General features: G+C 40.5%; 2 protein-coding genes and 1 long non-coding RNA gene across 7 annotated transcripts; 2 read left to right on the forward strand and 1 right to left on the reverse strand.

Annotated features, from left to right (window-relative positions):
- Positions 45634-55500, forward strand: ZNF165 (zinc finger protein 165). Of its 3 annotated transcripts, none has more exons than XM_005665673.3 (4): positions 45634-45729; positions 50431-50913; positions 51195-51333; positions 53501-55500. In XM_005665673.3, exons 2-4 carry the CDS (start codon positions 50503-50505, stop codon positions 54406-54408), a joined length of 1458 nt encoding a protein of 485 aa, XP_005665730.1. In that variant the 5' UTR covers positions 45634-45729; positions 50431-50502; the 3' UTR covers positions 54409-55500. The 3 variants fall into 3 exon arrangements, with proteins under 3 accessions (XP_005665730.1, XP_005665729.1, XP_020955469.1); XM_005665672.3 differs by lacking the exon at positions 45634-45729 and adding an exon at positions 45738-46030 and having other exon boundaries at positions 53501-54503; XM_021099810.1 differs by lacking the exon at positions 45634-45729 and adding an exon at positions 45759-45865 and having other exon boundaries at positions 53501-54503.
- ZSCAN16 (zinc finger and SCAN domain containing 16) lies at positions 59826-75502 on the forward strand. 3 transcript variants are annotated; one of them, XM_005665670.3, is made up of 4 exons: positions 59826-59917; positions 60022-60957; positions 62242-62380; positions 72972-75502. In XM_005665670.3, the coding sequence occupies exons 2-4, from the start codon at positions 60577-60579 to the stop codon at positions 73490-73492; spliced, it is 1041 nt and encodes a 346-aa protein (XP_005665727.2). In that variant the 5' UTR covers positions 59826-59917; positions 60022-60576; the 3' UTR covers positions 73493-75502. The 3 variants fall into 3 exon arrangements, with proteins under 3 accessions (XP_005665727.2, XP_005665726.2, XP_013832985.2); XM_013977531.2 differs by having other exon boundaries at positions 59856-59917; positions 60496-60957; XM_005665669.3 differs by having other exon boundaries at positions 59848-60957.
- Positions 77396-90756, reverse strand: LOC110261676. The gene is made up of 2 exons (XR_002346125.1): positions 90601-90756; positions 77396-82587 (listed from the first exon to the last, which is right to left on the reverse strand). It is a non-coding gene; the product is annotated as an uncharacterized LOC110261676 (long non-coding RNA).

Here is a 115686-nt window from a genome sequence, read left to right on the forward strand (position 1 = left end):
ACGCCTGGGTGGGGGCTGGGCACCGAGACCTCGCCTCTGAAGGTTAGTCCCCGAGAGGGGGCTGGGGGATACCTGGGTGCGGGCTGGGCACCAAGACCTCTCCTCCCAAGGTTAATCCCCGAGAAAGGGCCGGGTGACGCCTGGGTGGGGGCTGGGCACCGAGACCTCGGCTCCAGAGGTTAGTCCCCGGGCTAAGGGGGCGGGGCAGAGCGGAAACTGCTTGGGAGGTCTAGAAACCATTTGACGGGGTGGAGACTGCCTGGGAGACTAGAAAACAAAGCTGTGGCAGAGGAAGGCAGCAATACTCTAGGAGCGGGGAAGTGGAAAGCCGCATCAGAAGGAACCTGGGAGAAGAGCCTGGTCTGCGCCCATGCTGGGGAGGGGAGAGAAGAAGGGGTGGGTCCCCATAGAATACCCCCCACACCACAGCAAGCTTACAGGCCCGCTAGCTAGCTGAAAGCTGTGCTTCCCAGTGCATCCCCTCCCCCCACCCCCGCCACGCCCTACGCTCTCACTGGACCTGGGGCTGCCTGCCATCCAGGAGGGCTGGCCTCAACAATTGCCTGAAGCCTACCACCGCAGGGGCTGTCCCTGCACAGGCCTGCTTGCCCTTTGGAGGGGCTACACTTCCGCAGAGCAGCACCAACCACCACCAGCCCCCAAGAAAAGGTCTGCAGCCCAGAAAAGCTAGAACAAGCTTAGCCAGGCTGTGAATAGATCGGCCAAATTCTCGGACGGTTTTTCTGAGTTGGGTTGCCCCGGGGAGGAGCCTCTTAGGTTTCCAACGGCCCTGCTACCCGCCCAAGCCCCCAGGGGATGCTCTAGTGGACCAGCTGCATAGGACTGCCAGCTCCAGGCAGGACCCCCTGCAGCCCAGAAAAGCTGCAACAAGCCTGGCCGAGTCAGACGGTTTTTCTGAGTTGGGCTGCCCTGGCGAGGAGCCTCTTAGGTCTCCAACGGCCCTGCTACCCGCCCAAGCCCCCAGGGGGTGCCCCACTCCCGTGAAATAACTGCTCAGCACCACCAGCCCCCTGGAAGAGCCCCTGCAGCCCAGAAAAGCTGCAACAAGCTCGGCCAGACTGTGAAAAGATCCACCTACATCCTCAGGCTGTCCTTCTGAGTTGGGCTACCCTAGGGAAGAGCCTCTTAGGTTCTCAGTGACCCAGATAGCTGGGTCACCCCTGAAGAGCAGCTGCCCAACACCGCCAACCTCCTGCAAGAACCCCACAGCCTAAAAACACTAGAGCAAGCTCTGCATGACCAAGTGAAATCTGCTACCATCGTGGTGTGGACCTCCCAGTCCTGTCTGCCCTCAGGAAGTCCTCCTTTGCTTCAAAGAAACACTGTTAGCCCCATCAACACTCCAGAAAAGCCACACTGCCTCAAAAAAGATTGACCAACAACGCCAGCCCTCAGGAAATATTCCACAGCAGTGACAAGGCAAACACTGCCCGATAACGGAGAGTGCAACTCCCTCAGGAGAAAGAAAACAACAAGCAAGATGAAGAAGCTGAGAAACCACCCCCAGTCAAACCAACAGGAGAACTCACCTATAACAGTCAACAATGAAACAGATCTCTGCAGTCAGACAGACCTGGAGTTCAAAAGAGAAATAGTGAAAATACTGAAGGAATTAAGAGAAGATATGAACACTAATGCAGATACCCTCAGAAAGGAACTAGAAAATATAAGGAGGAGCCAAGAAAAACTAGAACATTCATTTGCAAAGATGCAAACTGAACTAGGGGCAGTAAAAACCAGAATGAATAATGCAGAAGAACGAATCAGTGATATGGAAGATAGAATAATGGAAATCACTCAATCCACTCAACAGACAGAAAACCGAATCAAAAAACTGGAAAGCAATATAAGAGACCTATGGGATAATATAAAGCGGGCCAAGCTACGCATAATAGGAATTCCAGAAGGAGTAGAAAAAGATAAGGGGATGGAAAATATATTTGAAGAAATTATTGCTGGAAACTTCCCAAATCTAAAGGATACTGGATTCAAGATACAAGAAGCACAGAGGGCCCCAAACAAACTGAACCCAAACAGACCCACACCAAGACACATCATAATAAAAATGGCAAAAGTTAGTGATAAAGAGAGGATCCTAAAGGCAGCAAGAGAAAAACAGAATGTGACCTACAAGGGAACCCCCATAAGAATATCAGCTGATTTCTCTACAGAAACACTACAGGCCAGGAGGGAATGGCAAGAGATATTTAAAGTGCTCAAAGGAAAAAATATGCAACCTAGAATACTCTATCCAGCAAGAATATCATTTAAAATAGAAGGGGAAATGAAAATTTTTCCCAACAAACAAAAACTTAAAGAATACAGCAACACAAAACCCAGGTTAAAGGAAATATTGAAAGGGCTTCTCTAAACCAAAAAGAAAGGAAGGAAAGGGAAGAAAAAAGAAAAGGAAAAAAAAAAAAAGAAGAAGAAGAGGAAGAACTAGGACTGAGGAAACCGCAATCAGAGAGCAGTCACTCAAATAAGCCAGCATACAGATTTAATCATGAACATGCTTCAAACAAAATAAAATTAAAAAGAAAAAAATAAAAAAGAGTCATCAAAACCATAAAATGTGGGCAAGGGATGTTAGGAGGTAAATAACCCTTTTTGTTTGTATGCATGTCTCTCTTCTTAATTTTAATATAGTAATGAAGTATTTGAACTTACAGGACCATCAGGCTAAAACACACAATTATGGGAAGGGGTTAGCATACTTAAAAAACAGGGCAACCACAAGCCAAAAGCAAATATTGCATTTGCAAAAAATGAAAAAAAAATACACTCAAGCAGATAACAACAGGAGACCATCCAACCAAAAAAAAAAAAAAAAAAAAAGGAAGATTGGAGAACCATAGAATCAACTGGAACACGAGGTTCAAATGGCAATAAATAATCATCTATCAATTATCACCTTAAATGTCAATGGACTGAACGCCCCAATCAAAAGACACAGAGTGGCTGAGTGGATAAAAAGGCAAAAACCTTCAATATGCTGCCTACAAGAAACTCACCTTAGGACAAAAGATACATATAGATTGAAAGTGAAAGGGTGGGGAAAAATATTTCACGCCAATAGACATGACAGAAAAGCAGGAGTCGCAACGCTCATATCAGACAAAATAGACTTTAAAACAAAAGACATAAAGAAAGACAAAGAAGGACACTATTTAATGATTAAGGGATCCATCCAAGGAGAGGATGTTACTATCATCAACATATATGCCCCAAATATAGGAGCACCCAGATACATACAACAAATATTAACAGACATAAAGGGAGATATGGATGAGAATACAATCATAGTAGGAGACCTTAATACCCCCCTCACATCAATGGACAGATCCTCTAGACAGAAAACCAATAAAGCAACAGAGATCCTAAAGGAAACAATAGAAAAGTTAGACTTAATTGATATCTTCAGGACACTACATCCAAAAAAAGCAGAATACACATTCTTCTCAAATGCTCATGGAACATTCTCAAGAATCGACCACATATTGGGACACAAAGCGAATCTCAATAAATTTAGGAGCGTAGAAATTATCTCAAATATCTTCTCTGACCACAATGCCATGAAATGAGAAATCAACCATGGGAAAAGCAAAGAGAAAAAACCTACTACATGGAGACTAAACAACATGCTACTAAAAAACCAATGGGTCAATGAGGAAATCAAGAAGGAAATTAAAAACTACCTTGAAACAAATGATAATGAAGACACAACCGCTCAAAATATATGGGATGCTGCGAAAGCAATGCTCAGAGGGAAATTTATAGCAATACAGGCCTTCCTCAAAAAAGAAGAAAGATCCCAAATTGACAACTTAACCCTCCACCTAAACGAATTAGAAAAAGAAGAACAAAAAAGTCCTAAAGTCAGCAGAAGGAAGGAAATTATAAAGATCAAAGAAGAAATCAATAAAAGAGACTCAAAAAACAATAGAGAAAATTAATAAAACCAAGAGCTGGTTCTTTGAAAAGGTGGACAAAATTGACAAACCCCTGGCCAGACTCACTAAAAGAGGAGAGAAAGAACCCAAATAACCAAAATTATAAATGAAAAAGGAGAAATCACAACGGATACAGCAGAAATACAAAAAACATAAGAGAATACTATGGACAGCTATACGGCAACAAGTTTGACAATCTGGAAGAAATCGACAATTTTCTAGAATCTTACAGCCTGCCAAAACTGAATCAAGCAGAAACAGACCAACTGAACAGACCGATCACTAGAAATGAAATTGAAGAGGTCATAAAATCACTCCCTACAAATAAAAGTCCAGGACCAGATGGCTTCACAGGTGAATTTTATCAAACATATAAAGAGGAATTGGTGCCCATACTCCTTAAACTCTTTCAAAAGGTTGAAGAAGAAGGAATACTCCCAAAGACATTCTATGAGGCCACCATCACCCTCATTCCAAAACCAGACAGAGATGCCACCAAAAAAGAAAACTATCACCCAATATCATTGATGAATATAGATGCAAAAATTCTCAACAAAATCTTAGCCAACCGAATCCAACAACATATCAAAAAAATTATACACCATGACCAGGTTGGGTTCATCCCAGGTTCACAAGGATGGTTCAACATACGCAAATCAATCAGCATCATACACCACATTAACAAAAAAAAAAGTCAAAAATCATATGATCATCTCAATAGACGCAGAAAAAGCATTTGACAAAGTTCAACATCCATTCATGATCAAGACCCTAGCCAAAGTGGGTAGAGAGGGAACATTCCTGAATATAATCAAAGCCATTTATGATAAACCCACAGCAAATATAATACTCAATGGGGAAAAACTGAAAGCCTTCTCACTCAAATCTGGAACAAGACAGGGATGCCCACTCTCACCACTGCTCTTCAACATAGTTTTGGAAGTCCTGGCCACAGCAATTGACAAACAAAAGAAATAAAAGGCATCCATATAGGAAGAGAAGAGATAAAACTGTCCCTGTATGCAGATGACATGATACTATACCTAGAAAACCCTAAGGACTCAACCCCAAAACTTCTTGAAATGATTAATAAATTCAGCAAAGTGGCAGGATATAAGATTAACATTCAGAAGTCAGTCGCATTTCTGTATACCAGCAATGAAACATTAGAAAAGGAATACAAAAATACGATACCTTTTAAAATTGTACCACACAAAATCAAATACCTCGGAATACACCTGACCAAGGAGGTAAAGGACCTATATGCCGAGAACTATAAAACTTTAATCAAAGAAATCAAAGAAGATGTAAAGAAATGGAAAGATATTCCATGTTCCTGGATTGGAAAAATCAATATTGTGAAAATGGCCGCACTACCCAAAGCAATCTACAGATTCAATGCAATCCCTATCAAATTACCCAGGACATTTTTCACAGAACTAGAACAAACAATCCAAACATTTATATGGAACAACAAAAGACCCAGAATCGCCAAAGCAATCCTGAGAAACAAAAACCAAGCAGGAGGCATAACTCTCCCAGACTTCAAGAAATACTACAAAGCCACAGTCATCAAAACAGTGTGGTACTGGTACCAAAACAGACAGACAGACCAATGGAACAGAATAGAGAACCCGGAAATAAACCCTGACACCTATGGTCAATTAATCTTTGACAAGGGAGGCAAGAACATAAAATGGGAAAAGGAAAGTCTATTCAGCAAGCATTGCTGGGAAACCTGGACAGCTGCATGCAAAGCAATGAAACTAGAACACACCCTCACACCATGCACAAAAATAAACTCCAAATGGCTGAAAGACTTAAATATACGACAGGACACCATCAAACTCCTAGAAGAAAACATAGGCAAAACACTCTCTGACATCAACATCATGAACATTTTCTCAGGTCCGTCTCCCAAAGCAATAGAAATTAGAGCAAAAATATACCCATGGGACCTCATCAAACTGAAAAGCTTTTGCACAGCAAAGGAAACCCAAAAGAAAACAAAAAGACAACTTACAGAATGGGAGAAAATAGTTTCAAATGATGCAACTGACAAGGGCTTAATCTCCAAAATACACAAGCAATTTATACAACTCAACAGCAAAAAAACCAATCAATCAATGGAAAAATGGGCAAAGACCTGAATAGACATTTCTCCAACGAAGATATACAGATGGCCAACAAACACATGAAAAAATGCTCAACATCGCTGATTATAAGGGAAATGCAAATCAAAACGACCATGAGATACCACCTCACACCAGTCAGAATGGCCATCATTAATAAGTCCACAAATAACAAGTGCTGGAGGGGCTGTGGAGAAAAGGGAACCCTCCTGCACTGCTGGTGGGAATGTAAACTGGTACAGCCACTATGGAGAACAGTTTGGAGATACCTTAGAAATCTATACATAGAACTTCCATATGACCCTGCAATCCCACTCTTGGGCATATATCCGGACAAAACTCTACTTAAAAGAGACACATGCACCCGCATGTTCATTGCAGCACTATTCACAATAGCCAGGACATGGAAACAATCCAAATGTCCATCGACAGATGATTGGATTCGGAAGAAGTGGTATATATACACAATGGAATACTACTCAGCCATAAAAAAGGATGACATGATGCCATTTGCAGCAACATGGATGGAACTAGAGAATCTCATACTGAGTGAAATGAGCCAGAAAGACAAAGACAAATACCATATGATATCACTTATAACTGGAATCTAATACCCAGCACAAATGAACATCTCCTCAGAAAAGAAAATCATGGACTTGGAGAAGAGACTTGTGGTTGCCTGATGGGAAGGGGATGGAGTGGGAGGGATCGGGAGCTTGGGCTTATCAGACACAACCTAGAATAGATTTACAAGGAGATCCTGCTGAATAGCATTGAGAACTATGTCTAGATACTCATGTTGCAACAGAAGAAAGGGTGGGGGAAAAACTGTAATAAAAAAATAAAAAAATAAAAAAAAACTCAAAAAAAAAAAAAAAGAAGGGATAAGCAATGAGGTGCTACTGTATAGCACAGGGACTATATCCAATCTCTTGTGATAGAACATAACGGAAGATAATATGAGAAAAAGAATACATATGTATGTGTATGACTGGGTCACTTTGCTGTACAGCAGAAATTGACAGAACACTGTATATCAACTATATGTCAATTTTAAAAAATCATTACAAAATAAAGTTTAAAATGTTAAATTATCCTAAGGTTGAAGGCTGAATTGATACACTTCTTACTGCTGGTATTGTTGAGTGTCTGATATGTTCTAAAACATTTCATGCATCATCTCAACTACCTCTAAAAAAATTTGAAATTTATTACTGTTTCTCTTTTACAGTTGAAAAAATAAAGTTAGGTTAAATAGCTTAGCTAAGATCACTGAAATCCCAAAGTTTTACCACAATACAGATCCCTTATATATCAAAGTTTGTGCTTTTAACCAACACATTACTTTACTGTCAACCAAATGAATATGTTAAAAACTCAAGAGGACATTGTTGCACGTGACAGGATGTAGAATTTCACAATATTTCATCCTTCCTTTGATCTTCTATAAGGATGCGACCCATGGTATCCACAAAAAGGTCTGTGTACCAAAAATTTCATAATAGGATTACAAAATTATGAGAGATAGTCTACACGTGCAATGACAGGATACATACCCTGACCCACACCTGCTCAGAAGAGCAAATAAAAAACCATGATTCAGGAGTTCCCGTCGTGGCACAGTGGTTAACGAATCCGACTAGGAACCATGAGGTTGCGGGTTCCGTCCCTGTCCTTGCTCAGTGGGTTAACGATCCGGCGTTGCCGTGAGCTGTGGTGTAGGTTGCAGACGCAGCTCGGATCCCGCGTTGCTGTGGCTCTGGTGTAGGCCGGTGGCTACAGCTCCGATTGGACCCCTAGCCTGGGAACCTCCATATGCCGCAGGAGCGGCCCAAGAAATAGCAACAACAACAACAACAACAAAAAGACAAAAGACAAAAGACAAAAAAAAAAAAAAAAAAAAACCTTGATTCAGTCTCATGCACACACACACAAATATTGATACACATAGTGAAACTGATGAGAGTATAAATTACATTCTTTTGATCTTAAATGAACTGCTGAAATTTTTCTAAATATACCTACTAAAGGAAGCATTCACTAAAGTGAAGGAAGGAAAATATAAAATGCTAACTTACTGAAGGAAAACACCAATATAATAATGCATCCAGTATAATAATGATATATTTTAACATTAAAACCATAAGGGAAAAAAAGGCAGTTGATAGGAGTTCCGACTGTGGTAGAGTGGGTTAAGAATCCTACTGCAGTGGTTTGGGTTGCTGCTGAGGACTGTGCCAACCCAGAAACAGTGGGTTAAAGGATCTACGATTGCTGCAGCTACAGCAACCTACGCTGCAGCTGTGGCTTCTATTCGTTCCCTAGTCCAGGAGCTTCCATATGCCATAGGTGTGGCCATGAAAAGAAAAAAAAGGGAGTTCCTGTTGTGGCTCAGTGGTTAATGAATCTGACTAGGAACCATGAGGTTGCAGGTTCCATCCCTGGCCTTGCTCAGTGGGTTAAGGATCCAGCGTTGCTGTGAGTTGTGCTGTAGGTCACAGACGCGGCTTGGATCTGGCATTGCTGTGGCTCTGGCAAAGGCTGGCATCTAAAGCTCTGATTAGACCCTTAGCCTGGGAACCTCCATATACCGTGGGTGCAGCCCTGGAAAAAGACAAAAAAAATGTGTAATTTAACTGGGAATCACCTATGCTAAGTAAGCATCAATTGATTTAATGCAGTAAGAAATATTGATCTATATTAGACAAACTACATAAATAATAATGACTGGAAATATTAGACACATTCATCCCAGCTACAGGAACAAAAAACAGTGTCCTTGGTAACCATTATCATATGACATGATATAAGAAAGTTCAGGTATACAAATGATATATGAATTAAAACTTGGATAAAAAAAAGAAATAATTGAAAAAACAAGGTATATTATATATATATATATATATATACATATACATATATTTAAATAGGTAGAATTTTAAAAATTAGGTTGCAGACGTGGCTTGGATCCCTGCATTGCTGTGGCTCTGGAGTAGGTCGGTGGCTACAGCTCCGATTCGACCCCTAGCCTGGGAACCTCCATATGCCATGGGTGAGGCCCTAAAAAAAGACAAAAAAAAAAAAAAAAACACATTTCGTTCACCTTTTTTCTTCCCACCTTGCTCCTCTCAAATTATCTTTTCTCATTAACAATAAACTCAAAATAAAGGTGCATTGACAAAATATTCACAAAATGTAGCTACCTCCTTGTAACTGTCAACTGAGCGTTTTGAAGATTCCATATATATTTTAGGTATTTTTGTACCTCTTTGATTAAATGATATTTTAATACCACAGATACTGACAATACATTTTAAGGAATATTCTGTAATATCCAGGAAATAAGGAGCCAAAGGAAAAAAGTAGAAGCATATAGTCTAATATTTTTACATTCCCATATACACTAAGATTCTATTACTGAAGGATATGTTTTATTACAGCCAAATAGCCTGTATTTAAATTTTTTCCATATGTACACGCTGAGGTATAATGAATGTACTACAACAGGATGAAACACCAAGGAATAAAATGTTGGCTTCTATAATGAACATTTAGTTTAGTTCCTATATTTGGTGAATTTCTGTAGGAATTTTCTATACCATTCCTTTTGCCAACTGACATATATGCTAACAACTTTAGCTTTTTGTTTAAAGAGCAAAGGCAATTAAAAACAAATTCACCAATTCCTAAAGCATCACAAAGACTGAGTTCCATCCCATTCACTTATACTCACCTTATCTGTGTGGCTTAAGCTCATTCCCTACCTCATTTCCAAGTTCCTTCCTTTAATACAGCACTGAGCATTGGAACTTGGGTATGTAGAATCAGGAAGCAGTCCGTGTGGAGTGAGTGCAAAGGCTGATTATTCTAGCATTGGAATATACTTAAATTTCCCTTAAGCAAGAAGGTGCTTTCCCATGATGACTTCAAATATCTTTAGGTGGTATTAGAGATTTGCCCTCTGTCTAGGTGGTAGGAAGAAATAGGAAGGCAATTTCAAATTCTCAGTATTACTTCTGACTATAATGTCCTGGTTATTTGACATAGAGCTCATTATGAGAACATGATAGACTGGTCTGAAACTGCATTATGATTGGTCTGGCAAAATCTGGTTACCTGGTCTCTGGGGAATGTATGTCTTACTTATACTGTTAATAAGCTGATGTCACCTACCTCTCCAGGGATTCAAATCCTCAGGGAAAATGAGTATCAGGAAGAATGCCAAAGAATATCTAATCTGCCTCTTTTATAATTTCTTATATTGACAGAGGACTGATAATTCCCTAGACTTCTCAGTTGCCTTAGCTCTCATCTTTCAATTACTTAGAATTTTACTAAATGTTAAGATTTTTTTCTCACAATTGCAAAAATTTATATATAATCACTTTACATGTAAGACTTTATTCAGTTACTTAATTTTAAATGTAAATGTGTAAATAAATTTTTCACTTAATTTTCATAACCAACTTATAAGGGATCATGGAGTTAACAATTAGGCATGTTCTAATCTTTAAAGTGAATATAATGGGGAGCAACTACCATATTTACCACCAAACTTCTAATATGGCTAAGGATAAAAAATCAAGTCTTATAAAACAAAAGACCTAAAAGAGCCAAAACAATCTTGAGAAAGAAGAAAGGAACTGAAGGGATCATGCACCTTGAATTCAGACTATATTACAAAGCTACAATAATCAAAAGAGTATGGAACTAGCACAAAAACATAAAAATCAATGGAACAGCATAGAAAGTCCAGAAATAAACCCACTTACCTATGTTCAATTAATCAATGACAAAAGAGTCAAGAAAATACAATGGAGAAAATCATATGATCATCTCAATAGACGCAGAAAAAGCATTTGACAAAGTCCAACATCCATTCATGATCAAGACCCTTGCCGAAGTGGGTAGAGAGGGAACATTCCTGAATATAATCAAAGCCATTTATGATAAACCCACAGCAAATATAATACTCAATGGGGAAAAACTGAAAGCCTTCTCACTCAAATCTGGAACAAGACAGGGATGCCTACTCTCACCACTGCTCTTCAACATAGTTTTGGAAGTCCTACCCACAGCAATTAGACAAACAAAAGAAATAAAAGGCATCCATATAGGAAGAGAAGAGATAAAACTGTCACTGTATGCAGATGACATGATACTATACATAGAAAACCCTAAGGACTCAACCCCAAAACTACTTGAACTTATTAATAAATTCAGCAAAGTGGCAGGATATAAGATTAACATTCAGAAGTCAGTTGCATTTCTGTATACCAGCAATGAAATATTAGAAAAGGAATACAAAAATACGATACCTTTAAAAAAAAAAAAACTTTGGATAATAATTTGACATTATCTAGGAACACTTATCTGCAATTACATTCCTAGGTATAATATCCTCCAAAGTAGTTCCTGGTCATGTGTCTTCAAGAGACATGTATAGGAATGTTCACAGCAGTATTGTTTATATTAACCAAAACTTGAAAACAATCCAAATACCGAACAACACTAAAATGGGTAGACTATTCAGATATTCAGACAAAAGAGTACTATACAACAACAAATATGAATAAACTACAACTAAATAAATCAGAACTATGTCTTTTTCAAAAAAATGCTGAATAGAAGATGTCACAAAATAATTAACCCCTCTACCTAAAGTTCGAAAACACGTAAAACTGTTCTTTATGAATGCAAACATGGGAGTCCCATCGTGGCGCAGTAGAAACGAATCCGATTAGGAACCATGAAGTTGTGGGTTTGATCCCTCGCCTCATTCAGCAGGTTAAGGATCCAGTGTTGCTATGAGCTGTAGTGCAGGTCACAGACACAGCTAGGATCCAGCATGGCTGCTGCTGTGGTGTAGGCCAGAAGCTGCAGCTCCAATTCAACCCCTAGTCTGGGAACTTCCATATGCCATGGGTACGGCCCTAAAAAGCAAAAACAAAAAACAAAAAACAAAACACACATGGGTGGTAAAACCATACCTATAGTCAAAAAATATCCTCAAAACTGGAGTTCCCGTTGTGGTTAATGAATCTGACTAGGAACCATGAGGTTGCAGGTTTGATCCCTGGCCTTGCTCAGTGGGTTAAGGATCAGGCATTGCTGTGAGCTGTGGTGTAGGTCACAGACGCATCTCGGATCTGGCATTGCTGTGGCTCTGGCATAGGTCAGCGGCTATATCTCCGATTAGACTCCTAGCCTGGGAACCTCCATATGCCACAGGATTGGCCCTAGAAAAGGCAAAAAGACCAAAAAAAATTGTCAAAACTAAAAATAATATCAAAATGATGTTTACTCCAAAGTCAAGATCAGTGAAGAAAAAGGGAATAAATTTAAGTAGAAGCTCGTAAAGGTACTGTCTGGTTTTGGTTAACAAGGATGGAGATATGACTATCCCCTTTTCAGTAATTCTTTAACCTGAACTTATTTTACACACACACACACACACACACACACACACACACACATGCACACATGCACACACACACACAGAAACAGAAAGGCACATCAAGAGAAACAGAAAGATACAGTCAGAGGTCATAGCAACACACAGGACAATGTCATACCCAACATTATATGTATGACAATGAGAAAGCAGAGGCTATGTTAAAGTAATATAAATTATTAGAAACATTTTTGGAAAGGAGCAATATGGCTGATTAAACAACATTTGGAAAAGCTAAGTTTAGGCAAAGAAAGAAAAATTATTAGGAACTTGTAAGGAATCAGATAGTGGACTGAAAGGAATACAAGTCAAGAAACAATCACCATCAATCTTAAGGAAAAGCCACATCAATGAAACAAACAAAGAAACAAACAAACTGGAATGCTTTTCCTCCAGGTTCTAGGACACTATACACTCTGCAGAGCTATAAAAGTGAGGATAGCCATTCATCAGAAATACTGCACAATATTATTGTGCAGGCTAGTAGTGGCCTCAGAATCACTCCTCGCTCTCTCCTTCTCTTCCACATGACTTGTCCTCTACTTGAGATGAGTAGGAGAAAATGTCCAAACTTCCTAAGTTAAATGCTACCACCCATGTAGTCTTACCTTGCTTTTGGATTTCTGTAGTTACCACTGATAAGAGATGAAGGGCCTGAATGCGGGAAGTGAAAAAGGAAAAAGGAAAGAAAGAAAGAGAAGACGAATCTAGATAGACAAATAACAGAAGCCGAGATAAATATTAGATACATACAGAGATTTGACTTAGCAGAAATGTACACTACAAGTGAAAACAGAAGGAAGATGATAAGGAAAACAGTCAAATGATGGCCAAAGCAATTCTCAAAAGCTGAAAAACTCAGAATGCACTGATGTAATTTCAAGTGAGGTAAAATTCAGTGCCAGACTACAAAGCAACCATGTTGTTTATTCTTTATTGAAAATTAACTCACTTCTTGAAGGGACTTTCACACACATGGTCATCTTACACAAAGGGTGGGACATGTTGAATATATACATTCACAGTTCTACCAAAGGTCAAGTAACAAAATCTATCCGTGTTCTGTGTTATAAAACATCTGTTCACTCACCTCTCTCCTGTACAAGATGTGACTCTGGAGATTCTCACGTAAGTAGAGTTTTCCTAGACTGGAGATTGACCATCCATTATACCATAATGTTCTTGAAGAATCCTCACAAACTATTTCATCTTTGTGGGAATTTTCTGGAATCTAAATAAAAATTAGCTATAGTTAATTACATATGGAATGGATATCAACAGGGACCTGCTATATAGCACAGGAAAATCTACTCAGAATTCTGTGATAACCTGTATGGAAAAAGAATCTGAAAAGGAATGGATATGTGGGAGTTCCCACTGTGGCACCTAGGTTGCAGCTGCAGCTCAGATTCAATCCCTGGCTCAGGAACTTCTGCATATATATATGTAAAACTGAATCACTTTGCTGTACAGTAGAAATTATCACAACACTGTAAATCAACTATACTTCAAAAAAATTTTTAAATGATTTAAAAAAAAAAGCAGGGAGTTCCCACTGTGGTGCAGTGGGTTAATGATCCAGCTTGTCTCTGTGGAGGCACCTGTTCCATTCCCAGCCTGGTGCGGTTGGCTTCACCTGTGGCAAAGGTCACAGCTGCAGCTCAGATTCAATCCCTGCCCCTAGAAACTTCCATATGCCACATGTACAGCTGAAAAGGTAAAGGGGGGAAGAAAGCAATATAATTTGCAGGTGAATTTTATAGACATTTTTTTCCTTTATATTTGATAACTTGAAATAAAGGTTAAATAATAATTTTATTTTTTTAATGATTTTTATGTTTTCCATTATAGCTGCTTCACAGTGTTCTGTCAATTTCTGTCAATTTTCCCTTGCAGCATGATAATGTGAGAAAAAGAATATATACATGTATGTGTGACTGGGTCACCTTGCTATAAATAATATTTTTTAAAATGAGTACTATAACTCCCCCCAAAATGTGGAAAGAGTCTATAGATCACATGCTACATACCTGTCATCCACTACCTCCCACACCCAAAACATGCCCTTACATATACATAGGTATAAAAGATTTGCATTAGAAATCTTCCAAAACCTGGTTTACTATGTCTTATTTGGTTATTTGACCAGTGAATGAATCTAAGTTCAGGTTGCTGAATATAAAATAAACTTTAAAATACTTTGAACCGAGATCACGGTGACCCCCTGCTGCACAGAGGTGTTGGCACGGCGGGGTCGCGCTAGGGCTCTGGTCTGAAGTGCTGGATGAGAGGCCTCCGCCTGCAGACCCCGTGAGCAAGTGAAACTAGACCAAGCACAGGTGGATTGGATTAAGATGGCGGAATAGAAGGACTGGAGCTCAGCTTCTCTCCTAAAAACAACAAAATTCACAACTAGAGACTGAGCACTCTTCACCCAAATGCACCAGAAACCTTAGAAAAGATACCCTACTCCAGAAGAAAAAGAGGAGGCCACATCAAGAGGTAGGAGGGGCGATTTCACAATATAAACAACCCATACGTCCTGGGTGGGAAGCTCCACAGACTGGAAACTAACTGGTTCACAGGGATTCACCTACAGGAGTGAGAGTTCTGAGCCACACATCAAACTCTCACATGTGGGGATCTGGCACTGGGAGAAAGAGCCCCTGGAGCATCTGGCATTGAAGGCCAGTGCGGCTTGTGTGCAGAAGCTCCATGGGACTGGGGGAAATGGAGACCCCATTCTTAAAAGGCGCACATAGACTTTCACATGCACTGAGTCCCAGGGCAAAACAAAGTCTCCAAGGGAATCTGGGTCAAACCTGACCGCAGTTCTTGGAGGACATCTTGGGAAAACAGGGGTGAACGTGGCTTGTTGTGAGGGAAGGACATTGAAAGCAACTCTCGAGAATATTCAGCAGCAGTACCTTTCTCTGGAGGTGGCCATTTTGGGAAAATCTGGCCCCACCTGTCAGCCAGCTGCTGAGAAGCCCCAGGGCAAACAACAACCCAGGTAGGATCACAGCCCCACCCCTCAGTGAACAGGCTACCTAAAGACCCCTCAGGCACGCAGCTGCCTCTAATCCCATCCAGAGACTAAGGATTCTAATCCCACCAGAGGGATTAGAATCGGCTCCTCCTACCAGGGGGCAGGCATCAGCCCCTCCCATCAGGAAGCCTACAGCAAGCTCCCATACTGACTTCAGCCACAGGGGGGCAGACATCAGAAGTAAGAGAGGCTACAACTCTATTATCTGTAAGAAGGTCACCACACCATAAACCTATAAAAATTAAAAGACAGAGAACTATAACTCAGATGAGGGAGGAAAAAAACAGAAAAACAGCTGAGCCATGAAGAGATTCTTAGCCTCCAGGAAAAAGACTTTAGACTGTTGCTGCTGAAGATGATGCAAGACATTGGAAATAAACTGGAGGCAAAGATGGATAACTTACAGGAAACACTGACCAAAGAGATACAAGATATAAAACTTAAGCAAGAAGAGATGCAAAATACAATAACTGAAATAAAAAATTCACTAGAAGTAGCTAACAGCAGAATACAGGAGGCAGAAGAACGAATAAGTGAGGTGGAAGACAGATTAGTGGAAATTATGGATGCAGAACAGAAAAAGAGAAAATAGATTGAAAACAAATGAAGAGAGTCTCAGAGAACTCTGGACAAAGTGAAACACACCAACATCTATATTATAGGGGTGCCAGAAGGAGAAGAGAGAGAGAAGGAGACAGAAAAAATATTCCAAGAGATAACAGCTGAAAACTTCCCTAAGATGGGGAAGAAATCACTCACTCAAATCCAGGAAGCACGAGTACCATATAAAATAAACCCAAGGAGAAACACCCTGAGACACATACTAATCAAACTGACCAAAATTAAAGACAAAGAGAAAATCTTGAAAGCAGCTAGGGAAAAGAAACAAATAACATACAAGGGAACCCCGATAAGACTATCGGCAGATTTTTCAACAGAAACTCTGCAGGCCAGAAGGGAGTGACATGATATACTTAACATGATGAAAGGAAAAAACCTCCAACCAAGATTACTCTACCCAGCAAGGCTCTTGTTCAGATTTGAAGGAGACATCAAAACCTTCACAGATAAGCAAAAGCTGAGAGAATTCAGCAACACTAAACCAGCCTTACAACAAATAATAAAGGAACTTCTATAGGCAGAAAAGAACAAGAGAAGAAGGAAAGAAAAAAGAGCAGCAAAAACAAATCCAAAGTAATTAATAAAATGGCAATAAGAACATACATATCAATAATTACCTTAAATGTGAATTGACTAAACGCCCCAGCCAGAAGATATAGACTGGCTGAATGGATACAAAAACAAGACCCATATATATGCTGTCTTCAAGAGACCCACTTCACTTCTAGGGACACATACACATTGAAAGTGAGAGGATGGAAGAAAATATTTCATGCAAATGGGGATCAAAAGAAAGCTGGAGTAGCAATACTCATATCAGACAAAATAGACTTTAAAATAAAGAATATTTTCAGAGACAAAGAAGGACATTACATAATGATCAAAGGATCAATCCAAGAAGATGATAGAACAATATTAAATACCTACGCACCCAACACAGGTTCACCACAATATATTAGGCAAGTGCTAACAACCTTAAAAGGACAAATTGACAATAACACAATCATAGTGGGGGACTTTAACACCCCACTCACAGCAATGGACAGATCAACCAGACAGAAAATCAGTAAGGAAACACAGGCCCTGAATGAAGCATTAAACCAGATGGACTTAATAGATATTTATAGGACATTTCATCCAAAAGCAACAGAATACACATTCTTCTCAAGTGCACATAAAACATTCTCTAAGATTGATCACATCCTGGGCTACAAATCCAACCTCGGTAACTTTAAGAAAATTGAAATCATATCAAGCATCTTTTCCGACCACAATGCTATACGACGGGAAATCAACAACAAGAAAAAAACTGCAAAAACACAAACACGTGGAGAATAAACAACATGCTACTAAACAACCAATGGATCACTGAAGAAATCAAAGAGGAAATTAAAAAATACCTAGCAGCAAATGACAACGAAGATACAACACTTCAAAACCTATGGGATGCAGCAAAAGCCTTTCTAAGAGGAAAGTTTATAGCAATACAAGCCCACCTCAGGAAACAAGAAAAAGCCCAAATAAACAAACTAACTTTACATCTAAAGCAGCTTGAGAGAGAAGAACAGACAAGACCTAAAGTTAGTAGAAGGAAAGAAATCATAAAGATCAGAGCAGAAATCAATGAAATAGAAACAAAGAAAACCATAGAAAAGATCAATGAAACAAAAAGCTGGTTCTTTGAAAAGATCAACAAAATTGATAAACCCCTAGCCAGACTTATCAAAAAAAAAGAGAGAGGACTCTAATCAATAAAATTAGAAATGAAAAAGGAGAAGTAACAACGGACACCACAGAAATACAAAGGATCACAAGAGACTACTATATGCCAATAAAATGGAAAACCTAGAAGAAATGGACAAATTCTTAGAAAAGTACAAGCTTCCAAGACTAAACCAAGATGAAATAGAAAAGATGAATGGACCCATCACAAGAACTGAAATCGAAACTGTGATTAAAAAACTTCCAACAAACAAAAGTCCAGGACCAGATGGCTTCACAGGCGAATTCTATCAAACATTTAGAGAAGAGCTAACACCTCTCCTTCTGGAACTATTTCAAAAAATCGCAGAGGAAGGGATACTCCAAACTCATTCTATGAGGCCACCATCACCCTGATACCAAAACCAGACAAAAATACCACAAAAAAAGAAAATTACAGGCCAATTTCACTGATGAGCATCGATGCAAAAATCCTCAACAAAATACTAGCAAACCACATCCAACAATACATTAAAAGGATTGTACATCATGATCAAGTGCGATTTATCCCAGGGATGCAAGGGTTCTTTAATATCCACAAATCCATCAGTGTGATACACCACATTAACAAACTGAAGAATAAAATCCATATGATCCTCTCCATAGACGCAGAAAAAGCCTTTGACAAAATCCAACACCCATTTCTGATAAAAACCCTTCAGAAAGTGGGCATAACGGGAACCTGCCTCAACATGATAAAGGCCATATACGACAAACCCACAGCGAGCATCATTCTCAATGGTGAAAAGCTGAAAGAATTCCCACTGAGATCAGGAATAAGACAAGGATGTCCGCTCTCGCCACTACTCTTCAACATAGTTCTGGAAGTCCTAGCCACAGCAATCAGAGAAGTAAAAGAAATAAAAGGAATCCAAATTGGAAAGGAAGAAGTAAAACTATCCCTATTTGCAGATGACATGATACTATACCTAGAGAATCCTAAAGACTCTACCAGAAAACTGTTAGAGCTCATCCACGAATTTGGCAAAGTTGCAGGATACAAAATCAGTACACAGAAATCAACAGCATTTTTATATACTAACAATGAAAGAGCAGAAAAGGAAATTAGAGAAGCAATCCCATTTACCATCGCATCCAAAAGAATAAAATACCTAGGAGTAAACCTACCTAAAGAGACAAAAGACCTATACTCTGAAAACTACAAGCCACTGATGAAAGAAATCAAAGATGACACAAATAGATGGAAAGATATACCATGCTCATGGATTGGAAGAGTTAACATTATCAAAATGACTATACTACCCAAGGCAATCTACAGATTCAATGCAATCCCTATCAAATTACCAAGGACATTTTTCACAGAACTTGAACAAAATATTTTAAAGTTTGTTTGGAAGCACAAAAGACCCAGAATAGCCAAAGACATCCTGAAAAAAAAAAATGGAGCTGCAGGAATCAGGCTCCCGGACTTCAGACTATACTACAAAGCAACAGTCGTCAAAACTGCATGGTACTGGCACAAAGACAGAAATAGAGATCAGTGGAACAGGATAGAAAGCCCAGAATTAAACCCACGCACCTACAGCCAACTCATCTATGACAAAGGAGGCAAGAATATACAATGGAGAAAAGACAGTCCTTTCAATAAGTGGTGCTGGGAAAACTGGACAGCCACATGGAAAAGAATGAAATTAGAACACTCCCTAACACCATACACAAAAATAAACTCCAAATGGATTAAAGACCTAGATATAAGACCAGACACTATCAAACTCTTAGAGGAAAACATAAGCCAAACACTCTCTGACATAAACGACAGCAACATCTTCTCAGATCCACCTATCAGAGTATTGACAATAAAAAAAAAATAAACAAATGGGACCTAATCAAACTTAAAAGTTTCTGCACAGCAAAGGAAACCCTAAACAACACAAAAAGACAACCCACAGAATGGGAGAAAGTCTTTGCAAGTGAATCGACTGACAAGGGATTAATCTCCAAAATTTATAAACAACTTCTGCAGCTCCATACCAAAAAAACAAACAACCCCATTCAAAAATGGGCAGAAGATCTAAACAGACAATTCTCCAAAGAAGACATACAGATGGCCAAGAAATACATGAAAAGATGTTCAATGTCACTCATTATTAGAGAAATGCAAATCAAAACCACGATGAGGTACCACCTCACACCAGCCAGAATGGCCATCGTCCAAAAGTCTACAAAACAATAAGTGCTGGAGAGGCTGTGGAGAAAAAGGAACACTAGTACACTGTTGGTGGGATTGTAAATTGGTGCAACCACTGTGGAAAGAAGTATGGAGATTCCTCAGAAAACTAAACATAGAACAACCATTTGATCCAGCAATCCCACTCCTGGGCATCTATCCAGAGAAAAGCACGACTCGCAAAGACACATGTACTCCAACGTTCATTGCAGCACTATTTGCAATAGCCAAAACATGGAACAACCTAAATGTCCATCAACAGAGGAGTGGACCAAGAAGATGTGGTACATATACACAATGGAATATTACTAAGCCATTAAAAAGAACGAAGTACCAGCATTTCTTGCAACATGGATGGACCCAGAAACTATCATGCTAAGTGAAGTCAGCCATACAATGAGACACCAACATCAAATGCTTTCACTGACATGTGGAATCTGAAAAAAAGGACAGATGGAACTTCTTTGCAGAACAGATACTGACTCACAGACATTGAAAAACTTATGGTCTCCAGAGGAGACAGTTTGGGGGGTGGAGGGATGTGTCTGGGCTGTGGGATGGAAATCCTGTGAAATCAGATTGTTATGATCATTATACAACTACAGATGTGATAAATTCATTTGAGTAAAAAAAATAATAATAAAAAAATTTTTAATAAAAAATAAATAAAATACTTTAAACCAATTTCTATTTTAACATATTAAAATTTTTTAATTTCAACTATTTGGGGTTTAACCACATTCTTAAGTAATTACATTAATGGAAATTAATAATTAAAATTAAAAATTATAAACCTAGAAGCTAAACATCACACTGAAGAAAACTTTGAATTTATAGCAAGCTAAAACATTAAGAAAAGTTGATTGCCACCTTTTGGTAATCATTAGTCTCTACTAAATGAGAGTGAGAGCTTATTAAAAGGAATTTTTGGATCTCTTGCTGCAGTGCAGTGGATTAAGAATGCAGTGTTGCCACAGTTGTGGCGTAGGTCACAGCTGTGGCTTGGCTTTGATCCCTGGCCCAGGAACTTCCATATGCCACAGAAGCAACTGATAAAGAAGAAAAAACAAAAACAAAAAAAAGAGGAATTATTTAAGTAAATTCCAAGGTACATGGACAGAGTATAACTTTGTCATTGTTTTTTTGGTTGGCTGGAGTTTTTTTCCTTCCGTTTTATTGAGATATAATAACATAACAGCACTGTATAACTTTTAAGTTGTACAACATGATGAACTGACAAATACATCCTGAAATAATTATCATAGTAAGTTTAGTGAACATCCATCATCTCATTAGAGATACAAAATTAAGAAATAGGAAAATAATTTTTCCTTATGATGAGAACTCTTAGAATTTGCACTCTTTTATATATAATACACAGTAGTGGAGTAGTATTAATTATATTTATCATGTTGTACATTATATTCCTAGGACTTATTTATTATGTAAATGGAAGTTTGTGCCTTTTGACTGCCTTCATCCAATCCCCCCCACCCCACACAAGCCTCTTCTCTGGTAACTACAAATCTTATCTCTTTTTCTGAGTTAGTTTGTGGTTTGTTAGTTTGTTTGTTTTGGAAGTATGATTGACCTACAACATGTTAGTTATGTTAGTTCCTATTACATAACATATTGATTCAATAATTCTACACATTTCAAAATTATCACAATAAACCTAGTTATAATATGTCCCCATACAAAGATATTACATAGTTATTGACTACATTCCCCACACTGTGCATTTTATGCCCTTAACTTGTTTATTCTACAACTGGAAGTCTGTACTTCTTAATCTCTCTCATCTATTTCCTTCCTTCCCCCACTCCCCTCCCCTCTGGTAAACACTTATTTGTTCTCCATATCCATAACTCTCTTTTTGTTTTGTTCTGTTTGTTCATTTGTTTTATTTTTTTATATTCCAAATATAAGTGAAATCATACAGTATTTATCTTTCTATGTCTGACATTTCACTTAGCATAACATAGTCTACTTCCATCCATGTTGTCACAAATGGCAAGATTTCATTCATTTTTTTGGCTGAGTAATACTCTATATCCTTAAAAAAGACACATGCACCCACATGTTCTTTGCAGCACTGTTCACAATAGCCAAGACATGGAAACAACCCAAATGCCCAACGACAGATGATTGGATTAGGAAGATGTGGTATATATACACAATGGAATACTACTCAGCCATACAAAAGAACAAAATAATGCCATTTGCAGCAACATAGATGGAACTAGAGACTCTCATAATGAGTGAAGTAAGTCATAAAGAGAAAGACAGATACAATATGATATCACATATCTGGAATCTAATATACAGCACAAATGAACCTTTCCACAGAAAAGAAAACCATGCACTTGGAGAATAGACTTGTGGTTGCCTGGCAGAGTGGGGGAAGTGGCATGGATTGAGAGCTTGGGGTTAAATGGATGCAAACTATTGCTTTTGGAATGGATTAGCGATGAGATCCTGCTGTGTAGCACTGAGAACTATGTCTAGTTACTTATGACATAGCATGACAATGGGAGAAAATGTGTAACTGGTTCACCATGCTGTACAGTAGGAAAAAAATTGCATTGCGGAAATAATAATAAAAATATATATACAGCATATCTTCTTATTCATTCATGTATTGGTGACACAGGTTGCTTCCATATCTTGGCTATTGCCAATAATGCTACAACGAAAATAAAGGTGCATACATCTTTTCTACTTACTGGTGATTTTTTCTTCTGATAAATGCCCAGGAATGGAATTACTAGATCCCATGGGAGGCTATTTTTATTTTTTTGAGGAATCTCCATACTGTTTTCCACAATGGTTGTACCAATTTATAGTCTCGCCAACAGTGCACAAATGTTCCTTTCTCTGTACATCTCACCAACACTTGTTTTCTCTTGTCTTTTGATAATAATCATTCCAACACATATGAGGTGATATCTTATTGGAGTTTTGATCTGCATTTTCCTGAAGATGTGTGATACTGAGCATCTTTATACATATCTTTCAGCCATTTTTATATCCTCTTTGGAAAAATGTCTATTCAGTTCCTCTGTCCATTTTTAATTGGATTGTTTTTGTTGTTATTAACTTGTATGAGGTTCTTCATATATTTTAGATATTAATTTCTTATCAGATATATAATTTGCAAATATTATCTTCTGTTGTGTAAGTTGATTTTTCATTTTTTGATTGTTTCTTTTGGTCCGGGGATCACTGCCCTCTTTTATAAATGGGAAGTTATGTAGCAAAGAACCCCATTAGCCTCAGAGCTGCCTTTGACCTCTTCAAACACATCTTGGCCATAGCTGGCCTTGCTAGTATATGAAGCCAAGTATTATGTAGCCTAATGAGAATATTTTAGTTTCTGTTAGGGATTACCTTTAAAAGAGCAGAATATGTACTTTTAAAAGTACAGCTGAAAACCTTGGACATTGCATATAAAACAAACATAAAAATGCTCTGAAAGGTGGAGAGAGAAGGCACACAGTCTAGAGATCTCAGAACCCAAAGAACAGCACTATGGTGAGTTCCCTGAGTTTCATTTTTCCCTCTTATATGACAGGTCTGGACAATAGAGGAGCTAACACTGGAAAAGCCAATGGTCACAGACCAAAAAGACACCCAGAAAGACTTTTCCGTAGTCAAAGGACCAGGAAAGTAACAGCCTGGAAAAGCAGAGAGCTTTTAGATAGTAACTACTGTATTCTAGAAAAATCTGTGACCCCAATTCCCACCCTTAACTCCATGCTGAAATAAATTCATGGCAGCATGGTGGAGATTCACAAATTTTACCAACACTCAGCAGTATTGAAGCCACACCTTTCCTTTTGCCACCCAGTGAAGGCTATGTGGGGAGCAAAACAAGGCACTTATCCTCCCAGCTAGTGTGCTATTAGCTGACACCAGTAGGGAGCCAGAACTCCCACTTCCACCCAGCAATAATGAGGAATCCCTCTCTACCTTTACCCCATCAATGGAGGTCAAGTAGGAAATCTAGATTTCAGTCCCTACCTTGCAATAACAAGACAGAATCTTTCTCTCCCATTCTGGAACAGTATCCAAGGAGGACTGCTAAAATAAATGATTTAAATAAGATTCATAGCCTCATAAAATAACACAAAAAATGCCCAGGTTTTAATCAACAATTATTAATCATGCCAAAAAAAAAAAAGGAAAATCTCAACTACAATTTGAAAAACGAGTCAACAGATATCAGTGCCAACATGGTAGATATTAGACAAAGAAAATCTAACAAGATAATTATCTAACTAGGATCTTAAAGCAACCCTTATAAAAATGTTTCAACAAGGAATTATAAATATGTCTGAAACAAATGAAAAAAATAAGAAGTCTCACCAAAGAAATCAATACAAACAACAAAACTCAATTAATGGTCTCAACAGAATCGAGTGAAGAGGAAGAATCTGTGAACCTGGAGATAAAACAACAAAACAATTTGAAGAACAGATGAAAAGTAGATTGGGTACAGAGGAGTTCCCATCGTGGCAGAGCAGAAATGAATCAAACTAGGAACCACGAGGTTGCAGGGTCAATCCCCAGCCTCACTCAGCAGGTCAAGGATCAAGCATTGCCATAAGCTGTGGTGTAGGCTGCAGACGCATCTCAGATCCTGTGTTGCTGTGGCCATGGTGTAGGCCGGCAGCTACAGCTCTAATTAGACCCCTAGCCTGGGAACCTCCATATGCCACAGAAGCTGCCCTAAAAAGACAAAAAGACAAAAAATCCTCAGGAATCTGTGGAAGTATAATAAAATATCTAACCTGTATGGCATCAGAATCCCAAAAGGAAAGGAGAAAGAGGACAGGGATGAAAAATTACTTGAAGAAATAATGGCTTAAATTTTGCAAATTTGGTAGATATAGAGATCCAAGAAACTGACAGAACCCCAATCAAGATCAACCCTCAGAAATCCACCAGACATATCAGAGTCAAAATTCTCAAACTGAAAACAAAGAGAAAGTCTTGAAAACAGCAAGAAAGAAATGATGTCTTACCTATAAGGGAAAGAGAATTTCAATGACAACAAATTTCTTAGCAGAAACCATGGAGGCACAATATTTTTACAATACTGAAAGAAAGGAAATGTTAATTTAGAATTCTGTATCCAGCAAAAATATCCTTCAGACAGAAACCAAGACAATGAGTATGTCAATGAGACACTTGAGAGTTAAATGTAAAATGTAAAACTATGAACTTTTAGAAGAAAACATAAAAGAAAATCTTCAGGATCTAGGCCTTAGAGAAGATTTCTTACACCAAAAACATGATCCATTTTTTTTTAAATCTAACAATGAGGATTCATTCAAAATAAAAAAAAACATTTGCCTATTAAAGACACTGTTAAGAGGATAATAAGACAAGCTACAAACTGGAAGAAAATATTTTAAAGCTACTTATAAAACACTCATATCTAGAATATATAAAGAACTCACAAAACTGTGCAATAAGAAAACAAACAACTCAATTATAAAACATTGGCACATACAACTCACCAAAGCAGATAAAGAGATGGCAAATAAACACATGAAAACATTTTTAGCATCACTAACCATAATGAAAATGCAAATTAAGATCATGAAGAAATATTACTATCTACTAGAACAATTAAATGAAAAATATAGGAATAATATCAAGCATTTGATATTGTTGGTGGACTGTGGAAAAACTGGATCATATATCGCTGATGGGAATAAAACGATACAGCTACTTTATAAAAGAGTTTGACTGTCCCCTTAAAAACCAAATATATACTTGCCATAAACCTACTAATCACACTCTTAGGCATTATGACAGAGAAATAAAAATTTATTCCACAGAAAAACCTGTACACAATTATTCATAACAGCTTTAGTTGTAATAGCAAAAAATACTAGAAATAACTAAAATATTCTAAATCAATGATGGTACATCCATACCATGGAATACTACTTGGCAATAAAAAAGAACAAACTATTGATACACACACATCTTGGATGAATCTCAAGGGTACTACGCTGAATGAAAATAAGCTGATCTTAATAGGTTAAATATTATATGATTCCATTTATATAACATCCATGAAATGACAAAATAATAGAGATAGAGACAAATTAGCAGTGCTCAGGAGCCAGGGATGGTTTACAGATGGTGTGGGTCAAGGGAAGGAGTAGGTATAACTCTAAAGGGGTAGATATGTGTGGTGATGGGATAATTCTGTATCTTGATTGGGATGGTGGTTATAGGAATCCATTGGTGAAAAAAATGACATACACACACATTGTACCAATGTCAGTTCCCTAGTTTGGAAATTGTATTGTAGTTATATAACGTATTACCATTGATGGAAAATAGGTCAAATGTACCTAATACCTCTCTCTACTACCTTTGCACCTTCTTGTTAATCTGTAATTATTTCAAAATAGAAAAAAAAATTAAGTACTTGCATAGAACAAGAACTAGAGAATGAGAAAAATAGGGAGATACAGATACACAAAGTAAAACAAGAATAGCAGAAAGAGAGAGAGAGCAGAGAGAAAGCTGTTCAAAAGACTATGAGGTTTCAGTTCAATCATGACATAAGCGGCTCCAGATCTCCCCTCCTCCCATGGACACACTGAATCTATACCTATACACACAACAACTCTCTTTGAAAGAAATCCAGAACTAGTCGAGTGACTCCTACACATCAGGTGAACAAGAAAAATCCCACATTAAAATGACTAGAGGAGTTTCCATAGTGGCTCGGTGGGTTAAGAACCTGACTAGTATCCATTAGGATGTAGGCCTCACTCAGTAGGCTAAGGATACGGCATTGTGGTGAGTTGTCACATAGGTCACAGATGCGGCTCAGATCTGACATTGCTGTGGCTATGTCTGTGGCATAGGCCAGCAGCTGCAGCTCCAGTTCAACCCCTAGCCTTGGAATTTTCACATGGTGTAGGTGTGGCTGGGGTGGGGGGGGAGGCTAGAAGAAACTAAGACAAAAATCTCAGCATACAACCCAGACCGGCTATATAGTACAGGGAACTTTACCCAATATTCTGTGACAATCTATATGGGAAAAGAATCTGAAAAAGAATGGATGCGTATATAACTGAATCACTTTATTGAACAGCAGAAATTATCACAACATTGTAAATCAACTAACTTCAATGAAACTTTAAAAAATGGAAAAAAAAAATCTCAGTGTAAGTCCCACCCTGGGCCCCACAACACACCACCAGGAGAGCACTCACGACTGCACGCTTCTCCCTGGGAAGCAAAGTGTTTTTTACCTCACACCTGGTGCCCAAACTGCAGACTTCCGCCAGAGACATGGCCTCCAAAATATAGAGCTCTGAAAGCCAATTAATCTTGTGCCCATGAAACCCATGTGGCTATAATGAATTAAGAAATAATTTGTAATAGGTTCACCCAGAGTCATGGTGGCTATCGCCCCAGAGCACAGCACAGAGATAGCAGACTGAATCACCCAGTTTTTCCCTGAAAGAAGACTATTTCCTCATCTTAATAGCTAAGGTTTCTAGAGGTCAATTGCAATCTTCTCCAGAGACCTGAGAGGCCAACAGGTACCATCTTTGTGCTATGCCTCTGTCCTATCCCAGGTCACCAGCGTCTCTCTGAAAAGAGTTTGAGCACACGAACAAACGGCAGTCCAAGCTTTGGGGCTGCTGCCCAGGAGGCACTTTCCTTGATGGCCTGGCTCTGGTTGCCAGCAGAGCTTTTGTTCATGGGCCCAACAGGGCAGTAGCAAACAAAGAAATTGTTCCTAAGTGGCTATTCCCCTAGGTCTCAATGTAGAGAGAACAGACAGAAACACCCATCTCCCAGTCTTTCCCTGAAAGAGATATATTTATGTTTTACAAAGGCTATTGTCTGATGATCCAGCTTCCAATCAGCCTACATCTAGGTGCTGACTGAGATCCCCCTCCTTTGGAATATTAACAGGTCTTGGCAAACCTTCGAATACTGGGAGCCACTAAGAATAAAGGGGAGCAGAAATATCCCACAATTGTTGACAAGCTACACACCACTGCCTGGGAGGGAAGTGAGGAGTTGTTGAAAGAGGAACAGACACAGAGACAAAGGCAGACAGAGAATCATCTTTAAGCTACTATATTTTCAGGGTCTTTTTGTTATAGCAGCTTAGCCTTTAATTCAACTAACGTAATTTTCCTCTCACCTCTCCAGGTTTTCCTCCCAATCTCATTTGGTCTTATAATTCTCTACTACCCAATCATTAAATGTTGAAGTGCCTCAAACCTTAGTTCTCCTCCTTTCTCCAAAATCTCTCCCCATGTAATATCCTTCATTCTTATGATTACGTCATGATCCCAATAACAATTCCTGGGAAATAAAAATAGAATCTAAGAAATAAAGTCTAACCTTTCTTTTTCCTTTTCCTTCGTGCTTAGTCTAGTTTCACTTGCTCATAGGGTACTATATGCAGAGGCCTTGTGCTCAGGGGACTGTGTGCAGAAGTGCTGTGCACCACACAATTCAAGATGGTGGTGGGCCATATGCAGAGACTCTGCTCCTGGCACTGCCCTCTGGAGCCTTGAGCAGCACAGTTGCACTGCCCATGAGAATCCTCCCCCAACACACATGCCCAGGAGAACCATATAAAGCAGCATCTCAGCCCCATTGGCTGTCAGGCAGAGCACGTAAAGCATGAGCTTGCACCTCTCCATTCTTTCATCAAAGAATAAAACTTTCCTTTGCTTCTGACCCAAACTCAGTGACACGGGAAGGAGAACCCTTGCTGGGGCCTGACTTGAAGGCATTGGTTAGCGTTAAAAATATCTTTGATAGTCAAAAAGCCCAAAATTTGTATTTATAGTGAAGCTTATTTTTATAGGCCACCAGATTCTTTGTCATAATCATAGGGGGGTTTTTTGTCATGGGTTTTCCCAGGAAACAGAGCTTGAAACACAAGTATTTATTGCAGAATGTGATACTGCATCAGAAGTGAAACAAGAGGAACAAAAACAGGGAAGAAATGTGGACTTGTCAAGGATACATTATCAAGTTTGCCACTTATATGGAGTGTCTGGGTGCTTAGATACATGTGTTCCCCTAAAGCATGTCTTAAGAGACCAACAGATGTCTATCCCAGAAGAAGAAAGGAAAAACAATCTACTCATCAGCTGTCTTTCCCCACTAGTCAAATTTTCACTCTGAAACTGAGCTGTCCCATATGGGAGCCTTCCCAGTGATAGACTCCTCTGTGTCCCCACTTTACCACAGCCTGAGGAAAGAGGCTATGGAAATACACTGTGAACTCTTAGACCCTCCACATGGAACAAAGAACAGGCAATAACAGTTACTATTTGGGGAGGTAAAGAATGCAGAAATAAAGGATAGCTGGGCAGAAGAGTAGCCATAACTTAAACAGTAAATCAGGTGCAAGGACTTGGAAATCTGCCTTCACCATAAGAACAACCCAGGCCATCCTCCTGGAGGATGAGAGACCACATCAAGGAGACAGAGCCATGCCAGCTATGGCTGTGCTACATCAGTGAGCCCTAAATGGACCTAGTAGCTAACTGCAGTCATTTGAGTGAGTCCAGCCAAGACCAAGCCAAGCTTAGCTCAAATTTCTGACTCACATAATTGTGAGATAAATAAATGAGTGGTGTTTTCCTAAAAAGACAAAAATAAATTAATTAATTAAATAAAATAAAATGATTGGTGTTTTAAGCCACCAACTTTTCGGGTGATTTGCTATATAGAAAAAGCTAACTGACACATACCTTTTGGCATCTGAACACATACATTATAGCAGTGGGGACACACTACCATATATTGGTAATTTTTTAATGCATATACAGCACCCTAAAGTACATAATCCCCAAACTTCTAGGTGTTATCCCCAGGCTCACACATCAGCTGAGGCAAGGCCATTCCATTGTTACATTAGGCTGAGTTTATTAGGTATGTAACACACACACACATATATACTATATATAATAGTATATTAGGATGGAGTATATGGTAAGACAAGTGAATCCTGATCATGTGCCACTGTCTCACCTCCTTTGCCACAAAATGGATCCTTTTATCTCAAGCAATATTGCTAGATCAAGCATTTGTAAGCCCAAGGATGGTACTGCTGACAGAGTGATGCACGCAAGGAAGATAAACCCTATATTTAAAGAATAAATCCACCCATGCCATGTTTATTTGATATTGATATAATGTTTGATATTTGTTCTTTCAGGGCCTCTTGAGGGAGAGATGTGTTACACCCTTCCTGGAAACCTATTAACAACTTCCAGATCTTTTAATTCCCTGAATCTCCTGGAGAATTGTCTGCCAAGTACATTATCCCCAAGGCTGCAACTAGGAAGCCCACAAGGGAGATGAAGTAACTATTACTAGAGGTGAGGGAGCTTGTCAAGACTGGGTTCCCAGAGGCTACAGAGAAGCTGTAAATTTCAATGTAGAGGAGTCCTCTGGTCACTCCAGTTCTCACTGCACCACATAGACCCTCCCCAAGAACTACCCCATGGTATATCCTGGGGGAAGAGCAACATTCTCCCTTTTTTTTTTTTTTTTTTTTTTTTTTTTTTCCCTATTTCTTGGGCCGCTTCCGTTCCGCGGCATATGGAGGTTCCCAGGCTAGGGGTGGAATCGGAGCTGTAGCTGCCAGCCTACGCCAGAGCCACAGCAACGCGGGATCCGAGCCGCGTCTGCAACCTACACCACAGCTCACGGCAACGCTGGATCGTTAACCCACTGAGCAAGGGCAGGGACCGAACCGGCAACCTCATGGTTCCTAGTCGGATTCGTTAACCACTGCACCACGACGGGAACTCCCTCCCTTTTTTATTTTTCCCATTACTCTTGAGGGATACTTGAAAACTAAAGTCTCTTCCCAGAAGATTCCCGATATGAGCATCTGGTAAGTACAATAAAAAGTGACTAGGTTTGAGAAAAAAGGAGAAAGCATGTCTTTAGATAAGCAAAACAAGTTCGGTTAGGTTCTACTCAAGGTCACCAAGCATTATCTAACATACAGTAGGAGCCTAATGCCATTTGTGGAACAAATGAATGAACTGATTAAATTAATCAGAGCCTGCCCTTTGAGGGCATGAAATCCTAGATGCAATAGTGGCTTAGTGAAAAGTGAGCTAGATTTCAAACCAAGAAATCTTAATTCAGATCCTGACTCTGCTAAAACTTGCTACATCTGTGTCTATACAATGAGATGTGACCTATATTATAGAATTGTTAGGAGAATTAACAAACTATGAAAACATTTGCCATGATATAGAGTATTTGATGGTGGTAAGTCCTAGATTTACATTTTTTTCTATCTTGGTGAACATTTTATGATTTTTACACAGCTTTAGAATTTACCCAGCTGACTTCATGGACTTTTCATTGTTTTATCATATTTTCAAGAGTGAAAACACTTTGTGTCATGGAAAATTGAGGGGGAGAGGTAATGTCTTTACTGTTATCACCACTGCCACCATCCTCATACACCATGCACTGATTAAATCAGTGTTTATGCCTATGCATCTAATGTATTTTCACATGACTATATCTCCTTCTTTATGTCTCCGACAGATTAATGAAAAGCTCTCTCTGCTCCCTCCAGAGTATTTCTTTCCTGGAGTATTTCCTTTGTACATTTTCTGTAAATGAATGTTTCAATATTCAGATCAGTTCTTTAACAGAATCACACAAAGAGCTTAGGATAAGTGTTAACAATAGGCTTGGGTGAAAAATGAAAGAATATTTTAAAAAAAAGTACCTGCCATTGAAAGAGCTACAATGGAAACGCCCACATATAGTGCATATAGTAATTTTTTTGTAAGAAGTTCCCGTCGTGGCTCAGTGGTTAACGAATCTGACTAGGAACCATGAGGTTGCAGGTTCGATCCCTGGCCTCGCTCAGTGGGTTAAGGCTCCAGCGTTGCCATGAGCTGTGGTGTAGGCCACAGTTGCGGCTCGGATCTGGAGTTGCTGTGGCTGTAGTGTAGACCGGCAGCTACAGCTCCAATTTGACCCCTAGCCTGGGAACGTCCATATGCCACAGGATCGGCCCTAGAAAAAGCAAAAAAGACAAAAAAAAAAAAAGGTAAATTTCCTGCTCTTATAAACCTCTCATTTTATTGATACAGGTTAGAAAATAAATAAAAATTTATTTTTTTAAGAAAGAAGAAAATTCTGATAGTAATGAGTGATATGAAGACAAAAAGCAGGGCAATGCAACAGAGAATTTCTTGAGGGAAGCTCTGGATGGAGTGGTCAAAGAATTTCAAAATGAGAAAAGCCCGACTGAAAAAGCTTCAGTGCAGGCAGTTCCCATCATGGCTCAGCAGAAAAGAATCCAACTAGGAATCATGAGGTTGCGGGTTCAATCCCTGGCCTCGATCAGTGGGTTAAGGATCTGGCGTTGCTGTGGCTATGGCGTAAGCTGGCAGCTACAGCTCCAATTCGACCCCAGCCTGGGAACCTCCATACACAGCAGGTGCGGCCCTGAAAAGACAAAAAAGGGAAAGAAAAGAAATAGTTTCAGCGTATGTCAGGAAATTCTAACAATGGGAAACTGAATATAGCAACAGATAAAACTACTAGAGAGGCAAGAAAAGGATTATGTTCCTGACCCAGGAACTTCCACATGCTGCAGGTACAGCCAAAAAAATAAAAAATTGAATTAAATTAAGGAAAGGATTCTGAAGAATCTTGTATGCCATAATAAGGAACTTGGGATTTTAGCTGAGGGCAGCTGAAAACCATTGGGAGTTTTAAAGAAGGGAAGTGAGGAAATTCTTGTTTTAGAGGATAATTCTTTAGAAAATACATGAAAGAAAGATTGAAAAGGGAAAACTATAGGAAGGAGGACCAATTTAAAGTTTATTACAAGTATTCAGATGAGAGATGGTGAGAATCTATTACAGGCAGTATAATTAGGAATGAGGAAAAGGAGTATAGGTGTAAGAAAAGTCAGAATCAAAAAGGCTTGGTCATTAACTGGATGAGTCAAGAATAATTCCAAAGTTTCTAGCTTTGGTTTAAAACTCCTTAAGGACAGAGACCGTATCTTTCTTATTCACCACCATTTCCCAATGCCTGAAACTGTGCTTTAGCTGTGGTAGATGTTTAAAATGTATTTATTTAATAATAATATTCTTCTTCCCTCAAAGTAACATCAACAGGGCTTAGTGATTGACTGGATGTATAGATAAAGGAAAAGCAGAAGTCCTGGGCTGACTCCCAAGTTTCTTTTCTTAACTAATTGGATAGGTTGTGGTGCTGTTTACTGATAAAATATGGAGTGAAGACGCAGGTAAGTTTTCTGCATTGTGGCAGGAAGTTGGGCACACTCATCTGACAGTGGCTTCCAGTTCCTCTGAAACTATGCTAAGTACAGTAAGTTATGTGAAGGGACATCTTGGAGTAAGAAGTTGAGAAAATTTAAAACAATCATTGTGGAGACTGGGAAAGAAACCTACTTTCCCCCCACCCCACCCCACCCCTGGGCTTTGTTAACTATAGTTTGAATTTACTGAGTGTCCATCACTCGCTAAGAGTTCTGCATGCATTAACTCATTCCATTTTCACAACAACCTTTAAGGTAGATACTGTAATTATTTATAAGAAAACCAAGATTTAGAGCAGTTCTGTGATTTGGGTCTGGTTTCACTGTGGTTAACTTCAGAGCCGACCCTCTCCAGGATTCTACTATCTCTTAGCCCTCCACTCTCCTAAAACTACCTCATCTGTGTATGTCCACATCTGTCCTCTTACTTATTTTCCTTAATAATATTTTCCCCCACAACCTGATTTCCAAGGTTCTTGGATCTGGAACTCTGTCTTCTATTACTCTATGTTTTCTACAACTCCAAGAAGTGCAGGACCCAAAGTAGTAACAACCTTATAAACATGAAGCCCTTTTTGTAGTTACGGTGAAAATATTACAGACCCATTAAATGGGAATCTTTTATGTCACCACCCACCCCATTTTGGCATAACTTTTTCTCTGTGTCCTCCTTTAGTCTTACCTGCATGTACTATACAACTACATGTTTTGTATAACTTTTAATTGTTTGTAAATATTCCTGTGTTGCTCATAGTCTTCAGGTAAACTATTCTGAAGGTTTAACTTTTTACACTTGCCAAGCACATTACTATACTTCTCTATTCAATCTTAAAAAGATAAGATACTTTCTCCACCTTTTAGGAATCCTGAATGGTAGTGCCTGATTGATTCCATGAAGAGTGGTTCAAGTGGTATTGGACAAAAAGTTAGAAAATTTTTTCTCATTTAAATCTCAGTGTTTGGCACAATCTTAGTGTGCCAGACTCACAGATGACAATCAAGTAGCCACACAAAAGGTAGAATGTGCAAGAGTTGGTATCAACATCAAAAATACGAAGCAGATCTTTGCCTACTGTGGGGAGATGTACAGAGATCCCATGGAAGTCTTGGATGAGGAGAGGTTCCAGTAAGTGAAAAGACAACTGAAGAAATGGAAGGACCAGAGAGGCTTGGAAGAGAGCATCAGAGAGGAGGTAGAATGTCCTCAAGAGAAAATATTTAGTAAATGGGACCAGACTAGGTAAGTATGTAAAAAATAAAAAGGAAACATTTTTTCTGTCAAAAATATTTCATCCTCTGGGCCTTCATACAGATATATTCAAGCAATGAAAGAGGAAAACCAAACCAGTGTCTCTGAATTTCTCCTCTTGGGTTTCTCGAGTTGGCGAGAGCAGCAAGCACTCCTTTTTGCCCTTTTCCTATGTCTCTACTTAACTGGGCTGTTTGGAAACCTACTCATCTTGCTGGCCATTGCCTCAGACCATCACCTCCACACACCCATGTATTTCTTTCTTGCCAATTTGTCCATAGTAGACCTCTGCCTTCCTTCATCTACAGTACCCAAGATGCTAATGAACATCCAAACACAGACTCAGTCTATCTCCTATCCTGGCTGTCTGGTTCAGATGTATTTCTGTATGATGTTTGCCAACATGGACAATTTCCTTCTCACAGTGATGGCATATGACCGTTATGTGGCCATCTGTCACCCTTTGTACTACTCCATCATTATGACCCAGCACCTCTGCATCTCTCTTGTGGGTATACCCTGGATAATTGCCATTTTGAATCCCCTCTTACACACCCTTATGATGACCCGCCTACACTTCTGCTCTAACAATGTTATCCACCATTTCTTCTGTGATATCAATTCTCTCCTCCCTCTATCCTGTTCTGACACCAGTCTTAATCAGTTCTTGGTTCTTGCTGTGGTGGGGCTAATCTTTGTAGTACCTTCAGTGTGTATCCTGGCATCCTATGGCCTCATCATCTCTGCTGTGATGAAAATCCCTTCTGCTGAAGGAAAACTCAAGGCTTTCTCCACCTGTGGATCTCACCTTGCCTTGGTCATTCTTTTCTATGGAGCAATCACAGGGGTCTATATGAGCTCCTCATCCAACCAGTCAAGTGAAAAAGATTCAGCAGCATCAGTAATTTTCATGGTCATAGCCCCTGTGGTGAATCCCTTCATTTACAGCCTGAGGAACAATGAGCTAAAGGTGGCTTTAAAAAAGGCTCTAGGCCAAAGCAAGATCTTCTCCCAATGATTCTTACTGGCTGAAAGGAGTTCAACAAGAGACAAATCCTAATGAGATCATTATTTTCATTCTCATCATAACTGAAAAGCGTTACTAAATACCTAATTAAACGTGGCACCTACCTGAGTTTGCCACAAACTCTAAGAGTGACATAACCACAGGCCTTATTCATTTGAGCTCCCTAAGATGATGATGTTGGCAAATATTTACATACGAAGTGCCTGAAAATCACAATACAGATACACAATTAACATTTGAATGCATCATTAGAACATTGCATATGGCTCATATTAATACTGGAATATACCAAGGGAAGAACATAAAAGAATATTTCCCCTGAACTGTCCTAGAGTGGACAGGAATAGGTAAACACATTGTCATGCCTGAAAAACAGAATAAAATTGCTATGTAATGAAATGTTCAAACCATAACTACAATGTAAGAAAAAAGAAGATATTGGTAAAGTCTTAAGAGGTCAAGTAAAGCTTCAGGGAAAAGGTAGCATTTTAATCTGGGTCTTGACCACAGATGAGTTTTACAAAGGATGAGAATATTCAAAATATATGAGGAATATTTGTAGGTAAGAAGGACCATGGCATGTATGAGTAAATGTATTAAATAAATTAATGCAGTGAAGGGTCCATATTGAAGACTGGTGAGAATGAGGGATAGATTATTTCTCATCCTAATGTTTTCTATTTATTCATGTTTTATGACTATATTGTATGTATTTCCTATAATCTCACTTTATTCCCTCATGTAAAAAGCAGGATTTATCTCTGTTGTCTATGTATATATCTATAAAAGTCCAAGGTGGTCGACAAAAAATTACCTGAGAGGACACTGCTTATCATTTTAAATTTTAAAAATCGAGTGGTTATTTACTCTGAAACATGCCTAAAGTTGCCTGTAAGAGACACAGACCTTACCAGCGATGGAAAGCATATGCCCTTGTGACTTCTGATTTGGAAAGCATATCTGATTTAACAGATTGATTCTGTGTCCAAAATGTCCCCCAGAGCCCTGAGGAGTATATTTTTCCATATGCCTTATGCCCCATAGTTTAATTCATAGCATCCAAATATCTCTTCAAAGCTGGTTTTAAAAATGCTCAATCATTTTTATGTGATGTAATAACTTACAGGCAGAAATAAAGAGATAAAGATGAAATAAAGATAGAATTTTTTAAAAGACATCCTGCTATAAATATGTATTTATTTGTTTATGTATGTTGAGAAGATCTTCTACAAATTACCCTTGTGGTCTTCACTTTTCTTTGGTGAGAGACAGAGAGAGAGAGATCAGGAAAATGTGTTGGGGCATATAAGGATTGGTGTAAATGATGCTAGGTGCAAAGAGAAGCAACAGCAAAAGTGAACCAATCAGTTCTCAATTCCCTATCTCTTGAAAGATCTTTGTATATACCAGATATCTCAGTCACAAAGAAGAAATCAATTCTTCTTAATTAAGCAGAAATAAATTTAACAAAGGAGTACTGAATAGTTCATAAAATTGCTGGAAGGGTTAGGAAAGCAGGCTCAAAGGCTCATAACTGGATCACAGACAAAATAACATACATAACCATCCTATGAGTTGACCTGAGTCACTGTCATTAAACACTGAATGTTACAGTCTGTTCCTTTGATGATGTGTTCCATGGACACTAGATGACTATGCTAGCGTGCTGCCACTGCTGACCAAAGAACTGGCCATTTCTGTCTCTGCCACCACTACCAGAGATATTTTTCCACTGCCTCTGGTTTCTGTATCACCCATCTTTGATCCAAGTTGCAGGGAGGCTGTATCTGAATGATTAAACATAGATTATATGCCCTTGCCCTAAGTACAAAGAAGACTGATAAAGAGAATTTCTCCAATTTTCCCCTATACTGAACACGATGCTATGCCTCCCAGATCCCCTTCTAGGACTAAAAGATTTATTCTCCCAGTTTCTAAGAGTACTGCTAGCTGGTAGCCCTTTATGACAGCTCTCAATGTCAGCCCTCTCCAATAATTGCCCTCAATAAAAAAAAATTTTTAAATAAAAGCTTGGTCCAAAGTAATGACCCCTCCCTAAGAGCAAGCTGCATCCAATGGACTAGTCTTTGAGGCGGTATAAAGACACAATTTAAGACAACCCTGAAGGGCCATCCTCATTCCATGGGGGCAGTAGAGGCTTTTGCTGTGATCGCATCACAGCCCAACTTCCTCTGCCCAATACTACTGCCTTCACCCTCTCACAGATTGAAGGTTAATCCCAAATGCTAATCTGTATGTTTCTCTTGGAAGCCAATTGTGACACCACCTATAATGAAACAGTTAAAATCTCTGAATATAATTCAATATAACTAGAAATTAATGACATATTCAGAAATAGAAAACATATGCCCCCATTTGAAATCTTTTGAAATCTCTTAGGTAATTATTGATTCAAAGGGAAGATATAAATACTTGAGAATATCTAAAACATTATGATAATCAAAACGCTAAAAATGAGAAAGTTTGAGGATAACTATAGCAGTGTGCAAAAGGGAATTCTTAGTCATGAACATTTAAATAGAACATAGATAAATATAATTAAGAATCCAACTGAAAAGAAACAACAAAATAAAACAGATTGCAACAGATATTGATATAAAAGTAGAAATCAATGAATCAGAAAACAGAAAAAATAAAACTTTTAAAAATAGATCCAAGAGCTGGGCTTTTTTTTTTTTTTTTTTTTTTTTTTTTTTTTGGTCTTTTTGCCTTTTCTAGGACTGCCTCCGCAGCATATGGAGATTCCCAGGCTAGGGGTCTAATCAGAGCTGCAGCCACTGGCCTATGCCAGAGCCACAGCAACTCAGGATCTGAGTCGCGTCTGCGACCTACACCACAGCTCATGGCAATGCTGGATCCCTGACCCACTGAGCAAGGCCAGGGATCGAACCCACAACCTCATGGTTCCTAGTCAGATTCGTTAACCACTGAGCCACGATGAGAACTCCAAGAGTTGGACATTTTAAAAACAATTAGTAAAATTGAGAAACTACTATCTAAACCAATTAACAAAAAAAGAGAGAGCAAACATACAAAATAATAAATGAGGAAATATCTATAGAAACAAGAAAATCTGAAGAAATGTAAAACTAAAATATTTTAATTTAATCTATGCAAATAAGTTTGGAAATCTAAACTAAATGAGTAATTTTCTAGGAAAATACATTTATCAAAACTGACTCTAAAAGAGATATAAAATGTAAATAAATTAATTTCCATATAGCTAATACATTTTTAAAGAACTAATACCCAAAAAGAGCCAGACTGAAGGTTTCACAAGAGACTTGTACTAAACTTTAAATTACTTTCAGAACCCAGAAAAACTTCTATGAAGCCAGCATTACCCTGATAACAAAACCAGACAAAGACACTACAAAAAAAGAAAATTACAGGCCAATATCACTGATGTACATAGATGTAAAAACTCTTAACAAATATTAGCAAATCAAATTCAACAATACATAAAAGGATCATACATCATGATCAAGTGGGACTTATATCCCAAGTGTGCGATGATTTTCCAATATCCATAAATCAATCAATGTGATACATCACATTAACAAACTAAAGAATAAGAACTATATGATCATCTCAATAAATGCAGAGAAAGCTTTTGACAAAATCAATTATCTCTTTCTGATAAAAATTCTCCAGAAAGTGGGTATAGAAGGAACACACCCAAACATAATAAAGGACATATATGACAAACCCACAGCTAACATCATACTCAACAGTGAAAAGCTGAAAGCATCCTCTAGGAGCAAGACAAGGATGCCCACCTCATCACTTTCATTCAACACAGTACTGGAAGTCCTAGCCTCAGCAATCAGAGAAGAAAAGCTAATAAAACAGAGGAAATCAAGACAGCAGAGTAAAAGGATGTAGAGCTGACCTCCTCTCACAAACACATCAAAAATACATGTGGACCAGTTATCACAGAATACCAAATGAAACCTGACAGAAGATCTCTTATACAACCAAAGCTGCAGCAAAGATCCCAGTATAACCGGGTAGGATGAAGGGGGGTTGGCAGGGAGGTGGAACCTGTACTCCTGGAAGGGAGCTGTGAAAGAGGAAAATCCCCTTCACTCTGGGTTCCATCACTAGCTAGGAGGTCCATCAGGACAGACTGTGAGCTGAAGTGGCCTAGACTATGCTCAAGAGGAGTGTGCTCATGCTGGCTTGCTGGCAAGCAGGGTAGAGAGAGACCAGCACTGAAGGTGCCATGACATCACACTTCCCAGCCCACGACACACATCTGCTAGTACACACAGCTACAGAAACATGGGCTTCAGCAGACAGACCCAAGGAGAGGGCTGTTTGGCTGTAAAAGTTAGCCTGAAGGACCTGGAATGTGGCCCCACCACCAATGTTGGTGCATGTAGAATGAAGCGGAAGTTCACCATAGGAGTCCCATTGTCAATATGCTGAGGGCAGGGCACAGCTCCAGAAGCAGAGGGCTTTAGGAGCTCACACTCACTGGAGGAAAAACTGACAACGGAGTAGCAGCATTCCACAGTGGGGGCAGATCCAGGAGCTGCACCAGCAGCAGCAGACTTTCTGCATGGTAGTGAGCAAAGTCACAGAATCTCACAGCTCAGTGGACCACCCCTGAGGAGGAATACAGCAGCTCCTGTTCCAGTAGGAGCAATCCAGTCCCACCTACCCCACACTATAGCTTAGAAATGAATATAGGAGCCTCTACTCCAACAACTGGGGAGCAGATCCTGCCCCTTGATAGGACTATGACAGCCACAAAGCAAAGAGGAGTTCCCACCCAACATCCAGTGCAGGCTCTGGTCACCACAATACCAAATGCACCCCTTATCAAGAGGACAATGGTCAGCACACTCTGAAGAAAGACATGTCAGGCATCCACACCAAATACAGCTCTCACACCAAAAATATTGGTCTCACACAGCCTGCACAGGGATATTCCCACATAAACATAAACACAGCCCTTCAAGACCATGGTAGATAACTGTTTCTTCTAAATTCATAGAGTCAGAGAAATTTAAGTAAAATGAAAAAGTAGAGGAACTACTCCCAAGTAAAAGAACAAGAGAATTCCGCTGAAAGAACAATGAAACAGACCTCTCCAGTCTACCAGATCCCAAGTTCAAAAAGAAGGTAATAAAAATGCTAAAGGAATTAAGAAAGCTTATTGATAGAAATGCTGATCATAGTAAAAAGGAACTAGAAACTGTAGGCAGGAGCCAATCAAAATTAACTCAATTGACAAGGTAAAAACCAAGCCAAAGGCAGTAAATAGCAGGCTAAACAATGTAGAAGAATGTGTAAGTGATCCAGAGATAGAATAAGAAAAATCACCCAATCAGAACAGTAGACAGAAAGACAAATGAAAAAAAAAAAAAAAGAAGAAAGCAACAAGTGAGATCTATGGGACAATATAAAGTGTGCCTACCTACAAATAACAAGGATTTCAGAAGGAAAAGAAGGAGAAAAAGAGATTAAAAATGTATTTGAAGAAATTGTGTCTGAAAACTTCCCAAGCCTACAGAAGGAAACAGATATCCAGGTACAGGAAGCACAGAGTCACAAACAAGATGAACGAAACAGATCTATACCAAGAACGTCATAATTAAAATGGCAATTGGATGAATGTGGAGAAAATGGAACATATGAAAAATGTTGGTGGGAGTGCAAATTGGTTCTGCTATAGAGGAAAACACTCTGGAGGTTTCTCAAAAAACTAAAATTAGAATTAACATGTTACCCAGCAGTTCAACTCCTGGGTTTATATCCAAAAAAATGAAAACACTAATTTGAAAAGATACATGCACCCCAATTTTCATGGCAGCATTATTTACAATTGCTGACATATAGAAGCAACCTATATGTCCATGAACAGATGAATAGATAAAGAATATGTGACATAAATATACAATGGAATACTACTCAGCCATAAAAAAGAACAAAATTTTTCCCTTTGTAGCAACACAGATGGACCTGGAGGGGATCATGTTTAGTGAAATAAGTCAGACAGAGAAAGACTACATGGCATCACTTATATGTGGAATCTAAAAAATATAACAAACTAGTGAATATATCAAAAAAGAAGCAGACTCACAGATAAAGAGAACAAACTAGTGGTTATTAGCAGAGAAGAGAGGGAAATACAGGGGTGAGGGAGTGGGAGATACAAATTACTGGATGTAAGATAGGCTTAAGGATATATTGCACAACATGGGAAATATAGCCAATATTTTGTAATACCTTTAAAGGAAAGTTATCTTTAAAAATTGTATTAAGGGAGTTCCCATTGTGGCTCAGTGGGTTAAGAACCCAACTAGTACCCATGAGGATGTGGTTTGGCCCTGGCCTCACTCAGTTGGCTAAGGATCCAGTGTTGCCTCTAACTGCGGTGTAGGTCACAGATGCAGCTCAGATCTGGCATTACTGTGGCTGTGGTACAGACCAGCAGCTCCGATTTAACCCCTAGCTCCGGGAACTTCCATATGCCACAGGTGTGCCCTAAAGAAAAAAATGTACCAAAATTTTTTGATTATGAAAAAAGCACCATTTCTAACCAGTGTGCTTGAAAAAAAACAAAGATCACAAAATAATTTGCAAAAATATATATTCCTCTAAAATATATATATAATATTGCTCTAAATTAAATACATAAGTAAATAAATAAAACCAAGGAAAAAACAAAATTAATATACAGAAATCTGCTACATTTCTATATACAAAATAAACCATCAGAGAAAGAAACTAAGGAAACAATCTCATTTACTATTATATCAAAAAGAAAAAACCTACCTAATGAGATAAAAGACCTGTACTCAGAAAACTATAAGACACTAATGAAAGAAATTGAAGACAACACAAACAGATGGAAAAATATACCAAGTTTATGGACTGGAAGAATTAGCATTCTTAAATATGACCAGACTACTAACAGCTCATAGAACTCAACAACAAAAAAACAAACATCCCAATTGAAGAGTGGGCAGAAGACATGAATAGACATTTTTCCAAAGGACATACAGATGGCTACCAAGCAGATGAAAAATGTCCAACATCATTAACCACCAGAAAAATGCAAATCGAAACCACAGAGAGCTGTCACCACACACCTGTCAAAACTGGTATCAAAAGAGAATGCATACAGCAGAAACTGACAGAACAATGTAAATTAACTCTAATAGAAAATATAAAAACCTAAAACAAACAAGGAGTTCCCAGAGTGGCTCAGTGAGATATGAACCTGACTGATATCCATGAGGATGCGGGTTCAATCCCTGATTTGTTCAGTGGGTTAAGGATCCAGCATTGCTGTGAGCTGTGCTGTGGGTCCCAGACACCGCTCAGATTCCACATTGCAGTGGCTATAGTATAGGCCAGCAGCTGCAGCTCTCACTTAACCCCTAGCCTGGGAACTTTCATATGCCATGGGTGTTGCCGGGGAAAAGCCAAAAAAAAAAAAAAAAAACAAATAGCAAGTGTTGGTGAGGTTGCAGAGAAAAGGGAACCCCTGCACACTCTTGCTGCTGGGAGTGTAAACTGGTATACCCGCTGTGGAAAACACTCTGGAAATTTCTCAAAAAATTCCACTGCTGGGTATATACCCAGCAAAAAAAAAAAACAAATTTGAAAATTTACATGCATCCCAATGTTCATAGCAGCTCTATGTACAATTGCCACAATACAGAGGCAATCTAAGGGTTCATCAACAGATGAATGGACAGGAGTTCCTGTTGTGGCTCAACGGAAACGAACCCAATTAGTATCCATGAGCATACAGGTTTGATCCCTGGCCTCGCTCAGTGGGTTAAGGATCCAGTGTTGTAGTGAGCTGTGATGTAGGTCACAAACGAGGCTCAGATCTGGCATTGCCGTGGCTGCGGTGCAGGCCAGCAGCTGCAGCTCTGATTTGACCCCTAGCCTGGGAATCTCCATATGCCAAGAGTGCAGGCCTAAAAAGACAAAAAAAAAAAAACAAACAGACGAATGGATAAAGAATATGTGAGACATACACACACACACACACACACACACACACACACACACAAACACACACACAGGAATACCCCTCAGTCATAAAAAGGAAGGAAATTTTGCCATTTATAACAACATGGATGGACTTGGAGGGGATAATACTTAGTAAAATAAGTCAAACAGAAAAAGACAAATACCAGAGTTCCAGTCATGGCTCAGTGGCTAAAAAACCCAACTAGCATCCATGAGGGTGCAGGTTCAATCCTTGGCCTCACTCAGTGGGTTAATAATCCGGCGTTGCCATGAGCTATGGTGTAGGTGGCAGTACAGCTCAGATCTGGTGTTGCAGTGGCTGTGGTGTAGGCTGGTGGCTACAGCTGCAACTGGACCCCTAGCCTGGGAGTTTCCATAGGCCATGGATCTGGCCCTAAAAGACAAAAAAAAAAAGAAAAGAAAAAGACAAGTACTGTATAATATCATTTATCTAAATGATAATCTAAATAAAACACACTAGTGAATATAACCAAAAAAAAAAAAAAAGACTTACAGATATAGAGAACAAACTAGTGGTTACCAGTGGAAACAGGGAAGTGGGGAGGGGCCAGTTATGAGAAGAGGATTAAGAGGTCCAAACTACTGTATGTAAAATAAATAAGATGGAATTCCTTCATGACCTAGAGGGTTAAGGATTCGGTGTTGTCACTGCTGTGGCTTGGGTCACTGCTGTGATACAAGCTCCAGTCCTTCCGCATGCCTACAACGTGGCCAAAAATAAATAAATAAGCTACAAGTATATATGGTTCAGCACAGGGAATACAGCCAATATTGTAAATGGAGTACAACCTTTAAAATTGTGAATAACTATGTTGTACACTCGAAACCTATATAATATTGCACATCAACTATATCTCAATTAAAAAGAATTGTTAAATAAATAAATGAGATGATAGTAGAAGATCCACATAAGAAAAAAAATGATATTCTGATTTATAAAACAAAAACAGTATCACTCCAAATGTTCTAATTGAGACCGGACTGTGGAGGATACAGGTAGAAGCAGAGGCCTCACTTAACAGGTTATTTTAGTTCAGAAGAGAGACAACAGCGTATCAGCCTGTCTTTAGAAGAATGGATGAACACGATGTTATAGTCACAACTGCAACGTTACACAGTAATGAAAGTTAATTTTAACTCAACAATTTCGATAAATCTTGGTAACAAATTGCTGAGTGTAAAGAAGCAAATATCAATTACCAATGACACGATGCCTTTTAGTGAGAAACAACTAAAATTAAAAGCATATGTTGTTTGACCTTAAGTATATACCAAACAGAACTATCTTTTTAACAAGGGAACAGAAAATTTTTAATAGTGGTTACCTCAGATTATAGGAGATACGGAGGGAGACAAGAGAAGGAGTTGTAGTAATGGTTAAGTTATTGTCAATGTTCTAGTTCTTAAAGATTTGGTAACGGATTCGAGAATGTTCACACTTTCGGGTCATGAATAGAAGTCTTGAGCCAGGCGTTACAGTTAATCCTACTGTGTATATCTGCGTTCCACCTGGGTTGGAGGATAAATCAAGGGTTCGAGGGAAAAAAGCCTCCTGGAGTCCAAAAGTGAAGTCTGAACTGCATCCCCCTGCATGGGTTTCCATTTCACCACCTTAGACTGAAGTCAAGGACGAGGCCACATGGGAGCGGTAGAGAAAAGTTTACTACTACCATAAAAAACTCTGAGAACTTTAAGACCGGGACGAAAATACCCGGGAAATGGAGTCCGAGCGCCTGAGGAAACCCGAAGACTTCTGGGAATCGCAGTCCAAAACCCGCCAGTCTCCTACTGCGCAGCCTCAAAAGTCTCCGTGGAAGGAAGCCTTGAGAGACAGTGCAGCGCCGTCCTTCCACCGGAAGTGTCCGATCGGAACCAGCCCTGCGGGAGAGGTGAGTCCGGGTCCGGGGACCCAGGTGTCTGGCCCTTTGTCCCCTCCAAACACCCAGTCCCTATCATGTTCCCTTCGGAAATGCAGCAGCCCCGTGGCGCTCTGGACCCGAGACCTCAGAGGAATCCCAAGGAAAGGTGGAACTAGGGTTGGCCTTGGGAGAGCTTTCTCGCCCGCCTATTTCGGGAGGGAAATGAAGGTTTCCATGGTTACCCCCGCCGCGCGTGACGTCATCGTTGAGGGCTGCGGGGCGTGGTTTGGGGGGCGGCGAGCTGTTTGGTTCTCCGATTCCAGGGTAACTGGTAAGAGAAGTGGATTGACCCAGTCGAGACGGAAGGGGAAGGGGGATTTCTGTTTCAGAAGAAACTGCCCCAGGGTCTGTCCCCGACTCCTGCTTTTCATGGGAGAAGTAACCCGCCTTTGAGTAGGAAAAGTAGGGTCGGTCAGCCCGGCATCCTCGTGAAATTTCCTCACACAGTAAATATTTAATGAGTTATTTCTTGTGTACCGGGGATGCCGTGAAACCTGTACTGAACCCCTGCCCTCTTTCTAGAGTTCAAAACAGGACATCACAGCAGGTAGTTGTAAGACTGGAAAGTGCCTCAATATGAGAAAGACAAGGTGCTGTGGGAGCCTTTCTCAGCAAGTACTTTGAATTCCCTCCTCTACTCTGTGACCTTTTGGATTTCCCCTAACTCCTATCCCTCCTCCAACAAAACTCTTCCTCTTCCTCTCTATCCCAACATAAACTCCGGGGACCTACTCCTCCAACCAGAACCCTACACTTTTCCGAACTTCCACCTTTCCCAATGTAACTAATTACTCCTTACTGTCTGTTGGAATAGCATTTGTTTACATCCTGCTTACGTTTTTTGGTAACTCTTCTCCAACCCGATGGTCGTAAAGCATTGGATTCTCCATAAATATTTATTATCTTGAGGTTAGTAAGACATTTGACACCTGGCTTTAGGGAAAATATATCAAATCAAATTATCTTGAGAACAAATAGTTTTATCTAGAGTTTTGAACTGTTTTAAGTGGATGAGAAGTGATTAGACACCTGGAGACAGAACTTTCAGCTATCTGAGGAGATGACATGTAGAATCAGTTACTTAGCATGAATTTTTTTTTTTTTTTTTTTTTTTGCCTTTTTAGGGCCTAACCCTCAGCATATGGAAATTTCCCAGGCTAGGGGTTAAATGGGAGCTACAGCTGCCCACCTACACCCCAGCCACAGCAACACAGGATCTGAGCCACAACTGTGACCTATACCACAGCTCACCACATCGCCAGCTCCTTAACCCACTGAGGGAGGCCAAGGATGGAACCTAGCATCCTCATGGATTCTAGTCGAGTTCGTTACCACTGAGCCTCAAGAAGAACTGCAAGCATGATAATTTAAATTTAAGCTAGCAGTTACGGATTCTGTAGCCTACTTCAATGCTATCTTCCTATGCTAAATGAGATAATGCCCATAAAGTATTAGGACACTATCTAGTAAGCACTTAACACATCTAGGAAACATAAGAAGAAATTAGATCTCTATCAAAAGAATGTCCCAAGAAATTATGCAGGATTAAGACTGATATACCATAGGTCTAACCCCCATTTTCCTTTTCTATCATTGCTAAATTTTGTTCTTACTTATACCCACTCAAACTCTGTTTTCTAAGGTTCAGTCTGAGCCTGTGATCTTCATTTCATACTCTTGGAAAATTATCCTCAATACTTATCTTCAACTTCCTTTTCCATGGATCTTATCTAAATTCATATTTATGTTCCTAGCTCCTTTCTATTAAAATATCTCAATATTTGTTGAAATGGGAGTTCCAGTGGTGGTTCACTGGTAATGAACCCAACTAGGATCCATGAGGACACAGGTTAAATCCCTGGCCTCACTCAGTGGGTTAAGGATCCAGTGATTCCATGAGCTGTGGAGAGGCCAGCACTGCAGCTCCCATTCCACCCTTAGCCTGGGAACTTCCCTATGCCATGGGTGCAGCCCTATAAAAAGATTTTTAAAAAATTTTTGAAAATGTTTTTCTAAATGGATGTCTCATTATCATTTAAAATCCAGAGAGTTCCCTTGTGTCTCAGTGGGTTAAGGATTGGGGTTGTCACTGCTGTGACTCTGGTTACAATTGTGGCACAAACTCAGTCCCTGGCCTGGGAACTTCCTCATGCCACAGGTATGGCAAAAAAATTAAATTAAATTAAATTAAATACAGAATATCCAAAACACAAAGCATCTCAAATTTCCTAATTACTGCTTTAATTCAGTAAATCAACAAGTATAAGAACTTAATAAATATTAATAATGCTTGGTCCTTAGCCTCATGGAGCACCAGTCCATTGATGAAAAAAAATAGCCAAACAACTAAAACTAACACAAGGTGATAAGTGTTATATCTACAGATATTACATGTTAGGAACTGTAGGAACTCAGAGTTGAGCTGAATTCCATATCAGAAGTAGTGGAATTCTTAGTCACTCTGATTACCCTGCAAGCTGGTCTCACCATCAATCTGCTGTTCATTGTCACTTCCTCAACTCTTCATTGTCCCTTCTTTTTTGCCTTTCTAGGTCTTTCTCATCCTTTATTGTCCAGGACTGAGCCACCTATAGGGACCACCTATAGGAAATATTTGCACACAAATGTACATATTCTCTCCCTACCTAAGAACAGTTAAGATATTCAGTGGCTCCACTCTACAATTCATTTAGTACTTTAGCTTTCAACATTTATCAGACATTTTCAGACCTCCTTCTGTGGTACAACAGGATCAGCAGCTTCTTGGAGCACTAGGACATGGGTTCAATCCCTGGCCCACACAGTGGGTTAAGGATCGGGCATTGCCACAGCTGTGGCTTAGTATAAGGATGTGGCTTGGATCTAATCCACATGCCACAGAGTGACCAAAAAAAAAAAATGTTTTCAATGTGTGTGTCATGTAAAACACGTGATGTTATTTCATTGTTTTGTATCCATCTGTGTTTGATGTTACGTCTTTCCAACTATTTTGCAAACTCAAACACTATTCTTAAAATTCCTAATGACTATACATCAGAATATAAAAAATCCAGGCACACCCCATACTAATCAGGTCAGAATCTCCAGGGGCAGGGCTAGGGAATCTTTTTTTAACAAAGTTCCCACATGACAGTCAGGCAATGAGCCCACCTCTGAAGTCTGAATTCAGACTTTCTTGGAAACCACTGCTCTATAACTTCTAACCCAGTGCTTTCCTTGTGTTAAGATTCTTAATAAAGTACATGTCTGTGCAACAGTCAGTAATCAGATTGGTGAGATGTTTAGTAGAAGGACCTGAAATATTTGCATTTTGCTATTGTCCTCGAGAGCTTTACATCTGAATTCCTTTATTCAGTTTTTCAGTTCAAAAACCAGACTAGGAGTTCCCGTTGTGGCGCAGTGGTTAACTAGGAACCACAAGGTTGCAGGTTTGGTCCCTGTCCCTTCTCAGTGGGTTAAGGATCCAGCGTTGCCGTGAGCTGTGGGGTAGGTTGCAGACGTGGCTCAGATCCTATGTTGCTGTGGCTCTGGCGTAGGCCAGTGGCTACAGCTCCGGTTCCACCCCTAGCCTGGGAACCTCCATATGCCGACGGAGAGCGGCCCAAGAAATGGCAAAAAGACAAAACAAACAAACAAACAAAAAACCGGACTAACCTTTCCCAAGTGCTGATAAGGCTTGAGGAACTGATAAAAGACTCACTAAAAAACTGATCAGCAAGTCTTGGTGCAGGTTTATTATACTTTTTGGTGATATGAGAGGCCTCAATGTCCAGGACATGGACTGAGCCATGTAACTAGGAAGGCAAAGGAGGAACTCTGTTACCAGCTAGTTACACTGGCTGAAATTGATAATCTCTGGCTTTCAAGAAAACTTGCCCCATTTTGTTACTTAAGAGGCTTATAATTGATCCTAACATTGCAAGCTTGTCTTACAAGTGTCTATCATCACACTTGCATGAGTATAGTAGATTCTTTACATTTTTTTTTCACAGTGTGGTCCATCCTAGAAGTGAACAATATATTAATTTCCACAAACAATATTTGTCAGGTCGTTCTGCTCATAAGCTTTCTGTGGCTCCCCAGCACCAAAAGATAAACTCTGAATTCATGAACTTGACATTTGAGGCGTTCTTCAGTAGGGCCTTTGTCTATCATTTTTTTTACAAATCTACTGACTTTTTGCTTTCCCATTTCTGTGTTCTACCATGAAGCTTCCTTGCTTATAATTTCCTATTTCTCTCTCTCTCTCACATCCTAGTCAAAGCCTATCCATTTGTCAGAAGCTAGTTTTTAATTAGGCTTTTCCTCACCATTGCAACCGAATGTGCCCTTTTCCATCTCCAGCTTTATAAAGCATTTTTTCATTCTTCTCTTTTGGCCATTATTTTATGACTAAAATAGTATAATTGCATATGACAACATTTAGTATTGCCTTATATTTATAGTGTCTTATACTTAGTATTTGTAATTTAAATTACCTTTTTAAAAGTAAACTTTAAGCTATTTTTAGGTCGAAATTATGTAATAGTTGTATTCCACAAAGCAGGTATGTCAGTGCTTTTACACATAGTAAGTGCGCAGTAAATTTTTGTATAATGGACAATGACTATTTCTATGATGTGATCTTTCATCTTCCTAGACAGCAATAGTAATTTTTTTTTAATCCCTCAGGAGAGCTTTTGAAACTAAAAAAGGCCCTTCACAGAGCAGAAGTGGGGTTCTGATGATACATTTTATCTCAAGATGACAACAGAATCAACGAAAGCTGCATCTCAGGACCTTCAGCAGGATGAAGGACTTCTGATAGTGAAGATAGAAGAGGAAGATATGGTCTGGAGGCAGGACACTTGCTTACAGAGAAGTGATCCCCTCAGGCAGGAGCTGTGCCGGCGGCTGTTCAGGCAGTTCTGCTACCAGGACTCCGCTGGACCCCGTGAGGCACTGAGCCGGCTCCGAGAGCTCTGCTGTCAGTGGCTGAAGCCAGAAACCCATACTAAGGAGCAGATCCTGGAGCTGCTGGTTCTGGAGCAGTTCCTGACCATCCTGCCAGGGGATCTACAGGCTTGGGTACGTGAACATTACCCAGAGAGTGGAGAGGAAGCAGTGACCATCCTGGAAGATCTAGAGAGAGGCACTGATGAAGCAGTACTCCAGGTACAAAGGGAATGGGAGGTCTAAGCCTTCCAGGATGGATGGAGCCCCACAAAGGGAGAAAAGGGCCTGAGATAGAATAGCCAGTGAGATTTGTAGGAACTCTGAGTTCAGTATGCATTTGTGTCTCCTTTCCTCTCTGTTTGGTACCATAGTACGTGTTACAATTAAGTCAGACTTAATTCTTTCTTTTGTATTACCACAGGAGGTTCTCTTTTGAGGGGGAAGATGTTTGAGTCAACAAAGATTCTCTCATAAGCCCATATGTACTTTGTTTTTCTCAGGTTCCAGTCCATGGACATGGCCAGGAAATATTCAGGAGAAAAGTGGCACCTCCTGGACCAGGACTTAGTGTCCAGTTTGAGCCAGTGGACCCCAAAACCCTTCATGGTTCTTCAGAACCTCAGCTCCTGCTGGACTGTGGTAAGGGGCAGTATTCTATGTGGTTCATGTCACTGAAGAACTGAGACAGTGAATCTCCCTTCCCAGACTAGTCTTAGCAACTGTAAATGGTCCTTTCCTTTATTACTTAATGAGAAGTAGAGAACTTTTTTCCTGTGCGTCATGGGCCAACTAAAACAAGAGAGAGAGAACTCTGTTTCTTACCCTGAATGTCTCTATTTTTTTTCTTTTGTTCTTTATTCAGAATATTTCCAGAGTTCCCATCATGGCTCAGCAGAAGCGAATCTGATGAGCATCCATGAGGATGCAGGTTCAATCCCTGGCCTCGCTCAGTGGGTTAAGGATCCAGCATTGACGTGAGCTGTGGTGTAGGTCACAGACGCAGCTCCAACCTGGCATTGCTATGGCTGTGGTGTAGGCCAGGGGCTACAGCTCCAATTCAACCCCTAGCCTGGGAACCTCCAAATGCCTTAGTTTGGCCCTAAAAAGACCAAAAAAAAAAATTTTTTTCCAAAACATGGGATGTTTTCATGTTATGAGAAAATTAAAGGAAAGAAAATGAATAAGTTAAGAAAATGTCAGGGAATGAGAAAAGGAGCAAAAGGGGAAGAAACACATGCACAGAAGCAAAACATGTTAATAGATAAACACATACAGTCATAGAGAAAAAAACAAATATGTTGCTGGACTCAGGAAGAGAATATAATTCATACATAGAGAGAACAAGATCCATATTGTTACTTTTTCTATTTTACCTTTGGTCTTACAAAGCTCTCTTAATGCTTTTATTAAAACTTGGCCATTCTTGTGATGCCTACCTCCATAGAATCCTCACTGCTGTTCTGAAACTTACAGTTTTAAAAGTTCATGGACTCAAAATCAATTTAGGTGCGAGTGGTCCCCAAAATAAACTCAAAAGTAAATTACAATAATTTTTTAAATTACCCAAGTTCTGCTTTCAAGTTTGTTCTAGAAACATTTCCATCCACCCCATCTAAAACTGTAAATTTTCCCCAGCCTAAGACCAGCATTGCCTAACCCCCTTTCCTATCCTAGCTTATTCTAAACAAAGGAAACCCTATAACAGAGGGAAGCTGCTTGATTCCAGCATAGTATAGAGTCATGAGCACGATATAGACTGATGAGCTAGGAGATAGGAATTGTGAGGACTAGATCATAAATGGGTCCTGAAAGCCAGTCTGAAGAGCTCAGATGTGTTGTAGAAGAGATTACACATTTCTGAGTAGGATGTAAGAGGATGACAGGGTTTAATGACAGCTAGCCTAGTAAGGGTATTTAGGATGACTAGAAAGAATAGATCAGAGTTTAAACAGAAAAGAGGCTATTACAGTTATCTAAATAGGAAGTGGTTTGGTTCTATAGTAACAGAAGTGGAAAGAAAGAGATATATATATGGGACATTTAGAAGAAAATGGTGACAGAATTTGATTATCCATGGAAGATGAAGAAAAAATGGAAGGATGGATTGGATGGATAGATGGATGGAGGTTTTCCCTCCACATACACATACCTCAGAGTTATTTATAGCTTTACTTTTTTCAGTGCATCTATGTTCCCATCTGCTTTCTTTAAGATGGTGCCTCCCTTTCACCCTCTACCACTAGAAATGTATCATAGACCCAAACTATGTCACATTACATAGTTCTTTCTCCTTACTTTGTCCCCATCCCCCACCAGCCCACATTCTTGCTGGTGATGATCCTCTGCCTAATCTTTTCTATTGTATCTGCTCATCCTCAGATGTCTGTTTCCTCTCCCTACCAACCACTGTGTACACCACTTGCTTTTAGTAATTTTTCTTTCTTTTGTGTCCTTTTCCATCTCTCATCTCATTGAAAGATCACATTTTTAACTATCTTGAGTGTAACTCAAATTTTTCTTCTCTTCCAGTTCAGCAGACAGGTATTTGCCTCTTTCTTTTTTTTTTTTTAATGAATAAAATGCAATTTATTGAGTCCAAAATAATACATTCTTTACAAATTATTTTAAAATTGCTCTTTGAGGAAGTTTATTTATTTTATTTTATTTTATTTTATTTTCCCACTGTACAGCAAGGGGATCAAGTTATCCTTACATGTATACATTTTTTTTCTCCACCCTTTGTTTTCTTGCAACATGAGTATCTAGACATAGTTCTCACCTCTTTCTTTTTTCATCATTATTTTAGATAATGAGAGTGAAAACAATGGATCCATGCCAAAGCTGGACATTTATGAAAAAATGGAATCACAGAGAATTATATCAGGAAGAATTTCAGGATTTGTGTCAGAAGGATCTGCTGAGCCTCAAGACATCTGTAAATCTGCAGGCAGGATAAAGAGGCAATGGGAAAAAGAATCAGGGGAGTCTCGGAGACCATCATCTGCTCAGGATGGAGGTTTTAGTAAAATCCTCACCCACAAAAATATACTTACAGGTGAAATAATAAGCCATGTTGGATGTGAGAGAAGCTCAAATCTAAACTCAAATGAATTTACACACCAGAAATCTTGTAAGTACAGTACTCATGACCAAAGTTTCAAATGGAATTCAGATTTTATTAAGCATCAAAGAATTTGTGCTGGAGAAAAAATTCACCAATATGGAAAATCTCTCAAGAACCCAAACCTTACAAAACATGCAGCAGTTTTCAGTGGAGAGAAAACCCATCAGTGTAATGAATGTGGAAAAGCTTTCAGACACAGCTCAAAACTTATTAGGCATCAGAGAATCCACACTGGGGAGAGACCCTATGAATGTAATGAGTGTGGGAAAGGCTTTGGGGGGAGTTCAGATCTTATTAGACACCAGAGAATTCACACAGGAGAAAGACCCTTTGAATGCAAAGAATGTGGTAGAGCATTTAGCCTGAACTCACATCTTATCCTGCATCAGAGAATTCACACCAGAGAGAAACCCTATGAATGTAGTGAATGTGGGAAAACCTTCAGAGTGAGCTCACACCTTATTCGACACCTGAGAATTCATACTGGAGAGAAACCCTATGAATGCAGTGAGTGTGGGAGAGCCTTCAGTCAGAGCTCTCATCTTAGTCAACATCAGAGAATTCACAAGAGGGAAAACCTATTAATGTAAAGGACTTAAAACTCATATGGAAATGCCGAGGAAATAGTAAAACATGAAAAACATCGAATAAAAAATAAATATTGGGTGGGATGCATGCCAAAAGACCAATGTCTCTTTATTCTCTCCCATCTTCAGTTTACTGTTCTGCATATGGTCTTCACTTCTCTGTGTCTGCTTTCTGTGAGACTGGAAATGTGCCTGTTTTATTGACTGCTAAAGTCAAACCAGAAGAGCAGAATTTGGGGGAAGCTAATAAATAGGTTGGTCTATGGCAATAAAAATAGAAAAAACAGGACTCTCTTGGTAAATAACCACAATTACAGTGTAGGGGAAAGAAGATTGAGGTAAAAAGATTGATCCTCAACCCTAGTTAATGATTCTTAAGAAGAGGAGGTAGGCTGAACCCAGGAATGTATTAGTTTGAGCAGTATACTGCAAAACAGTGCTTTAGGAATATTCCTTTTAAAAATGAAGACAAAACTAAATTAGACAGTCACATCAAACAAGAGGACATATATGTAGGCCAAAATCTATGTCCAGAGATCACGCCAGGAAGTAAAAATAACGAGAAGATTATTCAAGGCAAGAAGACATAATCCAGAAATTCAAATAAAACAGGAGAGGAATTAGGCAAATTAGGCAAGAGATTAAGAGATGAGGAGAGGTGTTCAAATTAAACTAAATCTTAGGATTTGAAGGAGATAGACACAGTAGTACAACTAGTATTTTGCTGTCAAATGTGCTGGTGGGATTTTTCACACCTTCCTGGGGTGGGTGGATAGAGATTTTTCTGGGGAGCTCTTCTTGACAGAATTGGAGTTCTCTAGCTACGGACAACTGTGGAAGAGGGCCAAGGGAATTAGTACTAAAAATACAGGTCCTGAAGCTTTATTCATTGCCACTAGCTGCTCCTCTCTTTAGAAATGACCAGGAGGAGAGTGCAGAAAAAATCAGTATCTAAGAGAAGAGTAGAGAGGAATCTACAAGTTGGAACTCTACCAGTGATTTCAGGGTATAAAGGTGAGTCCTGCTCTACTTGTTTTACTTGTTTGATGAGGTACATTTTCAGTAATGAGAGAAATAAAAACTTTATGGCCTAAATATTCCACAGTATATAATGCTTTTACATGAAAACTCTTCTAACTAGAAATAGGACCTCCATACTAGAAGTATGATAATCTGATGTACAAAATTTTCCACTGAGAGGCTTTATTAAAAATGTTTTAGCATTGGAGCTCCTACTGTGACACAATGGGATCAGTAGCATCTTGGGAGCACTGGGGCTCAGGTTTAAGCCTCAGCCAGACACAATGGGTTTAGGATCCAGTGTTGCCACCACTGCAGCTTAAGTCTCCACTGCAGCTCAGATCTGATCTCTGGCCGTGGAGTTCTGTATGCCGTGGGGCTGCCAAAAAATGAGGGGGAAAAAGGTCTTAGCATTTGAACTAGAACTGTCCTGATGGGATATAAATAATCCAATATATTTATTTTTTAAGGTAATGTTAAACCCATAGTTGCTTTGACAGGTATTGTGCAAATACAACCTATGTCATGATTGTACAAGTGCTATTATTTTTCCCATTTTATAGTTGAGAAAACAGGTGTAAAGTATCCTGCTCAAGAACACGTAGAAAATGATGGAACCAAGATATAAATACACATACTATTCCAGGGCCCTGATTCTTAATCCTTAACTAAAGTTACTGACAGTTAACTATGTCACTGACAGTTGTACTACAGGACATAAAATCAGAAAAGACAGTACTGGTACAAGACAACTTTAAAGTCTGGGGGAAGGGGGTTGAATATCACCCTTTTGGAAAGCTAGTTGGCCACACATATCAAAATCATGGTGGCAGTAGGGACCTGGTAGTCCAGGCAACGACTTTTCCCTGGAGGCTCCAAGAGACCATCACCAAAGCATCTTCCTAGAAAGGCCTGGAAGTGGCTGCTGTGCCTGGGGTTAGCGGGTACCTTCCCATGTGCTTGAGTGACATGTGGGCCCCCAGGCATTGCACAGGGTTTTGCCTGCAATTCCCGTCTCTAACTTTCCTCAGGGCTGCTGCTGAGGTTTAAGAAGAGCATTCCAGAGATGCAGGTGGCAGCTACAGGAAGGGGCTGATTTAGGATTACCTCCCCTCACAACACACTGCACCACTGTAGACTGAAAACAAATGCACAACCTAAGAATTGAGAATTATGTTTTATTCCATGAACTTTCTGAGGACTTCAGCCCAGAAGGCAGTCTCTCAGTTCTGAGGGAATGCTCCAAAGAGGTAAGGGAGAAGTCGGGATATAAAGGATTTTTTGTAACAAAAACCAGGTAGTTGAACTATCAAAAGATTAATGTTAATTTAAAAAAAAAAGCATATCTCAAGTTAATGAATTTAGTGCTTTTCTGGAGTTCCTATTGTGGCTCAGCGGTAACTAACCTGACTAGTGTCTGTGGGGTTGCAGGTTCTATCCCTGGCCTCGCTCAGTGGGTTAAGGATCCAATGTTGCTGTGAGCTGTGGTGTAGGTTGTGGATGAAGCTCGGATCCCGAGTTGCTGTGGCTGTGGCTGTGGTGTAGGCAGGCAGCTGAAGCTCTGATTCAACCCCTGGCCCAGGAACTTCCATATGCCACAGTTGCAGCCCTAAAAATAAGATGAATTTAGTGCTTTTCTATATATGGGAAAATGCAAGAATCTGGGCTTACTGAAATCATTCCTACCCATATGGCAGGTGACATTCTTAGTCCAAAACACACGTATGCACCCACGCGTGCGTGTACACACACACACACACACACACACACACACACACACACACACACACGGGTCAAGAAAGAGAGCAGAGAAAAAACCCCTTCCTTTCCTTAAGTTCTCCTCTCCCCTCCAGGGTGCTGGCTATAGCAAGCTCTGTCTCCCAGAGACACTGGCAGAGGAGCTCTGTGACAGGGGAATGTAAAATCACATGCAATCACTCAGACCTGTTTATGTTGCCAGTGAACCTCTGGACACAGTTCCATCACCTGTCATGATCAGTAGTCTTATCTATAGATTTATTTGCAGTGGAGCACACCTGAATGTTTGGTTTGGTATTTTAATTTCATTCCTTTGTGGTCAAGCTTCACATTGTTTCTGTATTATTAATCATTATTTGTCTTTCTTAGTTTGTGCTTTCTGCCATATGTTGCAAAATTCACCAGAATTGTCAGTTTTCCTTTTGCATTAATATTTTAGTGATTCACTCAGTGAGTTTCAAGATGACTAGTCTTCTTTAACTTCAGTTAAAATATTCAATAACATTTGGCATTTCTCTAGGTAAGTAACGATTTGCCTTAGGAATGACCCCAAAAAATCACACACCCCCCAAGGACAATCCCCTTGAGGTAGAGACTGCCATATACCCCAACCCATGAAGTAATAGTTTACTCAAACGGTGATAGCCCATATTTGCTGCAGCCTTGGCTTGTAAATTTCAATGGGAATTGCAAACTCTCCAGACAGTAAAAGAGGAGAACATTTAGGACCATAAATATGGGAAGAATCCCAACAATCAAGAGGTAGCTGCTAGTCAGAACTGCAGCCATTTCTGCTCCTTGGAGACACCTGGACCTTGTGAGCTCTGATCCAGCTCTGGGAACTTTGCCATCAATGGTTGATGCCACACCAGGGAACAAACAGGTCCTGGAGCTGCTGGTGCTGAAGCAGTTCCTGACCATCCTACCCGAGGAGCTCCAGGCCTGGATGTTAAAGCAGCAGCCAAAGAATGACAAGGAGGCAATGTTGGAGGATTTGACGGAAGAACTGATAAAACAGGACAGTAAGTGTGATCAAATGGGGGAATGTTAGGGAATGAAATCCTAGCCAGAGAGAGATGCATCCATACTACTGTGAGAGCAAGGTTGCAGGGCTTCAGTCTCTATTCAACATAACTAGATATATTAGTCTCTGTGTTTCTACTTCCTCCTGAGGGTGGAATAAGACTGTGCATATTCTTGCTCTATTCTATACCCTGAGAACTGTTCCCTAAGGCGTCTTTCTAAGGTATTATCTCTGGTCCATTCATTGAGTCTTTCACAATCCCAATCATATCTTGTTTCCAGGTTGTAGCCAGTGCCTGTGGAATGGGAATGCATTCTGAATTTCTTCATCAAGTAGCACAGGAGCCACCAACTCCTTACAAGTGGGAATATCCAGAATTCCAGGCCATTCATGAACAAGATAAGCATCAGAAACTACCCTGAGAGAAAGGGAAGGGTTGAAAGCTCTGCCAGCTATCCAGGTTGATAGCATTAGGAACACTGCAGACATAAGAAACACCATGCTGAATCAGACTGAATATCCATTCTCTCAAGTACTGCAATCCAGCTTGGGTTGCATCAACAAAGGACACCATGCAGAATAATACAGTCCTGTCCTCCCTGTTATCAACATCAGCAGAAAGCTGTGTACCAGCTTTCCAAACTTCATTTAAAAACCCATTCCTGGAGTTTTGTGGTGACTTAGTGGGTTAAGGATCTGGTGTTGTCACTCTTGTGGCTCAGGTTACTGCTTTGGCACCAGTTTAATCCCTGGCACTGGAATTTCTGTATGCTGCAGATGCAGCCAAAAAATAAAAAATAAAAAAAAATAAAAACCAATTCCTTACTGCTCTCACAAAATAAAATTTATTGCAGCATATGGAGGTTCCCAGGCAGGGGTGGAATTGGAGCTGCAGCCCCCAGCCTATACCACAGCCACAGCAATGTGGGATCCCAGCCAAGTCTGCGACGTACACCACAGCTCATGGCAAAGCCAGATCCCTGACCCACTGAGGAAGGGCAGGGATTGAACCTTCGTCCCCATGAATACTAGTCGGATTCTTGTCCACTGCACCAAGATGGCAACTCCCAATATTCACTATTTTAAATTGTGAATTTAAAATATTTGTGTTTTATAAATACAAATATCTTTTTCTGCATCATATGGTGTCATATATCTATCATATATCTACAGAACCATAAAGCATATGTCATGAAAAACTTTGGTTGCCAAAACTAGGTGCTGGGGGATAGTTATTCTTTTTTAAATTTTTTAAAATTTAAGTATAGTTAATTCACAATATTGTGTTAGTTTCAGGTATACAGCAAAGTGATTCAGTTTTTTAAATTTTCTTTTTCAGATTTTTTTCCATTATAGGTTATAATTGTTTTTAAGTATTGAACCATGTGAGTGCATTACATGTTCATATTACTTATTTAGTAATTAAGTGGAGAAAATATTGAGAAGGAAAAAAAAATTTTTTTAAGAGCAAAGAAAATGAGCTTGCGTGCCACAAAGTCATCACACCCCTCTACAGAACCGCGCTGGCTGGACCTCCGGCGGCAAGAGCGGAGAAGGGTAGCCTGGCCGCGGCCACCGAGACGAGGCTTCCTAGAGCGGCCAGGAAGCGCCCCGCTGACAGCGGCCGAGCGCTGATTGGTTGGTTTGAGTCTAACCTTTGTTCGGGGCCGCCCAGAGGACGCTTGTCACTCCTGTTCCTCTCCGAGCGAGGTGAGTCTCTCTCGGTTCCTGGGAAGGCGCAGGGCACAGCTGTGGTCAGCAGAAACCCCCTCCTCTCACCTCCATCTCACAGGCTGTCCCCTCCCTCTGGACAGATCTACGACAGAGGACTTGGGCCGACCTTCCAGGAGAATGGAGTGAAAGGGGAGCCTGCGAGTTGCTCTGCGAGGGCATCCGTCTTAACCCCCTTCCTAAGTTGGAGCATGTACCCCACAACCACCGAATCCTAGGGACCCTTACATCTTAGGTTGTGGACTGAAAGAGCCTTTTAACAAAGCTATTAATCCTTAGTGTTTATCTAGGGCTTGCTGCCAAGCCAAGGACTTCGCGTACATTCTTATTTAATCTACAGAGCAATCCTGTGAGAAACATGAGAGTTTTTACAGATGAGGATCTAGTCTAGATAGGTAACTTGTTCTGAATTACAGCAGAGCTCAGATTCAAATCTATGTTCCTGCTTCCGTATTCTTATTTACAGCCTCCTGTCAGACTGTTTACTCAGTTCTGGTTGCTTCCCTTTATTAGCGATTATGTTCACAGCAGCTTTTGTGGTTTCTCAATGGTAACAGTTTTCTCTGAGACAAGATTCTAAGAGAGTCTCCTTGAAGTAGTCCCAGATAGAGGATCAGTCTCCTGAAAAACAGCTCAGAATGGCCACATCCCTGGAAGCCGAGGAACAAAAAGCCCTTCTAATAGTTAAGGCTGAAGACTGGAGACAGGACTCCACCTCAGGAAAGTACAGTCCTCACAGAAGGGAACTCTTCAGGCAGCACTTCAGGAAACTGTGCTATCAGGATGCACCTGGACCCCGCGAAGCTCTCACTCAGCTCTCCGAACTTTGCCACCAGTGGCTGAGGCCAGAATGCCACACAAAGGAGCAGATTTTAGACCTGCTGGTGCTTGAACAATTTCTGAGCATTCTTCCTAAGGATCTGCAAGCATGGGTGCAGGCACACCATCCAGAGACTGGAGAGGATGCGGTGACTGTGTTGGAGGATCTGGAGAGAGAGCTTGATGAACCTCAAAAGCAGGTGGGAAGAGGGTGGTCATTTGGCTGTGGGAGATCAGGGTATACGGACTGAGCCAAAGCAAAAGGCACATGAAAGAATACCTGAAGACATTTAATACGTTACCCTAGAGAAGAACAGGGACTGGCTGCCAGTGTCAAAGAACTAAAGTGTGGCTGAGTAAAGAGAGACACTGTACTGATTCTATGTCAGTTTGGAAGGCTAGGATCAGTGAGAAGCTATAGGAAGGCAAAGAGGAAGGCAAATAGGTATCAGATGAAAACAAAAATTTTTATAAAATTCATGGTTACCTATACATAAAATAGGCTACCTTGTAATAGGAAACTCCCCTTCAAAGTGGGGTTCAAGTAGATGATAAGGATATTGCAGAACAGCACTGTCTAATTGTGACCCATTCATATTTAATACATGTAACTAAATGTACATTTAATATATGTAATTAAAGAGTTCCCATCGTGGCACAGTGGTTAACGAATCCGACTAGGAACCATGAGGTTGTGGGTTTGATCCCTGGCCTTGCTCAGTGGCTTAAGGATCTGGCCTTGCTGTAAGCTGTGGTGTGGGTTGCAGATGTGGCTCGGATTTTGCGTTGCTGTGGCTCTGGCATAGGCCAGTGGCTACAGCTCCAGTTGGACCCCCTAGCCTGGGAACCTCCATATGCCGTGGGAGCGGCTCAAGAAAAGGCAAAAAGACAAAAAAAAAAAAAAATATATATATATATATATATATATGTAATTAAATACAGTGTAAGCCGTATACATAATTTAAATTTTCTAGTAGCCACATTTAAAAATAAAAACAAGTGAAATTAAATATATTTTATTCAATCCCAAATATCTAATCAGTATTTAAAAAGGTATTTTACATTCTTTTTTAATTTCATTTTTATATGTATTTTACACTTCACATCTCATTGTGTATTAGCCACATCTCAAACCCTCAGTAACTACATTTTTCTCGTGGCTATCATACTGGACCAGTTATAGAAGAAATAGAGGAAGTTGGGTTAGATCATCTTTCAAGTCCCAAGACTCTTATGATTCTGGACCTCTGCAGATCACTGTTAGAGACACTGGTTTTTATTCTCCAGTGTCTTGAACTGTAGATCAGTCTCTGTCTCTTTGTTTTTAGTCATTATGTCCATTTGCAATTGAATGAGAATTTGTCCCCTTTTCTATAGCCGTGGTCCCTGGCAGATTTTTTTTTTCTTTTGATCTTTCAAAGAAGTTTTTTCAGTTCTTTCACATAATCTACCTTACAAGCACAATCATACTTCATTGTTCCCAGGTTCCAGCCAATTCAGAAAGACAGGACACACTTTTGAACAAGTTGGCCGCCTTAAGAAGGCCACGTGAATCACTGACTATCAAATTCCATCCCAGGAAGACCCAGCAGGAGCAAGAATCTGGGGAGCCTCAAAGGAATGGTAAGGAGCAGGAGTTTTGTGTATATGAGGAAAGAGCTGATTTCTTAGATTAGACAGGAGCTTTCTCACTCTCATCTCCTTTTTAAGTTTTGTCCGTCACCTCACTGGGGAAGATTTTATCTTCTTTCCTATCCTTACCCCACCACAGAAAGAAATGTATTTCAGTTTTTCATTAGACTTTAAAGCTGCTATTTGGGGAGTTCCCTAGTGGCATAGCAGTTAAGGACTTGGCATTTGCACTGCTATGGCTCAGGTATAACCTGGCCATAACTCGCACATGCTGCAGGCAAGGGAAAAAAAAAAAACAATAATATCTGCTATTTTGCCCAAAGTTTAGGGGATGGGATTTAAATACTCATTCAAGTGAATAATACCTTATACTTCTGTCTGTTGTTATCTGATGATTCTAGTTAATTTCCCTTAAATTTCCAATTTGAGCAAAATTTATGACACACTGTATTAGTCTGCTCAGGCTGCCAGGACAGAATACCACACCATAATCTGGGTGGCTTAAACAACAAGAAACTATTTTCTCACAGTTCTGGAAGCTGGACAGTCCAAGATAGGGTGCCAGCAGAATTGTTTTTTAGTAAGGACCCTTTGGCTTGCTGACTTGCTGTGTCTTCATATGGTCTTTTCTCTGTGCAAAGCACTCCCTGTATCCCTTCTTCTTATAGAGGCACCAAAATCCTACTGGATTAGGGCCCACCCTTATGACCTAATTTAATCTTAATAACTTACTTAAAAGTACAGTTACACTGGGGGGTAGAGCTATGTTTTTTACAGTTACATTGGGAGGTAGAGCTATGTCTTTTAGTTTCTCTGAATGTCAGGTTGACCCGATTTTGGCTGTGGTTTGGTCCCACATTGCACTAATTAACATCCAGGATGTCTTGTGTATCCCCAGGCTACATTTAAAAGGCAGACAAGGAGTTCCCATTTTGGCGCAGCAGAAATGAATCCAACTGGTAACCATGAGGATGTGGCTTCAATCCCTGGCCTTCCTCAGTGGGTTGGGTGCCTGGCATTACTGTGAGCTGTGGTGTAGGTCGCAGATGCGGTTGGGATCCCGCATTGCTGTGGCTGTGGCATAGGCCAGCAGCTGTAGCTCCAGTTTGACCCCTAGCCTAGGAACTTCCTTGTGCTGGAGATGTGGCCCTAAAAAGCAAAAAATAAAAAAATAAAGAGCAGACAAACTGGCTCAGCAGTAACGAACCCAGCTAGTATCCATGAGAATACACGAGTTCGTTCCCTGGCCTCCCTCAGTGGGTTAAAGATCCAGCATTGCCATGAGCAAGCTGTGGTGTAGGCAACAGCTGCAGCTACGATTCAAACCCTAGCCTGGGAACTTCCCTATGCTTCGGGTGCGGCCCTAAAAAGACAAAATAAATAAATACATAATAAAAAGCAGGCAAGTTGGAGTTCCAACTGTGGCGCAGTTAAGGATCCAGCATTGTCGAAGCTGTGGCTCGAATTCAATCCTTGGCCCAGGAATTTTCATATGCTGTAGGAGTGGCTGAAAAAAATTTAAAAACAAAAAGCAGATGAACTTTACCAATGTATGCAGTTTACCCAAACTCTACTCTTTACAGTGCTCCCTACCCTTTTTCTAGAGGTTCTCCTGTTCATAATGCCTCTCCTCAGCAGTATGTTACACCTGGCCTATTCTAGATGCCACTCTCACTACTTTAAATTTTACCAGTATGGTTCTCTCATTCTCTAGGATCCCTGCCAGGTGATTTGCCTAATTTGAAAAATTATTTTAAGCTAAAATACTTCTAGCTAATATCTGGAAAGTATACTATTCAATTATATATAATTTAAAGGACCTTGTAGTGCTTTAACTCAAGCGGTGGAGGGTAGGTTATAGGTTGGCTTTAGAGGTAAGTTTGAGACCTCCTGTTCTGTTCATTCATTCCTCTTTCATTAAACACTTGTTGAATAGCAGCTGTATGTCAGGCGTCATGCTAGGTGTAAGGAAGACAAAGATAAGACACTTAAGTTCTTCAAGAAGCAGAGAATGCGCTGTTACAGCATGTGGTGAGCTACAGAGAAAAGGACAGCTATTCCTGTGGTAGGCCTGCAAAGGTATCAAAATAGGTTTGCTTGAGCTTAGATGGTTAGATGAGGAGGGGTGAACTGGGAAGAGGAAACTTTCTAGGCAGAGAGAATAGTAGGGTGCAGGGAGCATGAGGGCACACATAACACACATTCTAAGAACAGCAGCTACTCTGAGTTTGATTTTGATATAGAGAATTTTGTGGGAAAAAAATCAAAGGCCAGTGGTCAGTTCTTTAGCTGAATACCTTGCTAAAGAAATGGAACTCCATTCTATCAGATGGAGGTCTTACATTATTTCAGAGGAGTGGCTGACAGATTTGTGTTTTTATTTATTTATTTATTTATTTATTTATTGCTTTTTAGGGCCATACATATGGCATACAGAGGTTTCCAGGCTAGGGGTCACATCGGAGCTACAGCTGCCAGCCTACGACACAGCCACAGCAACGTGGGATCCAAGCCGTGTCTATGACCTACACCACAGCTCACGGCAACACTGGATCCTTAATCCACTGAGCAAGGCCAGGGCTCGAACCTGAAACCTCATGGTTACTAGTCAGATTCGTTTCCACTGCACCAAGATAGGAACTCCAGATTTGGGTTTTTAAAAATCACCGTCCATGGTTCCATTTTATAAAAGTTACCTAGAACTGGAAGTTACATAGACTGGAAGTTACATAGACTGGAAGGATTATCACCAAATGTCTACGTAGGTTATTTCAAGATAATGAAATCATAGGTGACTGATTCTCTATTTTCCAAAGTCTGTAAGTGAATGAGCATACAATTATAGTAGGGAAAAAAGATATAAACAAGGGGGGAGGCCACTCTCAAATACAGAGGATAGTGGACCAGAGTAGGGATAAGGCTGAAGAGAGGAAGGGGAAACTTCAGGACATATATAGTAATTAGGATGAACAGGTCTGACATGATACAATGGGGGTGGCGGGGGCAGGGGAGGTTGAGGGAATGGACATTTTAATACAGTCCAAGTTTATGGCTTGGGCGTCTTGCAAATAATGCTATCAGCAATTGAGAGGAAAATCAGAAGGAATATATATTTATTTGGGAAGAAGAGTTAGAATGGATTTAATTTTTATACATGTGAATTTATGGTGCCTGTGAAAAGTACAAGTAAGTAAAATCCAGCAAGCAGTGCAGTTTATTTTTTTTATTTATAATGATTTTTATTTTTTCCATTGTAGTTGGTTTACAATGTTCTGTCAATTTTCTACTTGTGCCCAGTCACACACGTATATATACATTCTTTTTCTCACATTATCCTCCATCATGCTCCATCACAAGTGACTAGATATAATTCCCAGTGCTATACAGCAGGATGTCATTGTTTATCCATTCTGAAGGCAATCGTTTGCATCTGTTAAACCCAGATTCCCAGTGCATCCCACTCCCTCTCCCAACCCTTCCCCCTTGGCAACCCCAAGTCTGTTCTCCAAGTCCATGAGTTTCTTTTCTGTGGAAAGGTTCATTTATGCCATATATTAGATTCCAGATATAAGTGATATCATATGGTATTTGTCTTTCTCTTTCTGACTTACTTCACTTGGTATGAGAGTCTCTAGTTCCATCCATGTTGCTTCAAATGGCATTATTTTGTTCTTTTTTATGGCTGAGTAGTATTCCGTTGTGTATATATACCACATCTTCTTAATCCATTCATCTGTCAGTGTACATTTAGGTTGATTCCATGTCTTGGCTATGTGAATAGTGCTGCAATGAACATGTGGGTGCCTGTGTCTTTCTCAAGGAAAGTTTTGTCCAGATATATGCCAAGACTGGGATTGTTCGGTCATATGGTAGTTCTATATTTAGTTTTCTAAGATACCTCCATACTGTTTTCCATAGTGATTGTACCGATTTATGTTCCCGCCAACAGTGTAGGAGGGTTCCCTTTTCTTCACACCCTCTCTAGCATTTGTTATTTGTGGACTTACTAATGATGGACATTCTGACAGGTGTGAGGTTTTGATTTGCATAATCAGTGATGTTGAGCATTTTTTCAGGTGCTTCTTGGCCATCTGTATATCTTCTTTGGAGAAATGTCTATTCAGGTCTTTTGCCCATTTTTCAATTGGTTTGTTGGCTTTTGCTGTTGATTTGTATAAGTTGTTTGTATATTTTAGAGATTAAGCCCTTGTTAGTTGCATTGTTTGAAACTATGTTCTCCCATTCTTATGTTGTCTTTTTTTTTTTTTTTTTTAAGGTTTCCTTTGCTGTGCAAAAGCTTGTCGGTTTGCTTAGGTCCCATTGGTTTATTTTTGCTTTTATTCCTATTGCCTTGGGAGACCGACCTAAGAAAACATTTGTAAGGTTGATGTCAGAGAATGTTTTGCCTATGTTCTCTTCTAGGAGTTGGTCTTTAACCTATTTTGAGTTTCTTTTTGTTCATGGTGTGAGGGTGTGTTCCAGTTTTATTGAATTACATATGGCTGTCCAGTTTTCCCAGTACCACTTACTGAAAAGACTGTCTTTTTCCCATTTTATATTTTTGCCTCCCATTGTCAAAGATTAATTGACCATAGGTGTCTGGGTTTGGTTCTCTATTCTATTCCATTGGTCTGTATGTCTGTTTTGGTACCAGTACCACACTGTTTTGATTACTGTGGCTTTGTAATATCAGGCAGTGCAGTTTAAAATGTGGTTCTGGAGTTCCCATTGTGTTGCAGTGGTTAACGAGTCCAACTAGGAACCATGAGGTTTCAGGTTCGATCCCTGGCCTTGCTCAGTGGCTTAAGGATCTGGCATTGCCATGAGCTGTGGTGTAGGTTGCAGATGCAGCTCAGATCTCCAGTTGCTGTGGCTCTGGTGTAGGCCAGCAGCTACAGCTCCAATTGGACCCCTAGCCGGGGAACTTCCATATGCCGCGCAAGCGGCCCTAGAAAAGGCAAAAAGACATAAATAAATAAATAAATAAATAAATAAAATGTGGTTCTAAATACAGGAGAAAGGTATGGGAGGAGAGAGAGCTTTGGAGTCAGATACTGGGTCGATTATAGAAGACGTGAGTGTAGATGATGGCGACTCGGAAGACTATAGAGTAAAAAGAGAAGAGAGCACATGAAAAATTGTGAGGCATGCCACCATCTCAAGTTTTCATAGAGGAAAAGGATTTTAGAAAGGAGAGAGCAGGGGCTGTCAAAGAGGTTAAGAGAAGCAGAAGAGGATGGTATCACCAAAGCCAAGGGAGGAGTTTCTACCAGATGTAACCAGTGTAGGACACACTGTAAGATTCCCTTGAATTTGGCATTTAGAAGTTAATGAGGAGTTCCCATCATGGCTCAGTGGTTAACCAACCTGACTAGTATCCATGGCATCGTGCAGTGGGTTAAGGATTCGGCGTTGACATGAGCTGTGGTGTAGGTAGCAGACATGGCTCAGATCCCACATTGCTGTGGCTGTGGCAAAGGCCAGCAGCTGCAGCTCCCATTCGACCCCTAGCCTGGGAGCTTCCATATGCCGAAGGTGCGGACCTAAAAAGACAAAAAAAAAAAAAAGAAAGAAAGAAAAGTTAATGAGTCAGTAAGAATAGCTTCAGAAGGCAGAAGCTGAAAGATGCAAATCTTTTAGATAAGCTCGAATAAGCTTACTTTCTGGAATCTTCATCTCTTTTCTGTGAGAAGCCATATAAGTTTCTCACCTCATCTTTGGAGACAGGATATGCACTTAAAAACCAGATCACAGTAATCATTTAATGTATCAAATGCTAATTCTGTTGTGTAGAGCACAGAGAATTATTGATTATGACTAGCAGCTTGTCTGTGTAAAACTTTAAATTCTAGATGGGCTTTCCTTCTATTTTTTGCTTTGTTTTGGTTTTTTGCTACACCCATGGCCAGAACTGAACCCACACAACATCAGTGACCTGAGCCACAACAGTGACAATGCCAGATCCTTAACCTGCTGAGACACCAGGGAACTCCTATCCTTCTGTTTTTGTTTGTTTGTTTGTTTTACAAATACCTCTGGATCAGTTTCACTCTGCTTCACATTAGTTTAAGTTCTAGAAAAACAGTCTTTCTTTTTTTTTTTTTTTTTTTTTTTTTGTCTTTTTGTCTTTTTGCCTATTCTAGGGCCGCTTGCGCGGCATATGGAAGTTCCCAGGCCAGGGGTCCAATCGGACTGTAGCCACCGGCCTGTGCCAGAGCCACAGCAATGCGGGGTCCGACCGCGTCTGCAACCCACACCACAGCTCATGGCAACGCTGGATCCTTAACCCACTGAGCAAGGCCAGGGATTGAACCCGCAACCTCATGGCTCCTAGTCAGATTCATTTACCACTGCACCACAACGGGAACTCCCAAGAAAAACACACTCTTTCTATACAGAAAATTGTAGAAGCTTACACATGTGCTGCTGCCAAAATAACCTTTCAAGGGAGTGCTGTATAGTTAAAATATAAATTGTCTTTTCTTAATTTATCAAAAGATGCTTTATGAAATGTAGCTATCCTGTGAGACCTGTGAATTCTTAGGGAAGTCTATTTTGTCTGCATTGAACAATATAAATATGATTGTTTCCTAAGGTACAGCCCCAGCAACCTGACACAATTTTTATCTGTCCCCCTCACCACCAAACTCCTGCCAAAAAAATGAACAAGCAAAAAAACAAAACGCACGCACGCACACACACACACACACACAAAACACTGCAGCAATCACAACAAATACATCTGAAGAAATGCCTCTCAACTTTATTAAAAGATGTAACATCTGGTCCAGATTCTCATTTTACAGTTGAAAAGTTATACCACAGTGGTTGTGACTCTTCCAAGTTTCCATTAGGAGTTAGAAGAAGAGATAAAATTACAATCATAACCTGGGGCTCCTACCTATTAGTTCAGAACAGTTTTTTAAAACCATAATGATAATTTACCAAAAAGAAAGTATCTTTTTAAAATAAATTTATTGTTAAATAGACTTTTTAATGCAGTATCTCTTGTTTTAAATTTTTCATTGTATTCATACCAGCAAGAGTATTAGTATTAGCTCTTGACTAGGGTAATGGCACTTGTCTCTGTAAACATAACTAGGAATTATAATAGTGGTCACTTAATACAGAATTGTTTTCATATATGAGAAAAGAACTTGGAGAACCAAGGGTCCTACAGTTCTTTGTAACACATTGTCAAAAAATTTTTGGCTATGCTATTAACCTGCAACACTGACTCTCCATTAGCGGTAAATGATAGTCTCCTTAACTCTTCCAGTTTCACTTCACTGAGCATTTAACCTTGTCCTTTCTTTTCCTCTAGGATGTCAAGCAGGTTGTACACATAGTAATTAAATGGTCTTTATGGACATATCCTTTTTTTTTTTTCATTGTTGTGGTGCAGCATATGGAAGTTCCTGGGTCAGGGATAGACCCCATGCCTCTGCAGCTACCTGAGCCACTGCAGTCAGATTCTTTGCCTACCTCACCAAAGCAGAACCCTGGATGTACTCTCATTTCAGTGACCAGCAGGACTTGGCTTATCTGGAATGTAACTGATAAGGCCTTTTGGATGTGCCAAAGTAACACTGGAAAAATAGCTCTGGCAGAAGATGCTAAACAAAATACTCCTAATTTTGTCAGTTCTGAAACAAGATCTCCTAGAATCCAATTACCCTAGGGTTGGCACTTGGAAGAGATACATAAACAAAATTCTGAAATTCCAATTGGCCAAGCAGACTACAGGTCCTGAGATGAGAAAAGTTCACATTTGACAGTTTCCATACAATATTCTTCACATTGCTCAATTACAGATCTAAGAGAGAGGGATATAATTTGAACTGCTAGCCAAGGAAAATTGATATATTTTTTTTAATATTTTTTGAAGTCTTGGTGAGGAATTTTTCTCCAGACGTCTCCTGAAGTTGTAGGAGAGAAACTCATCCTAAGGCCTGGTAGATTCCCCCGAAGGTAGTAAACTGCTCACAAGTGCCAACTCTCTGTCCTTTTTCAAAAAACACTCATCTTCAACAATAAGCCACAGAAAACTAACCATCAGTGACTCCAGTTTATAAAAGAAGCTGTGGAGCCAATATGTTGATGTTTGAAAACACTTTTCTTAATGGTGTAGGGATATCTCTGATTTCTGTGATTCAACTAATTTAGCAATACTTCTGCTGCACATTATACTTTTACACATGCTTTATCATACATTTCCTCATCTGACCAAACAATAGGTGAGAAGGAGGGCACAGAGGTGATAAGGAAACCAAAATGGTTATCATCTGCCAACATTTCAACAATTATCAGCAGAGCCAGGGCTGAAATCTGGACCTGACTGGCTCTAATTCAGTCCTTATAATTTCTCCTCAGAGATAATATAGTATTTAGATTCCAAAACAGTATCATTTTAGAACAAGTAATGAAGCTTTGAGAAAGTCTACTGCCTGATTAAAAAAAAAAAAAAAAAAAAGCAGGGGGTTAGGGAAGTTCCCATTGGGGCTCAGCGGAAACAAATCTTAACTAGTATCATGAGACATAGGTTCAATCCCTGGCCTTGCTCAGTGGATCCCTGGCCTTGCTCAGTGGGTTAAGGATCCAGCATTGTAGTGAGCTGTGGTACAGGTTGAAGACAAGGCTTGGATCTGGTATTGCTGTGTCTGTGGCATAGGCCAGTGGCTACAGCACCGATTTGACCCCTAGCCTGGGAAACCCATAGGCTGGGGTGCAGCCCTAAAAAGCAAAGAAAAAAAAAAAGGCAGGGGGTGGCAGGGGAGTTCCTGTTGTGGCTCAGCCATAATGAACCTGACTAATATCCATGAGGACACAGGTTCGATCCCTGACTTCACTCAGTGGGTTAAGGATTTGGCATTGCTGCAAGATGTGGTTTAGGCTGCAGATGCAGCCCTAAAAAAGATTTAAAACATTTTTAAAAATTGTTTTAAATGGTAAAAAGGAAGGTAAGATTTGATGAAAATTTGGTAGGAAGGGGACAAGTGATGACAGTGAAGAGTGCAGTTTGGGCACTCAGGCCAGAGCCAGTGTTTTCCATACCCACAGCAGACACTGAAATGTTCTGCTGGCTCTTGCTGCTGCTTCCATCATGCCAAGTGAACCACTGAAAAACTCTATGTGATTAAACAATTGTTGTACAATTAGGATTCCTAGGCCTTTTAAGATGGAGGTTTCAGCATAACCACATAGGTCTACCCCCTAAAATCTCAAAATATCTATTATAAAATTCAACTCCACAAATATTTATTTAGTACTTGCTGTGTGCCAAGTTCCATATTAAGCTTAGGGTTGAGGACATGCAGATCAGGAAGAGGGAGAGCACATCCAATTTAGCAGATTAGGGAAGACTTCCTGGAGGAGACAGCATTTGAGATGGACCTTGAACAATAGCTAGACCAGTGGCTCTCAAAGTGCAGTCCCTGTACCAGCATTATCTATCATATCAAGAAGTGCACACCCCTGGGCTTCACCCCAACCTTATCAAATCAGATGCTCTGTGGGTCAGAAGCCCAGCAATCTGTGTTTTGATGAGCCAGGTGATTCTAATGCACAATAAAGTTTGAGAACTGCCCAGCTAGGATTTAGATAGGAGGAGATATCAAGGACATCGGTTTCAGAAAAAAGGATTCAACCCAGCACATACACCAGACCATCCACTGTCACTTCCTGTTTATCTTCTATCCTGACCTGCATGCGCTCTCTCTCTCTCTCTCTCTCTCTCTCTCTCTCTCTCTCTCTCTCTCTCTCTCTCTCTCTCTCTCTCTGCTTTTAGCTATTATTATTATGTACACTTCTTTCCTTTGATGGTTCCTACTCACTTCATTCCTCTCAGATCCCTAATCTCCCTACCTTCTCCAGTCACTTGTACTTGGTTTTACTACCACTTACTACCCACCTTTCAGACCCTTCAGGTTTCTCCCAAAATTTTACCTCCCTTCCCATCTTTGTTTTCTAATCTCCTCCTTGTTTATCCCCCTTAATTATCCTTGGCATATCTGTAGTCCCCGTTTACCATTTTGCATTTACACAGAATTGCTGTTTGTCCACATTTTTGCCTTTTCCTCTATTTGTGATCTATTCCCAAGTAACATATCCTGCTATCTTCCTTACTGGCCTCTTCTCTACTTTCTCCCCAATATTATCAGTGTATGTTTTGATGGTGCTAGATACCTAATTTGTGCATTGTATATGGGTTTTAGTTTTTATAAGACATTTTTGGAGTTCCTGTCATGGCGCAGTGGTTAACGAATCCGACTAGGAACCAGGAGGTTGTGGGTTCAATCCCTGGCCATGCTCAGTGGGTTAAGGATCCGGCATTGCCATGAGCTGTGGTGTAGATTACAGACGCGGCTCGGATCCCGTGTTGCTGCGGCTCTGGTGTAGGCCAGCGGCTACAGCTCCAATTCAACCCCTAGCCTGAGAACCTCCATATGCCATGAATGCAGCCCTAGAAAATACAAAAAAAAAAAAAAAAAAGACATTTTTAACATTTGCATGTTCTTTCTTCCATAGGCTTTTTGCCTCTTAACCTAGAATGGACCTGTTTATATACTGTTTATTATTACAGGTGATCAAACCAGGACTAAGAATGAAGAGTTGTCCCAGAAGGAAGATATACCCAAAGACATGAAATTCCTTGGGGAAATAAACAACAGATCTAACAAAGATACTCCTCAGTATCCTGAATCCAAAGATGCTGTTGAAAGTGAGGTCAGATTCGAGTGGCAACAGAGGGAAAGAAGACGCTATAAATGTGATGACTGTGGAAAAAGTTTTAGTCATAGCTCAGACCTGAGTAAACACAGGAGAACTCACACTGGAGAGAAGCCCTACAAATGTGATGAATGTGGAAAAGCCTTCATTCAACGCTCACATCTCATTGGACATCATAGAGTACACACTGGCGTGAAACCCTATAAATGTAAAGAATGTGGGAAAGATTTTAGTGGACGCACAGGTCTTATTCAACATCAGAGAATCCACACAGGTGAAAAACCCTATGAATGTGATGAGTGCGGGAGGCCTTTCCGAGTAAGTTCAGCCCTTATTAGACATCAAAGAATTCATACAGCAAATAAGCTCTACTAATATGGTGAAGTAACAAAAGTGCTTTAGACCTCAGGCCTAATTAGTTATCAGAGAAATCTACCTTGGAGACCTTGTGTATCCTGAATGTGGGCAAAGCTACAATCACCGTTAAAAATGTCTCCAGCACCAGAGATCTACCTGAATAAAATTTCCTTTTATTTCTAAATTAGTTCAGTTTCTTGGGAGGATCTAAGAGTTATTTGAGAAAGGCTTGTCCATTGCCTTGTTCACTTGTGGCCCAAAATAACCATGTTTCCTGGTTGAAAGACACGAATTCTACCTCTTGGCTCTGGCTCCTTTTTACTTGACCATTTAGTGTATGACTTTAGGCAAGACATTCATATTTTTCTTTGCCTTCATTTTCCCTTTCAGTAAAGTGCAGTGATATAATAGAGGCCCACAGGCATGTTGTGTTAAGTTAAAATAGATGAAAACTGCTTTTGAAATTAAGAACTAAAACAATACTAATTTTCCCCATCATTCTGATATAATGGCCTAAATACCCATTTCTTAAAATAGTATAATAATTTTGAAGAATTTTTTTGGTTTGCCAATGAGTAAAAAAAAAAAAATAGAGGGAACCATCAGAAAAGACAGCAGGTTAAGGAAAACATTAAAATGGAGAGGAAAGCAGTAAGTGATCAGGGGAACTGCTGGGAGGGGGATGATGGAGTGTGTTAGGGATCTGTATCTTTGGATAAGTCACTTCTTTTCTGAGTCTCAGGTCATTGTAAACTGAGGGACATGGGGAGAGGTTGGTCTAGAACTGCACTGTCCAATATAGTAGCCAGAACCCACATGTAGCTCTATAAATTTAAACTTAAATAAAATGATAAATTCAGTTCCATGGTGACATTAGCTACATGTGGCTAAGTAGCCACTGTAATGGGCAGCACAGATCCAAACCATTTTTATCATTGCAGAAACTTCTAAAGAATACTGCTGTTCAAATCAGTCATTGGTAAGGTATCTTCCTGCTTTGATATGTGATTTGAGTTCAGGAAGGTAGCAAAAGAGATAACCTGAGGAGGCTGCAATAGCAACAGGAGATAAAATACAAACACCCTGAAAAAAATTAATTTAGTAATAATAACTTTGTGGTACTTTTCAGCCTTAAAAAGAGGATATTATAATTGAAGGAAGATGATTTTTAAGTAAATATGACAACATAATAATCTAAGTTGAAAGCTCAAATTACTACCTAATCTCTATAAAAAGAGTGTAATTACCTTTACAAGGTAATAAACCCTGTCAGTTACCCTATATTAATGAGAAGTTGGGGCTCTCAGTACACTAATGCTTTAAGATAGTAAACAATCTATATTTTTTTCTTTGGGGCTCCAGAATGTATTAGCACTTCATGTATGTATTTGCAACAGTTTTACATCCTTAGTTTGAGAATTTTATAGCATCACAGGTATTGTGGTCAAAGGCCAACACATTCAAATTTACAAAACCAGGAGTTCCCATTGTGGCTCAGAAGGTTAAGAACCTGACATGGTGTCTGTTATGGTGCAGGTTTGATCCCTGACCTCACTCAGTGGGTTGAGGATCCTGTGTTGCCAAGAGCTGCTGCGTACATCGTGCATCACAGAGGCAGTTCAGAGCTGGCGTGGCTGTGGCTGGGGTGTAGGATGACAGTTGCAGCTCCATTTCAACCCCTGGCCTGGGAACTTCCATATACTGAGGTGTGGCCATAAAAAAAAAAAAAATTTACAAAAGCATCAAACTGCCATGAACCACTAATTCTAGGAATAACCATCACCAAAATGATTAGGAAGTAATCTAATCTCTCATTGAAGACATTAATTACACATTTGTTTTGAGTGTAGGGAAACCACCAGAATCATTTTGCATCTACTACTATTGGAAGATGAATCTTAAATTATTCCTTATAATGCCATAAAGATAAACTGAACTTTTATGTCTATTTGAACATAACGCTCCTTTTAAAAAAATAAGTTTACTTTGAATGTATACATCAACTGATAAAAACTTTGAAAACATCAAGTTTTACACTCTTTTTTTTCATTTATTTATCTGAGCAATATTTCAAAGCATTTGAAACAGGATTTTTTAATGGTCATTAAGAGAAAAGTAAAGTTGTAAATCTTAGTATGAGAAACATCCTTATTTAAAAAGTAGAGTTATGGAGTCCCCGTCGTGGCGCAGTGGTTAATGAATCCGACTAGGAACCATGAGGTTGCAAGTTTGATCCCTGGCCTTGCTCAGGATCCAGCATTGCCATGAGCTGTGGTGTAGGTTGCAGACGCAGCTCCAATCCCACGTTGCTGTGGCTCTGGTATAGGCCCCTAGCCTGGGAATCTCCATATACCATGGGAACTACCCTAGAAAAGGCAAAAAGACAAAAAAAAAAAAAAAAAAAAAGGTGCTTACTGAATGATGGCTTTTCCCCCATTACCTTAGTGTTGCTAGAAAACACTGTCATGTGTAGAAGCTGTACACAGTCTTTAAAGGGGAAATTCGTTTCTGATCTTATTGAATTTAGAGAGTTTTCTACAATAGTAAGAAAGATGATCTTGGCTACCACAAGATTAGGCTTCCTAAAATTGGTAAAGATGATAAAAGACTGATTTTCTTCTAATATACTCTGTATGATGGAATCTGTTCAGGTAGCAGTTTTGAATATGTTATGTACAAAGAAGTGTTCTTCATAGAGTTGTACACCTTCAAATTCTGAGTGAAGAGTAGTTTGGAGCACTGAGACCATGCTACCCTTTTTAGTCTGGTGTTGATTGCTCATTGCCACCAGTGTCCACCATCTGGGCTTGACCAGAGGAACAGTGATAAGAGTCAGGGAGGTACAGAAAGATTTGGGGCCAGAGACATCCTGGAGTGAAAGCGGCAAGAAAGTCCCATGGTATCTGGGATAACAGCTGGCACAAGGCAAAGAAGGCATGAGGTTAAAGGAGATCTAAGTAGTTGTTAGTACTGGAAGAATTAGGCAACATCCTAGTAAGTCTGTGGAAACCTACAGGAAAAAATGGTGAGGATGCAACCAGTGGAATGAAGAGCTCTGAGTTCAATCACAGCCACAGTTATTGGAAAAGAAGATATAATATGTTAGACCCCAATCAGAACCACTAGGTTTTAGCAAAGCCATCCTGGAATGATGGAACCTGCTCTAAAAAACCCTAAACATGAAAGGCAATTTCTCAAATACTTGTGTCAGAAACATATGTGTCCTCTCATCTTTTTTGGAGGTTTTGTTTTTGGTTTTGTTTTTTTGAGGGAGGCAAGAACTTGCTAGTTTGTAGTTTTCATGAACTAACAGAGCAGAGAGTGCTAGTAAATGGCACCTAAAAGGAATATGAGGGCAGCTCTTTCAGACACTGATGGAGGATGGTGGTTAAACTGGTGATTCTGAATGAGGAGCCAACAGCTGTGAAGAAGGAAGCAGATGAGAGTTGGGAATAGGAGGAGATGTCAGAGGTGTGCATGGGCAGTGGTGAAGAGGGGGAAACAACAGAGAAAGGGGTGGAATAAAAAGAATGATAAAAAAGGAACAGGGAGTTCCCGTCGTGGCGCAGTGGTTAACAAATCCGACTAGGAACCAGGAGGTTGCAGGTTCCATCCCTGCCCTTGCTCAGTGGGTTAACGATCTGGCGTTGCCGTGAGCTGTGGTGTAGGTTGCAGACGCGGCTTGGATCCTGAGTTGCTGTGGCTCTGGCATAGGCCAGTGGCTACAGCTCCGATTTGACCCCTAGCCTGGAAATCTCCATATGCCGTGGAAGCGGCCCTAGAAAAGGCAAAAAGACAAAAAAAAAAAAAAAAAAAAAAAAAAGGAAAAAGGAACAAATGTGTAGGGACAAGAACAAAGATAAAATAAGAGATGGTGACTGGGAAAGAGAAAAGAGTGAAAAGTAATTCTGATATTTAATGGTACATCAATTATATTTGAGACCGTAGGTCATGTGCCACAAGCCATACATAGGTAAATAGATCAGCTTATCCGAAGCATGTTGAGTCTCACATGCATAGCAGTATTATTTGTTATCTTTATTGAGTCCACAATCTCATCCTGAATATTATTTCTTCTTAGTCTAATCAGAGTCCATCAACAGTGAAAACACACTAGAAACTGAAATGCTTCAAAACAACTTGTTCTCCCCTTAGGAATATCACAAGGCAGTTAGACCAAGGTTCTAAGAGAATAGTTCTCTGTCTTTCTTACTCAAATCCTCTAGAGCAACGTTTCTCAACCGTGGTTTTATTGACATTGTCAGGCAGACAATTCCTTGTTGTTGGGGGCTGTCCTCTGCATTGTGGGATGTTTTGCCATATTCCTGACCTCTGCTCCCTAGATGCCACCAGCATCGCCAACTTGTAACAAGCAAAATTTCTCAAGAAGTACAAATGCTCCTGAGGGGCAAACCCCCCACCCCTGACCCCAGCCCACTTGAGAACCACTGCTCTCTAGGAAAATAATCTGATTTCCATGACTGTTCCACATCATATGTTACAAGATTTTACTTGGAAGTGTTATATATGACCAGCACTGCAGGACCTTTTACTCCCTCACAAAACGATTCCCAGAGTACCTAAAATCTATGCAGCAGTCATGCTAAGGAAGTAGTCTACTTTAGGAAGCCATATCTCACTTGTTTTTTGGGGTTTTTTTTGTTTGTCTTTTTGCCTTTTCTAGGACCACTCCCGCAGCATATGGAGGTTCCCAGGCTAGGGGTCTAATCAGAGCTGTAGCCACTGGCCTACGCCAGAGTCACAGCAACGTGGGATCCGAGCCGCAGCTGCAACCTACACCACAGCTCACGGCAACGCCGGATCCCTAACCTGCTGAGCAAGGTCAGGGATTGAACCCGCAAACTCCTGGTTCCTAGTCGGATTCATTAACCACTGAGCCACGACGGGAACTCCAAAGCCATACCTCACTTTTGAGAACCAGAGGAATTGTCCTCAAATGCTACTTGCATAAAGAGCTTACACTGTACTTTTCTAGACTTTTGTCATCCCTCCATACCATACTTCTGGTGCTACCCTCTACTTTGTCCTTGACCCAACCACAAATAGACACTTTATCCTTGATCTCGATCTGCACTGTCTGATACATTAGCCGCTAAGTACATGTGGCTATGCAACTGAAGATCTATTTTTTTTCCATTTTTAATTTAAATTTAAAACTGATTCTCAATTCAGTATTGCAAAAAACCTTAAGTACATCTGGAGTAACTTGGGTATAGGCCTCTGCTTTTCCATTTTAAATTTTATGTAATCTCAATATAGATCAAGTATTTCCAGTGAGAAAAAAAATTTTTTTTGCTTTTTAGGGCCACACCAGCAGCATATGAAGTTCCTAGGCTAGGTGTTGAATTGGAGCTGTAGCCACCAGCCTATGCCACAGCCACAGCAGTGCCAGATCCAAGCTGTGTCTGCAACACTGGATCCTTAACCCACTGAGTAGGCCAGAGATTGAACCCGCATCCTCATGGATACTAGTCAGGTGTTACCGCTGAGCTACAACGGGAACTCCTCCAATGAAAATTTAATAACTGAATCAAGATGTGCAATAAGTATAAACACACTGGCTCAGTGTGAAAAAAAAGGAATGTAAAGTATTTTATTAATAAGTTTATATTAGATTTCAAAATAATATTTTGGATATACTGATTTAAATAAAATATATTCAAATTAATTTCCCCTGTCATTTTACATTTTTAATGTGGCTACTAGAAAACATAAAATTACATAGGTGGGTCACATTACATTCCTATTTATTGGAAAGTACTGATCAAGATCTTCCTCATTCTTTAGGTAGGTTCCATTCACTGTATTCCAAACCACCTCAATTCTGTGGGACTAAGTTCTGTGGTGCCAAGGACTTTTTACCTATTTCTTCTTCTTCATCAATTCAACACATATTTACTCGTGCATGCTATAGGCCAAGCTCGTACTCTAGGTACTGGATGTAGCAGGATATAACAAGAAAAATAAGCTTCCTGCTTTTATAAGCCTATATTACAGTAAAAGGAGACAAATATCAAATAGTAGTAGTGGTATATGGAATATAAACAATGATGTGAAATGAAATAGAGTGACTGAATGAATAGTACAAGTAACAGGAAAAGCTTTTCTGGAGGGATGACATTCTAACTGAAATATAAATGTCCAGTCTTGGGAAGTTCTGCAGAAGACCTTGCCAGTCAAAGAGAATAGCTAATGCAGTCTTCACAGTAGGAGTGAATCTTATGTGTTTACAGGAAATGAAAGAAGGTCATTGGGCCTAAAGTACTGGATTAAGAGGAATGTGATATAAAATTAGACTAGAGAAGTAAGCAAGGGCCAGGATATGTTTTCTAAACATGATGGGGCACCATTGAAAGGAAGGACATGATATGATTTTCTTTGTGTGTATGTGATTTTTAGGGCCACACTTTGGCTTATGGAAGTCCCCTGGCTAGGGGCTGACTAGGAGCTACAGCTGCCAGCCTCCACCACAGCCACAGCAACACAGGATCCTTAACCCACTGAGAGAGGCCAGGGATTGAACCTGCATCCTCATGGATATTAGTTGGGTCACTACCTCTTAGCCACAACAGGAACTTTCTGATTTTTGTTTTATCAAAGATCCTTCTGGCCCTTAGGAAAGCAAGAGTGAGAAAAGAGCAGAAGCAAGGAGACTGGTCAAGAAGCTATGACAGTAATCCAAATGAGAGTAGATGGTGGCGCCAACCACAGGTCCAAAATGGACATGAAGAGAAATAAACAGATTCAGGGTGTATTTTGGAGATAAAGCCAGAACAATTTGCTAAAAAATTGTTGTAGACTCCTAAATTCTCACACAAAAAGATGTGTAAATATTGGGTTAAACAGGAGTTTCTGTTGTGGCACAGCAGAGATGAATCCAACTAGGGACCATGGGGTTTCAGGTCCATCCTTGGCCTCACTCAGTGGGTTAGGGATCTGGGGTTGCTGAGGTGTTGGTCAGTGGCTGTGGCTCCTATATGACCCCTGGCCTGGGGGCCTCCATGTGCTGCAAGTGTGGTCCTATAAAAGCAAAAAAAAAAAAGAAATTGCCATTTTCGTACCTCACAAATGTCATCGATTTCAAATGATTTAACCTAATAAAAACAAAATAAGAACAGAAGAATCTAGATAGAAAAGCAATGGGAGAAGGATCTTCGAAATTGTGTATGGGCCTAATTAACTTGTTAAATGAAAATCTGTATTCTTTTCTCCTTAAAACTTTCTGTGGGGAGTTCCCATCCTGGCTCAGGGGTAATGAACGCAACAAGTATCCATGAGGATACCCGTTCCTTCCCTGGAGTTAGTTAGTTCAGTGAGTTAAGGATCTGGCATTGCCTTGAGCTGTGGTGTAGATCGCAGACTTGGCTTGGATCCTAAGTTGCTGTGGCTATGGTGTAAGCTGGCAGCTGCAGCTCCAATTCAACCTGTAGCCTGGGAACCTTCATATGCTGCGGGTGCAGCCCTAAAATGCGAAAAAACCCAAAAAACAAAACACCTCTTTGTGGAAGGCACTCTTCCTTAAGTCCCTTTGTCTAAAGGAGATTGACAACAAATCTGATGAGATTCAGAACACTGCTATAATAACATGTCTCTGTACAGACTTACCCTTCCTTCTGGATAGCACAATTCCTAAACTGATAAAATCCAGTTATCAATGAAAGACAGAGAGCAGAGTTTAAGAGCAGAATGTCTGGGTATAAATCCTTGCTCTGCCAATTACTAGTTATACGATCTTGGCTAATGCACTTATTTTCTCTTCGCCTCAGGTCCCCCATCTGTAAAACGGTGGTGAAATGGTATCTACTTCATCAAGTTTCATTATATAAGTGACCAAATGTAAGGTTTAGAACAGTGCCTGGCACATCGTAAGCTATGTTAGTATTAGCCACCATCAATAGTACTGTTAGATCTTTTGCTAATATCATGTTCAGCATTTTCTTAAATTAATTGCTGAGTTAACTGGGGTTTTTGTTTTGTTTTCATTTTTTTCGGCCGCCGCCGCGGCATATGGATCCCAAGCTGCAGTTGTGACCTAAGCCGGAGCTTCGGCAACACCGGATCCTTAACCCACTGTCCAGGAGCGCCCTGCGTCCCAGCGCTTCAAGACGCCGCCAATCCCGTTGCGTTAACTGGTATCTGATGTTCATTAATTCACTGCATTTTTGCTGTTGTGTGCTTTAAAGTAATTCCTGTAATGTTACCAGTTTCTCTAATTCTGAGCTGCTCCCTGAAGACCTAACCGCAGTCCCACCCGGACTGTCCCACCTGTCCGCCAGCGGAAAACACCATCCCGGTCGTCCTCACGCGGGCACTCACCCGCCAGCCCTCATCTCCCGCGGTTCCAGCCCCCGGCGCCGGCGGAGCCCTACTCAAAGCGCCTTTTACTCGGCCGCGAAGTCCGCCCCGAGCCGGAGGCTCTGGAACCGTTAGCTACCGATGTTGCTGGGAGTCGCGAGAGCTCCGAAAAAGGAGGCCGGTCTTTCCCAGGTTGTGAGATACTGGGGTTCCCGCCTGGAAAGCTGCCCGGGGCCCTCACGCGGAAGGGACACCCGTTTGGGGGCGGGGGCGGTGCGCACCGGCCGGCAGCCGGTTTAGACATCGCGGCGCTGGCTTTCTCGAAAAGACAAACCGAAGACCTGTGGAAAGCTCCAGGATCCCGTGAGAAGCCCGAAAGTGACTCTGAGGACAGGCCTCCAAAGCGGCCGGCAGGTGCCTAGAGCAGCCCTCCGCTCAGTTGCCATCCCCAGTCCGCTTCTTCCCGGCGGGCCCAGGCCGCGAGTGGGCCAAAGCCTTACGGGCCTCCGGGTGCAGGAAAGACTCAGTCGACCGCGGACAAGGAAAAGAGGATCCTTCTGCTCCACTTCGGCCGGATGGGCGGGTGCCTCTCTCCCTGAGGAGAGAGGGGACGTTGCTTTTTGGGTCACACTGCGGGGGGCGGGGACGACGATGAGAAACTCGTTCACTCACGGCTGTGGTTGCCAACCGTACCTGCTGTGCCCATCTCACCGTGATCTGGCAGGACCTTGAGGACCAAGGGAGAGGAAAATTGGCCTCTGTTTAAACTTCTCGGATCCTTAGGGGGAAATGAAGGCCTATGATGAAATGGATGAAGGGTACCAAAATTAGAATCCTTTAAACCTAGGTTCACTTTCTGGCTCTACCACTTGACTATGAGAACCAAGGACAATTTTTTTTCTTTTTTTTTTTTTTTAACTTCTCTAAGCCTCGGTTTTCTCTTTTGTATAAATCATGCCTTTCATGGAATGGTTGCGATGACTGTGAGAGGGCATGTAAAAAGCTTAGTCTTTAGCCATTTCCCTTCCCTTCTCTGTGTCTGCTATCACTAGTTCATATTAGCCAAATAGGACTAATTTACCAAATACCACTATTGCTTTCCTTGATCCTGTGAAGAAAAGTGAAGGACTTGAGTAAAGGAAAAATCATGAAAAATGCAAAAGATTGACAGTCATTGTGAGCCTCACATAGGTGCTCATGCCAGCATTTTCACCTCACTTGGTGCCTGGCTCCTAGTAAGTACTTGATAAGTACTTAATTAGATGAATGAGGACAGATCTAGGGGAAGGAATTGATACAAAGAGGGGGGGCGTGATTTAGATTGACTAAATTTAGCTAGCTGACAAAACAAGCTACCTGTCAGAAAGGTACTGTACAAAAATAAAGGAGAGAGGGAGGAAAGAAAAGTGTGGTACCTCTGCACATTTCAAAAGATGCTGCATACTGGAAATGGGAGCTCTCAGAATAAATATCAGACACCTAAGCTGAAGAAGTTTATAGTATATTTGAAGACCAAATGTGATAGCATAATCTAATATAGTAGACTGTGATGTCAAATAGAATGATGAAATCCTGAGAAGAGAGACCTGATTAGAATAATCTACCAGTATTTAGATTGAGTAGGGAGCAACAAGACAAATCCTTTGTTTTAAGAGTACTGAGGAAATGTAACAGTGATTATGGGGTAGGGAGAGGAACATTCTAGAGGACAATAAAAGGCAGACAGGATGACTAGTGGTGGAAAGAAGGGAAAAAAATCTAAATGTCTTATCAATAGAGGAATAATTACATATGCTATATCCTATTATGGAGTACTATTCAGCTGTTAAAATGATAAATTATCAATGGAAAAAAGCAGTGTCTGAACAATATGTTCTGTTTTTCTTAATAGAAAACTATGTTAGTGTATAATTACGTGTAAAGGAAGAGGAGGCACTCCAGACTTAACAGTGATTACTTCATGTTAAGAATTGTGAAGATTTTACATATTTGCAAGCTAACAATTTAACTTGCCAGCTTCATGGATCTTGGCAGAAAGCACTAGGCTTCTGTGCCAGAGACAAAGGACTTTTGTTAACACGCAAGCAAAATGAGCTTCATGCTCCCCTTGTTCTCAAAGCCCAGAGAAGTAATGTGGAGAGTGGGTGGCTGCTGCTCACACAGTGGGTTTGCATCCTAGCAGAGGAACCCCAAGCTTAGGAAAACCAAGTCTTTGCCCAGCCTTGCCCCAGAGTGAGGCAATATCTTTATTATCCTGGTCAGGAATCAAATCTGCTCCAAAAGGAGGTACAAACATCTTTGAAAAGATAATCTGAAAGAAAATCTGTCAGGAGCCTTGGGAAAATTTGAGAGATCCTTGGAGAATTGTCTCCCAACCCTATGGGTAATAGTATCTGGGAGTAGAGGAGAAGCCAGCTTTATTTTTTTTTAACTTTATATACATCAAGATTCTAGGAGTGAGTTCCCATTGTGGCTCAGTGGTAACGAACCCAACTAGTATCCATGAGGATGTGGGTTTAATCCCTGGTCCCACTCAGTAGATTAAGGATCCAGTATTGCTGTGAGTGGAGGTATAGGTCACAGACGCGATTCAGATCTGGCACTGCTGTGGCTGTGGCATAGGCCTGCAACTGCAGCTCCAATTCATCCCCTAGCCTGGGCACTTCCATATGCCGCAAGTGTAGCCCTAAAAAGAAAAAAAGAAAAAAAAAAGATTCTAAGGGTTTTAAAAATCTTTTTATTAAAGTATAGTTGATTTTCAGAGTTCCCATTGTGGCTCAGTGGTTAACGAATCCGACTAGGAACCATGAGGTTGTGGGTTCGATCTCTGGCCTTGCTCAGTGGGTTAAGGATCCAGCGTTGCCGTGAGCTGTGGTGTAGGTTGCAGACGCGGCTCAGATCCCGTGTTGCTGTGGCTCTGGCCTAGGCCGGCGGCTACAGCTCCAATTCGACCCCTAGCCTGAGAACCTCCATATGCCGCGGGAGCGGCCCTAGAAAAGGCAAAAAGACAATAATAATAGTAAATTATAGTTGATTTGCAATGTTGTAACAAGATTCTAGTTATCATATTTTGTTATTTTAACTTTTAAAAATATAATAAGAAATAAAAGGCAAACAGAGAAGTTTAAATTTGTTTTAGTAAGGGACAAGGAGCCACTCAGAGTCAGTGACTGGAGGAATGATAGTGATATTTAAGGAACATAAATCAATTAATAATATCTAGGATGGACTAGAGTTTATAAAGTCTATCTCAAGGCTGCAATCGTGTAGCTATAAGATAATTAGAACCGGGGCGTTCCCGTCGTGGCGCAGTGGTTAACGAATCCGACTAGGAACCATGAGGTTGCAGGTTCGGTCCCTGTCCTTGCTCAGTGGGTTAATGGTCCGGCGTTGCCATGAGCTGTGGTGTAGGTCGCAGCCGTGGCTCAGATCCCGTGTTGCTGTGGCTCTGGTGTAGGCCAGTGGCTACAGCTCCAATTCTACCCCTAGCCTGGGAACCTCCATATGCCGTGGGAGCGGCCCAAAGAAATAGCAAAAAGACAAACAAACAAACAAAAAAAGATAATTAGAACCAAGGAAGGTGGCTATATTAATGGAGAAGAGCAACAGTTCAAAGGAGACATCTGCTGGCTCCCACCCTGGAATTGACTTAAATTGGCTTCCACCAGGCCCACAAGGCCCCAGATAAAGCCCGGTCTCATAATGACAATTTAAAGTCACAGAGTTTCAGTTATGTTGAGGATATGGCAACATTAGTCACAAATCAAGTAGATGGTCTGGCTCAGCTCCTAGCTGAGAAGTTGTTCCTGTGCCCTGTGGCTCCCCCTACCCCAGCAAGCCTATCCACTAAGCTTGCAAATTTGTTCTGCTTGTTTATTGCATTTTTACTGTTTCTGATCAATAGAGATTCAAAAAATGTTTCAACCCACGTGTGTCTTTTTTCTACTTTTTTATATTAATCCATCATTTCTGTGTTTAGAGCAGTGTGGATTAAATATTTATATGCTCATTTATCTAGAAGAAATCTGCCAAACTGGTCTTCAGCATTCATTCCCCAAATGATCTATTTATTTTATTTTATTTTATTTTTTGTCTTTTCTAGGGCCGCACTTGCGGCATATGGAGGTTCCCAGGCTAGGAGTCCAATCGGAGCTGTAGCCGCCGGCCTACGCCAGAGCTATAGCAAACAGGATCCGAGCTGCATCTGAGACCTACACCACAGCCCACGGCAACGCCGGATCCCCAACGCACCGGGCAAGGCCAGGGATCGAACCTGCAACCTCAGGGTTACTAGTCAGATTCCTTTCCACTGTGCCACAACGGGAACTCATCCAGTGCCCCATTTAAAGAGGGAGATATTCAGCTGCCCCAAGTGCAGTTTTTAACTGAATAGCCCATTCTTGCCCTTTGCAACTGTTTTGGTCCTGGGGTTAGAACTTCTCCAGGGTTCTTTGGCAGATGCACACCCGGCCCTGGTGTCTTATAGGGCAATTTCCACTATTTCTCCAACAATCTGATTCCAGAAATTCCTCAAAATTTCTGCTCCAGGAGTTCCAGTTTTGGCTCAGCAGGTTAAGAATCCAACTGGTATCCATGAGGATGTGGGTTCAATTCCTGGCCTCTCTCAGTGGGTCAAGGATCTGGTGTTACCCCAAGCTGTGGCCTAGGCTGGCAGCTGCAGCTCCAATTGGACCCCTGGCCCAGGAACTTCCATATGCCACATGTACAGCCCTAAAAAGAAAAAAAAATTTCCTGCTCCATTCTTTATTTTCTAGCACTGTTATTTATGTATTTTAAAAAAATTTTTTGGAGTTCCCATTGTGGCGCATTGGAAATGAATTGACTAGGAACCAAGAGATTGCAGGTTCGATCCCTGGCCTTGCTTAGTGGGTTAAGGATCTGGCATTGCTGTGAGCTGTGCTGTAGGTTGAGGACACGGCTCAGATCTGGCATTGATGTGGCTGTGGTGTAGGACAGTAGCTGTAGCTCCCATTAGACCCCTAGCCTGGGAACCTCCATATGCCCCAGGTGTGGCCTTAAAAAGCAAATAATAATAACAATAATAATTTTTTTCATTCATTTAAGAGGGTTCTTGGGAGGGAAAGGAAGTAGATATAGATATCACTCTTTCAACTTGAACTTGAAACAAGCCATGTTTTCCCATACCATCCTCTCATTTTCTCATTTTAACACATCTCATTTTTGTATTCATAGAGAAGGCTTTCTGATTAAAGTGAAATTTGAGCCAGATGTTGAAGAATGGACAGAATTTAGGTAAGTGGAGAGTAGTAGGAAGTACACTGTAGCAGAGAGGTCAATATGATCGAAAGTGTGATGCTGAATGAAGTAGCAGATATGAGAATCAAGCCACCATCTATTAAGCCAGACATTAGAGTTTGCAAAAAATGTGAAATGATTCCACTCTTTTTAATAACATATTTTGTTTTTGAAAATAGAGTTAAATTTCATAAAATAATAAATTAACAACATAGTTAACATGTAATGGGTATGTTATTGTTATTTTAAAGAATAAGTATTTTTCTCAGTTTTAATTTCGAACATAGAAAAACATGATGGATATGCCCCACATAAACATAAGCTTTTGGAGTCCTTACTAATTTAAGAGTATAAAAAGAGACCAGAATGTTTGAGAATTAATATGCTAGTCCATACACTACGTTTATGTGAAGTGATCTTCTGAAACTAAAATGTAGAGCAACTATGGAAAATCCAGGGACACCTTTGAGGCTCTGGGTGTGGAAAATATTTGGAACCTTATCAGAAACATGTTGCCTGCTTACGCAAATAGGGCAATTACAAGTAACTGGAGTTTAACTTTTTAACCGGAGTTTAACTTTAGTAGGGCTGCCATTGTTGTTGGACCTAGTGACTCAGGAAATTTAAAGTGTCCTAAACCCTAGTGTGGCTAATTCTGGTAGTGGTTTAAAAGGGTTAAGTTCTTACTTTCCATAGTAGAAAGTCAATAGATAATATATCTATACATGAAAAATCAAGAAGGATAACTTGATCCCCTTGCTGTACAGTGGGAAAATTTAAAAAAAAAAAGATAGAACTGAAATATATATTAAAAAAATTGCCAGTTTATTGGGTGTTCCTGTGGGGCAGAGTGGGTTAAGGAACTGGTGTTGTCCCTGAAGCAGCCCAGATCACTGCTGTGGTGTAGGTTTGATCCCTGGTCTGGGAACTTCCACATGCTGTGGGCATGGCAAAAAAAAAATTACTAGTTTTTCAAATTAGTTGTACCATTTTACACTCCCACTGATGTAGGAGATAGATGAGCCCCGAGGCTGAGAATAGCTGGAACTTGTTAGGCTGAGTAAATTGGGCCTTGTTTCTCTTTGACACTTCAAGGAAAAAGTCAGTTGAAGAAGCTGAGCTCAGCTGAAGTAGAGAAGGTTGTTAGAACAGCAGGGAAGAGGGACGCAGAGGCTGGAGCAATGAGATTGCAAGTGGAGTTTGTTGACCAAGACAGTGGTTGGGAGCTCTGAGCAGGCAAGACTTGGGCTCTCCACTGCAGGGGAGTGCTTGTTTTTTTAATAGACAGGGTTTATTTTTTGTTGAGCCATGTAGCCTGAGGCCTTGGGGCTATCTTTGTCTTTGGGAACTCATTCATTACATGAGCCTGTTTAATAAGACGGAGTCTCTGTCCTTTTAGGCCTTGTTTCACTATCCACCTAAGGAAGAGCTTCAACCACTCCAAATTACACATACGCAGTAAGACTCCTAGGGGTCAGAAAGGGAGGGGGCGCCAGGCCAGTCCAGATACTATCCCGCATCCTTTGCTTTGGAATCCATCTTTGTCAAAAGATGCACAGGCATATTGAGGAGGGTCCTATGTCCAGTCAGGTGTAAGAATTAAAACAAAATAATTGGAAGTTCCTGTCGTGGCACAGAGAAAACAAATCCGACTAGCAACCATGAGATTGAGGGTTCAATCCCTGGCCTCACTCAGTGGGTTAAGGATCTGGCATTGCCATGAGCTACGGTGTAGGTCGCAGAGGTGGCTCGGATCTGGCGTAGCTGTGGCTGTGGTGTCGGCCAGCAGCTGTAGCTCCCATCCACCCCTAGCCTGGGAACTCTATATACCTTGGGTTCAGCCTTAAAAATTAAAAAAATTAAAAAAAAAAAAAGATAATTGCCTAAAGGTAAACAAAGACCTGGAAGAACTGTTCTATGTAAGTGATTTAAATTACCTCTCTGGTGCGCTCCTCACTGAGCCTCTATAGGGCGTGTATTACTTCTTTGCTTCTGACTTAAATAAACTACTTCTCTGTGTGATCTCCCACATGTTGTACCATGACTCTAATAATAAACTTTATACCTGTTTTAACAGTCTTTGCCTCCTTGAAACAATTCTTGCTTTCAACAGGGGGCAAGAATCAGAGCAATTCTACTTTTAGCCTCTAGCTAGTGGCTAGGACTCCTGGTTTTCATCCAGGCTGCCCAGGTTCATTTCTGAGCAGAAAATTAATATCTCGCTCCAAGCTATCACTCACTGCTGTCTCTCCAAGATCACCATTAGCAGTGTTCCAGTTGCTTCATATCATTAGCCTTGTTATTGTCAATCATTTTAATTTTAGTCATTCTAATGGATGGGCAGTGGTTCTCATTTTGTATTTCCTTGATAAATAACAATGTTAAGTATCTTTTCATGTATTTACTGATAATTCATATACCTTCTTTGGTAAAGTGTGTGCCCATAACTTTTGCCTATTATGTTCGTCTTATGATTGAATTGTGAGAGTTCTTTATATATTCTGGACACTAATTGTTAGAAATATGTATTGAAAATATTTTCCAGTCTATAACTTCTTTCCATTTTCTAAATGCTTTTTGTTGTGCAGAAGACTTAAATTTTGATGAAGTCAAATTTAACAATTTTATTTGTTATCATTGTTGCTTTTGGGAAATCTTTGCTTAGATTATGATACTATTTTGCTTCTAAACTACCTACATGTACAACTTTGGTTTTAAAAAGATTATTTTTAATGTGAAAAAAAGAAACTGAAAGCATAGATTTAGTCTGCTGACAATTATTTTCAGTTATCATCCCAGCTGAGAGACAAGAACTATGAAATAAAGAGCAAAAATAAGTGTTTTGTGTGTTTTGCAAGAGTTGAAGCACTGTAACTTCTCAGTGTTTATTGTTGTTTCATTGTGATGATTAGATGACAAAGTCTTAAAAACAACTCAGAACTGCTAAGATTTTGTCCTGGGCGTAGATAAATTATTTTTAGGTTAAGGTTGGGCACTGGATAAAAACATTAGCGGTGGCTATCAGCAGGAACACATAAAGAAGGGAAATTAAGGTGACGATTGGAGGGGCATCTCAAAACCCAGCATAAATGGGTAGTTTAAAAACGGTGTTAAAGGAATAAAAATGGCGGACCAAAACAACAAAAATAAAAGGCATTTTTTCATGTAAACATAAACAAGGAAAACTCCATTTAAAACGCAGTCAGGAAGCCCTGAAGGAGCGCTCTCACGCACGTACCACTGTCGCAGCCTGCACAACCAGCAGGAATAAGGAAAAAAATTATTTTAGTAAGGTCGGCTTATACAGAACGCTGTATAAAATTCTGTCACAACGTCTGGTTTTGTACAGAGAGAGAGGGAGGGAGAAGAAAGAAGTAAAGTACGGGTGACAGAGGTTGCTAACCCGGTCAAACACGAGTCTAGTTCATTAAGGATCCTTGACGTGCAGCCTCCTCCACTGCTCTCCCAGCTTGATGCGGGTTCCCAGCCCTGGCCTCCGCCTGCCCCTGGATCAACCCCGGGGGGACCGTTACCTCACCAGCCAGTGTACCGAGCGGGCCGGATGGGCCAAATGCGCGAGGCGGAGGTGACACCACAGTCTATTCATCCCCCGGGCATTCCATGCGCCTTAGAGCCGCGCAGCTCTGCGATCGGTTGTGAGGGGCTGGGGTCCGCTGGCCCCTCTGTCGGCAGACCATAGAGCTTTCAGACCTCCAGGATTCCTAGAGCGCTTCCGGAAGTGGCTTGGGGCAAGATGCGTGTTGGCCGGTGTTGTGCCTCCGCACGTTTGGAAGTTAGGGGTTGGAGCGGCCTGGTGAGCTTACAGCTTTCGTCCCCTTTTCTGCCAGCCTTTCCCTCCAGATCCGTCCGACCTTTACAGCTCCCCCTTTCCCACCCCAGGCCGCCCCTGGAACTCATGGTGAGTACGGTTCGAGCTCCGGCCGGAGGAAGCGGAGTGCCTTGTGGCCAGAGCAGGCCGCAAACGGGACAAGCCTGGGGGGTCTGGAGAGGGGGTCGGGCCGAGGTCGGCGCTCGGGGGTGATTCGGTCAATAAGGGCCACTTTGCGCTCGTCGAGTCCGTGCGCCCAAACTTTTTGAGAGGGAATCTTTGATGGAGATTGGCTTTCTTCATCGCTAATCGTTTTGTGGTGTTATTTGCAGTCGATCTAATTTGTCTTAAAATAAGAAACTGACCCGTGTTACCTTTTATCCACCTCTTTCCAGGACCCGAAGTGCTTCTACGTAGCAATTTTGCATTAACGTCACAATTCTCTTTTTTTAAAAAGATACATTTTGCTTTTGGAAGCCCCAGTTATCCTTGGAAACCTACTTTTGCTGTGAAGTTATTCTGCTTTTTGTAGTGTGTTCAGAATATGGTAGTGTGATGACTGGATAAATGTGTAAAAGAAACATTTTTTGAACAATAAAATTCAGCCTTATTCAGAACACTGAGTTTATTAAAGCTAGTTGAAGTAGATGCCTGGAAACACTTTATGAGGGGCCCCATTTCCCAAACTCAGGTGACTCATGAATAATTTTTGTTGGGCAACCTTGACTGCCACTAATACCTCTGAAAGACAATCTGTTTTTCTTTCGTTTGATTAGTTTGGTTAAGTGTATTTATGCAGTAGTCATTGTTTTAGCAAATGCATACGTCTTTTGAATTTCTGTTGTGTTAAGTGTAAAATGTGGTAGATGTTAAAACATTCGGGTTAGGAAATTTGAGATACCTGTAAAGCACAGTGTTTACTTTACCTTGATCTTTAAAGCCTGGAAAATGTTTTGTTTTATTTTCAGCTCCCACACACCTCAGATTAAATTTCAATTAGTCTAAGTAAGAAACATTCCGTCTTTATCTATTGAAGAGATAATGCTGTTAAAATCTGTATTGTTCAGTAGTTCACAGAATTATAACGTTTGAGATAGGAAGAAGCTTTAAAGATTGGTTATTTGGGAGTTCCTGTTGTGGCGCAGCAGAAACGAATTTGACTAGTAACCGTGAAGATTCGGGTTCGATGCCTGGCCTCACTCAGTGGGTTAAGGATCCACCATCGCGGTGAGCTGTGGTGTAGGTCGCAGATGCGGCTCGGATCCTGCGTGGCTGTGACTGTGGCATAGGCTGGCAGCTGCAGCTCCGACTTGACCTCTAGCCTGGGAACTCAGATATGCTGTGGGTGCGGCCCTAAAAAAAAAAAAAAAAAAAAAACTGGTTATTTTAACTTCATAAATCAGTAAACTTGAGGTATTCTTAAAAGAGTATATAAGAATCAGTCTTTATTTACAAGGTGCTTACCAACTTAATTACAGGTGTATACACTCAAAACTGAGAAGGTGGTACATGATGGACTAATTTTGTAGTATCTTTGTACTTGGTTAATTAAAGACTGTAATTGCGAAAAACTGGTTGAATAGGGAAGAGACTGAAAAGGAAAATTAAATACTAAAAAAGATAAACAAATGGACAAGATTTGTTGGTTGATTTGGCATATCAACATCATATAAAGTTCTTGAATGAGGCACATTAACATTGAAATCTCTTATAGCTAGTATTGACAAACATTAATTATAGGATGGAAGATGGTCAGTAGTTAAAGATGAACCTTGACTTGAGGAGATCCATAAGAAAATGTGGTCCAGGAGTTTCTGTTGTGGCTCAAAGGGTTAAGAATCTTTCAGTATCAGTGAGGATATGGGTTCAGTCCCTAGCCTTGCTCAGCAGGTTAAGGATCCAGCGTTGGAGCAAAGCAGTGTAGGTCGCAGATGATCTGGGTTGCTGTGGTGTAGGCCAGCAGCTGGCTCCGATTCCACCCCTAGCCCAGGAACTTCCATATGCCATACATAGGTGCAGCCCTTTAAAAAAAAAAAGAAAGAAAATGTGGTAAAAACTATGACTCTGCAGTATCACATTCTAAACAATTACAGCTTAGAATTCATATCCCATAGCAATGACTTTTTAAGCTTTTAAACCATAAATATCTATTTTAAGAAAGTTTAAGAATTTGGTAAATTTTCATTGATTTTTAAAATGAATTATTTTAAAACTACGCATGTTAAATCCTTTCTATTCAAAACAAAATTGTTGACTCCTTGTTTCAAATGCTCTACAGAATCTCAGCCTCCTGCCCAAATTCACTCTTCCCTCAAACCTCATTATTCCAGGAATCCCCTCACTTTTTTATAAAGTTAACTACAAATTACTGTATTTAACCTCTTGCTCCTTGACTTTTCCTATCTGTAGTTTACTCCCCAAGCTATTGTTACCAGTTCTGTCTTGTTTTAAAGATAAATTTTCAAATTCTCTTCCTTTTCTCTCCACACTAAGTAGTTCTCTCATTTTTATTTAATTTATTTATTTGTCTTTTTCTAGGGCCGCACCTGCGGCATGTGAAGGTTCCCAGGCTAGGGTTCTAATTGGAGCTGTAGCCGAAGCCTACACCAGAGCCATAGCAACGCAGGATCCGAGCCACGTCTTTGACCTACACCACAGCTCATGGCAACACTGGATCCTTAACCCATCGAGTGAGGCCAGGGATCAAACCCGCAACCTCATGGTTCCTAGTCGGATTTGTTAACCACTGAGCCACGACGGGAACTCCCTAAGTAGTTCTTAATCATCATGGAGTTCTTGGGTAGGTGTTTGGTGTCTGAATCCTGATAAAACTGAATGTAAACTTTTGTGCCAGTGGGCCTTTTTCTATGGAGAAGTTCTGTGTTTTTATTAGATTGAGAGACCATGAGCCAACTCTATGCCTCTCTCTCCCCCGCCAAAACCCCTGAAATATAGATTGTGCTTCAAAGACTCAATGTCAGCAAACCATGTGTAATCTGATTTTTCTTCCAAGTGCCTACCTCTTCTTTCCCTTCATCTATATGTCTGTGGTTTTATCTTGATGTTAGCATTTCTTGCAGATGCTTTTGGATATGCCGCCTTTGGTATGCTCTTCTCCATTTTCTACGGTGCTGGCTTAAGTTATGTTTTTCCCCACCCTATTGTCTACAACGCTGCTATTATGTCTTTCTGGCATACAAATATGTAATATAACTCCCCTGCTTAAAAAGAGATACAAAGAGAAAAGTCACTGCCACAAACATTTGCAAGAAAACTATGGCCCTGGGCAGACATTTGTAGGATATATGGCATACAATGTGATAATCCAGTTTGGATCCTGCAAAAAAATACCTTGGAAAGACTGAGCACCTTAATCTGGTCAGGGGTGATAGTGTTAAGGAGTAGGGGCAATAGGTAAGACCTAATTAAAATGATAATAGGTAAGCTGAGACTTTTAAGTTATAGTTGAATGTTTTCACCAAGACGAGGATGTATCAGCCTTGACATTGACACTTTGGGCCAGATATTCTTTGTTGTGGGGATTATTTTATGTGTTGCAGGATGTTTAATAGCATTTCTGGCCTCTACCCATTAGATACCGGTAGCATCCCTTTCCCTCAGTTGTGACAACCAAGAATGTTTCCAGACTTCGTCAAATATTCCTGAGAGAGGAGGGCAAAATTAACCTCAGTTGAGAAAAATTGAGCTAGAGTAAAGAGCTCTACAGCAGAATGAGATGGAAAAGCCACATTTAGAAAAGGTATATGAAGGAGAGTTTATAGCAGGTAGAGCTAGGCAGGTTTACATATCATAAAGGGCCTTGCATACCATGCTAAAGAGTTGGGTTCCCTGTGGGAAGATTTTAAGGAGATGAGTTGTGTTCCACATTTGTTAACTGTCTCTCTAGCAGTATATTAGTTTAGGGCTACCATAACAAAGTACCACAAACTGGGTAGCTTAACACAACATAAATTTATTCTTTCACAGTTATGGCAGCCAAAAGTTCAAAATGGAAGTTAGGCAGTGATGCTCTCCTAACTTCTGGTTGTTACTGGCAGTCCTTAGCATTCCTTGGCTTGCAACCGCATACCTCCATTTCTGCCTCTGTAGTCACATAGTTCTCTTTTGTGTCTGTCTTCACATGGCCTTCTCTTTGTGTGTGTCAATCTTAGTTCTCTTCTTTCAAAAATACACCAGTCATATTGGCTTAAGGGCCCACCCTACTCCAATATAACCCCATCTTATCTTGATGATGCCTGCAAAGATCCTATTGCAAATAAGGTCACATTCATGGGTACCAGAGGTTAGTACCTCAACATACCTTTTGAAGGAACAGGGTTCAATACACAGTAGGCAGCTTTGTGGAATGTGAATGAAAGAAAAGCATAACCAAAAGCAGGAAGACCCTTTAACCCTGCTACTGCAAGCAAGAGATGATGCCTAATAGCAAAGGTAAAAGCCATAGACATATATCCCACAAAGGAATAGGACCCTGTAATTGAACAAGTCTAAAGAAGACCTCAGGGAGTTCCTGTGGTGACACAGCAGAAACAAATCCAACAAGCAACCATGATGTTGCAGGTTCGATCACCGGCCTTTGAGTTAAGGGTCTGGCATTGCTGTGAGCTGTGCTGTAGGTCGCAGGTGCAGCTCGGATCCTGCGTTGCTGTGTCTGTAGCTTAGGCTGGCACCTGTAGCTCCAATTCAACCCCTAGCCTGGGAACCTTGATATGCTGTGGGTGCGGCCTTAAAAAGGAAAAGAAAAAAAAAAAAAAAAGAAGACCTCAGGCCTTATATCTAAACCTTACTCTTTAACAAATATGAATACATTCTGTTTTAGGTATTGTAAATAATAGCCCTCTAATGTTCTTCAATTCTATCGATAAAATAAATAATGTAGACCTCTACTCGTGGAAAATATACAATTAAGTTAGGACATCAGAACTCCTTTGCAACTAATAATACACAATTACAGCAAAAGTAACGTTAAAGTAATACACATTTATGTAACGTATGGAATAAGAGGGGAATCTATTGAAATCATCAAGAAAGGATTTGAAGAAAGGATTTTAAAGAAGAAGCCTTTTTTTTTTTTTCCTTTTTTATGGCTGCATGTGTGGCATATGGAAGTTCCCAGGCTAGGGGTTGAATCAGAGGGTCAAATCAGAGCTGCAGCTACCAGCCTAGGCCACAGCTTGGGCCAACACCACATCCTTAGCCCACTGAGCAAGACCACGGATCAACCCACATTCTTATGAATACTAGTCTGCTGAACCATAACAGGAACTCCTAAAGAAGAAAGCATTTTATCTTGTCCTTTGAGAATAGGTAGTTTGGGTACTAATGAAAGAAATCAAAAGACTTAAGTAAGTGGACAGGTATACCATGTTTATGGACTAGAGAACAATATTGTTGAATGTGAGTTGTCCCTCACTTGAGCTATAGATTCAACACAAATCTTATTCCAGGAATTCTTTTGAAGGAGAAGCCAGTTATAAAATTTATATCAAAAGGCAGTGGGACTAGAAAAAGCTAAAACAATTTTGAAAATGATCAACAAAGTTGCAGAACTCTCAGTACTTGATTTCAAGATTTTAAAAGCCGCAATAATCAAGACAGTTTTGTATTGGTAAAAGGGTAAACATAGAGGTCAGCGGAACAGAATAAAGCTTCCAAAAAAGAGACCCGCACAATTGATTTTTGGCAAAGATGCAAATGCAGTGGTTTAATCTTTTCTGCAAATAGTTCTGGAACAATTCGATATCTGTATGCAAAAAAATGAATCTCCATCCATATTTTAAACTCTGAACAGAAATTAAAAGGGGCCATAGACCTAGAACTAGAAAACTTTTAAAAGAAAACAGGAGAAAATCTTTGTGACCTTGGATTAATCAAAGATTTCTTAGATATGACACCAAAAGTACAATTCCTAAAAGAAAAAAGTTTACACATCAAACATTTTAAAAATTATGAATTTCTGCTCTTAGAGGAAAGGCACAGTTTGAAAAAATGAAAAGAAGGGAGTTTGTGTCATGGCTCAGTGGAAATGAAACTGACTAGCATCCTTGAGGATACAGATTTGATCCCTGGCCTCATTCAGTGGGTTAAGGATCCAGAGTTGCCAGGAGCTGTGGTTTAGGTCGCAGATGTGGCTTGGATCTCACATTGCTGTGGCTGTGGCATAGGCCAACAGCTACAACTCCAGTTTGACCCCTAGCCTGGGAACCTCAATATGCTTTGAGGGTGGCCCTAAAAAGCCAAAACAAAAAACAAACAAAAAAAACAAAACAGGAGGAAATATTTGCAGGTCATCTCTTTCATCAAGGACTTTATCCAAGATATGTAAGGAACTTTTAAAAGTAAATAATTAAAAAGCCTAATTTGAAAAATAGGCAAAAGTTTTGAATAGATACTTACCAAAGAAGATACAGTTGTCCCTTGGTATCCATGGGGGATTGATTCCAGGACCCCTCGTGGATACTAAAATTCATTGATGTTCACGTCCCTTATATAAAATGGGATAATCTGCATATAACCTATACACATTCCTCCCGTATACTTTAAATGATCTCTAAATTGCTTATAATAGCTAATAAAATGTAAATGCTATGTAAATAGTTGGTGGCATGTGGCAAAAAAGTTTTGCTTTTTGGAACTTTCAGGAATTTTTTTCCCAAAAATATATGTATATATCTCTGTGTGTGTGTATCAAATGCTGGTCAGGATATGAGCAACTGCAGTTCTCACATTGCTAGTGGAATGCACTTTGGAACACAGTTTGGCAGTTTCTTATAAAATTATATGTACACTTACCATATGACCCATCAATTTTATTTTTATTTTTGTCTTTTTAGGGCCGCTTCTGCGGCATATGGAGTTTCCCAGGCTAGGGGTCTAATCAGAGCTGCAGCTGCCAGCCTAAGTCACAGCCACAGCAATATGGGATCGGAGCCATATCTGCGACCTGCACCACAGCTCACGGCAACATCGGAGCCTTAACCCACTGAACAAAGCCAGCGATCAAACCCACAACCTCATGGTTCCTAGTCGGATTGTTTCTGCTGTGCCACGACAGGAACTCTGACCCATCAGTTTTATATTTGGATATTTACCTGGGTGAAATGAAAGCTATGTTTACATAAAGCTCATTTGCAGATATTCATAGTGGCTTTATTTGTAATCATCAAAAGCTGGAAGCAGCTGAGAAAATGGATAAACAAACATACATCCATAAAAGGAATAAACTCCTGACACATGTAACAACATTGATGATGTCAAGTGCATTATTCTTAGTGAAAGGTGCAAGACATAAAAGGCTACATACTGTATGATTTTATTTATAAAACATTCTGGAACATCGTTAGTGTGTGGGGCTAGGTTTTGTGGTTGCAGGTGTTGATAGGTCATCCAGGTTCCTTGGAGATGCAGGACCTGTGCTCCAAAGAGAGTCTTAGAGCTTGAGATAAAGTCCATAGTAGAGGTTAGCCTGGAGACAAAGGGGGAAGATGGAGGGCGGGCAGGAGCACAAGTAGGATAATGGATGTTAGATGGAGAAGAGGAAGTAGGACAGTTCTTGACAGTACCTTGAGCAGAGTGTATGGAAATTAGCGAGGGACGGGTTGAGTTCAAGTGTAGAAACAGTATAGCTGATATAGCAAATGCCGAAAGTTAAACCAGCAGCCCTAAGGGCCAGCTGAGGTAAAATGCAGAATTTCATTTGGACCCAGTCTGTATGGTTTCCTAACTTTGTTTAGCCATGTTGTACATCCTGGGAGAGAACGCAGAAAGAAAGGGTTATTCCCAGATGGGTTTGGCATGGCAAAAGGCTAAGGAGACAAGGAGTTATTTCTAGAGAGGATCACTTAAATGACTGAGCCAAGAAGTCTTTGTCTTGGTAGAAAGCTTGTTAAAGACGTCTCAGTAAATCATTATGACCTTTGACTTGCCTTTCTACTAGTTGTCATTTTCTCTTCCCAAAGAAGTATCCTTAAAGAAGAGGCCCTCAGAAGATTCTTAAGACGGTGAAGAACATAGTGGAAACAAGTCACCTGAGCTTTTCTGGCCCTAAATGGCTGCAGAAGCAAGAAAGTCTTTAGCCCCATCCCCACCAGACCAGGCTCCTGAAGAGGACCTTGTAATCGTCAAGGTAGAGGAAGATCATGGTTGGGACCAAGAATCAAGTCTACATAAAAATAACCCTCCTGGCCAAGAGCTCTTCCGACTGCGCTTCAGAAAGTTATGCTACCAAGAGACACTAGGACCCCGAGAAGCTCTGATCCAACTCCGGGCACTTTGCCATCAGTGGCTGAGGCCAGATTTGAACACCAAGGAGCAGATCCTGGAGCTGCTGGTGCTGGAGCAATTCTTGACCATCCTGCCTGAGGAGCTTCAAACTCTGGTTAAGGAACATCAGCTTGAGAACGGAGAGGAGGTGGTGACCCTATTGGAGGATTTAGAGAGGCAGATTGATATACTAGGACGGCCAGTAAGTAGAAAGAGGTGTGCGTGCTGTGACAGAGTCCAGGAAGCTGGGTGGAGGGGCATGGACAACATAGTGGGAGGGTAAATGTGGAGCATGAGTTTTTGTTGTAGGAGGATGAACGTAGTTATAAGTGTGCTACTGCTTGTATTTGTGGAGTTCTTTTTATTCTTATAAAGAATAGAAATCCAATTTTTAGTCCAAATAACATCCGTAAAACTGTATTATTATTCTGTTTGCCAGTGCACAGAGAACTTAACTTACTTTTTCAGGGGCACCCAAATAATTAAAGGTAGATTTGAGACCAGAACGCAGATCTCCTAGTTCCTTATCAAAAGTCTTTTCCACTGAAGAGCACTGCTTTAAGTTTCTATTTATCATTCTTCTTCCCCTTTCTTGGGAGTGCAAAATACCGGCTTTGTGTGCAGCACTGAGAGCATCAACAGAAATCTTTTCCTTCAGTGTTAAGCAGAAATGATGCCTTTCTGTTGTGAGCCACACGGGAAGTGGAAAATGACACCTTTCTGTGCTAATCAGCATGTCTGTGTTCCTTACTGCCCCCAGGAAGTAAATGAGATTCTGCTTTTTCCTTCCCCAAGTGTGGTTCCCCTTAGATGTGCTCTTGGTCCTCTTACCTTGTTCACTTCATTCCTCAGAGGGATTCCTTGTAATGCAACTGTCTCATTGTTTCCAGGTGCCGGCTCGTGCACGTGGGCGTAAGGTACTCTGGGAGGAGGTAGTGCATTCAGAATCTGCAGCAGAGCCTCCAGATACTCAGCTCCAATCTGTAGCAACGCAGCACAAGTCTCCAGTGCTCCAAGGGCCACAAGACAGAGGTGAGGAGCCACATGTCATTGATGAGGAGTGGGGAAGTAGAAAGGGAAAAGGTACATTTGGAACACCTGTCTAGTTCCTGGTTGCAGGAACTAGAATCTGCTGTTTACAGATCAATCATAAGATCTGGTTTAAATGTTTATCTAGGCTTCAAATACAGACTCTCGGTTCCTCTGGTAAACACATGGACAAATTAAAGAATTTGGGGATTTTATATTTACATTTACATTTCTTTACATTTCTCTTAAAGCACTGTATTTACAATATAGGAGTTCTGAGGTTTTGCTATTTTATTTGTACATATTTTCTAAAACGAGCATTTTCTTAAATAACTACAATAAATTGATCACAAGGAAACTTAACACTGATAGAATACTGACCTAGGAGTTCCCGTTGTGGCGCAGTGGTTAACGAATCCGACTAGGAACCATGAGGTTGCGGGTTCAATCCCTGGCCTTGCTCAGTGGGTTAACGATCCGGTGTTGCCGTGAGCTGGGGTGTAGGTTGCAGACACGGCTCGGATCCCGCGTTGCTATGGCTCTGGCATAGGCCAGTGGCTACAGCTCCGATTAGACCCCTAGCCTGGGAACCTCCATATGCTGCAGGAGCGGCCCAAGAAATAACAAAAAGACAAAAAAAAAAAAAAAAAGAATACTGACCTAGTTCACAGTTATTTTGCCAGTTGTGCCAATAATGTTCTCCCAGAGTCTAGTCCAAGATCACACAATTAGTTGTCCTATCTCGTTAGTCTCCTTTAACTTAGAAGAGTTCGTCAGCCTTTCTTTTCTTTTTTTTTTTTTTTCTCCCCCACCCCATGGCATATGGAGTTCCTGGGCCAGGGATCAGATCTGAGCTGCAGTTGTGACCTACACTGCAGCTGTAGCAATACCAGATCCTTAACCCATTATGCCAGGCTGGGGATCAAACCTGCATCCCATTGCTCCAGAGACACCACTGATCCTGTTTCACCACAGTGGGAGCTCCTACACTTTCTATTTTGATATGTAACTTTAAGCTGAATAGGACATCAGAGTGCAGATGTTTTGGAGTTCCTGTTGTGGCTCAGCAGAAACGAGTCTGACTGGTATCATGAGGTTGCAGGTTTGATCCCTGGCCTTGCTCAGTGGGTTAAGGATCCGGTGTTGCTGTTAGCTGCTGTGTAGGTTGCAGGCACAGATCGGATCTGGTGTTTCTGTGGCTGTGTGTAGGCTGGTGACTACAGCTCCAATTTGACCCCTAGCCAGCCCCCATACGCCACAGGTACGGTCCTAAAAAGACCCCACCAAAAAAAGGTGCAGATGTTTTGTGGGGGCAGCCACAGATATTGACCCAGAGCCCAAGATTATCAGCATTCCATATGCAGAATCTCTGGCATGCATATCTGCTGAAACTAAAAAAATTTGGAATGGGTTAGTACTGGTTCCTATAATCACAGGACAAGGCTGGTCTCATTCATAGCTCCTTTCTCTTCTCTCAGCCATATCTGCTTCACAGAGTCCTACCCCTTCCCAGAAAGGAAGTTCTGGAGACCAGGAGATGACAGCTACACTTCTTACAGCAGGATTCCAGGTGAGTTGTGCTCCCTCTCACTGAAACCCCAGAGCTCTGCTGAACAGTGTTTGTGGCATCTACCCCATGTCTGGACTGTCTGTAGCAGTACTCATTCGAGAACTTGCCCCAAATTCTGCATGGCACCAGATCAGTTTTTGATTTTCCTTTGTAAATCTGCATTTTTCTCTTCTTCCGAGCTAGCTCTGCAGATCCGTTTACACAGTATCCCACTTCTTAATCCTCCCTAACCCTGGTAGATCTCTCTGACGTTCTGGGTTTGAGCTGTGGAATAGTCCCAGTCCCCAAATGGGGATCTTGTTTTTTTTCAGACTTTGGAGAAGATTGAAGACATGGCTGTGTCCCTAATTCGAGAGGAATGGCTTCTTGATCCATCACAGAAGGATCTGAGTAGAGATAACAGGCCAGAGAATTACAGAAATATGTTCTCCCTGGGTAAGGAGAGCTCTGGTTATTTTTATCATTTAAGGTTTTTTGTTTGTTTATTTGTTTATGTGAATAGTAGCTTTGAGTTTTCTGAAAGACATAGCTGAGTTCAAACTCAGGATCCAATAGAGAGATAACATGTTGAGACGTCTCGAGTTCTGAAAGGAAACTTTTGCAGCTGCTATGGAAGACAGTATGGTGGTTCCTTAAAAAACTAAAAATAGAGTTACCATATGATCATACAATCCCAATTCTGGACATATATCTGGAAAAGATGAAAGCTCTAAATTCAAAAAGACATGACTTTTTGAAAGACATGTACCCCAGTGTCTGTAGCAGCACTGTATACAATAGCCAAGACATGGAAACAACCTAAATGTCCATCAACAGATGAATGGATAAAGAAGGTATGGTATATATACAATGGAATCTTAGCCATAAAAATGAATGAAATAATGCCATTTGTGGCAATATGGGTAGACCTAGAGATTATTGTACTAAGTGAAGTAAATCAGAATGATAAATATTATATCACTTATATCTGGAATCTAAAAAAATAGTACAAATGGGAGTTCTCATTGTGGTTCAGTGAGTTAAGAACCTGACACAGTGTCCGCAAGGATTCAGTTTCGATCCCTGAACTTGCTCAGCAGATTAAGGATCCATTGTTGCCACAAGCTGCAGTATAAGTCGCAGATGATCTGGGTTGCTATGGTATAGGCCGACAACTGCAGCTCCAGTTTGATCCCTAGCCCAGGAACTTCCATATGCTTCAGGTGTGGCCCTAAAAAGGATAAAAAGAAAGAAAACTTAGAGCTACCAAGGTGGGGGGAGGGGGATAAATTAGGAATAAGGGATTATTAAGTACATACTACCATATATAAAAGAGATAAACAATAAGGATTTACTGTATAGCAGAGGGAACTGTATTTAATATCTTGTAATAACCTCAAATAGAAAAGAATCAGAAAAAAAATATAGATATATACATCTTGTGTGTGTGTGTGTGTGTGTGTGTGTGTGTGTGTGTATGTGTATATAAAACCAAATCACTGCTGTATGTATACCTGAAACTAACACAGTGTTATAAATCAACTATATTTCAGGAGTTCCCGTCGGCGCAGTGGTTAACGAATCCGACTAGGAACCATGAGGTTGCGGGTTCAATCCCTGGCCTTGCTCAGTGGGTTAACGATCCGGCGTTGCCGTGAGCTGTGGTGTAGGTCGCAGATGAGGCTTGGATCCGTGAGCTGTGGTGTAGGTCACAGATGAGGCTTGGATCCCGCGTTGCTGTGGCTCTGGTGTAGGCCGGTGGCTACAGCTCCGATTCTACCCCTAGCCTGGGAACCTCCATATGCCGCGGGAGCGGCCCAAGAAATGGCAAAAAAAAAAAAAAAAAGATAAATCAACTGTATTTCAATTAAAAACATAAAATACCCAGAAAAATAAATAAATTTTAAAAATGAAGTTTTATTCTCTAATCCAAGAACTTACCTTACAGTTTGTAACTGGTCACTTTGCCAGTTGGAAATTGAAATCTTTTAGTGCTCTCTGAATTCACATAGATTTCTCTCAGGCCTGTTGTGCTTCTGCCTTTTAAGGACTGGGGCTTTTTTTCCTTCCTGTTCCACTCATTAGATCTTTTAGTAGGTTCGTATTCTTTCCACTCCCCAACTTCCCCTTCTCCACAGTTGATCCCTTCTCTACTTTCCCAGGCCATGGCTTGAACCTGTGCCACAGCAGTGACAATGCTGGATCCTTAACCCATTAAGCCATCAGGGAAGTCCCAACAGCCCTCTTTTTTGATGGTAGTTCTTCCCCAGTTGGCTTATGAGACTTCTGTTTGACCCTGCTGTTTTCTCCCCATATTATAAAGACGTTTTGGAGACAGATGGAAGCTTTGTGTTTACTTGTAGCTGTTCCATGTTTTTTTTTCCTTTACCCCATCATTGATGTCTTTCTCCTGATGTAAAGGATAGTAAGTGACATTGGCTTGATGTTTATTACATTTTTATTTCAGGTGCTGAGACCAGGAATGAGAACAGGGAATTAGCTTCGAAACAGGTAATATCTACTGGAATCCAACCACATGGAGAGACAGCTGCCAAATGCAACGGGGATGTTATCGGGGGTCTTGAGCATGGAGAAGCCCGTGACCTTCTGGGCACATTAGAGAGGCAGCGGGGAAATCCCACCCAAGAGAGACGACATAAATGTGATGAATGTGGGAAGAGCTTTGCTCAGAGTTCAGGCCTTGTTCGCCACTGGAGAATCCACACTGGGGAGAAACCCTATCAGTGTAACGTGTGTGGTAAAGCCTTCAGTTACAGGTCAGCCCTTCTTTCCCACCAGGATATCCACAACAAAGTAAAACGCTACCACTGTAAGGAGTGTGGTAAAGCCTTCAGTCAAAATACAGGCCTGATCCTGCACCAGAGAATCCATACAGGGGAGAAGCCGTATCAGTGCAATCAGTGTGGGAAGGCTTTCAGTCAGAGTGCAGGCCTTATTCTGCACCAGAGAATCCACAGTGGGGAGAGACCCTATGAATGTAATGAGTGTGGGAAAGCTTTCAGTCATAGTTCACACCTCATTGGACATCAGAGAATCCACACTGGGGAGAAGCCTTATGAGTGTGATGAGTGTGGGAAAACCTTCAGGCGGAGCTCACATCTTATCGGCCATCAGAGAAGCCACACTGGGGAGAAACCCTACAAATGCAATGAGTGTGGGAGGGCCTTCAGTCAGAAGTCAGGCCTTATTGAACATCAGAGAATCCACACTGGAGAAAGACCCTATAAGTGTAAAGAATGCGGGAAAGCTTTCAATGGGAACACTGGCCTCATTCAGCATCTGAGAATTCACACAGGGGAGAAGCCCTATCAGTGTAATGAGTGTGGGAAAGCCTTTATTCAGAGGTCAAGTCTCATTCGACATCAGAGAATCCACAGTGGAGAAAAATCTGAATCCACGGGAGTTTAGGGGAAAAAATTCAGTCACAGTTTGGGCATTATTCATCATTAGCGGAACCACATGCTGATGAGAGGTCTTTCAGTGTAATAAAAAGGCAGAAAGTTCAGCATCATTACAATGTTTTCTAGCATCAGAATGGATAGTGGTGGCAAAGTTAGAATAGCTCTTCAGTAGTTCGGGCCCAGTGCCTTGATGCAGGTTGATTAGCTTGACTATCTTGGGAGGTGTCTGATGGAATGGAGCTCCCGCTGGCCCAGTGTATCCTTTAGAAGCTTAAAATAGCATTAGAGCAATGACTTGTCTTGGCTCAAGGCACTTAACTTTGTCTTCTGGGTGATTAGTGATAGGCTTGAGAGAGGCTTCTCCAGGTCCTCTGCTTCTTCCCATCTCCTGTGATCCCCTTCTCCCATTTTTCTGCTGAAGGTGCACTTATGCTCCTAATCTGATCTAAGAAACTGCTTTAGAGTCTGAAGTAGCCTCTGTGTGAGACTTACATTTATATTTAGGTTTCTAGGATCCTAGTTCTAGGGAACTTTTTACAAATACTTAATAACATGTTTATGCTTAAGTGTGCATTTTATTTTATTCTAATGCTCCTGATAGTCAGTGGAAATCCATGTTCCCATGCAAACTCAGAATGCTATATTTTTAACAGCACTCCAGCATTTTCCTTCATATATCGCCTTCACTGACTCCACTGAGTCATTGCGCATCCATACGTATCCTTCACCACCCCCAGTCCCAGTACCTGTGTCAGCAAAGGAAGTGGACGCGTTAGTGATGGTTGTGGGAATGATGCAGAGAAAGAGGTGAGTGGAGACTCAGCCCAGCTGCTCTTGAGCTTGGATGGTTGTACTCTTGGTGACTTTTTACTCTCCTTTCCACCTTCCCACTGTACACTGTGGTAGAAATAGGTATTTACACTATCCTCATTAAAGCATCACGTAGGAAAAAGAAGAGACAGTGGTGCTTGAACACCTAAAAATCCTTACAAAGAATGTACACTTGGCTCTGGTCCATTAAAGTACCGTTCTCTAAGGTTCCTATCAGTCTGCACAACCCCCTTGACTAGATGATCTGTCATTCTTATCTTTACCCCTGACCCACCTCCTTCGATAGCCCCAGATCCTCACTCATTCTTCATCTGTTTCTTGCCATTAGCTTTACACATACTATAGATTAGCTTTACATATCTATAGTGGTAACCTGTTGAATACTTCCCCCCATAGTTCCTCACTCTCTGAATTCTGGTATACTCCATCTATAATCCAGCAAAGATGCGATGTTAAACTCATCATCACCAGGCACTATATTTCATCTTTAAAGCTTTCATTATACCAAGGGATATTGTATAAAGTAATGATGCTGGTTTAAAAGTAATACCCAGAACTTCCAGAAGCATCCAAATGGTTGTTGTCTTTTTTTTTTTTTTTTTTTTGCCATGTCTAAGGCATGCAGAAGTTCCTGGGCCAGGGATTAAACCTGTGCCACAGCAGGGACCCAAGCCACTGCAGTGACAATGGTGGATCTTTAACTTTCTAGGCCACTGGAAACTCTGGACTGTCCTTTAAATTGAGCTGTTCAGGCTGTTGTAGTAGTGCTGTTATTCCAAGTGCTACTATTCCTCCAGATATTTGGAACACTCTCAAGATTCCCATTTAATAATCCATACAAGAAAAGTCTCTTACTCTTGAATTTCATCTCATTTTTGACCAGTTGATTACTCACTTATTCACCATATTTGTAACTGAGTAACTTTTGGCCATTTCCAGAGTTGGCTTTCAAAATTGGAATTGACTCCATTAATCCTATTCAGAAGAATGTGATATATATTATGTTGAAAATTCCAAGAGAAATTATGCGATTTCATGCTGTGAGTATCCTGAACAGGGACAAGACTTACTAATCCTGTTATTTTATGATTGGTATTTTTAAAAATCCACCACAAAATCTTACACCGTAGAGGTCCACCTTGTGGATTATAAATTCCTTCCATATAACATCCCTTCTCTACCCCAACATGGCCCATTAATAACATCAAGGTTATCTACATCTATTCCATTGAGCCATTAGTAGCCACTTGTCATTTGTCATCCTGGTTTCCTTGGTTAACTTTTTCATTATCTGTTATTCTCTTCTCTTCTCTTCTCTCCTGCCTATAGGTTACCATTTGTAATTCCCTTGTACTTGAAATTATAAGAAACCAGAAACAAATCTAGTTGTCTCTAGATCCTCGCTCTCTGCTTCAGCTGTGCCTTACCCTCTGTAAGATACTGGTTCTGCCTGAGGCCAGTACTTCCTGTGTGCAAATATTACATAGGATGAGTACATTGTCAGAGGGAGAATATGGTGTATGTGCATTGTATACATACCGACTACCACATAGTTCAGAGGAACAGTTGTTTCCTATTTCAGTGAAAGCTTTTAGCAGAACTCCATACTGAAATGACTGTATATGTACCAGCAAACATCTCTTCTCTCAGAGTAATGTGTAGCCAGATTATTTAAATCTCAGAATTACTAAGCATCCGGCAGAAATTTAGAGGAAAAAAAAGTATGAGCAGAAAGGTTAGTATTATACTGGGATGCATGTCAGAAAAGATTGGCTGAAAAGAATGATACATATACCAAGGCTGGTTCAACACACCGATAGAAATAGCCAAGTATAAGACAGTCAAAAAAGGCTGTTGTTTCTTTGGGGGCATAAGTAGTTCATTCTTGGTCTCCAGTTTTCACTCTTAGATATTTAGAATATTGTTGATCCGTCTGTATGACCTTGGTTTGAGCTCCTAACTATGAGTGACATGCACTAAAGTTCTTTTATCCTACAGATTCTATTTTTATACTCTTAATGTGAAATGAGCTGTTCACCAGTACTTGCTTCTCCCAGTCACAGCTTTTCATTTTAGGACCTGGCATGATAAAATGGTTCTTCTGTAACTGTTGCCATCCAACTTAGTCCTAGGAGAGACATCTTAGGTTTCAGAAATTTTCTCCATTGAGCATGGTAGCAGCACTGGAATGCAGTGGTTGATTCTCATATGGAGCAGTTAGTTTTACTCTTGGTTCTGAGGCTCTAGAAATTAATAACTGGCATTTATTGAGTGCTTACTATGTGCCAAACCCTATGTTGCATATTTTTCATGATAGATATTATATCTTCCATTTTATAGATGAGGAAACTGGAGTTTAGGGAATTGAATGAATTGACCAAGATCACACAGCTAATAAGTGATAGACCAGGGATCCTAACCTACCTAGTCTGATTCTCAAGCCTATGCTTCTGCCAGCTGAGCTACCATATCTCTAATGAAGACCCTAACCCTGTCCAGCCATTTAAAAATTATGTATCCCTGGTCATAAATATTGGAGAAGGGAATGTACAGTAAAATGCAAATCCATTGCAATTACTAGAAAAGTGGTTGAAAGTACCATTTTGGTTTATAATTTTATCACCTGTAAAAGTTGATACTTTTGATGCTTTGCAGTACTAGAAAGCTAAATTCTGTAAATACAGTATGTTTAAAGAAGTAAAACGTTTAAAAACTGGGAGAACAACGCAGTAACTTACAGATTCAAATACATTTCTCTCTAATCTGTACCAAGGAATGAAACATCCATGCCCTAGGCCAGGCAGATGGACAGTTAGGATGACAATAGTAAGTTCATCTATAGCATAAAATGTGTAAAAGTTTCATCTTTACTGCTCATTTCCAACTGTCATTTTATTTTTCTTCTGTCATTCATGGTTATTCAAACATGTCCTCCATTGTTGAACCCTGTTTCCTCATTAATCTTTTCTTAAAATTTCTTCTTGCTTTTTATACTCACTCCACTGAAATGTCCTCAGAATCACCAGTGGTATGAATGCCTTTTCTTAATTCTTGTCTTTCTTGGTCTGTATTTTGTACTCAAATTTCCCCTACATCTCAAGAATTCTCTTCTCCTTTGACCTGTGGGATCCTTTTTAGTCGGTTTTCTTCACTTTTAGCTTTTCCTGTTTTGTTTTTTTTTTTTCCCCCTCTCCACTGAGAAAAATCTCCATGTCTTAATTTTATTCACTATTTTTTCTATACTTCTGTTTTATCCATTTTGATTATTTACACTTACCTTCCATATTTCAATAACATAGTATTTTCGATCCAGTGTGTTGTCTCTCAAGTTGTGAACTTTTACAGAGGTACCTATGCAATTTGGTATTTGAAAGCAGAACTTCTCACTCTATCCCCAGTCCCTGGTTTCCTATTAAATAGTCATCTTTTCTTAACATCTTTACCCTAAACAGACTCACTACCCTTCATGCTTCTTATCTGAATCTTGGAGTTGTCTTTTAGTCTTTTTCTGGTCTCTACTGTTCATGTCCAAAATCTTACCAAGTTTCTCTAATTCTTAGTTGGTTTTCTCCTTGAGGCTGGATTCTTTACATTTCTGCCATACCTTCATATCCCTTCTCTGTAGATCCGTGTCATCCAAGACCCAGGTTATGGTAATTCTTTCTTTTCAGTTTCCTTGCTCCCAAGATCCCCACCTTGTATGCTTCCAAGGTGATCCTCCTTGAAGTCGATTTTCACTCAAGAACACCCAAAAAGTAATTCCTGACAGAGCAATGATGTTCCAAGTTCTCCATACCTTACCCTCCATGCTTAATCTGCCTCAGCTGCATCACTTTCTAGCATATTCCACTTGATTCATCAGTCACTCTTCCTGTGACCGTCCACTGTTGTCTTATAAGCCGTTGCCTCTGTGCCTTTCTCATGCTATTCTCTTTGCTTAGATTTCTCTTTGGCCCCAGCCCATGTTCATTACTCCCTTCAAAGCCTAGCTTCCATTATATCTTCTAAGTGAGCTCTCCCTGACGATTTCACCTCACACTAAGACCTCCCTTATTCTGTGCTGCCTCAGCACTGATCCTTTGAGTTTGTTCTGTGGTCCATGCACTTACTAATGTATTGTTTTGTAATTATTTTCTAGTATTCTGTATTGTAGTTTCACATTTGTATTTATTTCCGAAGTTAAATTGTAAGCTCCTTGAGGGCAGGAATAGTAACTTCTACATTTGTATCTCTGCACCCCTTAGTGCCTAGTACAGTGCTGAGCACACAGTAGGTGTTTAATAAATGCTTGTCAAATTATTGTGTGGACTATTTATGGTGTTTTATCTATAGATATTTTTGCACTACTTTCAAGGATGTATGTCTTCTATATTTTGTGTACAGACCCATTTCCATAGTACATCAAAAACTGCTTATATCTAAGACTAACACCAAAAAATTCAACTTTAGGAGGATCTGTGTGAAAAGTTGAAATGTGAAGCTTTCCTTTTGTCTGCCCAGACTTATTTATTGGTTAAAAAAAAAAAAAGTAGGAAACTCCAAAGATTACTGTTTTAGTTACAGAAGTGCTTAGGAATGGGCTTTTGTATCTCAAGTTAAACCAGTGCTTCTCAACTGGAGAAATTTGGCAATGTCTGGAGATACTTTTGGTTGTACCATCAGCTGGGGTCCTACTGGCATCTAGTAGATAGGGGCTAGGGATATTGCTAAACATCTTGCATGCAGAGGACAGCTGCCACAATGAAAAATTATTGAACTCTATATGTTTCATAGCGCCAGGGTTGAGAAACTCTGGTCTAGATATAGTTAAGGAATATAGGAAAAAAGATAAATGAAATTTCTTTTTTTTTTTACATTTAGAAAAATTAGCTATATTAAGCTTTATGAGAATCGTGTTTGTATATTTTGTAGTTTATAAGACTATAAAAAAGCCTTAATTTTGGAGTTCATGACAACATACATATATATTCTAAGGTTGCTTTCAGCATCAGATCTGCTCTAGTTCTTCGTACCAAGTAGAAGGTGTTAACAGGAGTAGAAGTCTAGTTTTAGCTTTCTGTTTCTTGGTTCATTACATAATATGAAAGATAAAACACAGGGTCTATCTCTTTAGCATTTGGCTTGCAACTTAGAGATCTAGCTTTGGGGACAATGTATGACCCTCAACAGTCCCTTGGGCAGCCACTATGCAGAAATAACTGCCAACTTCCCAAGGAAACCACAAGTCAGAATGTTATCAAAGTTTACCAAGTAAAACATGTTACATTTTAAACAAACCCTGTAAATCCTACCTAGGAAGGCAAACGTGGAGGAAATGTGATTAGGAGACATTTAATTAGGAAATAGTGTAAAGGAAGACATTTTATAAACTAGTCTTTTGTAGCTCATTGGTACTTCCTTCAAAAGGTTTAAAAAGGATCGATCGGTTTGTGTAATACACCAAAGAAATAACTGCATTGCGTTGCTGTGTTTAATTATTCATGTATAGTCTATAGAATGCTAGGTTCGGAAGTGATTTTTGAGATAATTTCCAGCCATTAGTCTGAAAGTGGAGGTTCAGAGGGGTCATGTGGCTTGCACCATTTTACCCATTAAGTGATATAGGGTGGAAACCAGTCTTTCTGATGCTTTGCCTGTGTCTTTTTCGGCTGGTTACGACCCTTGTTGATTTATGTTGGTTCATACTGTGCCATGGGATGTATTTATACTTAGTGCCTCCACTTGTAGTGTTTCATTTTTAGGAACAATTCCTTTTATCGGCTTGTATGTCTAAACCAGTATACTGACTGGTGTCTTAAATTATTTAATAAACAACTGAGTTGTCCAAGGGATTTTGAAGCATCACAGCCCTTTTTTGCAAGTCTTGCTCTCTCAGGTCTGGTCCTTCATCTTGAAAACACGTAAGATGTGCACATTGGCATTCAGATTACTAATAAAGAAAACCAGAGTTCTTGCTGTCCTGTATATCAGTTTTAGGAATCCTGTAGGGACCACACTGGAGATGCCCTTTCCCAGCTTCACTGTCTAAATTCCGAGATTCAAGGGTGGTTCTACCCTGGGTAAAGTCAGGAAGCAAAAAGTCACCTTCGTGAGGAGTGAGGCAGGTATTCTGAGTCTTGCGGAAGTCAGGCAGAGGCAATGAAAAATCCAGTCCGGGAATGACTGAGTAGGTACCCACCCGAGGCAGGAGACTTCCTCCGCCCCAAGGCCGCCTGCCTGGGAACAAGCTAAGCCCCGCCCCGGAAGTGCCGAAATGGACTTCCGCCCGCGCTCGCGGGGAGTTCTCCGAGCCAGTTGCAGTTCAGGCTGCGATGGGCTCCCTCTGCCTTTGGGCGGTGGCATGTTGGACTGTGACTGAGCTGGAAGCCTTTTGGCTCCCGCTCCCTGGGCGGGTTCGGGTAGGAGCGTAGGCGTGAACCCCAGGAGGTGGTCCTGGAGCCGTGGGCAATAAGCCCAAATGCAACCTGCGAGGGAAGGGCTTTTTTTCGCGTTTCAGTGCGGCTAGTGTCAACAGTTGGGACTGCTATCTTATTCGTATTAGAACCCCGATCTTTCCTGAGGTCTTAAGAGTTTTATTGAGTCACATTAGCCCTAGTACATTTGAAATCAAAGGCCACCAGACCCTCAGCTTGTAATCACAAACAAAAGGGAGAAACGTCAAATGATTGGAAATAAGTATAAGGAGCTCTAAATTTAAGAGACATTACCTCCTCCGTATCGGCGTTTTGTGCCCATATTTCCTTTAGAATTCAGAATATATCTGTGTATTTCAGCTTGACAATAAACGATCGCTTTTTGCCTCTAGCAATAACTTTTCCGTCCATACCTGGGCAGAACCACCTTCTAGCAATAGCAGTGCCGTTCTCTCCTGATGCACCTCTCCAGACTCCCTCCCAGTAGTGCTCCCAGGCAAAGGCAAGGAGATTCCTGTGGCACAGGGCCACTCTTACTAATCCCAGATGTGGTCTGACGGCCCTCCTTCTTTGCAAGTTTACCTCTTATTTGACATGGCTTCCCCCCCCCCCCCGCCCCCATAACGGTCAGTAATTAAGAGCTATAGGAATCTGCTTTTTCTTTGAGTAAATTCATGTTTCTTTTACAGAAGTATTCCGGAAAAAGGAGGCCCTCAAGAGGAATCTTACTGAATTGCATACTCTCCAGTTACAAGAAAGCTGCGTGTCTGCATTTTCAGAAGAGCTGCTTTTGCTATTTCTAAAGATTCTGTTCCTGGAAAACTCTCTGAGTTGGCTCCAGCGTCTCGGTTGACAATGACTGAAGCCAGTTCCTGACTGTTCTGCTTAGGAATAGGAGGTCTGTGAATGGGAACAGTACGGGGTGTGGGTGGGGGGGCTTGGGAAAGTGGCTAGGCTGGAAGCCCTTGAGAGGGAGCTGGATGAACCTAGACAACAGGGCAGCAAGAAAGAGGTGTTTATCAAGTCATCTTAAAACGTTTAGTCTCTTAATGACTCTTCTCTTTTTTTCCCTACTTTTTAGGCATGTAAGGCTAAAGTCAGACTGTGATAGTGGCCAAATAACTTAATCTCTGTGCCTCCATTTCCTCATCTGTAAATGACAATAAAAGCACTTGCTTTTTATATTATATGAACATTACTTGTACACAAGAAGTGCTATCTAGAGAGGCTCAGTGGGTTAAGAAGCTGACTACTAGTATCCATGAGGATGTGGGTTCATTCCCTGGCCTCACTCAATGCGTTAATGATCCAGCTTTGCCATGAGCTGCAGTGTAGTTTCAGACAAAGTTCAGATCTGGCATTGCTGTGGTGAAGGCTACATCTCCAAATCGACCCCTAGCCTGGGAACTTTCATATGCCACAGATTCAGCCCTAAAAAAAAAAAAGAACAAAAACAAAACAAAACAACAACAACAACAAAAAAAAAACAGTCTGGCAAGCAGGAGAACCACTGTCTCTCCAGCTCCTACCCAGAAATACATCATTGAAATATCAATGATACGGACCCTTCTACCTACAGGAGGCTTGCGTTCAACTTTGACATTTTGTAGTTTTCTGAAGGTTCTGGATTAAGAGACCTTGGGATACTTATTTTTTAAAGCTTCTACTTAATGAGATCAGGATACATGTGTAGTTGTTAATGCTCAGAAATCTGATTAAGTTCAAAATGAGGGTGGAACCATAGGAAATCCAGCTCAGCTCTGCCATTTCCATAACATTTTATTTCTTAGGAGTTCCATCTTTGCTGTCTTGTCTGAGATATAAGTTTGTTTTATATATAAGTATGTTTTCCATTTTTTGTCTCACTTTGCTTAAGGTGGTTTTACTTGCTTTACCTTGCATGAGATTGGATACTTTGTGTTAGTGTCAGATTTATCAATCTCTTCAAAATCTAGATTTTTGGCTCATAATTAGAAAGGCCTTCCATGGAGTTTCCATTGTGGTGCAGTTAGTTGGTGATCCGGCTTGTCTCTGTGGTGTTGCCAGCTCGATTCCGGCTTGGCACAGTGGGTTAAAGATCTGGTGTTGGCATAGCTGTGGTGTAGATTGAAGACATGGCTTGGATTGGATCCCTGGCCCAGGAACTTAAATATGCTGAGTGTGCAGCCAAAAAAGAAAGGAAAAAATAAAAAAGAAAAGCCTTCCTATTCTGAAGTTATAAAAGACTTCACCCATGTTTTCCTCTGGTACCTTTATTGTTTCATTTGTAACATTTACAACTTGGATTTATTTGGAATATTTATTGGTGTACAGAGTGAGTAGGAGTCCAATTTAATGTTTTTCTAGATGATTACTCAGTTCTCCCCATACATTTATTGAAAAGTCTGTTCGTCTTTTTCTGTCTTTTGTCTTTTTAGGGCCACACCCATGGCATATGGAGGTTCCCAGGCTGGGGACCAATCAGAGCTGTTGCTGCTGGCCTACGCCAGAGCCACAGCAACGCCAGATCCGAGCCGTGTCTGCGACCTACACCACAGCTCATAGCAATGCCAGATCCTTAACCCACTGAGCAAGGCCAGGGATCCAACCCACAGCCTCATGGTTCCTAGTTGTATTCATTTCTGCTGCGCCAAGACGGGAACTCCTGTTCATCTTTTTCTTACTGATTTGCTCCCTTTATTATATGCTGGACTTCTTCTTGTGATTGTGAAATGGCACAATGCCCTATGGTCCTCCCCCCGCCCCCATGTCCTCTGCCTGCCTTTTGTCTGTAGAATAACTTTAGTCAAAGAATAGGTTTAACCAGAGAAGTGAGAAAACACTCAAAAGGAAAACAAACGAGACCAAATAGTAATAGTTTAGTCATTAAACAAAGTCAAGGGCTTAGTTCCTCCTCAAGGGCTATACATAATATTCTGAGCCATATCCTGTGAGCCAAAACCCGCATCAGGTAGAAGGTCACTGCACGATGACCAGACTGTAGCCTTGACATAAGCCGCCCACAATTCCAATTGGCCTCAAAGAAACGAGGACAAACCAGCCCTGGAACTGAAGACTAACTATTCTTAAACAATCAAGATGATGCTGATCAGACCACCATATGACCAATTTCAAGATGACTGTCAGAGGTGATCATGCTGCTTCTGCCTATGAAAGCTCTTGCCTACTGATTGTCAGTGGAGGGAGTCAGACTTGGTAAAGGAGTAGCCTTCCCTCCCCCATCACCAGCCTCCGAAATAAAGCAAACTTTCCTTTCCACAGAT

This window comes from Sus scrofa, chromosome 7, assembly GCF_000003025.6.
Source record: "Sus scrofa isolate TJ Tabasco breed Duroc chromosome 7, Sscrofa11.1, whole genome shotgun sequence".
In the NCBI taxonomy this organism is placed as follows: Eukaryota; Metazoa; Chordata; class Mammalia; order Artiodactyla; family Suidae; genus Sus; species Sus scrofa.

Coding starts and splice junctions, on each gene's coding strand:
- ZSCAN16 (XM_005665670.3), top strand. CDS start 60,577: ATGGCCACATCCCTGGAAGCCGAGGAACAAAAAGCCCTTCTAATAGTT. Junction 60,958..62,241: donor TTGATGAACCTCAAAAGCAG/GTGGGAAGAGGG, acceptor CATTGTTCCCAG/GTTCCAGCCAATTCAGAAAG. Junction 62,381..72,971: donor TGGGGAGCCTCAAAGGAATG/GTAAGGAGCAGG, acceptor TTATTATTACAG/GTGATCAAACCAGGACTAAG.
- ZNF165 (XM_005665673.3), top strand. CDS start 50,503: ATGACAACAGAATCAACGAAAGCTGCATCTCAGGACCTTCAGCAGGAT. Junction 50,914..51,194: donor CTGATGAAGCAGTACTCCAG/GTACAAAGGGAA, acceptor TGTTTTTCTCAG/GTTCCAGTCCATGGACATGG. Junction 51,334..53,500: donor TCAGCTCCTGCTGGACTGTG/GTAAGGGGCAGT, acceptor TCATTATTTTAG/ATAATGAGAGTGAAAACAAT.